This window comes from Megascapheus bottae, chromosome 3 (assembly GCF_031878675.1).
Source record: "Megascapheus bottae isolate mThoBot1 chromosome 3, mThoBot2.hap1, whole genome shotgun sequence".
Classification (NCBI taxonomy): Eukaryota; Metazoa; Chordata; class Mammalia; order Rodentia; family Geomyidae; genus Megascapheus; species Megascapheus bottae.
This window is the reverse complement of record NC_143511.1, coordinates 3,345,136-3,489,314: the sequence shown is the minus strand read 5'-3', so window position 1 is coordinate 3,489,314 and position 144,179 is coordinate 3,345,136. Positions and strand designations below refer to the sequence as shown.

General features: G+C 42.5%; 3 protein-coding genes and 3 pseudogenes across 3 annotated transcripts; 3 read left to right on the top strand and 3 right to left on the bottom strand.

Moving 5' to 3' along the window:
* Positions 1 to 20,315: 20,315 nt before the first annotated feature.
* Positions 20,316 to 21,012, top strand: LOC150064818 (proteasome activator complex subunit 3 pseudogene; annotated as a pseudogene).
* Positions 21,013 to 71,050: 50,038 nt separating this feature from the next.
* LOC150064817 (proteasome activator complex subunit 3 pseudogene) lies at positions 71,051 to 71,804 on the top strand (annotated as a pseudogene).
* A 2,455-nt stretch (positions 71,805 to 74,259) lies between these two features.
* Positions 74,260 to 80,652, bottom strand: LOC150064816 (spermatogenesis-associated protein 31D3-like). Its single transcript, XM_090329144.1, has 4 exons — positions 80,511 to 80,652; positions 79,539 to 79,575; positions 75,916 to 78,379; positions 74,260 to 75,405 (listed from the first exon to the last, which is right to left on the bottom strand). Exons 1-4 carry the CDS (start codon positions 80,650 to 80,652, stop codon positions 74,260 to 74,262), a joined length of 3,789 nt encoding a protein of 1,262 aa, XP_090185270.1.
* Positions 80,653 to 94,108: 13,456 nt separating this feature from the next.
* LOC150064815 (spermatogenesis-associated protein 31D1-like) lies at positions 94,109 to 121,773 on the bottom strand. The gene is made up of 5 exons (XM_090329142.1): positions 121,709 to 121,773; positions 108,345 to 108,402; positions 105,027 to 107,531; positions 101,178 to 101,256; positions 94,109 to 94,458 (listed from the first exon to the last, which is right to left on the bottom strand). Exons 1-5 carry the CDS (start codon positions 121,771 to 121,773, stop codon positions 94,109 to 94,111), a joined length of 3,057 nt encoding a protein of 1,018 aa, XP_090185268.1.
* Positions 121,772 to 122,526, top strand: LOC150064814 (proteasome activator complex subunit 3 pseudogene; annotated as a pseudogene).
* A 2,489-nt stretch (positions 122,527 to 125,015) lies between these two features.
* On the bottom strand, positions 125,016 to 131,407 carry LOC150064813 (spermatogenesis-associated protein 31D3-like). The gene is made up of 4 exons (XM_090329125.1): positions 131,266 to 131,407; positions 130,294 to 130,330; positions 126,672 to 129,105; positions 125,016 to 126,161 (listed from the first exon to the last, which is right to left on the bottom strand). The coding sequence occupies exons 1-4, from the start codon at positions 131,405 to 131,407 to the stop codon at positions 125,016 to 125,018; spliced, it is 3,759 nt and encodes a 1,252-aa protein (XP_090185251.1).
* Positions 131,408 to 144,179: the final 12,772 nt, after the last annotated feature.

Below are 144,179 nucleotides of genomic sequence, written 5' to 3'. Positions count from 1 at the left end.
AGACAGGAACTTCTCACCCACCAAACTTCTGGGAGCTTCGCTTAGAGCCGCTGGCAGGCCGAGATCTGTCTTTCTTGATGCTAATCCTGGAGCTTGAACTCAGAGCCTGGGTCCATCCCTGAGCTTTTGTGCTCAAGGCTAGCACTCTCCCTTTGGAACAAAATTTTCCTAATTCTTTACCAGCCATCATTCCACTGGAGTTTATACCCTCTTGATTTTGATTACTTAATTTGGATGAGGATAAGGATCCACTTGGCACCTTTGGTCAAAAGTGCTATCAGTACACACAATGTGGTTTCCAATAAGACATCCAAATGCCAGGAAGACTTCTGAGAGTCCCTGTTCACCCTGCTTCCTAGCATTCACATGTGTGTTATTTCATTTCCTCCTCAGTGCGTCAAAAATTAATGTATTTGCTTACATATTTGGACTTAGATATCTAACCAGTTAGAGAAGGGAAAGGTGATGAGATGTTACTTGCATTTTCAGCAAGCAAACAGTTGTGATTTTTGTCTTGCTATCAGCATTTCTGCTTTCCTGGATTTGATGAAACAAGCTGCTGCCACATTGGAGAATTTTACAAGGAAGACAGCAAGGCCTCCAACCAACTCTAGCCATTAGTTAGCAAGAAATTGAGAACCTCAGCTCAATAGGATGGAGGAACTAAATTCTGTCAGCAGCTACCCAGTGAACATTGGAAATGTATCACTTCTCTGGTCAAGCCTTCAGATGAGACACCAGATGGAGTCAACAGCTTGATTACAATCTTGGGAAGAATGTTGATGAGGAAACCCAAATTGACTATTCCTGGACTCCTGACCCACAAAAATTGTGTAGTTATTAAATGACTAAATTTATAGTTTCTATAACATGCCCTAAGTGATTATAAACCTTGTACGAAAAACTTCACAGCTGGCAGATAGAGCCCAAAATCTTCAAAGAGGGTAATATAGAATCTGACATCTCTGCATGTGATGTCTTTGTATTGTCTTCACGTTGAGAAGGGCATCCCTGTACTTCTATCATGAAATGGTAGTGTCTTTCTGTAGAAAGTCCTTACTAGCTTCCAGAGGTTAGGTAAGAGGCTGATGGTAGATAGAATGACCAACACAAGGTCATTGTTTTTTATTCTTATTCTATTGCTATAGCTAACTTCCTCTATGTCTCTTTTGTCCTACAATTCTTCAAGGTACCCTGATGTGCAGTGAGACATAATTGTTGAGCTCAAAATATGAATAATGGGAGTTCAAGATAAAGTAACATGACATGAGATGTTTTTTGATGGCTTCTGTGCAGCTTCCACACCACCAATACCTATCCCTCACTCCACATACTTAACACATCACACACAGCACTTACCTGTGTAATATGTGAATCAAGAGTTGTTTTACTTTTGGGCCTCACAAGAGTAGTTGCCTTGCTCTGCTGATTCTCTACCAACTGAGCCACACCTTCAGCCCTTGTAAAATCAAGGGCCAATTATTTTTTTTTTGCCAGTCTTGAGCTCAGGGCCTGAGCACTGTCCTTGGACTTTATCACTTGGGCCTTAGCACCATTTCCGGCTTTTTTTTAATGTATGTGGGACCGAGGAATCAAACCCAGGCCTTTGTGCATGCTGGGCAAGCACTCTACCACTAGGCCAAAGTCCCAGCAAGGGCTAATTACTTTTGAGAGAGGATCTTGCCTTCTACTCAAGTAGGCACATCAACCACAACCTCCTTACTTTAGGCTTCCCATCATTGCTTGGGTCACAGATATATGCCACTGCTTCCAGCTTCCCTCTGTGGAGATGAAGTCTCTGGGACTTTTCTGCTTGGACTGGCCTAAACAATCCTCCTTATTGCTCACAACAAAATAGGTTGAGAAGGCAGGAACATACCACTGTTGCCAGCACGGGTTCTGCCTTGGCTAACTTCAAACCATAATTCCCTAATTTCAGCCTCCCAATAGCAAGGATTACAGGTGTAAACCACTAGTGACAGCTCAAATCTGGTTTTGTTTGTTTTTTAGGAATGAGAATGAAACAATTTCTAGGAAAACATTCTTATACCTGGCCACTTTCACAGTTCCATTCTTTGTACTGTTATAAAAAGAATAGTTGGAATAGGTGACATGAAACCCTTTCTCGCACACTTGTTCTTATGACTGATTTCAGGTTGGGCTAATGTCTAATCAATACCATAATTACAGTTCCAAGACTTCCTGGAGTCAGCAAGGGGAATTTGTGGCTCTATTGTAGAATAACTCATCTTACCTACAATTGTTTGTAGTTTGGAATATTGAGAAGTAGGTAAAAAGATGATCTGAACCACATTCTTGATTTTTGGAAATGTGTGTCTGAACACGGAGTTATTTTTCTTTTCATGAAAAGTGTGTGTGTGCGCGCGTGTGCACGTGGGGGGTGTGTGTGTGCACACACTTGCGCTCACGTGCACCCTGAGGCTAGAACTCAAGATCTGTGTATTATTCCTGAGCTATTCTTTTGCTCAAGGCTAGTATTCTACCACTTGAGCCACAGCTCCATTTCCAGCTGTTTTGATTGAAGATAAGAGTCTCATAGAGTTTCCTGGCTTGGGCTGGCTTTGAACCACAATCTTCAGATTTCAGCCTCCTGAGTAGCTAAGATTCCCAGTGTGAGCCACCAGTGCCTAGCACAAAAAATTATTTTAGATGAAATATATCTGAAAATGGTGAAGTTAAAGATGTGGGATAAAGCTGAGAAAGCTATTGTCAGGCTCCTTAAACAGAATTGGCCATCTACTTTAGAAGTGAAATAAGACAAATCTCATTAACAGCTACTGTAATTCCTTCATTTCCCTGTGCATATATCCAGGATCCCCAAACCCTAGTGCAGACGACAGAGAAAGTAATTCTATTAAAAGAAACATTTATTCTTGATTTGCTATTAGAGTGGTTATTCCCATCACAGGATGTGTTATACTGAAGAAATTTTTAGACAGAAATTTGAGTTCCTTTATGAATGTTTTCCTTCTTGTAAATGCTGCAAAAGCACTTCTTTTCAAAGATGAATTAGCCTTCAAGGTGTTCAAAAATATGAGAGCATGTACAAATATCTGGCATGCTTGCTTGCAGGTAAAGCTTGGATAGGACTTTGGCATTTTAGAGGGTGCAGGGAGGAAGAAAGTTTCTGGACTCATAACTGTTCTCTGAAGGCTGTAATCTTTTGAGGAGGTCTGTTATTCTCATAGATCCATCCCACAGTTGAACAGTAACTCGGGCGAGGAGAGATAGCTTCTTGCTGTGAGTCCGAGGTAGAAGGTTGTTCTTTGTTGAGCTTTGTCCAGTCCTGCAATTCTTTCTCCTGACTCATCCCCATGTCCTGAGGTACCTGTCTACATGCCAGTTTCTTCTCCAATAGCTTTCCAAGAGTTTCCATTAGCTCATGGGCTTCAGGAGGCCCACAACTCATAAAGAGAGCTTTATCTTTCTCAGATCTTTCCTCTCCTGTGCTTTTCTTCCTAAAATGAATCCACTGAAAAAATTGCCTTATTTTTTTTCTGAAGTTGCTTTCAGAAGGATTCTCTGCTTTCCTTTCCTGATCATCGTGGCTCTTACTTGTTGCTGTGGATATCTCTAACCCCGAGTCCTCCCTTATAAATTCTTCTTTTTTGGATTCTGGTGAGATCAGTCTTCTCTCAGGTAGTGTGTAACATTTGCCCTGGAACTTGCCATGCTTACCAGTGTCCCATTGCTCTGTATTGCGCCTTATGCCATCCAGGTAAGTATGCAGTTCCTGGAAAGCTTCCACTTCCCCACTGGAGATACTGTTGTCATAAGACAACGATGATTCAGAAGTAAGGCTGCCTGAAGGAAAGGACATGTCACTGGAAGAAGACTCATCCTGGTTATGTGACCCAGTATTCAACTTAAACTTTAGTGTAGGATCTTTCAGAATTGATAGGCTTATTGGGTCATATTCAGTGATCAAGGTAGTTTCCACTTTACTTAAATGTGTATTTGTCATTTGTGTACTTCCCAACTGGTTGGGTTTTGTAAAATGTTCTAGATTCTCATGCACCATATTTTGTTTTCGAAGCACTCCTCTTCTGTGGTGAGAATTCCCATCCTCTGATGTATGCTCATCTCCATTTTGTCTCCTACACTTTGGGCTGTATCTGTTGGCTAATACAGTTTTTTTCTCATTAACTCTGTCTATATCGGAGGTTGGAAAATGTTCTGAGATTTCCCCCATGCTTTTGTCCTGAAGCATTTTTTCTGTGTGGCTAAAACTTACCCTTTCATCTCTTGGATTAGGCCCAGCCACATCTTGCTTTGTGAACTGCCCCGGACTGTATCTACTTTCTAATTCACTTTTATTCAGATTCACTTTTTCTACGGTATTGTGTGTACAGAGCAAAAAAGTCTGATCTACAAGCTCATGCTCAATATTAGAAGGTAATCGTGTCAGGAGCCCATGTCCTTTCTGATCTACATGTAAGTTGGCAGAGAGAGAATGACGCAAGATAGGGATTGAATTTGTTGTCCCTACCACATCTTCTTGAAAAGATGTAGCACTGCGTGCAAGGTGCCTGGAGGTTGAGAGGAAGTCAAATTGGGGAAGGGGCCATGTTTTTGCTTCTCTCAACATGTAGAATTTAATAGATTCAAGAACCTTGAGGGGAAGGCCCCACCTCTGACTCATCTGAAACCTTATAATATGGGCTTCTAGCATCTGTTGTGTTTTTTGATCAAGAAAGGGAAGTTCCAGTGTAGTAACAGAGCAGAAGCTTCTACTTAATAGTGGTAGCAAATTTGTTTTTTCCATATGTGTATGAGAACTCCCAGAATGAGGTACCATATTGTCACCAACCAGCCACGAACGACACACCATCAAAGGAATCTGACCTACACTGATCTGCCAAAATTTTCTGATCACGTGCAGCCTAAGAATGCTTCTTATTTGAAGCTCATTCAAATTATTCATTGGGAGCCTTAGTAATGTATTACCTGAACTATTCCTTGAATTATACACCCATTTATTTTGTCTCTCAGGTGCAGCTGTTGGACAGTTCAACACATAGTATTCTGAATCCATTGGTAAATTATTTAATGGGTATTTCCCTAAGATGTGTCCAAGATTCTGTGCTGTATCCCTTCTCAGCTGCGAGCTTGTAGCAACACTCTCATAGAAAGTTCCCAGTTGACTCACTTGACTCTTCCTTTGGTCATTGCAAATATGGCCGTGACACTCAAAGGGTTGCAAGGAAACAGGATTGCAATTGTGGTGAGCTATCTGTGTTGAATTGCATTGTGGTTCCATTAGTACCAAAGACCCTGGGCTGAGATAGGCCTGGAAGCACCAGGGTGGGATTAGCCTATTTGGCACATGGAGCTGCAGGTTCTGGGGTTCACAAAAATGGCCAGGAAAGGCAGACACTGGGACATAGGATTGTGGGGTTTGCCTCACAAATTTTACATTGGAAGCTAGAGGGCAAATAGATTCTTGACGATTTTGGACCTCAGGAACTGAACCCCATGAACTATCTTGATGTTTCTGTACCATGTGACAGTCCAGGTATTGATTTCCATTTAAGGTGACAGGGTTATTCCTGTTCTGTGGACTGTGGGAAGGATTTCCACAGGGTGGAGAATACAGTGGTATCGTGAGAAGAGGAGGGTTCGCACAGGTATGGAAATGGGTCCGTGTAAAAGGTAGAGTCTGAGATTGTGTCATGGGTTGGGTATGCACATTGGCCAGAGGAAGAGGGATGGATTGAGGAAGTGGTGGTGGTCGTCTGCCCTGCATTTGGGCTACAGGATCTTTACAAATTTCATTGAATAAGATAAGATGAGGTTCTATTGAGCCACCTTCCCTAGACACCAAGAACGTAGCCACTATTGACTCACTGTGCAGAGATGGAAGACCCCAGAAAAGTTGACTGTCTTTCTGCTCTAAATTCTTCCCCATGGTCTTCATATATAGGAGCTGCTGATGAATTCCTAAATGCTCTGTTTTGCCTTTCATGTCCCAGTCAGTTTGGGGGGCTATGGTATCCTGCTCACCAACAAGGGAATGCATAGAGTACCATGAAGATGTCAATTGCTTTTCTGACCACTTTTGTTCAAAAACTGGTCTATCATCCTCCTTTCCTGCCTTTTCCAAAGTTTCAAAAATCGTTTTCTTCTTCTCTTGTCTCTTTAAAAGTTCCTGTATATTAAGGTCAAGAAAGGGAATATGTCTGTTCTCCACATGTGATGCATTAGAGTGTCTCCAGAAATAGGAATCCGGAGGATGGAAGGAAACATTTTCTTGCTGAAAACCACAGTGTGGCAATCTTGGGAGAAATGTGTTCTTGTTATGAGCCTGCCACCAAGAGAATTGAGAAATCTCCATGTTTTAATACTCTTTGCCTTTGATCGTTGGGACATAAAGAGGACATCAGCAGGACTACCTACCAGAAACAAAATGGCCTGTGGTTAGAGAATAGAATCTGTTCTCTTGAGTGTGATGTGTTGAAGGATGAAGATGCATGCAGTTAGCGAGGGAAACTTGGGATGAAGGAGAGGGCTAAGCTTTTGTGGTAGAGAGTTTGTTACCCAGTTGTGAGGATGAAAGAAATTCAACCAAACAGGAACGTGATCTGGTTAAGTGAGAGGATGGAAGGGCAAGTCGAGAAAGCTCAGGCAGAGAAGCTGGCATTAGGTCTGGAGGAGGGATTTCTGAGTAAGCAGAGTGCAGAGGAGGTGATGACTGAGTCACAGGAGTATGTGAAGAGCTGTGGGAGCCAAAGGCAACAAAGAGGGCACATAATTTAGGAATGCCTGTGAAAGCAAATGACTGGCCCCAGCAGTTGCTTTTATTACATACCTTATGAATGGGATTGGCATGGTGTTGAAAGGTGGTATTTCTACACTGGCCTGGAGGGCTGAAAGAGAGAAAACACAAAGCTGTAGCCAAATGGAAGACATGGGAGCCTAGCAGAGTAAAGCCTGAGACCTTCTTTACTTTCTCCCATGTTCATTGTCTCTCAGTTTTCTATAATCTCTCTCCAGGAGCTTCCTTTTCCTAGACAAGTAGCACTGATAACCCTAGTATAACAGAACATATAAAATAAAGGGCATAGAAAAAAAAGACCAATCACTTTTTCAGAACATAAAGAATCTTCTTGCTGCTCTTCTTTTTTCCATATATTTTTATTGTAATTAATTGAAGGGTTACATTATATTCACCAGATAGAAGGTGCATTACTTAATAAACATTGGTACCCTTTCTCATGTCTTGGTCTACTTCTGTATGGCAATTTCTCTGACCTAGACAACCAGGAGAGTGATATACATAATGAAAGTAGAAACATACAGGAGTCCATTTATGGGAATCCCATGTGATATTTAAATCAGAAAGCACCAAGAATCAGGGGACAAGATAACTACAATTTTTTGTTTTGGTGATTTTTTTTGTGCTTGCTAGGCTGGAGCTCTATCACCTGAGTCACACCCATAGCCTTTGGCTTTGTTTTATTTTTTGTTTGTTTGTTAAAATAGGGTTTTTTGTTTGGGCCTATGGTGGCCTAGTCAGTGATTATTGAATTTGTATTTCCCACAAAGCTCGGATGACAGAAGAGTGCCACCACATTTATCTCTTTTTTTTTTTTGAGATGGGATCTAAGTTTTGCCTAAGTAGCTGGCTTGACAGGCAGCTGCACTTGGTGAGGTTATGAGGAAAGTTCACATACTTATGTGGCTTCATTTATAAAGTACTGTGATACTCAGAATCACCACAGGAGGTTACCGCAGAGATGAGTCTGAGCATCCCAAAATAAAGCATGGAACACAGAAGTTGTGACTCCAAAGCAACCACTAAACTTTCCTTGCCAGGCTATGTGTTCCTCACTTGACCAGCACCCACTCTTCAGGCTCATCACTGCTTCATGCCTGTGGCTGGGCAGAATACAGACTGAGAAGTGTTGAGTTTGACTGCCCTTCCTCCTTACTTCTCCTCTACAGGCTTTATTTTCTGAAAGACACTGCTTAAAACTGATGTCTTCAGCTGAGCACTAGTGGCTTATGCATGTTATCTTAGCTACTCAGAAACTGAGATCTGAGGATTGTGGTTCAAAGCCATCCCAGTGATCCTCTTCTTACCTTCAATGAAAGAAAACCGGAAGTGGTGCTGTGGCTCAATTTGGTAACAAAAAAGCTCAGGAACAGCACTCAAACCCTAAGGAAGTTCAAGCCTCACAACTGACAAAAAAAACCCAAATATTCTTATCCTCAGAGATGATCAACCTAGGATCTCATCGAAAGACAGGCAAGTCACCTTTGAGGTGCTAGGTCAAACAAGTGGCACCTTACCTTAACATTTCCTACCTTTCTTTTCTTGGTTCTTCCCTGATGCTAAGAAGAAAAGAAACATAAAGAAGCTACTCTTAGGAAATATAGATATCCATTATCTAAAAATAATATTATTCCCAATTTTAAATAATAGTTTATTCCTTTCTTGATTAATTTTATAAGATGATCAGATTTTTCAATTTATTTTTTTTTGAGAATCTAAAAGAAGGACTTGAGTTCATACTTGAAGTTTAGTCAGAAGTCTCTCCTCTCTAGATTTGCCCAACATGGAGGAAGGCTTGGTGAAAATGCTTGACATTAAGTGAAACATAGGATCAAGTGGTACAAAGAGTCCATTCCCCTTTAGAGCACTTGTAATCTGTAACTAAGATAAGTCAGAATCATGGAACTGGTGCTTGGAATCCCTCATACCCAGATTAGTTGGCTGTGAACTGCAAATGTAAACATTATCCCTACCTGAATCTCTAGCCTTGCCGATCTATTGCTCTAGAGGAATGATCTCCTGGTCTCTCCTAGCCTTCTTATCTCTGATATCTCTCTGGGCCAATCAAAAGTCATCTAGCAATGTGAGAAGGTGAATAGGAAGCTAAAGAATCATCCTGTGAGAAAAGAGTCAATTATGGCATTAAGGAGCTTTGGAAAACTGAATAAGCTAAAAAAAATTTTTTTTAGTGCTATCAGAGAATGGAGCTCCCAAGTAAAACCACCTCCCACCTCTTCACAGAAAGCATAATCAAGGCAAAATCCAATGGAATCGTAAACTGGAAAGAACATTTAAGTGGACAATTTGATGAATTGCCAAAGAATGTTTGTGAACTATCATTAGAGGGAGGCTGCTCCATAGGTTTTAATCTTACACAGTTTCCTACATTTTATTTCGTGCAAGATTCCCTGTCAGGCTCTCACAGTGAAGATCCATGGGAAAACCTTCATATTTCCATCAGGAAGAGAGAAAAGGAACCATTTTCAAACAGACCCCTTCTTAGTAGCCTTCTTAGTAGAAGACATCAACACTAGGTGCTATGTCATATGGGAGAAGGAAAGTTGCCTATCTCCAGCCTCTTCTACCCACCCTGTGTTACCCTAAGATTCAGAAAAACAAACCTAAAGTCACGAATGAACCCCACTGCCCAGGGACTCATACCTACTAGAAATAGGAGATTTAAACCCAACATGAGCTGTGTCATGAATGCTCTACTTAAGGAAGTAAACTTATGAAAAACTAAAGCACCAGAGACAAAACCTGGGTACTAGAAGAAATTTGAAACTCTGATGGTTATAACTATAGAAAACATTAAACACAGCCCAGTTCCTAGGAACTTAACATAAATTCTACCACTAGTAGTTCCTATTAGTGAACATCATTAATGGCTTTCAAAAAATCAAAACAACAACAGAAAACTCACAAAGTGCCCAAGGCTATTTCCTGGGATCCTACAAAATAGAATGATCACATGTTTTATCACTGAAACCAAGACCTCTCTGGGAGTGAAAAAGAACATTGCTAGGTGCCAGGGTCTTACAGCCATAATCCTAACTTACTCAGGATGCTGAGATCTGAGGCTTTTGGTTTGAAGGCAGCTACAGGTGGAAAATCAATGAGACTCTTATATCCAATTAACCATCAAAAAAGCTCAAATGGTAGAGTGCAAGCCTTGAGCAACAAAGCTAAGGGACAGACAGTTCCCAAGCCCCAAGTTCAAGCCTTAGTACCGTATCATTTTGAGCCACAGTGCCATTTAAAATATTCTTGTGATTAATTGGAGATAAACATCTCACAGACTTTCCTGCCTAGACTTTGAACAGTGATCCTCCGATCTTAGCCTTCTGAGTAGCTAGGACTATAGGTGTGAGTCACTAGTGCCTGGCAGGAATTATTTTAAAAACAATGAATACATATAAATAGAGAGTAAGACTGTAAGAGTGGTCACCACGGTATGGGAAAAGGAAATGGGAAGATAAATAGGAAAGAATACTCAGCATCATGTTATATACCCTAAAAATACACAGTTAGAACTTCTAGAAAAAGGGATCCAAATAAAATTAAACAAAATTCCTGTTTAAAATAACGTAAAGGAGAAAAAAAGGGATAATAAAAAGGAAGATTGGGTATAATGAATATTAAAGTTGAAGATATGAGATAATACTCTTAACATATAAATCCTATAGATATTTGCCATGAAATATTGCCATGAATCAAAAGAAAACAGGCTGAGTGTGGTGGCTCATGCCTGTAATCCTAGCTACTCAGGAGGCTCAGATCTGAGGACCAAGATTCAAAGCCAGTCCAGGCACAAAAGACCTAAGACTCTTTTCTCCAGTTAACCTCTTGACAATGGGAAGTGGGGCTTGGATCAAGGGTAGGGTGGTAAGCCTTGAGCTGAAGAGCTCAGGGACAGCACCCAGGCCCAGTTCAAGCCCCATGACCCACAAAGGAAAAAAGGAAAGGAAACAGAAATAGTATTAATTTCAAGCAAAGCATACTGAAGAATAAGAAAAGTTACCAGTGATAAAAGAAGTATCAAATAATAATGAAGGATTCAATTTTCCAACAACATAAGAAAAACATTGTGTATATATCTAATAACAGATTGTCAAAATGTATGACAAACTGTTAGAAATAGGAAAGGAAATAGATGAACCTACTAATACTGTTAACAGCTTCAACAAACTTTATAACAGAAATTGAAGTTTGGTTGTGCTGCAAATCATCAGGACATAGTCTGAAACAACACATTCAATCACTTGGATATCATTAATATTATCAAATAATCTCCCCAAGCTGAACAGAATACATAATCATTTCCCCATGCTCAAGTGGTACATCCTCCAGGATATAACACATTTTGGGAAATAAGCTATGCCTTAATAAATAAAAAAGAACAGTAGCCATATGAAATATGCTTTTAGGCCAAAAGCTGTTAAAATAGAAATCAGTAAAGGAAAGGTAGTTAGAAAAATCCCAAAATGTTCTGAGATTAAACAAAGCATTAACTCATTGATCAAATTTTTTGAGAGGTTTAAAATATGTAAAAGTAAATAAAATGAAAATGCAACTTAGAAAAATGTGTTGGATGCAGCAAAGGTAGTGTTTAAAGGGAAGTTTATCACATTAAATCCATGTATTACACTCGGAGCAGCTCTAGTTTTATTACCTGTTTGATATCTCTCTGTTTCTAGGCTATTGGGAAATACAAATTCCTCTTCTGTTAGCACAGAGAGAGAAGGAGAAACCCAGACAGGAAGTCGGAGATAGGAATACTCAAGAAGTCAAGTTGAAGTTCAGTTATGCTGTGGTATGGCTTCGAGGTCAAAGAAGAAGATCCACATCAGAATCCAGGCACTGAGTACACATTCTAAATTACACACAGTTCCACGCCACATCACAGAGCCTGAGCAGAAAGCAAAGATTCTTAAGGCTGGTGGTGGAGAAAACAACATAAGGGAATTGAACCTACAGCTTCCCTCCATCACCCAGATATGCTAATCTGTTCATCCCTCTTGTGTCCTATAGATGCCTTCACTACACCCTTTCAATAGAGTGTGTTTACCTCAATATTTTAATCATTCTACCTACTACCTAGATATTATAAGAGATCCTTTTATTGCATTGTGATCTCCCTTTGGATAACATGTAATCTTTGAAAGCTTTGCATGCTCAGGGACTTACAAGTTCTATTCTGCTCTCACCTACAGCTCCTCAAATACACAATGCTTTTTACCTGCACAAAAACAGAAACCTTGAACACAAAACCCCTTGAGATTTCTCAAGAGGTTCAGTGATAATGCTAAAAGCCTGTAGAGAGCACAGTACTTTACACCAATGAACAGAATCCAAAAAAGCATAAAAGGGAGACGACACAACAAACATTTTCAACATGTTTTCAATCATTCTTTCTCTCTCCAACCCTGCTTCCTCCTCATTCTGCCTTCCCTCTCCCATAGTTTTGCATCAGTTGTACAGAGCAATTGTACATGTCCAAAGCCCACACAACCAGATCCATCCTGATGTGAGGGGTAGGCTTCACCTTAGCATCATGGGTCTTCTAATTAGGCTGATTGAACTTCATTTGGCAAGGCCCTTTGCTTTAAACCACATTTATGGTTACTTTATGAGCTTTTTCCTCCATCTACTTTGTAACTTTTCACCAAAATTTCCATTGGTTCATATAGAGAGAGAGATGTTATTTTGGTGGCTATTGTATAGTATATCTATTATCCTTTCATAATATTAGTTCACTTAACCCTTAAAACTCTTAAAACTTATGTATTTACAGCCAGGCTCTGATAGTTCAAACCTGCAATCCTCACTATATGGGATACTGAGGACCAGAGGATTGCAGTTCAAAGCTAACTAGAGCAGAATCCCAAGTTAGAAGGGACGCTGAGATTGGGAGGACTGCAGTGGCAGGACAGCACAGTCAGGAAAATCCATGAGGTTCTTCCTCCATGGCGGAAACTGGACCGTGGCACATTCCTGTGATCCACGATGTAGGCAGATTGTGGCTCAGATGCATACCTAGACAGGAACAAAACCAAACCAAACGAAACAGTGAAAAACAGAGTTGTAAGCAGTATTGCACCTGAGGCCCCCAAATTCCAGCTCCAGTACCACCAAAAATAGATCTTTTAGCTTCAGAAGTTTATAAACTGGTTAAGCGCTGTGTTGTTCCCTCATAGTATTGTTTAGCCATCAGGTTTGATGAATCCACCTTCACCCCAGACACCCAATCCTTGCTTTTTCTTACAATGAAAGCTTACCAGAAATACTAGACTGTTCTTTGTCCTGTTCTGCATGCGTAGCTTCTCCATTGTCTTGTCAAGCCGACTTCCTCCCATCTGCCTTCCCTTGACTAGAGGAGGTCTGTTCAGAAATACCTCTTATATAGCCTTGCATTCCTGGTGTTGCTTTGTTGTTGTTTGTAACAAGCAAACTCACAAACGCAAAAATATCCTTTAATATATGACCAGGAGAAACCTCATCACAAAAGTGAACGTATCTGATTTTGTTACCTGGTATAGTATGCATATATGTTTGTTTGTTTATTTCAAATAAGGAAGGGAAGGAGGAAACAAGATGATTGGGAGGGAGTGGGGGGGAGGGAAACAGGGACAAAAATATGAAAAGGGGTATCCATGTGTGAGAAGTAATGCACCTACTACCTGACGAATTACAACTGTAATCCCTCTATACATTACCCCAACAATAAAATTTAAAAAAACGAAAAGTAAACCTGGGGGAGGGGTCATAAAACTGAAACAATAGGTATATTCCTCAAAAGAGATCAGGTCATAAAAAAGTACTATTCCAGATTAAAAGAGACTGATGTCACACAGCTAAACACAATAGGAAATTACAGACTGCCCTTGTAATGGAGATGTTAAAAAAATAAAAAGAAAAGAAAAGAGGAAACAGCTGGGTGCAGTAACTCATGCCTATAATCCCAGCTACTCCAGGAGGCTGAGATCTGAGCATCATGATTGCAAGCCAGATGGGCAGAGAAGCCTCCATAAGACTCTTATTCTCCAATTAACCTCTTATCTCTAAAAAACAGAAGTGGCACTGTGACTCAAGTGGTAGAACACTTGCCTTGAACACAAAGAAGCTCACAGATAGCACCCAGTCCCTGAGTTCAAGCCCCACAACTGGAAAAGAAAAGAAAAGCACAAATACATACTACATATACAATAAGGATGAATGATTTAAAATTTTATAACTACTTAAAGATAATAAAAATTGTAACTGTGTTAACGTTACTGAAAGATAATCAAGTATTAAGTGTTAAATTTAGTATTATTTTAATAGATGAAATATAACCATTCATACGTATGAAATTTCTCCTCAAGTATATAAATTTATTTTTGTATATATGTTCTTGCCTACATATATGTGTGTACATAGATACACAAATATACATGTAAACAAATAACATGTCATATACACATATGTATATAAATATACATGAGGGAAGAGAGAAAAACCAGCAAATGGGTTAAACATTAGCAAGAAGTAAATCCAGTTAAATATACATTGTTATTTATGATCAATTTAACTTTTTTCAAGTTTGTTTTAAATACATTTTTTCCTTGATAATAGGATTTGATCTGAGGGCCTTTTACTATGTGGATGCTCTGCCACTGAGCCACACTCTTCACTTTAAACTACCTTCCTTTTGTTGGTCGTGAACATTAAACTCTGGGCCCGGGTGCTTTTGCTCAAAGCTAGCACTCAACCACTTGTGCCACAAGATCACTTCTGGCTTTTTCTGTGATTAACTGAAAATAAGAGTCTCACAAATTTTTCTGCCCGAGCTGGTTTCAAACCACGATCTTCAGATCTCAGCCTCCTCAGTAGCTAGTATTGCAGATGTGAGTCACTGGTGCCCAGCTTTAAACAACTATATTTTTAACTTGACCATTGACTACATTGTACTGAGCCTGGCATAACTTTTAAAATTTTTGGCTTTGGTTCCCACAACTTCCTCACACCACAGGTACACCCAACACCATTTTCGAAATGGTTGTCTCAACTCTGTTCCAAGGAAAATCTTGATTCCTTGAAACCAAAATTTCAAGGAATCACATCCAAAATATGTAACAATTGGGTTTTTTTCTTCCTTCCTTTTTTTCTTTTTTCTTTCTTTCCTTTCTTTCTTTCCTTTCTTTCTTTATTTTCTTCTTTCTTTCTTTTCCTTCCTTCCTTCCTTCCTTCCTTCCTTTTCTTCTTCTTCTTCTTCTTCTTCTTCTTCTTCTTCTTCTTCTTCTTCCTCTTCCTCTTCCTCTTCCTCTTCCTCTTCCTCTTCCTCTTCCTCTTCTTCTTCTTCTTCTTCTTCTTCCTCTTCCTCTTCCTCTTCCTCTTCCTCTTCCTCTTCTTCTTCTTCTTCTTCTTCTTCTTCTTCTTCTTCTTCTTCTTCTCCTCCTCCTCCTCCTCCTTTCCTTCCTTCCTTCCTTCCTTCCTTCCTTCCTTCCTTCCTTCCTTCCTTCCTGCCTTCCTGCCTTCCTTCCTTCTTTCCTTTCGTTCTTTCTATTTTGCCAGTCCTGAGGGTTGACCTCAAGGCCTGGGCACTGTCCTTGGAATTTCTCAAGGGTAACACTCTACTGCTTGAGCCACAGCATCACTTCTGGCTTTTTCTATGTATGGGGTACTGGGGAATCAACCCAGGGCTTCGTGCATGCTAGGCAAGCACTCTACCACTAGGCCACATTCCCAGCCCCAGGTCTCTTTCTTATTGGTTCCTACTGAATCATCTGTCTTCAGGGATTCATGGTAGAATCTAGCTTGAAGGTGCTTTTCTGTTTTGCTAAGTCATTACCTCTCCTCCAGATTTCAAAAATATATTGAGCTCTTCTGTAATAGCCTCTCCTATTCCTGACATTCACTTTAAAAAAAGATTTTATTAATACTGATTTTTTTACATCAAATTTCAAATGTCAAGTTTAACAAACAATATTCAAGAAGGGAATCTCTATATGCAATCACAGGCACATAAATTTAGGAACAAAATTAAAGTTAAGCTGAAACTTCGTCATAGATATTCATTGATCTATACAACATAACATAATGTCTTTAGAGTATATATCCCACCATAGATTTATATGTCCATATAGTTATATTCATATCTCAAAGACCATGTCATGACCATGAGTAACCAAAAGTATTGAGTCATCACTCTTGTACTGTTTGAATCTAAGATCCACATATCAGGAGACAGTATGACTTTTGTTCCTTTGGTCTTGATTTATCTCGCTCAACATGATTCACTCTAATTTCATCCACCTCACCGTGAATGCCATTATTTTATCTTATCTGGTGGTTATATAGAATTCCATTGTATATATGCATACCACATTTTTTGTATCCATTCATCTCTAGTAGGGCATCTGGGTTGTTTCCATCTCTTGGGTATTGTGACTAGTGCAGCTATGATCGTGGCTGAGCAGATGTCCTTATCATATCCTGGGTGATGATGCTTAGAGTAGATATCCAGGAGTGGTATGGCTGGATTGTAGGAAAGGTCTATATTTAGTTTGTTGAGGAACCTCCAAACTGCCTTCCAGAGTGGCTGAATTTGTTTCCATTCCCACCAGCAGTGCAGTAGGGTTCCTCTTTCTCCACATCCCCACCAGCATTTGTTGCTGTCTGAGTTCAGAATATTGGTTATGCTGATTGGGGTAAGATGGTATCTTAGGGTTGTTTTTATTTTCATTTCCTTTGTGTCCATGGATGATGAGCATTTTCTCATATGTTTCTTTGCTATCTTAACCTCTTCTTTTGATAAGTCTCTGTTTAGATCCCTTTCCCACTTTGTGACTGGTTTATTGGCTTTGGGGGAATTAGTTCCTTGAATTCCCTTTAGATATTGAGTATTAGGCATTTGTCTGATGTATTATTGGTAAATATCTTTCGCCAGTTGGTTGGCTATCTTTCTGTTTTAGTAGCTATGTTTTCATCTGTGCAGAAATTTTTTTATTTTTAGGTAGTTCCACTTGTCAAATCTCTCCACTCTGTTGTGATCTGGGACTCTGTTCAGGAAGGCTTTGCCTGTGCCTATGTGTTCCAATGTCTCTCCTACTCTATCATGTAACGCTTTCAGAGTTTCAGGTCTGATATTGAGATCTTTGATCCATTTTGAGTTAACATTTATGCATGGCAACAGGCTGAGATCAATTTCAGTTTTCTGAATGTGGCTACCCAGTTTTGCCAGCACCAATAATTGAATAGGCTGTGTTTGTTCCACGGTAGATCTCTAGCTCCTTTGTCAAATATAAGATGACTATAGGTATGTGGTTTTATTTCTGGATCTTCTGTTCCATTGATCTTCTGGTCTGTGTTGTTTTTGTTATTTGGCTCTATAGTAGAGTTTGAAGTCTGGTATTACAGTACCACCTGCATTACTCTTTTTGCCTAGAATTGCTTTGGCTATTCTAGGTCTTTTGTTGCTCCATATGAACCTTTGGATTGTATCTTCTATTTCAGTAAAGAATTGTCTTTGGGATTTTGATGGGGATTGCATTGAATTTGTATATCGATTTTGGCAATATGGCCATTTTCACTATATTGGTTCTTCCTATCCATGAGCGTGGGATGTTGTTCCATGTCCTGGTATCCTCTTTGATTTCTTTCATTAGGCTTTCATAGTTTTCATGAAATAATTCCTTTACATCGTTGGCTAAGTTAATCTCTAAACATTTTACTCTTTTGCAAAAGGGATCATTTTCTTGATTTTTCCCACTGCTTGTGTATTTTTGGCGTATATAAAGGCTACTGACTTTTGCAGGTTGATTTTGTATCCTGCCATTTTGCTAAAGTGATTTATTAGTTCTAGGAGTTTAGGAGTGGAGTTTATTGGGTTGTTCAGATATAGGATCATGTCATCTGCAAGTAGGGATAGTTTGATTTCTTCTTTCCCTATGTGGATCCCTTTGATGTCCTTCTCTTGTCTTATTTCTATAGCTAAGGGTTCCAGCACTATATTGAAGAGAAGTGGAGGAAGTGGGCATCCCTGTCTAGTTCCTGATTTTAAAGTAAATGATTCTAGTCTTTCTCCATTTAATATGATACTGGCTGTAGTTTGTCATATATGGCTTTAATAATTTTAAGGAATGTACCTGCTATTCCTATTTTTTCTAGTGCTTTCAAGATGAATGGATGTTGTATTTTGTCAAATGCCTTCTCGGTGTCCAGAGAAATTATCATATGATTCTTAACCTTAGCTCTATTGATATGATGTATTATATTAGTTGATTTGCAAATGTTAAACCAACCTTGCATCTGTGGGATGAAGCCTACTTGATCGTGGTGTATAATTTTTGAAATTTGTCTCTGGATTCTGTTGGTTAGTATTTTATTGAGGAGCTTTGTGTCTATGTTCATCAGAGAGATTGGTCTGTAGTTCTCTTTTTGGAGGGAGGGGTCTTTCCCTGGTTTGGAGATGAATGTGATTTTGGCTTCATAGAATGATTTTGGGATGGCTTCCTCTGCTTCTAGCTGTCGTTCACTTTTTAAGCACTTCTACTTTTTATATCATTTAAGTTGTATTGAAATGTACCATAACACATACCATACCACCCACCTAGGTCATGTATAATTTTTATGCTGTACAAACATACCAGAGTCAAATTCAAAGTATTTTCATGACTTTAAAAGGGGACTCTGTGACCTTGAGATTTTATTCACACTTATCCCTCCTCATCTCTCATCGACCATTAGTCTTTCTGTCTCTGTAAATGTAATGTTCATTTTCTGGGTGTAATGGAATCATATATAGTCAATTGCACGTGACTTCCTTTCGTTAACAGTGTTTTCAAAGTTCATCCATATTGTGGCATGTATCAATATTTTATTCCTTTTTATTACTAAAAGCTATTTTCTGCTCTAATAAACATTTTGTTCATCTATTCTTTAGTTGGATAAGTGAGCTGTTTCTGGTCTGGGCTGTGATGCAGCTATAAACATTTACATACAAGTTTCTGTGTGAACTTAGGCATTTTTCTCAGGCATAGAAATAGAAATGGAATTGCTGTGTGATATGGCCATGCTATGCTTAACATGTGAGGAAATGGCAAAATGATTTTTAAAACAGCTGGATCATTTTACATTTTTACTGGCTGTGAGAGATACTTCCAATTTCTCCAGGATTTTAGCCTTTATCTACTCATTTTTCTTAATCCTGGTGTGAACTATCTCACCATGAAAGTTATTTGCACAAGGTAATGATTTGTGGAATAAAAGATTGCGAATAGTGCTTTTGCCCCTCATGCCAGAAGTTGCATCACCACAGGTAGACTTAAAAAAAATATATATATATCCAGATAAAGTGTCACATAGGTTTATGATTCTATTATACAAATGACAGAGAAAAATTCCCTCCCTGAAAATAATTCGTTCTTTTCCCCAATATACATGCACAGAGCTGGGAGAGGGCAGAGCCTGAGAGCTGACCATAACTTCATGATTCCAGTAGATTTTCAACATGTGTATTTTTTCAGACAAAAGATATAAAGGGAATTAATAAAGCCTATCTGAAGTTAACATTTAGAAATGTTGATTACATATAAAACCTTTAGGATAAAGGAAACAAGTATAAGAGCATAGCATATGAAATAGTAGAAAAATAATAAAGTTAATTTAATCTAGAATTGAAAATTTTGACTAATATTGGAAATAGAAAAAATGAGATAACGGGGAAGAATGTCAAACTATATCACCACAGAAAACAGATTATTCCGTTTTTCTTTTGGAGATATGTCTAAAATTAAGGCATAAACTGACTTACATAAAAATAAAGGACCCTAAAAACCAACAATAGGGGAATTGATTCTAAAATGGATATTGAGGTCCTCCAAAATGTCCCCACTTCCTCTTCTGAGGAGGAGCATATTCATATAATCTGCACTTTTTTGGAGTCCTAGGAGTCAGAATGGTAGGGTCAATGGCAAAACTCCGGAGATAAAGATATATTGAGAGGAAATAGCAGAAATCTTTTACTTTGACACACCCATAATTAGGAGGAAAAAATCATCCATAGATGACTTGCCAGAAATCTTTACAAGAAGGTCAAAGAATGCTTCTGAATCTCAGCATGTGACATATGACACATTCTTCAGCAATACTCGCTCCATTCCCAGACTCTTCCCCCTCCCAGCTCTGCGCACATTTATTGAGGGAAAGAATGAATTATTTTCAGGGAGGAAACTTGTCTGCCAAACACCACAGAATAGAATCAAAACCTTATGTGACAATCTAGCTGTGGTTATGTAACTTCCATCATGAGGGGCAAAAGCCAGGAAGGTGAGCTCAGGAGCGAGTATATAGCAGGCAGCCAGATGGAGAGACTGGGTAGACTGGGGTACAGGTGGACTGGGCAGATGGAGGCAAGAATGAACAAGCAGTGAAAAAGCCAGTGAGTGTGACCAGGTCCTGAGGGCAGCTGAGATACCTCAGGTTCCTCTGGTCCTCTTCCCCAGAGCCTCTGGTCTCTAGCAGAGTGTCCAGCTGGGCCATGGCCTCATCACTGAAGGTAGATCAGGAAGTGAAGCCCAAGGATGATTCTTTCAGAGTTTATCACAAGCCAGGTGGAAGACGTGGTGACAACTTTTCACAAAGTATTCAAACCTTAAAGAACCAATCCTAGACATCCATGACCAAACTCATCTACTTAGACCTGATTCTCCCTGTTCCTGACCCCATTCTTCTCACCAATATCCACGATGGTTTGGATAGTCTCACTTATAGGAAGTGAAGTTCAGACAGATGTGAAGAGATATTCTAAGATATTTGTGATGTTCAATGGGATGTGAAAAGGCAACCAGCAGCTGGTGGACATTCTTGAGAAAATGAAACCTGAGATCTGGCTGCTTCCCCAGAAATGTAACACAGTCTAAATGTGTGTCCAGCTCTTGAGTCTCAGGATGGACAATGAGAACTATTTTGGGATATCTATTGAAGAAGAGACAAGTTGCAAAGCTAAAATCGATTGGGAATGAAGCTCCATTTCTGGGCCAGATTTCTAAACTGTAAGAGCCAAATTGTTTTCTAAAATAGCTAAACATGCCCATGTGGAGAACTATCGCTACACTGTGGCAGAGACTGATGAGAAAAAAATGTCATCAGCCTTCAGTTTATCATATACAGAGCTGAGAAATCAGTATATAAACTCTATAGGACATGATCCCCAAAATATCAAGAGGATAAAATGACCCAGAAGCAATAACAAAGTTATATTGTACCAAGTCCAGGGCCAGGGGACTCTGTGATTCTCCGTTCAAGACCAATATTGCCTTGGTTTGTGTATTACTATTGTGATGGGAACACTGGAAATAAAACCAGAGTTTAATGGAAGTCTTATCTAGTTCTGTGATGTGTGTTCTGTCTTCTCTTTCCCTAGTGCCTCACACCCAGCCTGCCATAATTTCTGGAGAAATTAGAAAAATCTGCACACAGATGTTTCTGTGTGCAGAATTTTTAGTATGAGAATACTTTTTTCTCTCCTCCTTTGTCTTAAGCTTTGTGTTTTCTTCCTTTTGATGATTGGTTTTCTTTAAAGTTGAGGAGCTAGGATGGTGGGGGAGCTAGGATGGCGGGGGTGGGAAAGACTATCTTACTTCTTGTGAGGCTGAGTTTCTTGTTTTTGTCCTTCCTGCCACAATTTCCCTGTTGACTTAGGGTTTCCAATCTATTTTAATCCCCCCTTGAACCTGATGTAACAAGGAACATGGAGGTCCTTCAGCTGTGTCCCTAGTTCGTTCTATAACTGGATTTTTCTCATTCATATGTATCTACATGTACATACTCATACAGATATGAGTATATATCTTCCTACTCCATTACCTAACCTATCCTCTTTCCTCACCACCATTTTCTTGCCCCAGTTCCTGTCAGAGATACAACTTTTGGCAGGTGATAGTTATCTTAGTTTTCAGTTACCCAGGCAAAAGTTCTGGTCCCATCCTTCTTCCTGATATTGTAGCCACTTGGTGCCCAGGATAAGTTGGAAAAGAACCAATAGCTGAGAAGCAGAGGGCTGGGGAAGACCTTTTCCTCCTAGTCAAGGTCTTTTTGCCTTCTTCCAGGTCAGGTGAACAGAGGCGGGAGATGTTAGCCTGTGTGAGGTCCAGCTGCTGCTGCCCCCATTGTGCTTTCCTTTGGAAATATTTTTGTGCTTCCAAGAAAAGCAATCAGTATATATGTGTATGTATGTACACTTATCGATGTGTCCATGTTTATGGTTAAAAAACTATAGGTCAAAACGGTTGGAAAGTTGACTCCTCTTGAATCTTCCAGGGATAGCACTGTTGCAGCTTTTATGTTAACCCTTCAGCTTTTTTATTTTTTCATGAGACTTGCTATCTGTGGTCAGCCTGCCAGTGGCTCAGTGTCTACTTATGACTTTCACTCATTTTTGCCTTCAATCCTATTTCCACCCAGGCTGCATCATTTTTCCTCCCAATATTCCATAGAAAAGGAATCTGGAGGCTTTCTTCCCAAGAGTATGCAAACCAATTGCACTTTAGTTTGGCGGAAGCCCTGCCTATCTTTCGGATCTCTTCTTCACTTCCATTAGGTATTGTTTCCCTTTTGATTGTTCTACTGCCCCTCTTTACCCTACAACCCATAGATCAAGACCCATAGTGTCAAGAAATTATTAAAAAAATACAAATTTTGACCTCTTTAAATAAAGTCAAGCTGTCTACTGGTTGCTGGTGGTTCACACTTGTAATCCTAGAAGCCAATCTGTGCAGGAAAGTCATGAGACTTTTTGGTGTGTGTGTGGGGGAGATCATGGGGCTTGAACTCAGGGCCTTGGTGATATTCCTGAGATTTTCCTTTTTATTGTCTGGGTAATGTATAAAGGGGTTACAGTCACATTCACCAGGTAGTAGGTGCATTACTACTCACACATTGATACCCTTTCTCATGTTTTTGTCCCCATTTCCCTCCCTCTGTCCCCTCCCAATCCTCTTGTTTTCTCCCCTGCCCTTTCCTATTTCAAATAAACAAACTTGTATACAATGTACTAGGTAACAAAGTCAGAATGAATAACAATTCCTGAGATTTTTTTGTTCGAGGCTAATACTCTACCATTTTGAGCCACAGCTCTACTTCTGGTTTTCTGGTCGTTAATTGGAGATACAAGTCTTAAATTTTCTTGCCTGGGCTGGCTTTGAACTATCTTCTCAGATCTCAGCTTCTTGAGTATCTAGGTACAGAAACAAGCCAGCTCCATGAGACTCTTATCTCTAATTAACTACCAAAAAAAGCCAGAAATGTAGCTGTGACTCTAATGGAACACTAGCCTTCAGGAAAAGTTTAAGGACATTGCTCAGGCCCTGAGTTTAAGCCCCAGGACCCACACACACACACACACACACACACACACACACACACACACACACAGAGAGTAAAGTTGTTCTGAAACACATACTTGCATTCAATCCCTTGTAAAGATATGCTAATTCTTCCCTACTATATCTGAAGATGGAAAATAAGCTTTATTAGGTAGGGAAGGAGATTTTTGGATTCTAGTCATTGATTTCTCAGCAAGGGCTCCAACAATCAACTCATCAAAGACAACAGAGAAAATCAGTAAGAACAAACTGCTCCCTAGTCCTAAGTACCAGCCATGAGTTACACAAAACTCATATGCACAAGATGCAAAAGGCAGAACTACTGTCAGAACATTTATTGCAGGTGAAAATAAGGCAATGTGTTGAAGGTTTATTGGGGGAAAGGAAATGAATTACGTTGAGGGAGGAGAACTTTTGTCCCGGAGAATGATGAAGATTTTCTCTTTCAATAGGGAAACATTTTCCAACACACTGCCATTAGGAATGGAAGGGGCAGCCGGAGGCACCTGATGCATTTGACGTTTGCAGGTGGGTCTGCCATGGAGTACTGGCTCCCTGTGTGCCATGGCTGTGAGATGCCTGTGGTTAGCAAATAGCACATTTGTTGGCTCTCCATGCCAGCCTGTGCCCTTCCTGTTCTTCTCAAGGTTACTCTGACCAGGACAAGCAGCTTCTTGCATCCTGGACTTGACACATGACACGCTAGAGCAGGAAGCTTTCTCGTTGAGGTTCTGGCCCTGAATATGATCTGTCTGGGTTTGCTTTTCTGCCTTCTGTTGAGTTTTCCCAGACTTCACGGAAGACAAAAAGGGTCCTGGGGAGCACGTAGTATCTACTCCATGCCTCTGCACTCCTTTCACCCCTGGGACTTTCCCAGTGTCTCTGGGGACTTTCTGATGTTCAGTGTTGGCTGGAATAGCAGCTCTCCCTTTACCTAGGCTTCTGGCTTGCACAGATGGAGAACTGCCCTTTCCCAGGGAACTTTGTCCTTTACTGTTTTTACCTGTACTAAGCCACTGAAAAAACTGCTTCATGTGGGTTCTGAAGCGGTTTTCATGAGGAGGCCGTACCTTCTGTGACAGTGGGTGGGAGGATTTTGTCCCAGGCCTCTCCTTTGCTTTCTCTTGAGGATGCTGGGTCTGCTTTCTGGGTTGTGATGGTGCCAGCCCTGTATCTCCTCCACCAAAGTCCCTTGATTTGGGTGTTGCAGGGCTCATGCCCTTCTTAACTTGTGGCAAATTCTTGCCTCGGCTCTTGTGGAGGTCACTGGTGGTGCAAGGCTTCTGTGCCTGCTCCCTGCTGATCTTTGACTTGTCCTGTAGAGCATGTAGCACATGGGAAGTTGCCACATCCCCACTGGAATCACCAGAGTCAAAAGTAAACAAACTCGGGTTTTTCAAGTTATCTGACTCCAGAGGCTGGTCATCCTGAAGACCCTGGGCCTTTCCTTTCTTTCTGCTCTCCATTTTCAATTTCAACTCATCAAAAAGTTGATATTTTAAGTCTGGGAGATCAGGACCACGGGGACCCAATGTTCCCTTTAAGGGACATTGAGTAGTCAGTGCCGTTTCCACGTTTCTCATATCAACATCTGTCCTTAGGGAGCTCTTGCACTTGCTGACCTTTAAGGTGGTACTGGCTTGTGATTGATAAAAACAGAGATCCTCCACCTTAGATAGCTCCCTAGATTTTTCTGTGCTAGCCATGGAAATATTTCCCAACCTCATGCTTTTTTCCTGAGGTGGTTTTACCCTTTTATCAGAAATTTCTCTCTTACTCAGTGGCTCAGATACAGCTTCAGTTGACCTTATTTTTACTTTCTGAATGGCTTTGTTGGTGATGTTTTGTGTTTGGCAAAGCAAAGGATAATTTCTATCCATTTTGTGAAGATCTACAGGATCATGCTTCATATCACGGTGTGGTTGGGATCCTTCCTCTTGTTTATTTTCAGGTAAGACATCAGGATCAGGAAAATCTACAACACGGAGTGGTTGGGATCCTTCCTCTTGTTTATTTTCAGGTAAGGCATCAGGATCAGGAAAATCTACGATGTAGGTTGAATTTGTTGATCTTATCTTCTCTTCACTATCAAAATTTTTGCTAAGAGGCTGAGAGAAACTAAGTTGAGAATCCTCCCCAGAAATGGAACTGGATGGGGAGGGAAGTTTCAAGTTGGAACAGGCCTGGTATGGATTTTCTTTTTCATTAACAATTTCTACGGTTTCACGGATTTTCTGGAGAAGACCATGCATCATCTTCATATAGAAAAACTTAATACGGTCTTCGAAAATAGTTTGCTTGCTGGAATCATGGAAGGAAATGTTGGGGGGTATGCTCAAGCTGCTCTCCACCCCCATTAACGGTTCCAGTGCCGTCTGTTTCATTTGGCTAGGGGATTTTTCCCGGGAGGGAAATTGCATGTCGTTGAACATCAGTGAACCAGTTGCAGTGCCAGGAATCTGACCTTTACTGATTTCTGCAAATTTCTTGTCCCAGTGTTTTTCCAGGGCATCTTTGAATTGTTTATGACTCAGTGAGGTATTTACAGTATTCCTTGACATACTCTCTGTGTAACTTTCTGGGCTTGACTCTGAGTCAAATCCTGAACTACTATGAGAATCACCCTCTGAATCACTGGATAGATGGTCTGTGGGGCCAATCTCTGGACTGTATCCCTGTTCCTTCCCCACTTCCTCTTCTAGCAGAGGTATTTCTGAGTTCTTCTCGTCAACGCTTTCCGGTTCAATCGATTCAAAGTTTGGATGTGTGCTGCTCTGACATTTCAGGGAGGAAAACCATGAGAGTCCCTGACTGCTCTTAGACTCAGAGCTCTGGGGAATGTCTGCCCTAGAGCCCTGGGGAATGTCTGTCCTAGGACTTATCCATGACAGAGACTCTTGGATCCTGTGTGGCAGGCCCCAGCGGTGCTGGATGAGCCTCTTTCGAAGGTGATGCTCTAGTTTTTGCCGCAGTTCACTGGTGAGGGGGAAATCACCAGGAAGGATGGACACTGTAACATTGGCCTGGGAATATTGTCTGGCCAATGAAAGTTGTGGAGCTGGAGAACAAAAGTCTTCCTGAGATCCCCGGACCACAGAGGGTAAACCCCACACATTCTCTTGCTTTTTCCGCAGTATATTATGTTCCATGTGATGAATTTCAGAGGTTGTAAGGATCTGTGTCTCACTCTGTGGTCCATGAAAACAGACTCCACAGGCCCTAACCTGGGGTAAGAGAGAAGGTGGTAGGACTGGAAGTGGAGATTGAAACTGGGCCTGGGCCTGGGCCTGGGACATTGGAAGATCTTGGCACAAGGTTTCAGGTAAGACTTGAGACTGGATATCAGATAATGGCAAAGGTTTAGGGTTAGGGAAGATGGGGGATTCATGGGCTGTGGCGACGTTGGAGATTATATTAAAGAAGACAAGTTTTAGGGTACAGTCACCTAAGGCAACAACAGCAGGGCTCAGGGACTCACTGTGTAGTGATGGGAGGCCCCAGAAGTGCTTAGCAGATGATTTTTGTCGTGAGTGGTCCTCATAGGGATTTGGACCTGGGGCCTGCACGTACTTGTGTAGCTCCTCTTGCTTGCCTTTGGCCATCCCAAATGGAAGGGAAACTGCCAGGTCCTGCTCCTCAGCAACAGACCCTAACACTTTCCCTACAGAACTCAATAGCGTATCATGTTTTGAAAAGGAAGCAATTTTGTTTTCCCTTTCTTTCCACATCAATAAGCCTTCTCTCTTCTTAATTTGTGATTCCAGGAATTTAAGGACATCAAGTCCAACAAATGAGAGGTTACAAGGTTCTACATAGTAGGTTGGAGTGCTATCTCCTGCAGAGGCCTCAGAAGAATGAAGGTCAAGACAATTCTGCCTGGCCTTATGTTCTACCAAATCGGAAGAAAGTGTGTTTTTCACAATAGGCTCACTGCAGGAGAATCCTGACACCTCGAAGCTGGAAGAGTTAGGGTCTCTCATTGTTGAGTCACAGGTGGACAACCTATCAGGGCTGTCCACAGTAGACAAAGGGCAAACTTGTTGGAGAACAAGTTCTCCTCCCTGAGTAGGATGTGCTAGGGGAGGGGAAATTAAGGCAAGTTGCTCAGATGGTGAGGGGTCCACTGGGAATTTGATCTCTGTCTGAGAAATTGGTTTGGATGGTTCAGACTCTTCCAGTGGTGAGGATGAACTGAAGTCCTTCAAGGGAATGTCTTGGTTTGGTGAGGGTACAGAAAAGGTAGGCGTAGGGGCTCGGATTGGTTGTTCTGAAGGAATTGCTGAAAGAGCAGTAGTCAGAGATGATGACTTTTTCATGGGAGCTGGGGAAGCGGATGGGGACAGAGCACATGCAGTTTCCTTCAGGTATGCCTGGGAGAGCAGACGACTGACCTCAGCAGTTGTTCTGTTGCATACCTCACAGAAAGGGTCAGGGCAGAGCAGTTGCCGAAAGTGGGTGGTATCATGTTGTAGGTTCAGGGGGCTGCAGGAGACAGAAGGGACCAAGCTGTATCTATGATTAGCACAAGGATGAGCGGGCCCACTGACCCCGTGGTTGTTGGGCTGCCGGCTACTTTCTTCATGTTCTCTAACATCTAGGACCTCTCAACACAGACTAGAGCTTCTCCCCAGAACCTTCCTTCACATACCTTTTCTGGCTATCCCTCCCATGACTGAGATGGGTGGCACTTCATCCCCAGGACACAGAGATCAGAATAGAATGGGAAATCATAATCACCTTTTCAGAATAGAAGAAGCTTCCTCCCTTCCTCTACTTCTTCCCGGTGACTTCTCCGATCTGGAAAACCAGGACAATGGATTACATGTAACAAAAGTAGGAACATAAGAATCCTATCAATCTCTAGGATATAAATGCTAAAATCCCCAAATATGAGTAGACAAAGTCAAATGATCAGTTTCCTTCATTAAGAAGGTTCATATGAAGCTAGCATCATGCATAAAATACCTTCTACCTCATCCCATGTGATGCACAAATCCACCATGTGAAGCCCTGAAGCCAGTGGTTACCTCAGACATAAATCTGAGCGCCCAGGAGTAATGCTCTCCACAATGCCTGGACACTGAAGTTGTGGCTTGACATATCACCTGGCCCCCTAGTGAGCAGAACCCACTGCCTGGGTGTAGAACTGCCTCATGCTCACGGTTGGCAGAGTATGGACTCTGAGCTGTGTGTCTGGTCTGCCTTTCTGTGAGCCTCTCCTTGGAGGGCTCATTTTCTGAGAGAAACCTATTAGCCTAGTAGCTAATGTCCTGAGAAACTATGAGAACAAGAGAATGACAAAAGGCATTTTTTTAAATGTTTATTAACACTGAGGTTTTACATCATATTTCAAATGTCATGTTGTATAAACAAGTATGCAAAAAAGGAATCTCTACATGCAACCACTGACACATAAATTTAGGAACATAATTAAATTAAGCTGAGTGTTTTTTATGGCATAGATATGTCTATAGAATATATATCCCATCATAAACTTGTATGTCTATCTAGACATATTTATATCTCCAAATTCATGTCAATGCGCTGGAGTATGTTAGTATTGAGTCATGCATTATTTGGATCTTATATCCATATTGAAAGAGAAGGTGCACCCTCTGTTCTGACAAAAATCATTTTTGGTGAGCTTAAATCAGATAGGAAAACAACGTACCTCGAAATGCTCTCCTCCTCTTCCTCTTCATTATTCCCTGTCATTGAGAGCAAAAAGAAAAGAATGAGGTCTCAGGACTCATTTCTATTGCTCCTCTTTGTAGCGATTTCTGCTAAGCATTATTCAATAATAAGATGTCTCCACATTAAATTCAGATTTGATTCTTCCTTTTATTTTTTTATTATTTTTCGCCAGTTGTGGGGCTTGAACTCAGGGCCTGAGCACTGTCCTTGGACATTTCTCAAGGTCAGTACTCTACCATTTGAGCTACAGCACCATTTCCAGCTTTTTTCCATATAGTGGTACCAAGGAATCGAACCTGGGCCTTCATGCATGCTAGGCAAGCACTCTACCACTAGGCCAAATTCCAGGCCCTGATTCTTCCTTTTATTAGCTTCTAAAGATGATCAAGTATGTTTACTTTGTCTTCTTAAAGAAGGTCTTATCACTGGGGTTTTGGGCTAGAGGTCCTCTGCTAGAGGAGGGCATAGAATCTGCAGCCAACAGCCACACTGCACTCCCCACACTGTACTCCCCCTCAGAGGATTCTGAACTGTGGGCATAACTCAGGTGCCAGGCTCTGCTCAGAGGATCTCAAGAGGTCAGCGCTGCTCTCATGACCATCTCAACAGGAAGAAAAGCCTGGTGATGGTACAGGGGCACCCAGGACCAAATGTTAGGAGCCACTGTTCTTCACATCACTAAACAAATGAGAGCCACAGTGTCACCATGTAAGCCCTTTCTCTAAGACCCTCCAACACAGAGAGGTGGTCTATGGATTTCAGATGGAAACTTTAATCCTCCATAAGTCCTCCATGCCAGGCAGCACGCCCTATGACATGGGTGCTCTGTCTTCTTTTCGGACTTTCTCTTAGATCTCTGTAAGATAGACTGACTCATTCATTCAGTGATGTCAAGCTAGAGATGGGAAACCCAAAAGAATCTCTGGGGGATTCTCTCATATTTCCTTACCTGTTGGATGTCCTTTTTCAGGAGTTTTGGTGATGGAGGTTTCAATAACCGGTAGCACAGACATAGGAGTAGAAACCACAAGGCACTTAGAAAGGTGAACCTGGGGTCTCCATTTAAGAGAAGTGAGCCAAAGCTCAGCCATGACTCAATATGACTCTTCAGAAAAGAGAAACCATTTTCCATGTTCTGGATCTTATGGCTGCCTGAGGCATCTGAGCCCCTACAGGGCAGGGGCTCATCAATACCCCCTGGGCTGCATCACAGTGCAAGGCAGAGTCACAGAGGCTTCTGAGGGTGGGGGAGGGGCAGTGTGAAGAGGGATTGCCCACAGCTCCGCCCTCCCTTGCTATTTGCCAGTTGACCACTAGGGGGCAACCCTGTCATATATTCCGAATCATTTCCCCAGGAGGAATCTAGTTAATTTTGTCTGACCTGGTATATGCAAGTCCTGAAAGTGGAGTTTATGGAAATAGAAATGGCTCCCACAGAGCCCTGTGAGTCTTCTCTGTTACTGGATGATCTGATGGGATTTCAGGACTGATATGGAGACCCGGGATCTTGCTGGCCAGGTCCCGAGGGCCTCATAAGCTGTATCTGCCTACTTCAGGAGGCAATATGAGACTCTATTACAGAGCTATAATTATCAAAACAGCTTGGTACTGGCACAAGAGCAGGCCTGTAGACCAATGGAATAGAACTGAGGACCCAGATATTAAACCACAGACCTATGGCCACCTCATCTTTGACAAGGGAGCCAAAAAAATAGAAGGGAAGAAAGACAGCCTCTTCAACAAGTGGCGCTGGCAGAACTGCTTAAGCACCTACAGAAAACTAAAGTTGGATCCTTCTTTGTCACCCTGCACTAGAATTAACTCCAAATGGATCAAAGACCTCGAGGTAAAAGCCAACACACTGAAAACTTTACAAGAATTAATAGGAGGCACACTAGGCCTCCTTGGCACAGGGCGAAACTTTCTCAATAAGAACCAAGAAACACAACAAATCAGAGAAAGGCTGGATAAGTGGGACTGCATTAAACTTCTGTATAACAAAGGACATAGCTAATAAATTAACTAGAAAGCCTACAGAGTGGGAGAAGATCTTCACTAACCATACAATGGACAAAGGGCTCACATCTAAAATATATCAACAGCTCAAAAAAATTGAATCACTCCAAAACTAATCTCCAAAGTAACAACCATCCATTAAAAGATGGGCCAAAGACTTAAAGAGAGTCTTCTCTGAAGAAACAATAATGGTCTATAGACACATGAATAAATGCTAGAATATCTCTGGCCATAAAAGAAATGCAAATCAAAACAACTCTAAGATTCCACCTCACTCCAGTTAGAATGGCCAGGATCAAGAAAACTAATAACAACAGATGCTGGAGGGGATGTGGCCAGGAGGGATCACTACCACACTGTTGGTGGGAGTGCAAACTCATTCAACCACTATGGAAAGTGGTATGGCAGACTAAACATAGAGATTCCCTATGACACAGCAATTCCACTACTTGGCATTTACCCAATCATCCACAAACAAGGGCATACTAAATCCACTAGCTCAATGATGTTCATTGCAGCACTATTTGGAACCAACCCAGATGTCCCTCAGCTGATGAGTGAATCAACAAGATGTGCTATTTATACAGAATGGAATTCTATGCTGCTGTCAAAAAGAACGACATCGCCCCATTTGCAAGGAAATGGAAAGGCTTAGAAAAAATCATATTAAGTGAAGTAAGCCAGACTCAAAGGAACATAGGCCCAATAGTCTCCGTCATTTGTCATAATCAATAGAAACTTTGGGCTCTCCTAGCAGAGATTTACAACAGAACAAAACCTAGAGACCTTAGGCCAAATAGTATGACACTAAATGTAAAGACCTCTGGGATAAGGAAACAAAAGCCATATAATGAGTGATTGTTGTCCGTAATGTACGATGTTAGTGCTCATCTCTTTTGCCATCCCTTGGTTATCTCATATTGTTACAATATTTCACCTTGTTATCTGATATAATATACTTAATTGGTTATTTGAAATTGGATAGTGACGGGGGGGAATCAAGATGCGTGGTGGGGGGAGTGGGAGAGGGTGGGTGGGAAATGGGGACCATGTCATGAGAAAAGGTATCAATGTTTGTGAAGTTATGCACCTTCTTCTGGTGAATATAATGTAACCCTCCTATTAATCACAATAAAAATTATTTAAGAAAAAGCTGTCCAACTATCCAAAGTGATTATTTGTACTATTTTCTATGCTCATCATCAACATGTGTGTTCTGTATTTTTCTCTGCTACAGTGGGATGATCACACCTTCATGGTTTCAGTATGTACTAGTTGGCACCACAGCTTTGGGGCCTGTAACAATACAGGACAACCTAGTGGAAGTGAGCCTGCTAACTCCCAGCAGCTGTGTGACAACGACAGAGAGGGAAGGGAGCCCCAGTATCTCCTGCATGGGCACACCCCAATAACATAACATCCTTCCACCAAGCCCATATCTCAAGGATCCCACCCCATTCCACTAGCACCTTAAGTCTTTGTGGGATACTCATCCCAGTCTAGCACCTGTGATCTTAACAAGAGCCTCCCCTAATGACTACTGATGCTACATCTTTCCATGTCCTAATTTAGCAATCATATGCCATATCGCATAAAGCGACTGTTCAAAAAAGCACTAGTTCAAAAAAGGAAGATGGGGCTCATCTCCTAGTATGCACATACTAGGCAGCTTCTTCACCACCGAGCCCCAACTTCTGCCTTTTCTAATCTGGCCTCAGCAAGTGCTTAGGGCCTCAATCCACAATACCAGAGAAAAGAAATCCTTATTCACTTTTGGTACACATGTTCATCCAGGTACACAGATGTAGACATATTGCCGATACGTTCTCTATAGTCTGTCCTTTTGTTAGCTCCCTTTGAAAGCAAACTAAAGTCCAATGCATTCTATTTTTCCCAAATATAATTAATTCATGCTCTATGTCCTTGACAAACTTCAGCTTTCAGAATTCTGGCTTTTCTCTATAGCCCACATGCCATTTGGAGTTTATTTGGTGTGGAAGCTGCAGTTTGGCCTCATCTCCTTCCACACAGATGTTCTGTGTTGTACCACCTTTTGGAGTGATCCTCGATCTTTCACTGAATTATTACACTTTGGATTTAAAAAGAATTCTTCAACTACTTCTGAATTTTCCATTCTGTTGTATGCATTTACCTGTCATTGTCCCTAGCACTTTGTAACATTTCTTGAATTTCATCCTTTTCAAAATTACCCTGTCCATTCCAGGTCTTACACACATCTATAGAAACTTTAGAAATTAGTTTGCTAATTTCTAAAATCCTGATAGGACATGGCATGCCAGGATACCCTGGCAGTTCACTACATGAATGTGGTGCCTGTAATACCTTCGAGGCAGATCTAGTCTGTGCACAGCTGCTAAAACTCTTGAGATCCCCAGTGGTATTTGGTGTGTGTTGCTGCTGAGCTAGCTGATGAGTGGCAGCCCATAGAAACCTCAGTTTGGGGCTTGTACCCAGAAAGCCAAAAGCTGCATCAAAAGTTTGGGGCTTTCAAATAATGAGTGATTGTTGTCCTTAATGTACTATGTTATCCCTCATCTCTTGCTGTCCCTTGGTTATCTCATATTGTTACAGCATTTTACCTTAATATCTGATATATTGTATATATGCTTATTTGGTTATCTGAAATCGGATAGGGAAGGGGAGGAAACAAGATGAGGGGCAGGGGTGGGGGAAGGGAAATGGGGACCAAGACATGAGAAAGGGTATCAATGTTTGTGAAGTAATGTACCTTCCATCTCGTGAATATAATGTAACCCTTCTAATAATTACAATAAAAGATATTTGGGGGAAAAAGGTTGGGGCTTTGCACCTGGAGAAACAGAGGTCAAGGCAGTGTTGATCATCAGTGGCGAATCATGTAACTGCTCAGGCCTACATGATAAAGTCACGGTGGAAAAAAAAAAAAAACACGGTTTCAGAGCACTCCGACAGGGCTCTGAGATAAAGGAGAGTACTGACAAAGGAGTTGCTATTGATTGAATCAGTTTATGAATACATTCCATCTTGATCAATGCCATCCCTTTCAACATTCTCACCACCCTTCCCAGTCCACCAACCCCTCTTTCCCTTACATGTTTTATGAATTAATTTTTTTGCCATGTAACAAACAATGCATCTTGATCTGGATCACCATTTCAACAGCTTCTTTCAACCCATCCCCTTCCCTTAATTTGTACCTAATTTGTACCTATCAATCTACAAATGCACTGGGTGGTAAGCAATGGGTTACAAATGAATTAACTTGAGTGTAATAGACTTTATGGAGAGCACAAATTATACAATTCCTTTAAAAGACTAAACCAAAGTCAACAAAGTACCAGGAAATGAGTACTTGCAAGAGGGGAAGATGGAGCCAAGGAAAGAGGGATATTTCATGGTTTTGATGCTATTATAAACTGGATGTCCTTTCAGTGGCCTACTGCTATTATCTGGAAATGCAACCTATTTTGTCCATTGTCCCTGGTTCCGGTGACTCCGTTAACCTTGTTAATTAGTGCAAATAACTATTGATACCTGGAGAATTCCTTCATAATTTTGTATTCTCTAAATAGAGACACTTTTACATCTGGTCTGTCCTGACTTTCTTTCTCCTACCTGAATTCACAGGTGAGGATGCTCAGAACACTTTTGTCTCATCCTCAATGCCAGAGCAGCAGTCAGTCTTAAATTCAGTATTGTAGTCATTGTATGTTTTATAAAAAGAAAAAAAACCTTGTGGCTCACACCAGTAATCTTGCCTATGTAGGAGTCTGAGATCTAAGGATTGGAGGTTGAAATGAGGCTCTGTAAGAAGTCTGTGAAGCTATTATTTCCAATTAACCACTATAAGCAAAAATAAAGTGGAGGTTAAGTTGTACCAGCCTTGAACAAAAAAGCTAATAAAGGACAGTACCCAGGCCCTGAGTTCAGGCACAAGTACTGGGAATCAATCACGTATGGAGTTTCCCTTCTTTCCTATATGCTGAGATTTCAATGATAACGGAGGAGCCTTTTGCTTAAACTGTGATCTATGTGTATGTCCTTGCCTTATTCTACTAAAATAACTAATTTTCCTGTAGATCAGCAGCTGCAATCCTGTCCTAGATAAAGGGCCCTGTCTCATCTTTCCCAGGGACCTGTCTGTACTCTTCCTCAAGACCCCACATAACCTTGTTCAGCTAATAGCGCTCTCTGTTCTTCTACTTTCCATACTTGTCACTCTCCAGACAAACCACACCAGGAGACCAAGTTCATCATATGGCCACTGTCCATGTTTGCCCTACACTTGAAATCTTTCAGTAACACCCAAACCCCTGAAGATCAAAAGGGCCCCAAGCTAACACAAGGCCTCTGCTGTCCCATGTCACAGCACTCATATATACCCACTGCCATTCTCCACTGACTCTCAATGTCAAGCCCAAGCTCCCCCAAGCCACATGACCTTGGGTTCAGGATACATCACAGCCTGGGACAGTCATGAGAGGGACAGTCCAAAGCCTCTTCCTCGTGCTTTACTCTGACCCACTCACTTATCTGCCTCTACCTCCCCTAATCCTCTGGATTTCTTAGCTATCAGAAATCCAAATTGTAAAGATGACCATTGTCAATTGTGGGAAACAATGTTAGGTCAGAGTACAGTTCCCACCTTAGAGCTGAGGAAACAGAGCCCTCTAGGAAGTCAGAGCCTTGTCCACAGAGAAGAGCCACACTTCAACTATCTTTCTGCCCTGGACCCCAGAGACAAGGATCCCTAAAATGGGGAGGGAATGTGCTATGCCACTGTAGGCAGACTCCAGGACAAAGATCACTCACTCTAGTCAGCCAAACCTCTGAATTTAGCTGCAAGTCCCTTATGGGTAAGCAGTGGGGCTGAAGGAGGCCTACAAAAGGTGGCCACAAAACTTCCTTAAAAAGCCACACTGGCCAGGTGCTAGTGGCTCATGCCTATAACCCAACCTCAGGAGGCTGAGATCTGAGCATGGTGGCTCAAAGCCACCCTGAGCAGGAAAAGTGAGATTCTTATCTTCAATTAACCACCAGAAGTGGCACTGTACTTTAAGTGGCAGAGTGCTGGCTTTGAGTAATAGAACTCAGAAACAGTGCCCAGACCTCAGGTTCAAGCATCACAACCACAAAAGGGGCCAGATCACATAGGGAGCAGAGTTCTGCCTAGTGGTAGTCATACTTCAGAACCTAGAATACTGGATCAGACTATCCTGAATGATTGGCAAGGCCTAAAAAGACTCAAACTGAATGGTAGCTCCTTTGACAACTAAAGATAATACAATCATATGTAGAAAGAAAAACAGCCAGGCACCAGTGGCCCACACCTGTAATCCTAGAGACTCAGAAGGCTGAGAAATGAGGATGGTGGTTTAGAGCCAGGTCAGGGAGGAAAGACCTTAAGACTCATATATTCAATTTACCACCAAAAAAGCTGGAAGCAGAGCTGTGGCTCAAGTGGTAGATTGCCAGCCTTAAAGGAAAAAAAAATCTAAGGTAGATTGCCCAATCCATGAATTTAAGCCCTAGTACTGACACATGTACACCCCCCACCCCTACCCTCTGCTCCCAATCACGGCCACACTCCCAGGCGGCTCATGCAGCTACTTTAGGAGTGGGTCCCTGAACTACCTAGACATGACTTCCCAACCTACTAATGTGTAACTTCTCCTGCAGGGACACAAGCCACAGCAGAGTGCCCAATGCTTCTCTGCTCCAAAAACCCCTTACACCAATTTCCAGCACCACCTTCAACCTCACTAGGCATAGGCTTCTTCAAGTCACTTTCTTGCACAGAAGGTTCCAATAGGTGTCCCCAAACTGCCAACCTCCCACCAGCCCCCCACCCCCACCACAAAAATGCAAGAAGGGTAAAAAAAAATCTGTTTTTCTCCAAACTCCATGCGGCATGTTTTGGGAGTACGTAGGACTTATACTATATTACCTAGGCTGGCATGAGAATCCTGGGCTCAAGCAGTCCTCTTGCTTAAGCCTCCTAAGTAGCTGGGACTACAGATATACCACCTTAGAGTGGAAACCTTTTTATTCCACTTCTTGATACTGTTACAAGAAGCCCATGTCATCTGAACTCAGGGCCTGACACAGGCTATGCATATGACCTGGTTTCCCACAAGCTCAAGATGATTCCTGTGAGACTAAATTTAGTAGGTCTGCCTTACCACTGGGAAGAATAGAACATGGGAGTAGAACCCAAACCTACTGAGTTCAAGCCTCACCAGACAGCAAGTAGGACAGGGTAGACTGCACAAGGAGACAAGCATACAGCACTGAGGCTTCCAAAATACTAGGCTCCCCACAGTGAGCTGCAAAACTGTAGTACAACAGGTGAATCACCGGAGAATCTTTCCTAAACAGAAGCCACACCGCAAGGAGCATCCAAACTCCCTCCACCTCCCAGAAAACCTATTCAGGCCATGAAGGATTTCCTTAGGACAGGATGTGACCCTGCCAGCTCATCACAGCAGGACCCAGGAGCAGGCCACAGAAGCAGGGTAGCAGGTGGCAGAGGGGAGGAAGGAAGTATGCCATCATCTGCAGAAACCTCATCCCCTGGAGGAGGTCTCATCACCTTGGGAGGGCACTAACACCTAGGAGTCTCTATATGAGAAATCATACTATTTTTAAAAAATTGCGGCCAGTGTCAATGTTTGGGCTAGTTAATTTGACATAAAGTTTCCCATACATTTCTCCCCTGTCCACCTTGAAACCACAATCCTCATATCCTTTGTTCTCAGTCTCCTGAGTAACTAGAGATTACAGACAGATGCTGCCAGAACCTAGCAGATATACTTTCCTCAATGAAAAAGCATGGGCAAAATCCAGCTCCTTCCACCTACTCATAGGCAACCCCATGTGGAGCCTAGACCAGAACAAACAGGAGAAGGGCACAAGAAATGATGTTGCACACAGCCACCTAAGAATCAGCCATGCTTACATCAGAGACCTTGAGCATAGAAATACTTGCAGAGAGAGTCTTCTCTGAAGAAAAAATAAGAATGGCCTATAGATACATGAAGAAATGACTTCTCTGGCCATAAAAGAAATGCAAATCAAAACAACTTTAAGATTCCACCTCACTCCAGTTAGAATGGCCAGGATCAAGAAAACTAATAACAACAGATGCTGGAGGGGATGTGGCCAGGAGGGATCACCACTACACTGTTGGTGGGAGTGCAAACTCATTCAACCACTATGGAAAGCAGTATGGCAGTTCCTCAAAAGACTAAACATAGAGCTCCCCTATGACCCAGCAATTCCACTACTTGCCATTTACCCAATCGTCTACAAACAAGGACATATTAAATCCACAAGCACAACGATGTTCATTGCAGCAATATTTACCATAGCAAAGACATGGACAAACCCCAATGCCCCTCTTGTTGATGAGGATCAACAAGATGTGGTATTTATACACAATGGAATTCTATGCTGCTGTCAGAAAGAATGACATCGCCCTATTTGTAAGGAAACGGAAAGACAGAAAAAATCATATTAAGCGAAGTGAGCCAGACTCAAAGGAACATAGGCTCAATGGTTTCCCTCATTTGTCATAATCAGCAGAAACCTTGGGCTCTCCTAGCAGAGATTTACAATAGAGCAAAACCTAGATACATAAGGCCATATAGTATGAGGCTAAATGGAAGGATCTACAGGATATAGAAACAAAAGCCATGTAATGAGTGATTATTGTCCTTAATGTACTAAGCATCTCTCATCTCTTTTGCTGTCCCTTGGTTATCTCATATTGTTACAGAATTTCACCTTATTATCTGATATATGCGTTTATCTGTATATATGTATATATGTTTATCTGGTTATTTGAAATTGGATAGGGAAGGGGAAAAACAAGATGTGGAGGGGGGTGGGGGAAAGGAAATGGAGACTAAGACATGAGAAAGGGTATCAATGTTTGGAAGTAATGCACCATCTGTCTGGTGAATATAATGTAACCCTTCTATTAATTACAATAAAAATATATGAAAAAGAGAAATAGTTGCAGAGGAGTAAGAAAGAGCAAGTTCCAACTGACCATGGAACCCTATGCCACTCTGGTCAGAGCAGCAGCTCCTAGCGCCTGATGCCCCGTGCTATGGGGCAGACACTGGGCACATCAGCATGCCATCTATTCAACAGGGCTGGTCCAGACAGGCACACACAGCCTGTACTCTTCCTAACAAGGCCTAGAGGTTTCTCATCAGACCAGAGTGGCCCCAGTTGCAGAAGGGACACCTAGTTAACTCCCACAGAGAAGAGGAGGAAGCCCCAGCAACAGCCTGCTGGGATAGACTCCATTAGCCTCAGTTCTGCAGGTGGAGTTCAGAGGGGAACAGTCACCCAGGCGGCACCCTGTGACCTCTCAAGGCAAAAAGAAAATCAAGGGGTATTGCCAAGGGATGGAGAACTGAAGCCAGTTCTGCGATGGAGAGGTAGTAGACAGTCTCAGTCCTCGCCTCCTTTACCAGAGCAGCAAGAAAAATAACCAAGAAGCTGGAAGTCTTAAATCCTGAGCACACACAACAAACTCCATGGGCCTGGGCCCACACTCAATGGCTCATCCAGAAGGATGAGTGCTCCACCTCCCTGAGACCTGGAGCATGGAAAGTGGCCCATGTGTAGATCTTGGTGGAAAGGCAGGCAAAACCTACACTGTATAACATAAACAGTGGCCCCCAAAAGGACAAAACAGTAGACTGAAGGGATAGGTTATGAGAACTGGCCCTGTGCTATGTCACACTACCAGCACTTAAGGGCAGGCCATCAACAGCTCCAACCAACAGGCCACTCTGCATCCCTCTACCTATCTGCTGTCAATCAGCACGTCTGTTAAAGGGACCAGAGTGGAACAAGAAAGCTTGTCTGTGATGGGATTTAGTCCTAAATCTCAGTGCACCCCCACTGATTACCATTATCTAAAAGGAATGACTATCTTCCAAAGCAATAATTTCCTCAGCACACAGAGTACAGGGCAGACACTGGCTCACCTCTGTGGGAATTTTCCACAAAGGTGTTAAGACTTGAACAAGTTAAATAACTCAGCTCTATTTTCCTCTTGCTGTCGAAGCCCCATGATATACTTGGACAGTGTGGCGCAAAAGCTTCTGTTCCCTTTCAGATAGGAAAAAAAAATACAAATGAGGAGGTGAAGGTCCCTGCCAGAGGCAGAACCACAGCAGAAGGGGGCTTCCACCAAAGGGGTGAAGTCAGGGCAGCAGCTCATCTACTTTGGGTGTAAGCCAAGGTCTAGACTTAATACCAAAGACAAATTTCTGCAACCTCATGGCAAGCTAAGGACCAGCAAGACTAAAGGACTAGGTAAGGGGCATCACTGCCCATTTACATGCTGGCCCATACTCCAGAAATCTAAGCCTCACTGCTCCTTTGGAATTGAAGCAGTGCGTGAGGATCATGGGCACTGGATCAGCACAGGACTACAACCACTGCTTCTAAGTTTATAGTAGGCACAGGGTGGGTAACTTTCCAAAGCCAGTGGTCTTACATCACTACATGGCAGATCTGATCTAAGCACTTAGTGTGAGCAGATGCTGTTACTACTCCTCACTGTGCACACAGAACAGATGTCACACAGCCAGCAAGCATTCCTGGAATACTTCAATGATGTTAGAGCCCTAAATCTTTCCAAAATCCATTTCAAAACAAACCATACTATATGCAAAGAAACAGAAAGGCACTTGATGTGGAGCTGTTTTGGCTCCTGATATGCCAACTGTCTGTGAGGCACAGTACAAGTGGTCAGAGGCTTTATGGTAACCGCAAGCCTTTAGCTATCCTGAAAAAATAGATACTTCACCACCCAAATAGGGGCATCTCAGGAAGTGGCAGTGAGGTGGTAACAGCTGACAAGGGCCAACATGGTAGACAGCTGTCTACTAGCTGTCTTCCAGACTGGGACAGGATTCATGAACATTAGCCTGGTGTAGGCTGGGCACAGCAGAGTCACCAGTGAGAAGCAGTAGGAAAGTCAGATGGCCCCCTGCTGAAGCCAGCAGGCCTAGTGCAGTGCCAGCTTGCTGTACACTGGCTGAGAGGAGGCTTCTCTGATCCTCAGTTTCCTCCATACTCACAAGGCAACTTTTCATGCACATCTACCCGCAGAGCACCAGCCAAGTGCCAGCAGAGGCTGGGAGAAGAAACACAGTAGTCCACCACATCTCTCTCACAGATGTCTTGTGCCTTTCTTTCCCTGTGCCAGGTCTCTGCTGATGCTAGGACAACCGCACACATTTAGCAGCCTCAATAATCCCGTCTTTTACTGCCGCACTTGAGAAATCTAAACTGAGTCTCACTGGGCCAAACAAGGTACCAGATTGGCTGTGATACTTCTGGAAGCCCCAGAGAGGACCCATCTTCTACTTTCCAGCAGTAAGAGGCACCTATATCCCTTGACTCAGGGACTCTTCCCAATATACTCACAGTTGGCAGAAGCTGGGGCAGGCCTTCCTCCCTACCCCCCTGAGGCCACCGGCCCACCCAGACAACCCAGGATCATAACTGGTCACAACTCAGCCAACAGGCAAATTCACAGTCATACATTCCCAGGTTCACCAGTACAGCAGCAGCCAAACTTCAGGTAAGCAAATTTTGCATGTGACTAAAGTGACCACAGTCACGTGGTCAGAAGGCAGCCCCACAGGTTCAGCTCACTCACTTTACCCTCACCTACTTTTCCAATTCCAGGTCAACCAGAGTTTTCTGCAGCTTCTCCTGGTGGCCCAGCTTCCGTGTGAGGAGCCCATCAGTCTCTCCCTCATCTTCCTGCAGGACTGGCAATAGTCACACCAATAGCCACACTCTGGGAAGGAACCTAGGGTTCCCAATGCACCTGGAGGCAGCTCAGCCACACCAGGGTGCATTTTTCTTGTCAGTTCAGCTCCCAATCCACCCTGGGCAGCCACAGCAGCTCAGACTTCATGTTCCTCATGACAACTTTGCCCTGCTCTTTCCTCCAGGCACAATTTCTGCTTCAGGTCCTGTGGGAGGCAAGCACAGAGAACAAGGGACAGTAAGCAGTAGGAGATGGGAAAACCACCTCTGCAAGTAGAGACACCAAGAGGCTGAGATCTGAAGATTACAATTGGCAAGAAGAATGTAGAGCTGTGGCTCAAGTAATATAGAGCAAAAAAAGCTAAGCAGGAACAAGAGGCCCCCAGTTTAAGCACCAATATCAGCACATGTTCACACACACACATGTGCCCTCACGCGCATGTGCACACGCATGCACACACATACATACAATCAATAAATCAATCAAAGCAGAAAGTCACAGGATAGATCATCTGGGAAGGCACACATGAGTGCTACCCTCCAAAAAACCTATGCAGTTCACTCAGTCACAATAATTCACATCGACTTAGCTCTCAGAGGACAGAAGTATTAAGACATGGCCAGCAAGGACCTTGTCCAGCTGGATTCAGGAAAACACTCAGGCACTGGGGGATCCTGTCATAGGCAGCTGGGTCCACAGCTTCACAGTGCGGAGAGCCATAAACTGCATGCAGCCACAGAGGCTTCTCTGAGTCCTACCTCTTCCCTCTTTGTTTTGCTGAGGATATGCACAGATCCCCTCTAGCATATAGCAGAGCACAGAGCTAGGAACCTAGAGCCCAAAGCAATCAGTGCAGGGCATGAGCCAACTTCCTTAAGAGCTGGTCACAACCTGTGTCTCTTGTCAATGTTCATTCAGTAGACAGATGAACAACTTCAAGATATTCCTGGAGCTGCAGAAGGAAAAATAACCTGCAGAAGGAAAAATAGCCTATCAAGTGGAGAAAGCTTGTAGAGATGGAAGGGATGTGAAGCAGCCAGGCTCACTCCCCAAAAGCACTCTCTCAGTTCCCAGTGCTCTTCAGCACCCCACGGAGGGACAGGAAAGGTCAGGTGGGGAGTTGGGTCATCTAGTTGCCACCAGTGCTAACAGTTGGTCTGTTTCGGAAACACACAGAGGAAGCAAAACCTTCCCCTGGCGGCCGAGCAGGCGAGTGCCTGGGACGCCCCAGACCCCACCAAGGGGCCCGGGCCCGGATCGGGTCTCCAGGAAACACCAGGCCAAGAGCCGGCCAGGCCAAGAACTGCAGGGCAGCACCGTGCCAGAGGCGGGATCCGGCCGGGGTCTCAGGGCGACAGGGGGCGCGCGGCCAAGGGCCGGGCCGTGTCTCACGACTCCTCCGGACGAGGACCGAGGGCCGGCTGGGGTCCCGGGGCAGATCTGGAGGAGGGGCTGAGGGTTCGGAGAATGGTCCCGGGGAGCCTGCGATAAGGAACCGCGAGGTATCCTGGGGTGTCCAGGCAGAGGCAGCCCGGGGCCACAGTCACCTCAGCCGCCGCTCCCGAGCTCCGTGCCGCGGACTCCCTCCGCCCCGCCCCGCCCCGCCTGGCCCCGCCCCGCCCCGCCCACCGGGCTCACGATTCGCGCTTGCGCCCTGCGAGAACCAGAAGTAACCCATTACTTGCTTGGTGGCCTTAGTCCGAGCCAGTTTCCAGCGGGAGCGGCGCGGGGTTGGGGGGTGGGGGGAACGGACAGGGTCTGGGGCAGCAGCCCGAGGCAAAGGGCCAAAGGCAGGCTGAGGTCTCTGGCAGCCCGGGAAGCGCGGCCGAGAGCCGGCCTGGGCCTCCGGGAGGAGGGAACGAGGCCCGTCCCGCATCTCCAGATAGCCCGGAGTGTCGGGACTGGCCGGGCAGAGCTGGAATCCGGACAGGGTTTGGAGGAACCCGGAGGAACCGAGAGACGGTAGTCTAGGAACATCCGGGAAGAAGGGCTGCTCTCGGTCCTGAGGTAGCCCAGGGTAAGGCCAGCTGTAATAAAACTCCTTTGTCACCTCTGACCAATGCCTCTGTAGAATTTTCTCAACTCCAAGGTCAGTTCAGCTGACTGGGTCTAGTCTTAAGGTGGCCCCCAGGGCGCTCTCAGGATCCTGCTCCTGGCCAATCAGTCACCTCAGCTTCAGGAACGCCCCGCCCCCAGGCTCAGCACTGCCTTGGCTACCACTTTGGATTTTCCTTAGCTCTGTTCCCATCCATGGGTCTGGCTATTCTGGCTTGTGTCTTCTCAGCCTCAAAAATAAAATAAAATAAAAACCTGCTGGGAACAACTGATGATATGCAGGAAGGAACAGAAGAACTTTCACCTGGCTTCTAGAGCTGCAGGCTGACCCAGATCTGGCTGGGGCGGAGACTTGGAATCAAAGGCCTGATGGTTGGGTGACAGGTACCCCCTGCCTGCTGGGTTCAGCCCCAGCTCTCAGCCTGCTAATACCACCAGTTCCACAGGTGGAAGTGTTAGGTCTGCTGGAGGAAAGGGCCACTTTTTCTAAGGGAGTGTGTACATAGATTTCCCCCTTGCTGCTTTGCTTTCCATGTAGAAAGTCACCTTCTCTAGGTGACCTGTACACATTGGGGCAGTGTCCTTCCCTTTCTCTGAGGTCGCATCCTGGGCTGCCCTACTCATGCCTCCTACAGACTTGTGAGAGGTTCCCAGACCCTGAGTTCACATCTGCATCCACTGTGGTCACACTTCCTCCCGGCCCACTCTCTATATGAACCCCAGTTCCTCCAGATGTTAACCCCCTTTTTCTCACAGCTTCCACCCAGTATGGGCCAGTAGTTCAGATATAACTTTTCTCTGCCTGAACCACATGGTAGTTCCTTTATGTCAAAACTTTACAACTGATGGCAAAGACACACAGGAGGGGCCATGCCACCTGCTTGCTTTTTTTTTTTTTTTGAGGGCTAATTCCCATCCTGACCCTACCTTACAAACCAAACTGCCACAGGAACTCTGCCAAGGACTTCCTGCTTTTATCATTGCTGGCCTTGCATTCCTGACATGGGTCTCCTACCACCCCTCTTCTCCCTCTGATGAGTGCTACTCTTTGAGCCTCTGTCTCTCTAGATGTGGTGTTATGCCACAGCATTCCTATGTCTCCTTGGTCTGTCAGGATGCCTGAATACAGAATCTGACCCTCATTCTGAAAGAGGCATTATGGGTGGATAGCCCTCCATGCCTAAGCTCTTTACACTCAGCAGACTCCATCCCCAAGTCTCTCCCTCAGATGGAGTGCTGCCAGTCACACCAGAGGTAAGACACTCCCCTGGGATGCGCTCCTGCCCTCTCTAGATGTCCTCTCACTAACGGAATCCATAAAGCCAAAGTGCCTTGTGTTTTATTGCAATAAGGCCTAGTGAAAATGTAAGACTGCCAGTCTCCATGGCCAAAAACCAGAACTTTTGATTATAATATTCTCAGAGATCCAGACAACTTTTGCTGTCCCAATGGTAAATAGCTAGATGTTCTATACATTCATGCTTTCCTTGCTTTCTGTGCTTGTCCTTCCCCCTGCCAATCTTGTATGATTTCCCTATGCCCTGGGTTTACGGGCAGCCCATCCATGCCAAGTCACTGGAGAGCCTGGAGATTACCCAGGAATCTAATGAAAATCCAGCTAAATTTCTCCATCACTTCATGGTGGCACTTCAGCACTATGCTAACAAGGAGGGGATGGTTATTCTTAAAGCTCATTTTACCTTTAAAAATAATGGCATTCGCTGGGAAATGGATGAAATTAGAGCGAATCATGTTGAGTGAGACAAATCAAGACCAAAGGAAGAAAAGGCACATGATATCCTTAATATGTGGATATTAGATCCAAACAGTACAAGAGCGAGGACTCAATATTCGGGTACTCAAGGTCATGGACATAGACATACAAATCAATGATGAGATATACACTCTATAGACATTATGTTATATTATATAGATCGCCAAAGCCAAGAGTTCAAGTCCCACAACCAACATTTAAAAAGGGATTTTTATTTCTTTTCTTTTTTTCTTTCTTTTTCTTTTTTTTTTTGGTCATGGGGCTTGAACTCTGGCCTGTGCGCTGTCCCTGAACTCTTCAGCTCAAAGCTACCATCCTACCCTTGAGCCACAGCCCCACTTCCCATTTTCTAGTGATTAACTGGAGGTAAGAATATCATGGCTTTGTATTGCCCGGGATGGCTTTGAACCTTGATCCTCAGATTTCAGCCTCCTGAGTAGCTGGATTGATTACAGGTGTGAGTCACCACGCCCAGCTAAAATTTTTATTTCTATTGTAATTGAACTATATTTTGAATGTGTATGTCTAGGACTAAAAGAAATAGAAAAAGGGAAAAAATATAAACTACCATATAAGCTGCTGGGTTTGTTTTTGTTTTGTTTTGTTTTAGCAGTAGTGATTGTAGTATTTTTTCTCTCAGTATTATCTTGTCATTGCATCATTTGTCTTGGATTCCTACTGATTAATGATTGGGTAATAGTTAAATTTCTTAAATTATTTTTTCTGTTCCATTTGTAGTTCCTAGAGGACCATTTTTTCTTTTTGCCAGTCCTTTGGCTTGAACTCAGAACCTGGGCACTGTCCTTGAGCTTTCTCAAGGCTAGCATTCTACCCTTGAGCCAAGCACTACTTCCGGCTTTTTCTGTGGTACCAAGGAATTGAACCTAGGGCTTTGTGCATGGTAGTCGAGCACTCTACCACTAGACCACACTCTTGGCCTCTAGAGTGACATTTTATAACCAGAAATCAAATACTTCTCTTTTAGCTTTTGAGAGATTAAATGGTATTGATAAGTAGGTAGGGTTTTTATTAGTATACTTGTATAATCTGTACTACTTTAAAACTTTCATGATTCAGTTCTCTTTTAGGTGACAATGTCTGAATCAGGGACTATAATGGCTTTTCTTACCGATAATATATGAAGAGCAAAGGAGATTCTGATGAAGTTATTCAAGAGTGAAGGGTTTTTTGTTTGTTTTACAGCCTTGTTCTGAATCTTTGTATTCCTTAAACATTTAGCCTTGTAAAGAATCTGGAAAGAATGATAATAGGAGTAAGCATTATGTCAATAGCAACATTTTACAGGCAGGCAGTTTTTGATGAATGTTCATATACTATCCAGTTTGTATGCAGTGCATACATACCATGTCATTCTTGCTTTCTGATGAAAAATCTGAGACCCAAGAGGTTAATAGTTTTACACAATGAGAAGGAGCTTCATGAAAACTTGAACCCACTCAATTCTTCCAGACAGTATCTCTGATTGTTAGAGCACTGGACATCTTGTTTACTTGTTTCAATTTAAAAAGGTGGTGATCAGGGTCCAGCAATTTGGCCTAGTGGTAGAGTGCTTGCCTAGCATGCATGAAGACCCGGGTTCGATTCCTCGGTACCACATACATAGGAAAAAAGCCAGAAGTGGTGCTGAGGCTCAAGTGGTAGAGCTCTAGCCTTGAGAAAGTCCAAGGACAGTGCTCAGGCCCTGAGCTCAAGCCCAGGACTGGCAAAAAAAATAAATAAATAAATAAATAAATAAATAAATAAAAATAAAAAGGTGGTGATCTAGGTTTGTACTTCAGGCTAGCCCTAAACTGTGATCTTCTTGACTCAATGTTAATATTGTAGACATGGGCTATCTCACAAGGATTAGATCTTTTAATTGGTATATTCTGGAGAGTTCTTTCCTTTTTATTTTTTCTTTGTTTTGCCTTTAAAAAATGGCATATGTTAATTGTGTATGTGTGTATAGATTTCATTGTTGCATTGCATATATTTATATTGTATTTCAATTTGTTTCATCAGCTCCTGCCATCATACTTCCTTCACACTTCCCGCTAAGAAATTTCATTCCCAACAGATTTCCTTGTCCAGTTTAAAAAGTGGAGCCAGGTGCTGGGAGTTTGGCCTAGTGGTAGAGTGGTAGACCTGGGTTCTATTCCTCAGTACAACATGCATGGAAAAAAAGCTGGAAGTGCTGCTGAGGCTCAAGTGGTGGAGCTCTAGTCTTGAGAAAGTCCAGGGACAACGCTCAGGCCATGAGCTCAAGCCCGGGACTGGCAAAAAGAAAAAAAAATGTGTGGTGGCTTACTCCTGTAATCCTAGCTACTCAGGAGGCTGAGATCTAAGGATCTCGGTTCAAAACCAGCAAGGGCACTAAAATCTGGGAGACTCTTATCTCCAATTAAGCACTAGAAAAGTGGCACTGTGGCTCGAGAGGTAGGGTAATAGCCTTGAGCTGAATTGCTCAGAGACATGCCCAAACCCAGAGTTCAAGCCCCATGACAGACCAAAAACAAAAAAAAACATGGAGATTTCATATAACCAGAATTCTCCAACACGTTCTTTTTCGTTCCCTTTAGATAGTGCTTTTAGTGTTTTTAGGAGTTCCGTTACAGGAGGCTAGGGGTGGTCTGGCAAAGTATTACCTCTTATTTCAGGCTCGGTGCTCTGATTTTCCAATAATCATATGCTGTCTTATACTATCACAGTAGAGAGTTTAGCCACTGAAGGAAAGGTAGTGTAGCTTTCATGATGAGACATTTCCTTGCCTGTCCTACCAAGTCCATGACCCCAGGGTTTTCCAAGGATTTTTTTTGTTATTGGTGGTCATGGAATTTGAACTCTAAGCCTCCTGAGTAGCTAGTACTATAGTCGTGAGCCACAGTGCCTGACTTAGCTCCTAAGTATTTTAAGTGTTCCAAACTACATTCAAATAGTAGTTACCATATTTAGTATAATCTAATTTTTCCTTTCTTTTTTCTTTGTTGCAGTTGTTCTTGTTTTGTGGTGATGGATTTTACTACGCTGATGATCAAGCCCAGGAATTTGTTTTTTTGTGTGTGTGTGTGTGCCATCCTGGGCTTTGAACTCAGGGCCTATGTGCTGCTCCTAAACATTTTGCTCGAGGTTAGTGCTCTACCACGTGAGTCACAACTCCACTTCTGGTGGGGATTTTTGGGTGGATTATTACAGATGAGAGACTCATGATCTTTCTTGCTGGCTTTGAATGGTGACCTTCAGCTCTCAGCCTCTTCAGTAACTACGATTAAAGGCATGAACCACTAGTGCCCAGCTAAACCCAGGTGTTTTTGCTAGACCAGTGCTATGCCACTAAGCTATACTCAGGCCCTAATCAATAGTAGCAACTAAAACTCTTAAGTCTCCATCTTAAGTGTTGCATTCTTTTATCACCACTTCAGTAGGATCTGTCTTCTGCATCTACTCAGTGATTGACCTTGCCAATTGAATAGGAAAGCCAGTTTATTTACAAGGAGCTTAAAACAGGCAACAGAGGAAGTGGAGTGCATCTTTCATTGTATAAGAAATCTCAGGAAGAGCAAATTTCACCTTAAAAGTACCTTGGTTTTTTGAATCCTATTCACTTCGGAGACGGACTGGGAATGATCATAGACTCAAATAGCTATAAGCAGAGGTTTTTTTCTGTTTCTGTCTTTTTCTCTCCTTTCCCAGAAATCCTCCACTATTTATATCCTGAAGCAGCCAATCACAATAAAGGTCATCTGCGCATGCAGCAAGCATACATGGAAAAATCTAGCGATCACGCTCTATCCACAAACACGGAAGAAACAAATCAACCAATGCAAAGTAATTCCTGGTCAGCAAGCTGCCAGGCACCATCTTATAATCTTACTTTCTCAAGAGGCTGAAAGCCTCCAACAGGGAAAATTACAAAAACGTAAGTTAAACCACACTAAAGAGAAACTGAAATAGGAAAGGCTCATTCTCTCTTGCTATGTTGCTAGACACACTTTAGTCTCTAGAATTGGTTCTGGACTGTCTTGAAGTGGAAGTGTGTTGGGAAAGTCCAAATCCCTCAGCCAAGAACAGAATCATAATAACAGCTAAGAATGTAGGTTTCCTGCACCCCAGTGACAAGCCCTGACATTCAGGAAAACCAGTGTATTTGAAGGGAGGTTAAAAAAGGTGGAAAAGAAAGTGGGAAGGCTTCCAGTATCAGTAACAAGATGCTAAAACCATTTCTGCTCAACCTAATTAGTGCTTGATGCTAATCAGCAACTGATATAGGCATTTCTTCAAGTCAAGGGGTGATTAAATCATTAGGTAGGGGGACCTAGCATCTTCACCACCTGAAGGGGGTAAAGGAAGTGAATCTATGATCATGTTGTTTCTTGAATGTCAAAACCTCCTGGGAGCTTGGTCTTGTTGGATTCATCCAACACTTAGGATACATCAAGCCAGGACGGACAGCTTCTTGATTGCAGACACAGGGCCTTAACCCTTTCCTTTGCTATGGCCAAAAGTTTCCCCATGATAGATTGTCTCTTGTTGGGTTCTGCTAAACTCTGAGTTTCTCTTTTTGCTGACAAACCCACAGCCTCATTTTCCTACCTACATGTCAGGTTCTCTTCTCCAGGGTCTTCTTGAAAGATGCCATGAACTCAGGTTTCGGGAGATCCACAGTTTATACAGACAACTCTTTCTTAGGACTATTCTCTCTTCTGGAATCAATTCACTGTTTAAAAAGAGGGAAAGCCCCTCTTAATTTCCTGTCCTTTCAGCATGGCTCTTTATTATGCCCTCGATGTCTCTCATCCTGAGTCTTCACTCCTGTATTTTACTGTATCTTTTGTCTCTTAAAATGCTTAGTCTCTTTTTAGCTGGCATGGAACTTACTCGTATAATTCTCAGAATTGTGTAAGAGGTGCTTGGGAGCCCACGGCTTTTGTTCCTGTTCCATGCTTGACCCTTGTATCTTCAAAGTGGGCAAGTGGGCAGATAGTAACTAGGAAACTGTGCGCTCCACACTGGCGATGAACTACCCACAAATCACTCAGGCCTTGAAAAATCGTACCTGAGACAGTGAGTGTGTCAGTGGGAAAGCTTTAGTGCTCCCTACTCTTTTCTTTTTTGCCAGTCCTGGGCTTGAGCTCATGGCCTGAGCACTGTCCTTGGACTTTCTCAAGGCTAGAGCTCTACCACTTGAGCCTCAGCACCACTTCCGGCTTTTTTCTATACGTGGTACCAAGGAATCGAACCCGGGTCTTCATGTATGCTAGGCAAGCAAGTGCTCCCTACACTTACATTGTTTTTCTTGATGCTAATCCTGGAGCTTGAACTCAGAGCCTGGGTCCATCCCTGAGCTTTTGTGCTCAAGACTAGCACTCTCCCCTTGGAACAAAATTTTCCTAATTCTTTACCAGCCATCATTCCACTGGAGTTTATACCCTCTTGATTTTGATTATTTATATTTGGATGAGGATAAGGATCCACTTGGCACCTTTGGTCAAAAGTGCTATCAGTACACACAATGTGGTTTCCAATAAGACATCCAAATGCCAGGAAGACTTCTGAGAGTCCCTCTTCACCCTGCTTCCTAGCATTCACATGTGTGTTATTTCATTTCCTCCTCAGTGCGTCAAAAATTAATGTATTTGCTTACATATTTGGATTTAGATATCTAACCAGTTAGAGAAGGGAAAGGTGATGAGATGTTACTTGCATTTTCAGCAGGCAAACAATTGTGATTTTTGTCTTGCTATCAGCATTTCTGCTTTCCTGGATTTGATGAAACAAGCTGCTGCCACATTGGAGAATTTTACAAGGAAGACAGCAAGGCCTCCAACCAACTCTAGCCATTAGTTAGCAAGAAATTGAGAACCTCAGCTCAATAGGATGGAGGAACTAAATTCTGTCAGCAGCTACCCAGTGAACATTGGAAATGAATCACTTCTCTGGTCAAGCCTTCAGATGAGACACCAGATGGAGTCAACAGCTTGATTACAATCTTGGGAAGAATGTTGATGAGGAAACCCAAATTGACTATTCCTGGACTCCTGACCCACAAAAATTGTGAGTAGTTATTAAATGACTAAATTTATAGTTTCTATAACATGCCCTAAGTGATTATAAACTTTGTACGAAAAACTTCACAGCTGGCAGATAGAGCCCAAAATCTTCAAAGAGGGTAATATAGAATCTGACATCTCTGCACATGATGTCTTTGTGTTGTCTTCACGTTGAGAAGGGCATCCCTGTACTTCTATCATGAAATGGTAGTGTCTTTCTGTAGAAAGTCCTTACTAGCTTCCAGAGGTTAGGTAAGAGGCTGATGGTAGATAGAATGACCAACACAAGGTCATTGTTTTTTATTCTTATTCTATTGCTATAGTTAACTTCCTCTATGTCTCTTTTGTTCTACAATTCTTCAAGGTACCCTGATGTGCAGTGAGACATAATTGTTGAGCTCAAAATATGAATAATGGGAGTTCAAGATAAAGTAACATGATATGAGATGTTTTTTGATGGCTTCTGTGCAGCTTCCACAACACCAATACCTATCCCTCACTCCACATACTTAACACATCACACACAGCACTTACCTGTGTAATATGTGAATCAAGAGTTGTTTTACTTTTGGGCCTCACAAGAGTAGTTGCCTTGCTCTGCTGATTCTCTACCACCTGAGCCACACCTTCAGCCCTTGTAAAATCAAGGGCCAATTATTTTTTTTGCCAGTCTTGAGCTCAGGGCCTGAGCACTGTCCTTGGACTTTATCACTTGGGCCTTAGCACCATTTCCGGCTTTTTTTTAATGTATGTGGGACCAAGGAATCGAACCCAGGCCTTTGTGCATGCTGGGCAAGCACTCTACCACTAGGCCAAAGTCCCAGCAAGGACTAATTACTTTTGAGAGAGGATCTTGCCTTCTACTCAAGTAGGCACATCAACCACAACCTCCTTACTTTAGGCTTCCCATCATTGCTTGGGTCACAGATATATGCCACTGCTTCCAGCTTCCCTCTGTGGAGATGAAGTCTCTAGGACTTTTCTGCTTGGACTGGCCTAAACAATCCTCCTTATTGCTCACAACAAAATAGGTTGAGAAGGCAGGAACATACCACTGTTGCCAGCACGGGTTCTGCCTTGGCTAACCTCAAACCATAATTCCATAATTTCAGCCTCCCAATAGCAAGGATTACAGGTGTAAACCACTAGTGACAGCTCAAATCTGGTTTTGTTTGTTTTTTAGGAAAGAATGAGACAATTTCTAGGAAAACATTCTTATACCTGGCCACTTTCACAGTTCCATTCTTTGTACTGTTATAAAAAGAATAGTTGGAATAGGTGACATGAAACCCTTTCTCGCACACTTGTTCTTATGACTGATTTCAGGTTGGGCTAATGTCTAATCAATACCATAATTACAGTTCCAAGACTTCCTGGAGTCAGCAAGGGGAATTTGTGGCTCTATTGTAGAATAACTCATCTTACCTACAATTGTTTGTAGTTTGGAATATTGAGAAGTAGGTAAAAAGATGATCTGAACCACATTCTTGATTTTTGGAAATGTGTGTCTGAACACGGAGTTATTTTTCTTTTCATGAAAAGTGTGTGTGTGCGCGCGTGTGCACGTGGGGGGTGTGTGTGTGCACACACTTGCGCTCACGTGCACCCTGAGGCTAGAACTCAAGATCTGTGTATTATTCCTGAGCTATTCTTTTGCTCAAGGCTAGTATTCTACCACTTGAGCCACAGCTCCATTTCCAGCTGTTTTGATTGAAGATAAGAGTCTCATAGAGTTTCCTGGCTTGGGCTGGCTTTGAACCACAATGTTCAGATTTCAGCCTCCTGAGTAGCTAAGATTCCCAGTGTGAGACACCAGTGCCTAGCACAAAAAATTATTTTAGATGAAATATATCTGAAAATGGTGAAGTTAAAGATGTGGGATAAAGCTGAGAAAGCTATTGTCAGGCTCCTTAAACAGAATTGGCCATCTACTTTAGAAGTGAAATAAGACAAATCTCATTAACAGCTACTGTAATTCCTTCATTTCCCTGTGCATATATCCAGGATCCCCAAACCCTAGTGCAGACGACAGAGAAAGTAATTCTATTAAAAGAAACATTTATTCTTGATTTGCTATTAGAGTGGTTATTCCCATCACAGGATGTGTTATACTGAAGAAATTTTTAAACAGAAATTTGAGTTCCTTTATGAATGTTTTCCTTCTTGTAAATGCTGCAAAAGCACTTCTTTTCAAAGATGAATTAGCCTTCAAGGTGTTCAAAAATATGAGAGCATGTACAAATATCTGGCATGCTTGCTTGCAGGTAAAGCTTGGATAGGACTTTGGCATTTTGGAGGGTGCAGGGAGGAAGAAAGTTTCTGGACTCATAACTGTTCTCTGAAGGCTGTAATCTTTTGAGGAGGTCTGTTATTCTCATAGATCCATCCCACAGTTGAACAGTAACTCGGGCGAGGAGAGATAGCTTCTTGCTGTGAGTCCGAGGTAGAAGGTTGTTCTTTGTTGAGCTTTGTCCAGTCCTGCAATTCTTTCTCCTGACTCATCCCCATGTCCTGAGGTACCTGTCTACATGCCAGTTTCTTCTCCAATAGCTTTCCAAGAGTTTCCATTAGCTCATGGGCTTCAGGAGGCCCACAACTCATAAAGAGAGCTTTATCTTTCTCAGATCTTTCCTCTCCTGTGCTTTTCTTCCTAAAATGAATCCACTGAAAAAATTGCCTTATTTTTTTTCTGAAGTTGCTTTCAGAAGGATTCTCTGCTTTCCTTTCCTGATCATCGTGGCTCTTACTTGTTGCTGTGGATATCTCTAACCCCGAGTCCTCCCTTATAAATTCTTCTTTTTTGGATTCTGGTGAGATCAGTCTTCTCTCAGGTAGTGTGTAACATTTGCCCTGGAACTTGGCATGCTTACCAGTGTCCCATTGCTCTGTATTGCGCCTTATGCCATCCAGGTAAGTATGCAGTTCCTGGAAAGCTTCCACTTCCCCACTGGAGATACTGTTGTCATAAGACAACGATGATTCAGAAGTAAGGCTGCCTGAAGGAAAGGACATGTCACTGGAAGAAGACTCATCCTGGTTATGTGACCCAGTATTCAACTTAAACTTTAGTGTAGGATCTTTCAGAATTGATAGGCTTATTGGGTCATATTCAGTGGTCAAGGTAGTTTCCACTTTACTTAAATGTGTATTTGTCATTTGTGTACTTCCCAACTGGTTGGGTTTTGTAAAATGTTCTAGATTCTCATGCACCATATTTTGTTTTCGAAGCACTCCTCTTCTGTGGTGAGAATTCCCATCCTCTGATGTATGCTCATCTCCATTTTGTCTCCTACACTTTGGGCTGTATCTGTTGGCTAATACAGTTTTTTTCTCATTAACTCTGTCTATATCGGATGTTGGAAAATGTTCTGAGATTTCCCCCATGCTTTTGTCCTGAAGCATTTTTTCTGTGTGGCTAAAACTTACCCTTTCATCTCTTGGATTAGGCCCAGCCACATCTTGCTTTGTGAACTGCCCTGGACTGTATCTACTTTCTAATTCACTTTCATTCAGATTCACTTTTTCTACGGTATTGTGTGTACAGAGCAAAAAAGTCTGATCTACAAGCTCATGCTCAATATTAGAAGGTAATCGTGTCAGGAGCCCATGTCCTTTCTGATCTACATGTAAGTTGGCAGAGAGAGAATGACGCAAGATAGGGATTGAATTTGTTGTCCCTACCACATCTTCTTGAAAAGATGTAGCACTGCGTGCAAGGTGCCTGGAGGTTGAGAGGAAGTCAAATTGGGGAAGGGGCCATGTTTTTGCTTCTCTCCACATGTAGAATTTAATAGATTCAAGAACCTTGAGGGGAAGGCCCCACCTCTGACTCATCTGAAACCTTATAATATGGGCTTCTAGCATCTGTTGTGTTTTTTGATCAAGAAAGGGAAGTTCCAGTGTAGTAACAGAGCAGAAGCTTCTACTTAATAGTGGTAGCAAATTTGTTTTTTCCATATGTGTATGAGAACTCCCAGAATGAGGTACCATATTGTCACCAACCAGCCACGAACGACACACCATCAAAGGAATCTGACCTACACTGATCTGCCAAAATTTTCTGATCACGTGCAGCCTAAGAATGCTTCTTATTTGAAGCTCATTCAGATTATTCATTGGGAGCCTTAGTAATGTATTACCTGAACTATTCCTTGAATTATACACCCATTTATTTTGTCTCTCAGGTGCAGCTGTTGGACAGTTTAACACATAGTATTCTGAATCCATTGGTAAATTATTTAATGGGTATTTCCCTAAGATGTGTCCAAGATTCTGTGCTGTATCCCTTCTCAGCTGCGAGCTTGTAGCAACACTCTCATAGAAAGTTCCCAGTTGACTCACTTGACTCTTCCTTTGGTCATTGCAAATATGGCCGTGACACTCAAAGGGTTGCAAGGAAACAGGATTGCAATTGTGGTGAGCTATCTGTGTTGAATTGCATTGTGGTTCCATTAGTACCAAAGACCCTGGGCTGAGATAGGCCTGGAAGCACCAGGGTGGGATTAGCCTATTTGGCACATGGAGCTGCAGGTTCTGGGGTTCACAAAAATGGCCAGAAAAGGCAGACACTGGGACATAGGATTGTGGGGTTTGCCTCACAAATTTTACATTGGAAGCTAGAGGGCAAATAGATTCTTGACGATTTTGGACCTCAGGAACTGAACCCCATGAACTATCTTGATGTTTCTGTACCATGTGACAGTCCAGGTATTGATTTCCATTTAAGGTGACAGGGTTATTCCTGTTCTGTGGACTGTGGGAAGGATTTCCACAGGGTGGAGAATACAGTGGTATCGTGAGAAGAGGAGGGTTCGCACAGGTATGGAAATGGGTCCGTGTAAAAGGTAGAGTCTGAGATTGTGTCATGGGTTGGGTATGCACATTGGCCAGAGGGAGAGGGATGGATTGAGGAAGTGGTGGTGGTCGTCTGCCCTGCATTTGGGCTACAGGATCTTTACAAATTTCATTGAATAAGATAAGATGAGGTTCTATTGAGCCACCTTCCCTAGACACCAAGAACGTAGCCACTATTGACTCACTGTGCAGAGATGGAAGACCCCAGAAAAGTTGACTGTCTTTCTGCTCTAAATTCTTCCCCATGGTCTTCATATATAGGAGCTGCTGATGAATTCCTAAATGCTCTGTTTTGCCTTTCATGTCCCAGTCAGTTTGGGGGGCTATGGTATCCTGCTCACCAACAAGAGAATGCATAGAGTACCATGAAGATGTCAATTGCTTTTCTGACCACTTTTGTTCAAAAACTGGTCTATCATCCTCCTTTCCTGCCTTTTCCAAAGTTTCAAAAATCATTTTCTTCTTCTCTTGTCTCTTTAAAAGTTCCTGTATATTAAGGTGAAGAAAGGGAATATGTCTGTTCTCCACATGTGATGCATTAGAGTGTCTCCAGAAATAGGAATCCGGAGGATGGAAGGAAACATTTTCTTGCTGAAAATCACAGTGTGGCAATCTTGGGAGAAATGTGTTCTTGTTATGAGCCTGCCACCAAGAGAATTGAGAAATCTCCATGTTTTAATACTCTTTGCCTTTGATCGTTGGGACATAAAGAGGACATCAGCAGGACTACCTACCAGAAACAAAATGGCCTGTGGTTAGAGAATAGAATCTGTTCTCTTGAGTGTGATGTGTTGAAGGATGAAGATGCATGCAGTTAGCGAGGGAAACTTGGGATGAAGGAGAGGGCTAAGCTTTTGTGGTAGAGAGTTTGTTACCCAGTTGTGAGGATGAAAGAAATTCAACCGAACAGGAACGTGATCTGGTTAAGTGAGAGGATGGAAGGGCAAGTCGAGAAAGCTCAGGCAGAGAAGCTGGCATTAGGTCTGGAGGAGGGATTTCTGAGTAAGCAGAGTGCAGAGGAGGTGATGACTGAGTCACAGGAGTATGTGAAGAGCTGTGGGAGCCAAAGGCAACAAAGAGGGCACATAATTTAGGAATGCCTGTGAAAGCAAATGACTGGCCCCAGCAGTTGCTTTTATTACATACCTTATGAATGGGATTGGCATGGTGTTGAAAGGTGGTATTTCTACACTGGCCTGGAGGGCTGAAAGAGAGAAAACACAAAGCTGTAGCCAAATGGAAGACATGGGAGCCTAGCAGAGTAAAGCCTGAGACCTTCTTTACTTTCTCCCATGTTCATTGTCTCTCAGTTTTCTATAATCTCTCTCCAGGAGCTTCCTTTTCCTAGACAAGTAGCACTGATAACCCTAGTATAACAGAACATATAAAATAAAGGGCATAGAAAAAAAAAGACCAATCACTTTTTCAGAACATAAAGAAGCTTCTTGCTGCTCTTCTTTTTTCCATGTATTTTTATTGTAATTAATTGAAGGGTTACATTATATTCACCAGATAGAAGGTGCATTACTTAATAAACATTGGTACCCTTTCTCATGTCTTGGTCTACTTCTGTATGGCAATTTCTCTGACCTAGACAACCAGGAGAGTGATATACATAATGAAAGTAGAGACATACAGGAGTCCATTTATGGGAATCCCATGTGATATTTAAATCAGAAAGCACCAAGAATCAGGGACAAGATAACTACAATTTTTTGTTTTGGTGATTTTTTTTGTGTGCTTGCTAGGCAGGAGCTCTATCACCTGAGTCATACCCATAGCCTTGGCTTTGTTTTATTTTTTGTTTGTTTGTTAAAATAGGGTTTTTTGTTTGGGCCTATGGTGGCCTAGTCAGTGATTATTGAATTTGTATTTCCCACACAGCTGGGATGACAGAAGAGTGCCACCACATTTATCCCTATTTTTTTTTTGAGATGGGATCTAAGTTTTGCCTAAGTAGCTGGCTTGACAGGCAGCTGCACTTGGTGAGGTTATGAGGAAAGTTCACATACTTATGTGGCTTCATTTATAAAGTACTGTGATACTCAGAATCACCACAGGAGGTTACCGCAGAGATGAGTCTGAGCATCCCAAAATAAAGCATGGAACACAGAAGTTGTGCCTCCAAAGCAACCACTAAACTTTCCTTGCCAGGCTATGTGTTCCTCACTTGACCAGCACCCACTCTTCAGGCTCATCACTGCTTCATGCCTGTGGCTGGGCAGAATACAGACTGAGAAGTGTTGAGTTTGACTGCCCTTCCTCCTTACTTCTCCTCTACAGGCTTTATTTTCTGAAAGACACTGCTTAAAACTGATGTCTTCAGCTGAGCACTAGTGGCTTATGCATGTTATCTTAGCTACTCAGAAACTGAAATCTGAGGATTGTGGTTCAAAGCCATCCCAGTGATCCTCTTCTTACCTTCAATGAAAGAAAACCGGAAGTGGTGCTGTGGCTCAATTTGGTAACAAAAAAGCTCAGGAACAGCACTCAAACCCTAAGGAAGTTCAAGCCTCACAACTGACAAAAAAAAACCCAAATATTCATATCCTCAGAGATGATCAACCTAGGATCTCATCGAAAGACAGGCAAGTCACCTTTGAGGTGCTAGGTCAAACAAGTGGCACCTTACCTTAAAATTTCCTACCTTTCTTTTCTTGGTTCTTCCCTGATGCTAAGAAGAAAAGAAACATAAAGAAGCTACTCTTAGGAAATATAGATATCCATTATCTAAAAATAATATTATTCCCAATTTTAAATAATAGTTTATTCCTTTCTTGATTAATTTTATAAGATGATCAGATTTTTCAATTTATTTTTTTTGAGAATCTAAAAGAAGGACTTGAGTTCATACTTGAAGTTTAGTCAGAAGTCTCTCCTCTCTAGATTTGCCCAACATGGAGGAAGGCTTGGTGAAAATGCTTGACATTAAGTGAAACATAGGATCAAGTGGTACAAAGAGTCCATTCCCCTTTAGAGCACTTGTAATCTGTAACTAAGATAAGTCAGAATCATGGAATTGGTGCTTGGAATCCCGCATACCCAGATTAGTTGGCTGTGAACTGCAAATGTAAACATTATCCCTACCTGAATCTCTAGCCTTGCCTGATCTATTGCTCTAGAAGAATGATCTCCTGGTCTTTCCTAGACTTCTTATCTCTGATATCTCTCTGGGCCAATCAAAAGTCATATAGCAATGTGAGAAGGTGAATAGGAAGCTAAAGAATCATCCTGTGAGAAAAGAGTCAATTATGGCATTAAGGAGCTTTGGAAAACTGAATAAGGTAAAAAAAATTTTTTAGTGCTATCAGAGAATGGAGCTCCCAAGTAAAACCACCTCCCACCTCTTCACAGAAAGCATAATCAAGGCAAAATCCAATGGAATCGTAAACTGGAAAGAACATTTAAGTGGACAATTTGATGAATTGCCAAAGAATGTTTGTGAACTATCATTAGAGTGAGGCTGCTCCATAGGTTTTAATCTTACACAGTTTCCTACATTTTATTTCGTGCAAGATTCCCTGTCAGGCTCTCACAGTGAAGATCCATGGGAAAACCTTCATATTTCCATCAGGAAGAGAGAGAAGGAACCATTTTCAAACAGACCCCAATTATTCTCTTTAACAGGAGCCTTCTTAGTAGAAGACATCAACACTAGGTGCTATGTCATATGGGAGAAGGAAAGTTGCCTATCTCCAGCCTCTTCTACCCACCCTGTGTTACCGTAAGATTCAGAAAAACAAACCTAAAGTCACGAATGAACCCCACTGCCCAGGGACTCATACCTACTAGAAATAGGAGATTTAAACCCAACATGAGCTGTGTCATGAATGCTCTACTTAAGGAAGTAACCTTATGAAAAACTAAAGCACCAGAGATAAAACCTGGGTACTAGAAGAAATTTGAAACTCTGATGGTTATAACTATAGAAAACATTAAACACAGCCCAGTTCCTAGGAACTTAACATAAATTCTACCACTAGTAGTTCCTATTAATGGCTTTCAAAAAATCAAAACAACAACAGAAAACTCACAAAGTGCCCAAGGCTATTTCCTGGGATCCTACAAAATAGAATGATCACATGTTTTATCACTGAAACCAAGACCTCTCTGGGAGTGAAAAAGCACATTGCTAGGTGCCAGGGTCTTACAGCCATAATCCTAACTTACTCAGGATGCTGAGATCTGAGGCTTTTGGTTTGAAGGCAGCTACAGGTGGAAAATCAATGAGACTCTTATATCCAATTAACCATCAAAAAAGCTCAAATGGTAGAGTGCAAGCCTTGAGCAACAAAGCTAAGGGGCAGACAGTTCCCAAGCCCCAAGTTCAAGCCTTAGTACCGTATCATTTTGAGCCACAGTGCCATTTAAAAGATTCTTGTGATTAATTGGAGATAAACATCTCACAGACTTTCCTGCCTAGACTTTGAACAGTGATCCTCCGATCTTAGCCTTCTGAGTAGCTAGGACTATAGGTGTGAGTCACTAGTGCCTGGCAGGAATTATTTTAAAAACACTGAATACATATAAATAGAGAGTAAGACTGTAAGAATGGTCACCACGGTATGGGAAAAGGAAATGGGAAGATAAATAGGAAAGAATACTCAGCATCATGTTATATACCCTAAAAATACACAGTTAGAACTTCTAGAAAAAGGGATCCAAATAAAATTAAACAAAATTCCTGTTTAAGATAACGTAAAGGAGAAAAAAAGGGATAATAAAAAGGAAGATTGGGTATAATGAACATTAAAGTTGAAGATATGAGATAATACTCTTAACATATAAATCCTATAGATATTTGCCATGAAATATTGCCATGAATCAAAAGAAAACAGGCTGAGTGTGGTGGCTCATGCCTGTAATCCTAGCTACTCAGGAGGCTCAGATCTGAGGACCAAGATTCAAAGCCAGTCCAGGCACAAAAGACCTAAGACTCTTTTCTCCAGTTAACCTCTTGACAATGGGAAGTGGGGCTTGGATCAAGGGTAGGGTGGTAAGCCTTGAGCTGAAGAGCTCAGGGACAGCACCCAGGCCCAGTTCAAGCCCCATGACCCACAAAGGAAAAAAGGAAAGGAAACAGAAATAGTATTAATTTCAAGCAAAGCATACTGAAGAATAAGAAAAGTTACCAGTGATAAAAGAAGTATCAAATAATAATGAAGGGTTCAATTTTCCAACAACATAAGAAAAACATTGTGTATACATCTAATAACAGATTGTCAAAATGTATGACAAACTGTTAGAAATAGGAAAGGAAATAGATGAACCTACTGATACTGTTAACAGCTTCAACAAACTTTATAACAGAAATTGAAGTTTGGTTGTGCTGCAAATCATCAGGACATAGTCTGAAACAACACATTCAATCACTTGGATATCATTAATATTATCAAATAATCTCCCCAAGCTGAACAGAATACATAATCATTTCCCCATGCTCAAGTGGTACATCCTCCAGGATATAACACATTTTGGGAAATAAGCTATGCCTTAATAAATAAAAAAGAACAGTAGCCATATGAAATATGCTTTTAGGCCAAAAGCTGTTAAAATAGAAATCAGTAAAGGAAAGGTAGTTAGAAAATCCCAAAATGATCTGAGATTAAACAAAGCATTAACTCATTGATCAAATTTTTTGAGAGGTTTAAAATATGTAAAAGTAAATAAAATGAAAATGCAACTTAGAAAAATGTGTTGGATGCAGCAAAGGTAGTGTTTAAAGGGAAGTTTATCACATTAAATCCATGTATTACACTCGGAGCAGCTCTAGTTTTATTACCTGTTTGATATCTCTCTGTTTCTAGGCTATTGGGAAATACAAATTCCTCTTCTGTTAGCACAGAGAGAGAAGGAGAAACCCAGACAGGAAGTCGGAGATAGGAATACTCAAGAAGTCAAGTTGAAGTTCAGTTATGCTGTGGTATGGCTTCGAGGTCAAAGAAGAAGATCCACATCAGAATCCAGGCACTGAGTACACATTCTAAATTACACACCGTTCCACGCCACATCACAGAGCCTGAGCAGAAAGCAAAGATTCTTAAGGCTGGTGGTGGAGAAAACAACATAAGGGAATTGAACCTACAGCTTCCCTCCATCACCCAGATATGCTAATCTGTTCATCCCTCTTGTGTCCTATAGATGCCTTCACTACACCCTTTCAATAGAGTGTGTTTACCTCAATATTTTAATCATTCTACCTACTACCTAGATATTATAAGAGATCCTTTTATTGCATTGTGATCTCCCTTTGGATAACATGTAATCTTTGAAAGCTTTGCATGCTCAGGGACTTACAAGTTCTATTCTGCTCTCACCTACAGCTCCTCAAATACACAATGCTTTTTACCTGCACAAAAACAGAAACCTTGAACACAAAACCCCTTGAGATTTCTCAAAAGGTTCAGTGATAATGCTAAAAGCCTGTAGAGAGCACAGTACTTTACACCAATGAACAGAATCCAAAAAAGCATAAAAGGGAGACGACACAACAAACATTTTCAACATGTTTTCAATCATTCTTTCTCTCTCCAACCCTGCTTCCTCCTCATTCTGCCTTCCCTCTCCCATAGACCCCTCTCAACCGTTCTTAGTTTTGCATCAGTTGTACAGAGCAATTGTACATGTCCAAAGCCCACACAACCAGATCCATCCTGATGTGAGGGGTAGGCTTCACCTTAGCATCATGGGTCTTCTAATTAGGCTGATTGAACTTCATTTGGCAAGGCCCTTTGCTTTAAACCACATGTATGGTTACTTTATGAGCTTTTTCCTCCATCTACTTTGTAACTTTTCACCAAAATTTCCATTGGTTCATATAGAGAGAGAGATGTTATTTTGGTGGCTATTGTATAGTATATCTATTATCCTTTCATATTATTTCTTCACTTAACCCTTAAAACTCTTAAAACTTATGTATTTACAGCCAGGCTCTGATAGTTCAAACCTGCAATCCTCACTATATGGGATACTGAGGACCAGAGGATTGCAGTTCAAAGCTAGCTAGAGCAGAATCCCAAGTTAGAAGGGACGCTGAGATTGGGAGGACTGAAGTGGCAGGACAGCACAGTCAGGAAAATCCGTGAGGTTCTTCCTCCATGGCGGAAACTGGACCGTGGCACATTCCTGGGATCCACGATGGAGGCAGATTGTGGCTCAGATGCATACCTAGACAGGAACAAAACCAAACCAAACGAAACAGTGAAAAACAGAGTTGTAAGCAGTATTGCACCTGAGGCCTCCAAATTCCAGCTCCAGTACCACCAAAAATAGATCTTTTAGCTTCAGAAGTTTATAAACTGGTTAAGCCCTGTGTTGTTCCCTCATAGTATTGTTTAGCCATCAGGTTTGATGAATCCACCTTCACCCCAGACACCCAATCCTTGCTTTTTCTTACAATGAAAGCTTACCAGAAATACTAGACTGTTCTTTGTCCTGTCCTGCATGCGTAGCTTCTCCATTGTCTTGTCAAGCAGACTTCCTCCCATCTGCCTTCCCTTGACTAGAGGAGGTCTGTTCAGAAATACCTCTTATATAGCCTTGCATTCCTGGTGTTGCTTTGTTGTTGTTTGTAACAAGCAAACTCACAAACACAAAAATATCCTTTAATATATGACCAGGAGAAACCTCATCACAAAAGTGAACGTATCTGATTTTGTTACCTGGTATAGTATGTATATATGTTTGTTTGTTTATTTCAAATAAGGAAGGGAAGGAGGAAACAAGATGATTGGGAGGGAGTGGGGGGGAGGGAAAGAGGGCCAAAATATGAAAAGGGGTATCCATGTGTGAGAAGTAATGCACCTACTACCTGACGAATTACAACTGTAATCCCTCTATACATTACCCCAACAATAAAATTTAAAAAAACAAAAAGTAACCCTGGGGGAGGGGTCATAAAACTGAAACAATAGGTATATTCCTCAAAAGAGATCAGGTCATAAAAAAGTACTATTCCAGATTAAAAGAGACTGATGTCACACAGCTAAACACAATAGGAAATTACAGACTGCCCTTGTAATGGAGATGTTAAAAAAATAAAAAGAAAAGAAAAGAGGAAACAGCTGGGTGCAGTAACTCATGCCTATAATGCCAGCTACTCCAGGAGGCTGAGATCTGAGCATCATGATTGCAAGCCAGATGGGCAGAGAAGCCTCCATAAGACTCTTATTCTCCAATTAACCTCTTATCTCTAAAAAACAGAAGTGGCACTGTGACTCAAGTGGTAGAGCACTTGCCTTGAACACAAAGAGGCTCACAGATAGCACCCAGTCCCTGAGTTCAAGCCCCACAACTGGAAAAGAAAAGAAAAGCACAAATACATACTACATATACAATAAGGATGAATGATTTAAAATTTTATAACTACTTAAAGATAATAAAAATTGTAACTGTGTTAACGTTACTGAAAGATAATCAAGTATTAAGTGTTAAATTTAGTATTATTTTAATAGATGAAATATAACCATTCATACGTATGAAATTTCTCCTCAAGTATATAAATTTATTTTTGTATATATGTTCTTGCCTACATATATGTGTGTACAAAGATACACATATATACATGTAAACAAATAACATGTCATATACACATATGTATATAAATATACATGAGGGAAGAGAGAAAAACCAGCAAATGGGTTAAACATTAGCAAGAAGTAAATCCAGTTAAATTATACATTGTTATTTACGATCAATTTAACTTTTTTCAAGTTTGTTTTAAATACATTTTTTTCTTGATAATAGGATTTGATCTGAGGGCCTTTTACTATGTGGATGCTCTGCCACTGAGCCACACTCTTCACTTTAAACTACCTTCCTTTTGTTGATCGTGAACATTAAACTCTGGGCCCGGGTGCTTTTGCTCAAAGCTAGCACTCAACCACTTGTGCCACAAGATCACTTCTGGCTTTTTCTGTGATTAACTGAAAATAAGAGTCTCACAAATTTTTCTGCCCGAGCTGGTTTCAAACCACGATCTTCAGATCTCAGCCTCCTCAGTAGCTAGTATTGCAGATGTGAGTCACTGGTGCCCAGCTTTAAACAACTATATTTTTAACTTGACCATTGACTACATTGTACTGAGCCTGGCATAACTTTTAAAATTTTTGGCTTTGGTTCCCACAACTTCCTCACACCACAGGTACACCCAACACCATTTTCGAAATGGTTGTCTCAACTCTGTTCCAAGGAAAATCTTGATTCCTTGAAACCAAAATTTCAAGGAATCACATCCAAAATATGTAACAATTGGGTTTTTTCTTCCTTCCTTTTTTTCTTTTTTCTTTCTTTCCTTTCTTTCTTTCTTTTCTTCTTTCTTTCTTTTCCTTCCTTCCTTCCTTCCTTCCTTTTCTTCTTCTTCTTCTTCTTCTTCTTCTTCTTCTTCTTCTTCTTCTTCTTCTTCTTCTTCTTCTTCTTCTTCTTCCTCTTCTTCTTCTTCTTCCTCTTCTTCTTCTTCTTCTTCTTCTTCTTCTTCTTCTTCTTCTTCTTCTTCTTCTTCTTCTTCTTCTTCTCCTTCTCCTCCTCCTCCTCCTCCTCCTCCTCCTCCTCCTCCTCCTCCTCCTTTCCTTCCTTCCTTCCTTCCTTCCTTCCTTCCTTCCTTCCTTCCTTCCTTCCTTCCTGCCTGCCTGCCTGCCTGCCTTCCTTCCTTCTTTCCTTTCGTTCTTTCTATTTTGCCAGTCCTGAGGGTTGACCTCAAGGCCTGGGCACTGTCCTTGGAATTTCTCAAGGGTAACACTCTACTGCTTGAGCCACAGCATCACTTCTGGCTTTTTCTATGTATGGGGTACTGGGGAATCAACCCAGGGCTTCGTGCATGCTAGGCAAGCACTCTACCACTAGGCCACCTTCCCAGCCCCAGGTCTCTTTCTTATTGGTTCCTACTGAATCATCTGTCTTCAGGGATTCATGGTAGAATCTAGCTTGAAGGTGCTTTTCTGTTTTGCTAAGTCATTACCTCTCCTCCAGATTTCAAAAATATATTGAGCTCTTCTGTAATAGCCTCTCCTATTCCTGACATTCACTTTAAAAAAAGATTTTATTAATACTGATTTTTTTACATCAAATTTCAAATGTCAAGTTTAACAAACAGTATTCAAGAAGGGAATCTCTATATGCAATCACAGGCACATAAATTTAGGAACAAAATTAAAGTTAAGCTGAAACTTCGTCATAGATATGCATTGATCTATACAATATAACATAATGTCTTTAGAGTATATATCCCACCATAGATTTATATGTCCATATAGTTATATTCATATCTCAAAGACCATGTCATGACCATGAGTAACCAAAAGTATTGAGTCATCACTCTTGTACTGTTTGAATCTAAGATCCACATATCAGGAGACAGTATGACTTTTGTTCCTTTGGTCTTGATTTATCTCGCTCAACATGATTCACTCTAATTTCATCCACCTCACCGTGAATGCCATTATTTTATCTTATCTGGTGGTTATATAGAATTCCATTGTATATATGCATACCACATTTTTTGTATCCATTCATCTCTAGTAGGGCATCTGGGTTGTTTCCATCTCTTGGGTATTGTGACTAGTGCAGCTATGATCATGGCTGAGCAGATGTCCTTATCATATCCTGGGTTATGATGCTTAGAGTAGATATCCAGGAGTGGTATGGCTGGATTGTAGGAAAGGTCTATATTTAGTTTGTTGAGGAACCTCCAAACTGCCTTCCAGAGTGGCTGAATTTGTTTCCATTCCCACCAGCAGTGCAGTAGGGTTCCTCTTTCTCCACATCCCCACCAGCATTTGTTGCTGTCTGAGTTCAGAATATTGGTTATGCTGATTGGGGTAAGATGGTATCTTAGGGTTGTTTTTATTTTCATTTCCTTTGTGTCCATGGATGATGAGCATTTTCTCATATGTTTCTTTGCTATCTTAACCTCTTCTTTTGATAAGTCTCTGTTTAGATCCCTTTCCCACTTTGTGACTGGTTTATTGGCTTTGGGGGAATTAGTTCCTTGAATTCCCTTTAGATATTGAGTATTAGGCATTTGTCTGATGTATTATTGGTAAATATCTTTCGCCAGTTGGTTGGCTATCTTTCTGTTTTAGTAGCTATGTTTTCATCTGTGCAGAAACTTTTTATTTTTAGGTAGTTCCACTTGTCAAATCTCTCCACTCTGTTGTGATCTGGGACTCTGTTCAGGAAGGCTTTGCCTGTGCCTATGTGTTCCAATGTCTCTCCTACTCTATCATGTACCGCTTTCAGAGTTTCAGGTCTGATATTGAGATCTTTGATCCATTTTGAGTTAACATTTATGCATGGCAACAGGCTGAGATCAATTTCAGTTTTCTGAATGTGGCTACCCAGTTTTGCCAGCACCAATAATTGAATAGGCTGTGTTTGTTCCACGGTAGATCTCTAGCTCCTTTGTCAAATATAAGATGACTATAGGTATGTGGTTTTATTTCTGGATCTTCTGTTCCATTGATCTTCTGGTCTATGTTGTTTTTGTTATTTGGCTCTATAGTAGAGTTTGAAGTCTGGTATTATAGTACCACCTGCATTACTCTTTTTGCCTAGAATTGCTTTGGCTATTCTAGGTCTTTTGTTGCTCCATATGAACCTTTGGATTGTATCTTCTATTTCAGTAAAGAATTGTCTTTGGGATTTTGATGGGGATTGCATTGAATTTGTATATCGATTTTGGCAATATGGCCATTTTCACTATATTGGTTCTTCCTATCCATGAGCGTGGGATGTTGTTCCATGTCCTGTTATCCTCTTCGATTTCTTTCATTAGGCTTTCATAGTTTTCATGAAATAATTCCTTTACATCTTTGGCTAAGTTAATCTCTAAACATTTTACTCTTTTGCAAAAGGGATCATTTTCTTGATTTTTCCCACTGTTTGTGTATTTTTGGCGTATAGAAAGGCTACTGACTTTTGCAGGTTGATTTTGTATCCTGCCATTTTGCTAAAGTGATTTATTAGTTCTAGGAGTTTAGGAGTGGAGTTTATTGGGTTGTTCAGATATAGGATCGTGTCATCTGCAAGTAGGGATAGTTTGATTTCTTCTTTCCCTATGTGGATCCCTTTGATGTCCTTCTCTTGTCTTATTTCTATAGCTAAGGGTTCCAGCACTATATTGAAGAGAAGTGGAGGAAGTGGGCATCCCTGTCTAGTTCCTGATTTTAAAGTAAATGATTCTAGTCTTTCTCCATTTAATATGATACTGGCTGTAGTTTGTCATATATGGCTTTAATTATTTTAAGGAATGTACCTGCTATTCCTATTTTTTCTAGTGCTTTCAAGATGAATGGATGTTGTATTTTGTCAAATGCCTTCTCGGTGTCCAGAGAAATTATCATATGATTCTTAACCTTAGCTCTATTGATATGATGTATTATATTAGTTGATTTGCAAATGTTAAACCAACCTTGCATCTGTGGGATGAAGCCTACTTGATCGTGGTGTATAATTTTTGAAATTTGTCTCTGGATTCTGTTGGTTAGTATTTTATTGAGGAGCTTTGTGTCTATGTTCATCAGAGAGATTGGTCTGTAGTTCTCTTTTTGGAGGGAGGGGTCTTTCCCTGGTTTGGAGATGAATGTGATTTTGGCTTCATAGAATGATTTTGGGATGGCTTCCTCTGCTTCTAGCTGTCGTTCACTTTTTAAGCACTTCTACTTTTTATATCATTTAAGTTGTATTGAAATGTACCATAACACATACCATACCACCCACCTAGGTCATGTATAATTTTTATGCTGTACAAACATACCAGAGTCAAATTCAAAGTATTTTCATGACTTTAAAAGGGGACTCTGTGACCTTGAGATTTTATTCACACTTATCCCTCCTCATCTCTCATCGACCATTAGTCTTTCTGTCTCTGTAAATGTAATGTTCATTTTCTGGGTGTAATGGAATCATATATAGTCAATTGCACGTGACTTCCTTTCGTTAACATAGTGTTTTCAAAGTTCATCCATATTGTGGCATGTATCAATATTTTATTCCTTTTTATTACTAAAAGCTATTTTCTGCTCTAATAAACATTTTGTTCATCTATTCTTTAGTTGGATAAGTGAGCTGTTTCTGGTCTGGGCTGTGATGCAGCTATAAACATTTACATACAAGTTTCTGTGTGAACTTAGGCATTTTTCTCAGGCATAGAAATAGAAATGGAATTGCTGTGTGATATGGCCATGCTATGCTTAACATGTGAGGAAATGGCAAAATGATTTTTAAAACAGCTGGATCATTTTACATTTTTACTGGCTGTGAGAGATACTTCCAATTTCTCCAGGATTTTAGCCTTTATCTACTCATTTTTGTTAATCCTGGTGTGAACTATCTCACCATGAAAGTTATTTGCACAAGGTAATGATTTGTGGAATAAAAGATTGCGAATAGTGCTTTTGCCCCTCATGCCAGAAGTTGCATCACCACAGGTAGACTTAAAAAAATTGTATATATCCAGCTAAAGTGTCATATAGGTTTATGATTCTATTATACAAATGACAGAGAAAAATTCCCTCCCTGAAAATAATTCGTTCTTTTCCCCAATATACATGCACAGAGCTGGGAGAGGGCAGAGCCTGAGAGCTGACCATAACTTCATGATTCCAGTAGATTTTCAACATGTGTATTTTTTCAGACAAAAGATATAAAGGGAATTAATAAAGCCTATCTGAAGATAACATTTAGAAATGTTGATTACATATAAAACCTTTAGGATAAAGGAAACAAGTATAAGAGCATAGCATATGAAATAGTAGAAAAATAATAAAGTTAATTTAATCTAGAATTGAAAATTTTGACTAATATTGGAAATAGAAAAAATGAGATAACGGGGAAGAATGTCAAACTATATCACCACAGAAAACAGATTATTCTGTTTTTCTTTTGGCGATATGTCTAAAATTAAGGCATAAACTGACTTCCATAGAAATAAAGGACCCTAAAAACCAACAATAGGGGAATTGATTCTAAAATGAATATTGAGGTCCTCCAAAATGTCCCCACTTCCTCTTCTGAGGAGGAGCATGTTCATATAATCTGCACGTTTTTGGAGTCCTAGGAGTCAGAATGGTAGGGTCAATGGCAAAACTCCGGAGATAAAGATATATTGAGAGGAAATAGCAGAAATCTTTTACTTTGACACACCCATAATTAGGAGGAAAAAATCATCCATAGATGACTTGCCAGAAATCTTTACAAGAAGGTCAAAGAATGCTTCTGAATCTTAGCATGTGACATATGACACATTCTTCAGCAATACTCGCTCCATTCCCAGACTCTTCCCCCTCCCAGCTCTGCGCACATTTATTGGGGGAAAGAATGAATTATTTTCAGGGAGGAAACTTGTCTGCCAAACACCACAGAATAGAATCAAAACCTTATGTGACAATCTAGCTGTGGTGATGTAACTTCCATCATGAGGGGCAAAAGCCAGGAAGGTGAGCTCAGGAGCAAGTATATAGCAGGCAGCCAGATGGAGAGACTGGGTAGACTGGGGTACAGGTGGACTGGGCAGATGGAGGCAAGAATGAACAAGCAATGAAAAAGCCAGTGAGTGTGACCAGGTCCTGAGGGCAGCTGAGATACCTCAGGTTCCTCTGGTCCTCTTCCCCAGAGCCTCTGGTCTCTAGCAGAGTGTCCAGCTGGGCCATGGCCTCATCACTGAAGGTAGATCAGGAAGTGAAGCCCAAGGATGATTCTTTCAGAGTTTATCACAAGCCAGGTGGAAGACGTGGTGACAACTTTTCACAAAGTATTCAAACCTTAAAGAACCAATCCTAGACATCCATGACCAAACTCCTCTACTTAGACCTGATTCTCCCTGTTCCTGACCCCATTCTTCTCACCAATATCCACGATGGTTTGGATAGTCTCACTTATAGGAAGTGAAGTTCAGACAGATGTGAAGAGATATTCTAAGATATTTGTGATGTTCAATGGGATGTGAAAAGGCAACCAGCAGCTGGTGGACATTCTTGAGAAAATGAAACCTGAGATCTGGCTGCTTCCCCAGAAATGTAACGCAATCTAAATGTGTGTCCAGCTCTTGAGTCTCAGGATGGACAATGAGAACTACTTTGGGATATCTATTGAAGAAGAGACAAGTTGCAAAGCTAAACTCGATTGGGAATGAAGCTCCATTTCTGGGCCAGATTTCTAAACTGTAAGAGCCAAATTGTTTTCTAAAATAGCTAAACATGCCCATGTGGAGAACTATCGCTACACTGTGGCAGAGACTGATGAGAAAAAAATGTCATCAGCCTTCAGTTTATCATATACAGAGCTGAGAAATCAGTATATAACTCTATAGGACATGATCCCCCAAAATATCAAGAGGATAAAATGACCCAGAAGCAATAACAAAGTTATATTGTACCAAGTCCAGGGCCAGGGGACTCTGTGATTCTCCGTTCAAGACCAATATTGCCTTGGTTTGTGTATTACTATTGTGATGGGAACACTGGAAATAAAACCAGAGTTTAATGGAAGTCTTATCTAGTTCTGTGATGTGTGTTCTGTCTTCTCTTTCCCTAGTGCCTCACACCCAGCCTGCCATAATTTCTGGAGAAATTAGAAAAATCTGCGCACAGATGTTTCTGTGTGCAGAATTTTTAGTATGAGAATACTTTTTTCTCTCCTCCTTTGTCTTAAGCTTTGTGTTTTCTTCCTTTTGATGATTGGTTTTTTTTAAAAGTTGAGGAGCTAGGATGGCGGGGGAGCTCGGATGGAGGGGGTGGGAAAGACTATCTTACTTCTTGTGAGGCCGTTTCTTGTTTCTGTCCTTCCTGCCACAATTTCCCTGTTGACTTAGGGTTTCCAATCTATTTTAATCCCCCCTTGAACCTGATCTAACAAGGAACATGGAGGTCCTTCAGCTGTGTCCCTAGTTCGTTCTATAACTGGATTTTTCTCATTCATATGTATCTACATGTACATACTCATACAGATATGAGTATATATCTTCCTACTCCATTACCTAACCTATCCTCTTTCCTCACCACCATTTTCTTGCCCCAGTTCCTGTCAGAGATACAACTTTTGGCAGGTGATAGTTATCTTAGTTTTCAGTTACCCAGGCAAAAGTTCTGGTCCCATCCTTCTTCCTGATATTGTAGCCACTTGGTGCCCAGGATGAGTTGGAAAAGAACCAATAGCTGAGAAGCAGAGGGCTGGGGAAGACCTTTTCCTCCTAGTCAAGGTCTTTTTGCCTTCTTCCAGGTCAGGTGAACAGAGGCGGGAGATGTTAGCCTGTGTGAGGTCCAGATGCTGCTGCCCCCATTGTGCTTTCCTTTGGAAATATTTTTGTGCTTCCAAGAAAAGCAATCAGTATATATGTGTATGTATGTACACTTATCGATGTGTCCATGTTTATGGTTAAAAAACTATAGGTCAAAACGGTTGGAAAGTTGACTCCTCTTGAATCTTCCAGGGATAGCACTGTTGCAGCTTTTATGTTAACCCTTCAGCTTTTTTATTCTTTCATGAGACTTGCTATCTGTGGTCAGCCTGCCAGTGGCTCAGTGTCTACTTATGACTTTCACTCATTTTTGCCTTCAATCCTATTTCCACCCAGGCTGCATCATTTTTCCTCCCAATATTCCATAGAAAAGGAATGTGGAGGCTTTCTTCCCAAGAGTATGCAAACCAATTGCACTTTAGTTTGGCGGAAGCCCTGCCTATCTTTCGGATCTCTTCTTCACTTCCATTAGGTATTGTTTCCCTTTTGATTGTTCTACTGCCCCTCTTTACCCTACAACCCATAGATCAAGACCCATAGTGTCAAGAAATTATTAAAAAAATACACATTTTGACCTCTTTAAATAAAGTCAAGCTGTCTACTGGTTGCTGGTGGTTCACACTTGTAATCCTAGAAGCCAATCTGTGCAGGAAAGTCATGAGACTTTTTGGTGTGTGTGTGGGGGAGATCATGGGGCTTGAACTCAGGGCCTTGGTGATATTCCTGAGATTTTCCTTTTTATTGTCTGGGTAATGTATAAAGGGGTTACAGTCACATTCACCAGGTAGTAGGTGCATTACTACTCACACATTGATACCCTTTCTCATGTTTTTGTCCCCATTTCCCTCCCTCTGTCCCCTCCCAATCCTCTTGTTTTCTCCCCTGCCCTTTCCTATTTCAAATAAACAAACTTGTATACAATGTACTAGGTAACAAAGTCAGAATGAATAACAATTCCTGAGATTTTTTTGTTCGAGGCTAATACTCTACCATTTTGAGCCACAGCTCTACTTCTGGTTTTCTGGTCGTTAATTGGAGATACAAGTCTTAAATTTTCTTGCCTGGGCTGGCTTTGAACTATCTTCTCAGATCTCAGCTTCTTGAGTATCTAGGTACAGAAACAAGCCAGCTCCATGAGACTCTTTTCTCTAATTAACTACCAAAAAAAGCCAGAAATGTAGCTGTGACTCTAATGGAACACTAGCCTTCAGGAAAAGTTTAAGGACATTGCTCAGGCCCTGAGTTTAAGCCCCAGGACCCCCCCCCCACACACACACAGAGAGTAAAGTTGTTCTGAAACACATACTTCAATTCAATCCCTTGTACAGATATGCTAATTCTTCTCTACTATATCTGAAGATGGAAAATAAGCTTTATTAGGTAGGGAAGGAGATTTTTGGATTCTAGTCATTGATTTCTCAGCAAGGGCTCCAACAATCAACTCATCAAAGACAACAGAGAAAATCAGTAAGAACAAACTGCTCCCTAGTCCTAAGTACCAGCCATGAGTTACACAAAACTCATATGCACAAGATGCAAAAGGCAGAACTACTGTCAGAACATTTATTGCAGGTGAAAATAAGGCAATGTGTTGAAGGTTTATTGGGGGAAAGGAAATGAATTACGTTGAGGGAGGAGAACTTTTGTCCCGGAGAATGATGAAGATTTTCTCTTTCAATAGGGAAACATTTTCCAACACACTGCCATTAGGAATGGAAGGGGCAGCCGGAGGCACCTGATGCATTTGACGTTTGCAGGTGGGTCTGCCATGGAGTACTGGCTCCCTGTGTGCCATGGCTGTGAGATGCCTGTGGTTAGCAAATAGCACATTTGTTGGCTCTCCATGCCAGCCTGTGCCCTTCCTGTTCTTCTCAAGGTTACTCTGACCAGGACAAGCAGCTTCTTGCATCCTGGACTTGACACATGACACGCTAGAGCAGGAAGCTTTCTCGTTGAGGTTCTGGCCCTGAATATGATCTGGCTGGGTTTGCTTTTCTGCCTTCTGTTGAGTTTTCCCAGACTTCACGGAAGACAAAAAGGGTCCTGGGGAGCACATAGTATCTACTCCATGCCTCTGCACTCCTTTCACCCCTGGGACTTTCCCAGTGTCTCTGGGGACTTTCTGATGTTCAGTGTTGGCTGGAATAGCAGCTCTCCCTTTACCTAGGCTTCTGGCTTGCACAGATGGAGAACTGCCCTTTCCCAGGGAACTTTGTCCTTTACTGTTTTTACCTGTACTAAGCCACTGAAAAAACTGCTTCATGTGGGTTCTGAAGCGGTTTTCATGAGGAGGCCGTACCTTCTGTGACAGTGGGTGGGAGGATTTTGTCCCAGGCCTCTCCTTTGCTTTCTCTTGAGGATGCTGGGTCTGCTTTCTGGGTTGTGATGGTGCCAGCCCTGTATCTCCTCCACCAAAGTCCCTTGATTTGGGTGTTGCAGGGCTCATGCCCTTCTTAACTTGTGGCAAATTCTTGCCTCGGCTCTTGTGGAGGTCACTGGTGGTGCAAGGCTTCTGTGCCTGCTCCCTGCTGATCTTTGACTTGTCCTGTAGAGCATGTAGCACATGGGAAGTTGCCACATCCCCACTGGAATCACCAGAGTCAAAAGTAAACAAACTCCGGTTTTTCAAGTTATCTGACTCCAGAGGCTGGTCATCCTGAAGACCCTGGGCCTTTCCTTTCTTTCTGCTCTCCATTTTCAATTTCAACTCATCAAAAAGTTGATATTTTAAGTCTGGGAGATCAGGACCACGGGGACCCAATGTTCCCTTTAAGGGACATTGAGTAGTCAGTGCCGTTTCCACATTTCTCATATCAACATCTGTCCTTAGGGAGCTCTTGCACTTGCTGACCTTTAAGGTGGTACTGGCTTGTGATTGATAAAAACAGAGATCCTCCACCTTAGATAGCTCCCTAGATTTTTCTGTGCTAGCCATGGAAATATTTCCCAACCTCATGCTTTTTTCCTGAGGTGGTTTTACCCTTTTATCAGAAATTTCTCTCTTACTCAGTGGCTCAGATACAGCTTCAGTTGACCTTATTTTTACTTTCTGAATGGCTTTGTTGGTGATGTTTTGTGTTTGGCAAAGCAAAGGATAATTTCTATCCATTTTGTGAAGATCTACAGGATCATGCTTCATATCACGGTGTGGTTGGGATCCTTCCTCTTGTTTATTTTCAGGTAAGACATCAGGATCAGGAAAATCTACAACACGGAGTGGTTGGGATCCTTCCTCTTGTTTATTTTCAGGTAAGGCATCAGGATCAGGAAAATCTACGACGTAGGTTGAATTTGTTGATCTTATCTTCTCTTCACTATCAAAATTTTTGCTAAGAGGCTGAGAGAAACTAAGTTGAGAATCCTCCCCAGAAATGGAACTGGATGGGGAGGGAAGTTTCAAGTTGGAACAGGCCTGGTATGGATTTTCTTTTTCATTAACAATTTCTACGGTTTCACGGATTTTCTGGAGAAGACCATGCATCATCTTCATATAGAAAAACTTAATACGGTCTTCCAAAATAGTTTGCTTGCTGGAATCATGGAAGGAAATGTTGGGGGGTATGCTCAAGCTGCTCTCCACCCCCATTAACGGTTCCAGTGCCGTCTGTTTCATTTGGCTAGGGGATTTTTCCCGGGAGGGAAATTGCATGTTGTTGAACATCAGTGAACCAGTTGCAGTGCCAGGAATCTGACCTTTACTGATTTCTGCAAATTTCTTGTCCCAGTGTTTTTCCAGGGCATCTTTGAGTTGTTTATGACTCAGTGAGGTATTTACAGTATTCCTTGACATACTCTCTGTGTAACTTTCTGGGCTTGACTCTGAGTCAGATCCTGAACTACTATGAGAATCACCCTCTGAATCACTGGATAGATGGTCTGTGGGGCCAATCTCTGGACTGTATCCCTGTTCCTTCCCCACTTCCTCTTCTAGCAGAGGTATTTCTGAGTTCTTCTCGTCAACGCTTTCCGGTTCAATCGATTCAAAGTTTGGATGTGTGCTGCTCTGAAATTTCAGGGAGGAAAACCATGAGAGTCCCTGACTGCTCTTAGACTCAGAGCTCTGGGGAATGTCTGCCCTAGAGCCCTGGGGAATGTCTGTCCTAGGACTTATCCATGACAGAGACTCTTGGATCCTGTGTGGCAGGCCCCAGCGGTGCTGGATGAGCCTCTTTCGAAGGTGATGCTCTAGTTTTTGCCGCAGTTCACTGGTGAGGGGGAAATCACCAGGAAGGATGGACACTGTAACATTGGCCTGGGAATATTGTCTGGCCAATGAAAGTTGTGGAGCTGGAGAACAAAAGTCTTCCTGAGATCCCCGGACCACAGAGGGTAAACCCCACACATTCTCTTGCTTTTTCCACAGTATATTATGTTCCATGTGATGAATTTCAGAGGTTGTAAGGATCTGTGTCTCACTCTGTGGTCCATGAAAACAGACTCCACAGGCCCTAACCTGGGGTAAGAGAGAAGGTGGTAGGACTGGAAGTGGAGATTGAAACTGGGCCTGGGCCTGGGCCTGGGACATTGGAAGATCTTGGCACAAGGTTTCAGGTAAGACTTGAGACTGGATATCAGATAATGGCAAAGGTTTAGGGTTAGGGAAGATGGGGGATTCATGGGCTGTGGCGACGTTGGAGATTATATTAAAGAAGACAAGTTTTAGGGTACAGTCACCTAAGGCAACAACAGCAGGGCTCAGGGACTCACTGTGTAGTGATGGGAGGCCCCAGAAGTGCTTAGCAGATGATTTTTGTCGTGAGTGGTCCTCATAGGGATTTGGACCTGGGGCCTGCACGTACTTGTGTAGCTCCTCTTGCTTGCCTTTGGCCATCCCAAATGGAAGGGAAACTGCCAGGTCCTGCTCCTCAGCAACAGACCCTAACACTTTCCCTACAGAACTCAATAGCGTATCATGTTTTGAAAAGGAAGCAATTTTGTTTTCCCTTTCTTTCCACATCAATAAGCCTTCTCTCTTCTTAATTTGTGATTCCAGGAATTTAAGGACATCAAGTCCAACAAATGAGAGGTTACAAGGTTCTACATAGTAGGTTGGAGTGCTATCTCCTGCAGAGGCCTCAGAAGAATGAAGGTCAAGACAATTCTGCCTGGCCTTATGTTCTACCAAATCGGAAGAGAGTGTGTTTTTCACAATAGGCTCACTGCAGGAGAATCCTGACACCTCTAAGCTGGAAGAGTTAGGGTCTCTCATTGTTGAGTCACAGGTGGACAACCTATCAGGGCTGTCCACAGTAGACAAAGGGCAAACTTGTTGGAGAACAAGTTCTCCTCCCTGAGTAGGATGTGCTAGGGGAGGGGAAATTAAGGCAAGTTGCTCAGATGGTGAGGGGTCCACTGGGAATTTGATCTCTGTCTGAGAAATTGGTTTGGATGGTTCAGACTCTTCCAGTGGTGAGGATGAACTGAAGTCCTTCAAGGGAATGTCTTGGTTTGGTGAGGGTACAGAAAAGGTAGGCGTAGGGGCTCGGATTGGTTGTTCTGAAGGAATTGCTGAAAGAGCAGTAGTCAGAGATGATGACTTTTTCATGGGAGCTGGGGAAGCGGATGGGGACAGAGCACATGCAGTTTCCTTCAGGTATGCCTGGGAGAGCAGACGACTGACCTCAGCAGTTGTTCTGTTGCATACCTCACAGAAAGGGTCAGGGCAGAGCAGTTGCCGAAAGTGGGTGGTATCATGTTGTAGGTTCAGGGGGCTGCAGGAGACAGAAGGGACCAAGCTGTATCTATGATTAGCACAAGGATGAGCGGGCCCACTGACCCCGTGGTTGTTGGGCTGCCGGCTACTTTCTTCATGTTCTCTAACATCTAGGACCTCTCAACACAGACTAGAGCTTCTCCCCAGAACCTTGCTTCACATACCTTTTCTGGCTATCCCTCCCATGACTGAGATGGGTGGCACTTCATCCCCAGGACACAGAGATCAGAATAGAATGGGAAATCATAATCACCTCTTCAGAATAGAAGAAGCTTCCTCCCTTCCTCTACTTCTTCCCGGTGACTTCTCCGATCTGGAAAACCAGGACAATGGATTACATGTAACAAAAGTAGGAACATAAGAATCCTATCAATCTCTAGGATATAAATGCTAAAATCCCCAAATATGAGTAGACAAAGTCAAATGATCAGTTTCCTTCATTAAGAAGGTTCATATGAAGCTAGCATCATGTATAAAATACCTTCTACCTCATCCCATGTGATGCACAAATCCACCATGTGAAGCCCTGAAGCCAGTGGTTACCTCAGACATAAATCTGAGCACCCAGGAGTAATGCTCTCCACAATGCCTGGACACTGAAGTTGTGGCTTGACATATCACCTGGCCCCCTAGTGAGCAGAACCCACTGCCTGGGTGTAGAACTGCCTCATGCTCATGGTTGGCAGAGTATGGACTCTGAGCTGTGTGTCTGGTCTGCCTTTCTGTGAGCCTCTCCTTGGAGGGCTCATTTTCTGAGAGAAACCTAGTAGCCTAGTAGCTAATGTCCTGAGAAACTATGAGAACAAGAGAATGACAAAAGGCATTTTTTTAAATGTTTATTAACACTGAGGTTTTACATCATATTTCAAATGTCATGTTGTATAAACAAGTATGCAAAAAAGGAATCTCTACATGCAACCACTGACACATAAATTTAGCAACATAATTAAATTAAGCTGAGTGTTTTTTATGGCATAGATATGTCTATAGAATATATATCCCATCATAAACTTGTATGTCTATCTAGACATATTTATATCTCCAAATTCATGTCAATGAGCTGGAGTATGTTAGTATTGAGTCATGCATTATTTGGATCTAATATCCATATTGAAAGAGACGGTGCACCCTCTGTTCTGACAAAAATCATTTTTGGTGAGCTTAAATCAGATAGGAAAACAACGTACCTCGAAATGCTCTCCTCCTCTTCCTCTTCATTATTCCCTGTCATTGAGAGCAAAAAGAAAAGAATGAGGTCTCAGGACTCATTTCTATTGCTCCTCTTTGTAGCGATTTCTGCTAAGCATTATTCAATAATAAGATGTCTCCACATTAAATTCAGATTTGATTCTTCCTTTTATTTTTTTATTATTTTTCGCCAGTTGTGGGGCTTGAACTCAGGGCCTGAGCACTGTCCTTGGACATTTCTCAAGGTTAGTACTCTACCATTTGAGCTACAGCACCATTTCCAGCTTTTTTCCATATAGTGGTACCAAGGAATCGAACCTGGGCCTTCATGCATGCTAGGCAAGCACTCTACCACTAGGCCAAATTCCAGGCCCTGATTCTTCCTTTTATTAGCTTCTAAAGATGATCAAGTATGTTTACTTTGTCTTCTTAAAGAAGGTCTTATCACTGGGGTTTTGGGCTAGAGGTCCTCTGCTAGAGGAGGGCATAGAATCTGCAGCCAACAGCCACACTGCACTCCCCACACTGTACTCCCCCTCAGAGGATTCTGAACTGTGGGCATAATTCAGGTGCCAGGCTCTGCTCAGAGGATCTCAAGAGGTCAGCGCTGCTCTCGTGACCATCTCAACAGGAAGAAAAGCCTGGTGATGGTACAGGGGCACCCAGGACCAAATGTTAGGAGCCACTGTTCTTCACATCACTAAACAAATGAGAGCCACAGTGTCACCATGTAAGCCCTTTCTCTAAGACCCTCCAACACAGAGAGGTGGTCTATGGATTTCAGATGGAAACTTTAATCCTCCGTAAGTCCTCCATGCCAGGCAGCACGCCCTATGACATGGGTGCTCTGTCTTCTTTTTGGACTTTCTCTTAGATCTCTGTAAGATAGACTGACTCATTCATTCAGTGATGTCAAGCTAGAGATGGGAAACCCAAAAGAATCTCTGGGGGATTCTCTCGTATTTCCTTACCTGTTGGATGTCCTTTTTCAGGAGTTTTGGTGATGGAGGTTTCAATAACCGGTAGCACAGACATAGGAGTAGAAACCACAAGGCACTTAGAAAGGTGAACCTGGGGTCTCCATTTAAAAGAAGTGAGCCAAAGCTCAGCCATGACTCAATATGACTCTTCAGAAAAGAGAAACCATTTTCCATGTTCTGGATCTTATGGCTGCCTGAGGCATCTGAGCCCCTACAGGGCAGGGGCTCATCAATACCCCCTGGGCTGCATCACAGTGCAAGGCAGAGTCACAGAGGCTTCTGAGGGTGGGGGAGGGGCCGTGTGAAGAGGGATTGCCCACAGCTCCGCCCTCCCTTGCTATTTGCCAGTTGACCACTAGGGGGCAACCTTGTCATATATTCCGAATCATTTCCCCAGGAGGAATCTAGTTAATTTTGTCTGACCTGGTATATGCAAGTCCTGAAAGTGGAGTTTATGGAAATAGAAATGGCTCCCACAGAGCCCTGTGAGTCTTCTCTGTTACTGGATGATCTGATGGGATTTCAGGACTGATATGGAGACCCGGGATCTTGCTGGCCAGGTCCCGAGGGCCTCATAAGCTGTATCTGCCTACTTCAGGAGGCAATATGAGACTCTATTACAGAGCTATAATTATCAAAACAGCTTGGTACTGGCACAAGAGCAGGCCTGTAGACCAATGGAATAGAACTGAGGACCCAGATATTAAACCACAGACCTATGGCCACTTCATCTTTGACAAGGGAGCCAAAAAAATAGAAGGGAAGAAAGACAGCCTCTTCAACAAGTGGCGCTGGCAGAACTGGTTAAGCACCTACAGAAAACTAAAGTTGGATCCTTCTTTGTCACCCTGCACTAGAATTAACTCCAAATGGATCAAAGACCTCGAGGTAAAAGCCAACACACTGAAAACTTTACAAGAATTAATAGGAGGCACACTAGGCCTCCTTGGCACAGGGCGAAACTTTCTCAATAAGAACCAAGAAACACAACAAATCAGAGAAAGGCTGGATAAGTGGGACTGCATTAAACTTCTGTATAACAAAGGACATAGCTAATAAATTAACTAGAAAGCCTACAGAGTGGGAGAAGATCTTCACTAACCATACAATGGACAAAGGGCTCACATCTAAAATATATCAACAGCTCAAAAAAATTGAATCACTCCAAAACTAATCTCCAAAGTAACAACCATCCATTAAAAGATGGGCCAAAGACTTAAAGAGAGTCTTCTCTGAAGAAACAATAATGGTCTATAGACACATGAAGAAATGCTAGAATATCTCTGGCCATAAAAGAAATGCAAATCAAAACAACTCTAAGATTCTACTTCACTCCAGTTAGAATGGCCAGGATCAAGAAAACTAATAACAACAGATGCTGGAGGGGATGTGGCCAGGAGGGATCACTACCACACTGTTGGTGGGAGTGCAAACTCATTCAACCACTATGGAAAGTGGTATGGCAGTTCCTCACAAGACTAAACATAGAGTTTCCCTATGACACAGCAATTCCACTACTTGGCATTTACCCAATCATCCACAAACAAGGGCATACTAAATCCACTAGCTCAATGATGTTCATTGCAGCACTATTTGGAACCAACCCAGATGTCCCTCAGCTGATGAGTGAATCAACAAGATGTGCTATTTATACAGAATGGAATTCTATGCTGCTGTCAAAAAGAACGACATCGCCCCATTTGCAAGGAAATGGAAAGGCTTAGAAAAAATCATATTAAGTGAAGTAAGCCAGACTCAAAGGAACATAGGCCCAATAGTCTCCGTCATTTGTCATAATCAATAGAAACTTTGGGCTCTCCTAGCAGAGATTTACAACAGAACAAAACCTAGAGACCTTAGGCCAAATAGTATGACACTAAATGTAAAGACCTCTGGGATAAGGAAACAAAAGCCATATAATGAGTGATTGTTGTCCGTAATGTACGATGTTAGTGCTCATCTCTTTTGCCATCCCTTGGTTATCTCGTATTGTTACAATATTTCACCTTGTTATCTGATATAATATACTTAATTGGTTATTTGAAATTGGATAGTGACGGGGGGGAATCAAGATGCGTGGTGGGGGGAGTGGGAGAGGGTGGGTGGGAAATGGGGACCATGTCATGAGAAAAGGTATCAATGTTTGTGAAGTTATGCACCTTCTTCTGGTGAATATAATGTAACCCTCCTATTAATCACAATAAAAATTATTTAAGAAAAAGCTGTCCAACTATCCAAAGTGATTATTTGTACTATTTTCTATGCTCATCATCAACATGTGTGTTCTGTATTTTTCTCTGCTACAGTGGGATGATCACACCTTCATGGTTTCAGTATGTACTAGTTGGCACCACAGCTTTGGGGCCTGTAACAATACAGGACAACCTAGTGGAAGTGAGCCTGCTAACTCCCAGCAGCTGTGTGACAACGACAGAGAGGGAAGGGAGCCCCAGTATCTCCTGCATGGGCACACCCCAATAACATAACATCCTTCCACCAAGCCCATATCTCAAGGATCCCACCCCATTCCACTAGCACCTTAAGTCTTTGTGGGATACTCATCCCAGTCTAGCACCTGTGATCTTAACAAGAGCCTCCCCTAATGACTACTGATGCTACATCTTTCCATGTCCTAATTTAGCAATCATATGCCATATCGCATAAAGCGACTGTTCAAAAAAGCACTAGTTCAAAAAAGTAAGATGGGGCTCATCTCCTAGTATGCACATACTAGGCAGCTTCTTCACCACCGAGCCCCAACTTCTGCCTTTTCTAATCTGGCCTCAGCAAGTGCTTAGGGCCTCAATCCACAATACCAGAGAAAAGAAATCCTTATTCAGTTTTGGTACACATGTTCATCCAGGTACACAGATGTAGACATATTGCCGATACGTTCTCTATAGTCTGTCCTTTTGTTAGTTCCCTTTGAAAGCAAACTAAAGTCCAATGCATTCTATTTTTCCCAAATATAATTAATTCATGCTCTATGTCCTTGACAAACTTCAGCTTTCAGAATTCTGGCTTTTCTCTATAGCCCACATGCCATTTGGAGTTTATTTGGTGTGGAAGCTGCAGTTTGGCCTCATCTCCTTCCACACAGATGTTCTGTGTTGTACCACCTTTTGGAGTGATCCTCGATCTTTCACTGAATTATTACACTTTGGATTTAAAAAGAATTCTTCAACTACTTCTGAATTTTCCATTCTGTTGTATGCATTTACCTGTCATTGTCCCTAGCACTTTGTAACATTTCTTGAATTTCATCCTTTTCAAAATTACCCTCTCCATTCCAGGTCTTACACACATCTATAGAAACTTTAGAAATTAGTTTGCTAATTTCTAAAATCCTGATAGGACATGGCATGCCAGGATACCCTGGCAGTTCACTCCATGAATGTGGTGCCTGTAATACCTTCGAGGCAGATCTAGTCTGTGCACAGCTGCTAAAACTCTTGAGATCCCCAGTGATATTTGGTGTGTGTTGCTGCTGAGCTAGCTGATGAGTGGCAGCCCATAGAAACCTCAGTTTGGGGCTTGTACCCAGAAAGCCAAAAGCTGCATCAAAAGTTTGGGGCTTTCAAATAATGAGTGATTGTTGTCCTTAATGTACTATGTTATCCCTCATCTCTTGCTGTCCCTTGGTTATCTCATATTGTTACAGCATTTTACCTTAATATCTGATATATTGTATATATGCTTATTTGGTTATTTGAAATCGGATAGGGAAGGGGAGGAAACAAGATGAGGGGCAGGGGTGGGGGAAGGGAAATGGGGACCAAGACATGAGAAAGGGTATCAATGTTTGTGAAGTAATGTACCTTCCATCTCGTGAATATAATGTAACCCTTCTAATAATTACAATAAAAGATATATGGGGGAAAAAGGTTGGGGCTTTGCACCTGGAGAAACAGAGGTCAAGGCAGTGTTGATCATCAGTGGCGAATCATGTAACTGCTCAGGCCTACATGATAAAGTCACGGTGAAAAAAAAAAAAAACCAGGGTTTCACAGCACTCCGACAGGGCTCTGAGATAAAGGAGAGTACTGACAAAGGAGTTGCTATTGATTGAATCAGTTTATGAATACATTCCATCTTGATCAATGCCATCCCTTTCAACATTCTCACCACCCTTCCCAGTCCACCAACCCCTCTTTCCCTTACATGTTTTATGAATTAATTTTTTTTGCCATGTAACAAACAATGCATCTTGATCTGGATCACCATTTCAACAGCTTCTTTCAACCCATCCCCTTCCTTTAATTTGTACCTAATTTGTACCTATCAATCTACAAATACACTGGGTGGTAAGCAATGGGTTACAAATGAATTAACTTGAGTGTAATAGACTTTATGGAGAGCACAAATTATACAATTCCTTTAAAAGACTAAACCAAAGTCAACAAAGTACCAGGAAATGAGTACTTGCAAGAGGGGAAGATGGAGCCAAGGAAAGAGGGATATTTCATGGTTTTGATGCTATTATAAACTGGATGTCCTTTCAGTGGCCTACTGCTATTATCTGGAAATGCAACCTATTTTGTCCATTGTCCCTGGTTCCGGTGACTCCGTTAACCTTGTTAATTAGTGCAAATAACTATTGATACCTGGAGAATTCCTTCATAATTTTGTATTCTCTAAATAGAGACACTTTTACATCTGGTCTGTCCTGACTTTCTTTCTCCTACCTGAATTCACAGGTGAGGATGCTCAGAACACTTTTGTCTCATCCTCAATGCCAGAGCAGCAGTCAGTCTTAAATTCAGTATTGTAGTCATTGTATGTTTTATAAAAAGAAAAAAAACCTTGTGGCTCACACCAGTAATCTTGGCTATGTAGGAGTCTGAGATCTAAGGATTGGGGTTGAAATGAGGCTCTGTAAGAAGTCTGTGAAGCTATTATTTCCAATTAACCACTATAAGCAAAAATAAAGTGGAGGTTAAGTTGTACCAGCCTTGAACAAAAAAGCTAATAAAGGACAGTACCCAGGCCCTGAGTTCAGGCACAAGTACTGGGAATCAATCACGTATGGAGTTTCCCTTCTTTCCTATATGCTGAGATTTCAATGATAACGGAGGAGCCTTTTGCTTAAACTGTGATCTATGTGTATGTCCTTGCCTTATTCTACTAAAATAACTAATTTTCCTGTAGATCAGCAGCTGCAATCCTGTCCTAGATAAAGGGCCCTGTCTCATCTTTCCCAGGGACCTGTCTGTACTCTTCCTCAAGACCCCACATAACCTTGTTCAGCTAATAGCGCTCTCTGTTCTTCTACTTTCCATACTTGTCACTCTCCAGACAAACCACACCAGGAGACCAAGTTCATCATATGGCCACTGTCCATGTTTGCCCTACACTTGAAATCTTTCAGTAACACCCAAACCCCTGAAGATCAAAAGGGCCCCAAGCTAACACAAGGCCTCTGCTGTCCCATGTCACAGCACTCATATATACCCACTGCCATTCTCCACTGACTCTCAATGTCAAGCCCAAGCTCCCCCAAGCCACATGACCTTGGGTTCAGGATACATCACAGCCTGGGACAGTCATGAGAGGGACAGTCCAAAGCCTCTTCCTCGTGCTTTACTCTGACCCACTCACTTATCTGCCTCTACCTCCCCTAATCCTCTGGATTTCTTAGCTATCAGAAATCCAAATTGTAAGGATGATCATTGTCAATTGTGGGAAACAATGTTAGGTCAGAGTACAGTTCCCACCTTAGAGCTGAGGAAACAGAGCCCTCTAGGAAGTCAGAGCCTTGTCCACAGAGAAGAGCCACACTTCAACTATCTTTCTGCCCTGGACCCCAGAGACAAGGATCCCTAAAATGGGGAGGGAATGTGCTATGCCACTGTAGGCAGACTCCAGGACAAAGATCACTCACTCTAGTCAGCCGAACCTCTGAATTTAGCTGCAAGTCCCTTATGGGTAAGCAGTGGGGCTGAAGGAGGCCTACAAAAGGTGGCCACAAAACTTCCTTAAAAAGCCACACTGGCCAGGTGCTAGTGGCTCATGCCTATAACCCAACCTCAGGAGGCTGAGATCTGAGCATGGTGGCTCAAAGCCACCCTGAGCAGGAAAAGTGAGATTCTTATCTTCAATTAACCACCAGAATTGGCACTGTACTTTAAGTGGCAGAGTGCTGGCTTTGAGTAATAGAACTCAGAAACAGTGCCCAGACCTCAGGTTCAAGCATCACAACCACAAAAGGGGCCAGATCACATAGGGAGCAGAGTTCTGCCTAGTGGTAGTCATACTTCAGAACCTAGAATACTGGATCAGACTATCCTGAATGATTGGCAAGGCCTAAAAAGACTCAAACTGAATGGTAGCCCCTTTGACAACTAAAGATAATACAATCATATGTAGAAAGAAAAAACAGCCAGGCACCAGTGGCCCACACCTGTAATCCTAGAGACTCAGAAGGCTGAGAAATGAGGATGGTGGTTTAGAGCCAGGTCAGGGAGGAAAGACCTTAAGACTCATATATTCAATTTACCACCAAAAAAGCTGGAAGCAGAGCTGTGGCTCAAGTGGTAGATTGCCAGCCTTAAAGGAAAAAAAAATCTAAGGTAGATTGCCCAATCCATGAATTTAAGCCCTAGTACTGACACATGTACACCCCCCACCCCTACCCTCTGCTCCCAATCACGGCCACACTCCCAGGCGGCTCATGCAGCTACTTTAGGAGTGGGTCCCTGAACTACCTAGACATGACTTCCCAACCTACTAATGTGTAACTTCTCCTGCAGGGACACAAGCCACAGCAGAGTGCCCAATGCTTCTCTGCTCCAAAAACCCCTTACACCAATTTCCAGCACCACCTTCAACCTCACTAGGCATATAGGCTTCTTCAAGTCACTTTCTTGCACAGAAGGTTCCAATAGGTGTCCCCAAACTGCCAACCTCCCACCAGCCCCCCACCCCCACCACAAAAATGCAAGAAGGGTAAAAAAAATCTGTTTTTCTCCAAACTCCATGCGGCATGTTTTGGGAGTACGTAGGACTTATACTATATTACCTAGGCTGGCATGAGAATCCTGGGCTCAAGCAGTCCTCTTGCTTAAGCCTCCTAAGTAGCTGGGACTACAGATATACCACCTTAGAGTGGAAACCTTTTTATTCCACTTCTTGATACTGTTACAAGAAGCCCATGTCATCTGAACTCAGGGCCTGACACAGGCTATGCATATGACCTGGTTTCCCTCAAGCTCAAGATGATTCCTGTGAGACTAAATTTAGTAGGTCTGCCTTACCACTGGGAAGAATAGAACATGGGAGTAGAACCCAAACCTACTGAGTTCAAGCCTCACCAGACAGCAAGTAGGACAGGGTAGACTGCACAAGGAGACAAGCATACAGCACTGAGGCTTCCAAAATACTAGGCTCCCCACAGTGAGCTGCAAAACTGTAGTACAACAGGTGAATCACCGGAGAATCTTTCCTAAAGAGAAGCCACACCACAAGGAGCATCCAAACTCCCTCCCCCTCCCAGAAAACCTATTCAGGCCATGAAGGATTTCCTTAGGACAGGATGTGACCCTGCCAGCTCATCACAGCAGGACCCAGGAGCAGGCCACAGAAGCAGGGTAGCAGGTGGCAGAGGGGAGGAAGGAAGTATGCCATCATCTGCAGAAACCTCATCCCCTGGAGGAGGTCTCATCACCTTGGGAGGGCACTAACACCTAGGAGTCTCTATATGAGAAATCATACTATTTTTAAAAAATTGCTGCCAGTGTCAATGTTTGGGCTAGTTAATTTGACATAAAGTTTCCCATACATTTCTCCCCTGTCCACCTTGAAACCACAATCCTCATATCCTTTGTTCTCAGTCTCCTGAGTAACTAGAGATTACAGACAGATGCTGCCAGAACCTAGCAGATATACTTTCCTCAATGAAAAAGCATGGACAAAATCCAGCTCCTTCCTCCTACTCATAGGCAACCCCATGTGGAGCCTAGACCAGAACAAACAGGAGAAGGGCACAAGAAATGATGTTGCACACAGCCACCTAAGAATCAGCCATGCTTACATCAGAGACCTTGAGCATAGAAATACTTGCAGAGAGAGTCTTCTCTGAAGAAAAAATAAGAATGGCCTATAGATACATGAAGAAATGACTTCTCTGGCCAAAAAAGAAATGCAAATCAAAACAACTCTAAGATTCCACCTCACTCCAGTTAGAATGGCCAGGATCAAGAAAACTAATAACAACAGATGCTGGAGGGGATGTGGCCAGGAGGGATCACTACTACATTGTTGGTGGGAGTGCAAACTCATTCAACCACTATGGAAAGCAGTATGGCAGTTCCTCAAAAGACTAAACATAGAGCTCCCCTATGACCCAGCAATTCCACTACTTGGCATTTACCCAATCGTCCACAAACAAGGACATATTAAATCCACAAGCACAACGATGTTCATTGCAGCAATATTTACCATAGCAAAGACATGGACAAACCCCAATGCCCCTCTTGTTGATGAGGATCAACAAGATGTGGTATTTATACACAATGGAATTCTATGCTGCTGTCAGAAAGAATGACATCGCCCTATTTGTAAGGAAACGGAAAGACAGAAAAAATCATATTAAGCGATGTGAGCCAGACTCAAAGGAACATAGGCTCAATGGTTTCCCTCATTTGTCATAATCAGCAGAAACCTTGGGCTCTCCTAGCAGAGATTTACAATAGAGCAAAACCTAGATACATAAGGCCATATAGTATGAGGCTAAATGGAAGGATCTACAGGATATAGAAACAAAAGCCATGTAATGAGTGATTATTGTCCTTAATGTACTAAGCATCTCTCATCTCTTTTGCTGTCCCTTGGTTATCTCATATTGTTACAGAATTTCACCTTATTATCTGATATATGTGTGTATCTGTATATATGTATATATGTTTATCTGGTTATTTGAAATTGGATAGGGAAGGGGAAAAACAAGATGTGGAGGGGGGTGGGGGAAAGGAAATGGAGACTAAGACATGAGAAAGGGTATCAATGTTTGGAAGTAATGCACCATCTGTCTGGTGAATATAATGTAACCCTTCTATTAATTACAATAAAAATATATGAAAAAAGAGAAACTGTTGCAGAGGAGTAAGAAAGAGCAAGTTCCAACTGACCATGGAAGCCTATGCCACTCTGGTCAGAGCAGCAGCTCCTAGCGCCTGATGCCCTGTGCTATGGGGCAGACACTGGGCACATCAGCATGCCATCTATTCAACAGGGCTGGTCCAGACAGGCACACACAGCCTGTACTCTTCCTAACAAGGCCTAGAGGTTTCTCATCAGACCAGAGTGGCCCTAGTTGCAGAAGGGACACCTAGTTAACTCCCACAGAGAAGAGGAGGAAGCCCCAGCAACAGCCTGCTGGGATAGACTCCATTAGCCTCAGTTCTGCAGGTGGAGTTCAGAGGGGAACAGTCACCCAGGCGGCACCCTGTGACCTCTCAAGGCAAAAAGAAAATCAAGGGGTATTGCCAAGGGATGGAGAACTGAAGCCAGTTCTGCCATGGGGAGGTAGTAGACAGTCTCAGTCCTCGCCTCCTTTACCAGAGCAGCAAGAAAAATAACCAAGAAGCTGGAAGTCTTAAATCCTGAGCACACACAACAAACTCCATGGGCCTGGGCCCACACTCAATGGCTCATCCAGAAGGATGAGTGCTCCACCTCCCTGAGACCTGGAGCATGGAAAGTGGCCCATGTGTAGATCTTGGTGGAAAGGCAGGCAAAGCCTACACTGTATAACATAAACAGTGGCCCCCAAAAGGACAAAACAGTAGACTGAAGGGATAGGTTATGAGAACTGGCCCTGTGCTATGTCACACTACCAGCACTTAAGGGCAGGCCATCAACAGCTCCAACCAACAGGCCACTCTGCATCCCTCTACCTATCTGCTGTCAATCAGCACGTCTGTTAAAGGGACCAGAGTGGAACAAGAAAGCTTGTCTGTGATGGGATTTAGTCCTAAATCTCAGTGCACCCCCACTGATTACCATTATCTAAAAGGAATGACTATCTTCCAAAGCAATAATTCCTCAGCACACAGAGTACAGGGCAGACACTGGCTCACCTCTGTGGGAATTTTCCACAAAGGTGTTAAGACTTGAACAAGTTAAATAACTCAGCTCTATTTTCCTCTTGCTGTCGAAGCCCCATGATATACTTGGACAGTGTGGCGCAAAAGCTTCTGTTCCCTTTCAGATAGGAAAAAAAAATACAAATGAGGAGGTGAAGGTCCCTGCCAGAGGCAGAACCACAGCAGAAGGGGGCTTCCACCAAAGGGGTGAAGTCAGGGCAGCAGCTCATCTACTTTGGGTGTAAGCCAAGGTCTAGACTTAATACCAAAGACAAATTTCTGCAACCTCATGGCAAGCTAAGGACCAGCAAGACTAAAGGACTAGGTAAGGGGCATCACTGCCCATTTACATGCTGGCCCATACTCCAGAAATCTAAGCCTCACTGCTCCTTTGGAATTGAAGCAGTGCGTGAGGATCATGGGCACTGGATCAGCACAGGACTACAACCACTGCTTCTAAGTTTATAGTAGGCACAGGGTAGGTAACTTTCCAAAGCCAGTGGTCTTACATCACTACATGGCAGATCTGATCTAAGCACTTAGTGTGAGCAGATGCTGTTACTACTCCTCACTGTGCACACAGAACAGATGTCACACAGCCAGCAAGCATTCCTGGAATACTTCAATGATGTTAGAGCCCTAAATCTTTCCAAAATCCATTTCAAAACAAACCATACTATATGCAAAGAAACAGAAAGGCACTTGATGTGGAGCTGTTTTGGCTCCTGATATGCCAGCTGTCTGTGAGGCACAGTACAAGTGGTCAGAGGCTTTATGGTAACCGCAAGCCTTTAGCTATCCTGAAAAAATAGATACTTCACCACCCAAATAGGGGCATCTCAGGAAGTGGCAGTGAGGTGGTAACAGCTAACAAGGGCCAACATGGTAGACAGCTGTCTACTAGCTGTCTTCCAGACTGGGACAGGATTCATGAACATTAGCCTGGTGTAGGCTGGGCACAGCAGAGTCACCAGTGAGAAGCAGTAGGAAAGTCAGATGGCCCCCTGCTGAAGCCAGCAGGCCTAGTGCAGTGCCAGCTTGCTGTACACTGGATGAGAGGAGGCTTCTCTGATCCTCAGTTTCCTCCATACTCACAAGGCAACTTTTCATGCACATCTACCCGCAGAGCACCAGCCAAGTGCCAGCAGAGGCTGGGAGAAGAAACACAGTAGTCCACCACATCTCTCTCACAGATGTCTTGTGCCTTTCTTTCCCTGTGCCAGGTCTCTGCTGATGCTAGGACAACCGCACACATTTAGCAGCCTCAATAATCCAGTCTTTTACTGCCGCACTTGAGAAATCTAAACTGAGTCTCCCTGGGCCAAACAAGGTACCAGATTGGCTGTGATACTTCTGGAAGCCCCAGAGAGGACCCATCTTCTACTTTCCAGCAGTAAGAGGCACCTATATCCCTAGACTCAGGGACTCTTCCCACTATACTCACAGTTGGCAGAAGCTGGGGCAGGCCTTCCTCCCTACCCCCCTGAGGCCACCGGCCCACCCAGACAACCCAGGATCATAACTGGTCACAACTCAGTCAACAGGCAAATTCACAGTCATACATTCCCAGGTTCACCAGTACAGCAGCAGCCAAACTTCAGGTAAGCAAATTTTGCATGTGACTAAAGTGACCACAGTCACGTGGTCAGAAGGCAGCCCCACAGGTTCAGCTCACTCACTTTACCCTCACCTACTTTTCCAATTCCAGGTCAACCAGAGTTTTCTGCAGCTTCTCCTGGTGGCCCAGCTTCCGTGTGAGGAGCCCATCAGTCTCTCCCTCATCTTCCTGCAGGACTGGCAATAGTCACACCAATAGCCACACTCTGGGAAGGAACCTAGGGTTCCCAATGCACCTGGAGGCAGCTCAGCCACACCAGGGTGCATTTTTCTTGTCAGTTCAGCTCCCAATCCACCCTGAGCAGCCACAGCAGCTCAGACTTCATGTTCCTCATGACAACTTTGCCCTGCTCTTTCCTCCAGGCACAATTTCTGCTTCAGGTCCTGTGGGAGGCAAGCACAGAGAACAAGGGACAGTAAGCAGCAGGAGATGGGAAAACCACCTCTGCAAGTAGAGACACCAAGAGGCTGAGATCTGAAGATTACAATTGGCAAAAAGAATGTAGAGCTGTGACTCAAGTAATATAGAGCAAAAAAAGCTAAGCAGAAACAAGAGGCCCCCAGTTTAAGCACCAATATCAGCACATGTTCACACACACACATGTGCCCTCACGCGCATGTGCACACGCATGCACACACATACATACAATCAATAAATCAATCAAAGCAGAAAGTCACAGGATAGATCATCTGGGAAGGCACACACGAGTGCTACCCTCCAAAAAACCTATGCAGTTCACTCAGTCACAATAATTCACATCGACTTAGCTCTCAGAGGACAGAAGTATTAAGACATGGCCAGCAAGGACCTTGTCCTGCTGGATTCAGGAAAACACTCAGGCACTGGGGGATCCTGTCATAGGCAGCTGGGTCCACAGCTTCACACTGAGGAGAGCCATAAACTGCATGCAGCCACAGAGGCTTCTCTGAGTCCTACCTCTTCCCTCTTTGTTTTACTGAGGATATGCACAGATCCCCTCTAGCATATAGCAGCGCACAGAGCTAGGAACCTAGAGCCCAAAGCAATCAGTGCAGGGCATGAGCCAACTTCCTTAAGAGCTGGTCACAACCTGTGTCTCTTGTCAATGTTCATTCAGTAGACAGATGAACAACTTCAAGATATTCCTGGAGCTGCAGAAGGAAAAATAACCTGCAGAAGGAAAAATAGCCTATCAAGTGGAGAAAGCTTGTAGAGATGGAACGGATGTGAAGCAGCCAGGCTCACTCCCCAAAAGCACTCTCTCAGTTCCCAGTGCTCTTCAGCACCCCGCGGAGGGACAGGAAAGGTCAGGTGGGGAGTTGGGTCATCTAGTTGCCACCAGTGCTAACAGTTGGTCTGTTTCCAAAACACACAGAGGAAGCAAAACCTTCCCCTGGTGGCCTAGCAGGCGAGGTCCTGGGACGCCCCAGACCCCGCCAAGGGGCCCGGGCCCGGATCGGGTCTCCAGGAAACACCAGGCCAAGAGCCAGGGTCGGAACTGCGGGGCAGCACCGGGCCAGAGGCGGGATCCGGCCGGGGTCTCAGGGCGACAGGGGGCGCGGCCGCAGGCCGGGCAGTGTCTCACGACTCCTCTGGAGGAGGACCGAGGGCCAGCTGGGGTCCCGGGGCAGACCTGGAGGAGGGGCCGAGGGTTCGGTGAATGGTCCCGGGGAGCCTGCGATAAGGAACCGCGAGGTATCCTGGGGTGTCGAGGCAGAGGCAGCCTGGGGCCACAGTCACCTCAGCCCCCGCTCCCGAGCTCCGTGCTGCGGACTCCCTCTGCCCCGCCCCGCCCCGCCCCGCCCGGCCCCGCCCCGCCCCGCCCGGCCCCGCCCCCCCCCCCCCCGCCCGACCCCGCCCACAGGGCTGTCGATTCGCGCTTGCGCCCTGCGAGAACCAGAAGTAACCCATTACTTGCTTGGTGGCCTTAGTCCAAGGGAGTTCCCAGCGGGAGCGGCGCGGGGTTGGGGGGTGGGGGGAACGGACAGGGTCTGGGGCAGCAGCCCGAGGCAAAGGGCCAAAGGCAGGCTGAGGTCTCTGGCAGCCCGGGAAGCGCGGCCTAGAGCCGGCCTGGGCCTCCGGGAGGAGGGAACGAGGCCCGTCCCACATCTCCAGATAGCCAGGAGTGTTGGGACTGGCCGGGCAGAGCTGGAATCCAGACAGGGTTTGGAGGAACCCGGAGGAACCGAGAGACAGTAGTCTAGGAACATCCGGGAAGAAGGGCTGCTCTCGGTCCTGAGGTAGCCCAGGATAAGGCCAGCTGTAATAAAACTCCTTTGTCACCTCTGACCAATGCCTCTGTAGAATTTTCTCAACTCCAAGGTCAGTTCAGCTGACTGGGTCTAGTCTTAAGGTGGCCCCCAGGGCGCTCTCAGGATCCTGCTCCTGGCCAATCAGTCACCTCAGCTTCAGGAACGCCCCGCCCCCAGGCTCAGCACTGCCTTGGCTACCACTTTGGATTTTCCTTAGCTCTGTTCCCATCCATGGGTCTGGCGATTCTGGCTTGTGTCTTCTCAGCCTCAAAAATAAAATAAAAACCTGCTGGGAACAACTGATGATATGCAGGAAGGAACAGAAGAACTTTCACCTGGCTTCTAGAGCTGCAGGCTGACCCAGATCTGGCTGGGGCGGAGACTTGGAATCAAAGGCCTGATGGTTGGGTGACAGGTACCCCCTGCCTGCTGGGTTCAGCCCCAGCTCTCAGCCTGCTAATACCACCAGTTCCACAGGTGGAAGTGTTAGGTCTGCTGGAGGAAAGGGCCACTTTTTCTAAGGGAGTGTGTACATAGATTTCCCCCTTGCTGCTTTGCTTTCCATGTAGAAAGTCACCTTCTCTAGGTGACCTGTACACATTGGGGCAGTGTCCTTCCCTTTCTCTGAGGTCGCATCCTGGGCTGCCCTACTCATGCCTCCTACAGACTTGTGAGAGGTTCCCAGACCCTGAGTTCACATCTGCATCCACTGTGGTCACACTTCCTCCCGGCCCACTCTCTATATGAACCCCAGTTCCTCCAGATGTTAACCCCCTTTTTCTCACAGCTTCCACCCAGTATGGGCCAGTAGTTCAGATATAACTTTTCTCTGCCTGAACCACATGGTAGTTCCTTTATGTCAAAACTTTACAACTGATGGCAAAGACACACAGGAGGGGCCATGCCAGCTGCTTGCTTTTTTTTTTTTTTTTGAGGGCTAATTCCCATCCTGACCCTACCTTACAAACCAAACTGCCACAGGAACTCTGCCAAGGACTTCCTGCTTTTATCATTGCTGGCCTTGCATTCCTGACATGGGTCTCCTACCACCCCTCTTCCCCCTCTGATGAGTGCTACTCTGAGCCCCTGTCTCTCTAGATGTGGTGTTATGCCACAGCATTCCTATGTCTCCTTGGTCTGTCAGGATGCCTGAATACAGAATCTGACCCTCATTCTGAAAGAGGCATTATGGGTGGATAGCCCTCCATGCCTAAGCTCTTTACACTCAGCAGACTCCATCCCCAAGTCTCTCCCTCAGATGGAGTGCTGCCAGTCACACCAGAGGTAAGACACTCCCCTGGGATGCGCTCCTGCCCTCTCTAGATGTCCTCTCACTAACGGAATCCATAAAGCCAAAGTGCCTTGTGTTTTATTGCAATAAGGCGTAGTGAAAATGTAAGACTGCCAGTCTCCATGGCCAAAAACCAGAACTTTTCATTATAATATTCTCAGAGATCCAGACAACTTTTGCTGTCCCAATGGTAAATAGCTAGATGTTCTATACATTCATGCTTTCCTTGCTTTCTGTGCTTGTCCTTCCCCCTGCCAATCTTGTATGATTTCCCTATGCCCTGGGTTTACGGGCAGCCCATCCATGCCAAGTCACTGGAGAGCCTGGAGATTACCCAGGAATCTAATGAAAATCCAGCTAAATTTCTCCATCACTTCATGGTGGCACTTCAGCACTATGCTAACAAGGAGGGGATGGTTATTCTTAAAGCTCATTTTACCTTTAAAAATAATGGCATTCGCTGGGAAATGGATGAAATTAGAGCGAATCATGTTGAGTGAGACAAATCAAGACCAAAGGAAGAAAAGGCACATGATATCCTTAATATGTGGATATTAGATCCAAACAGTACAAGAGCGAGGACTCAATATTCGGGTACTCAAGGTCATGGACATAGACATACAAATCAATGATGAGATATACACTCTATAGACATTATGTTATATTATATAGATCGCCAAAGCCAAGAGTTCAAGTCCCACAACCAACATTTAAAAAGGGATTTTTATTTCTTTTCTTTTTTTCTTTCTTTTTCTTTTTTTTTTTTTTGGTCATGGGGCTTGAACTCTGGCCTGTGCGCTGTCCCTGAACTCTTCAGCTCAAAGCTACCATCCTACCCTTGAGCCACAGCCCCACTTCCCATTTTCTAGTGATTAACTGGAGGTAAGAATATCATGGCTTTGTATTGCCCGGGGTGGCTTTGAACCTTGATCCTCAGATTTCAGCCTCCTGAGTAGCTGGATTGATTACAGGTGTGAGTCACCACGCCCAGCTAAAATTTTTATTTCTATTGTAATTGAACTATATTTTGAATGTGTATGTCTAGGACTAAAAGAAATAGAAAAAGGGAAAAAATATAAACTACCATATAAGCTGCTGGGTTTGTTTTTGTTTTGTTTTGTTTTAGCAGTAGTGATTGTAGTATTTTTTCTCTCAGTATTATCTTGTCATTGCATCATTTGTCTTGGATTCCTACTGATTAATGATTGGGTAATAGTTAAATTTCTTAAATTATTTTTTCTGTTCCATTTGTAGTTCCTAGAGGACCATTTTTTCTTTTTGCCAGTCCTTTGGCTTGAACTCAGAACCTGGGCACTGTCCTTGAGCTTTCTCAAGGCTAGCATTCTACCCTTGAGCCAAGCACTACTTCCGGCTTTTTCTGTGGTACCAAGGAATTGAACCTAGGGCTTTGTGCATGGTAGTCGAGCACTCTACCACTAGACCACACTCTTGGCCTCTAGAGTGACATTTTATAACCAGAAATCAAATACTTCTCTTTTAGCTTTTGAGAGATTAAATGGTATTGATAAGTAGCTAGGGTTTTTATTAGTATAGTTGTATAATCTGTACTACTTTAAAACTTTCATGATTCAGTTCTCTTTTAGGTGACAATGTCTGAATCAGGGACTATAATGGCTTTTCTTACCCATAATATATGAAGAGCAAAGGAGATTCTGATGAAGTTATTCAAGAGTGAAGGGTTTTTTGTTTGTTTTACAGCCTTGTTCTGAATCTTTGTATTCCTTAAACATTTAGCCTTGTAAAGAATCTGGAAAGAATGATAATAGGAGTAAGCATTATGTCAATAGCAACATTTTACAGGCAGGCAGTTTTTGATGAATGTTCATATACTATCCAGTTTGTATGCAGTGCATACATACCATGTCATTCTTGCTTTCTGATGAAAAATCTGAGACCCAAGAGGTTAATAGTTTTACACAATGAGAAGGAGCTTCATGAAAACTTGAACCCACTCAATTCTTCCAGACAGTATCTCTGATTGTTAGAGCACTGCACATCTTGTTTACTTGTTTCAATTTAAAAAGGTGGTGATCAGGGGCCAGCAATTTGGCCTAGTGGTAGAGTGCTTGCCTAGCATGCATGAAGACCCGGGTTCGATTCCTCGGTACCACATACATAGGAAAAAAGCCAGAAGTGGTGCTGAGGCTCAAGTGGTAGAGCTCTAGCCTTGAGAAAGTCCAAGGACAGTGCTCAGGCCCTGAGCCCAGGACTGGCAATAAATAAATAAATAAATAAAAAATAAAAATAAAAAGGTGGTGATGTAGGTTTGTACTTCAGGCTAGCCCTAAACTGTGATCTTCGTGACTCAATGTTAGTATTGTAGACATGGGCTATCTCACAAGGATTAGATCTTTTAATTGGTATATTCTGGAGAGTTCTTTCCTTTTTATTTTTTCTTTGTTTTGCCTTTAAAAAATGGCATATGTTAATTGTGTATGTGTGTATAGACTTCATTGTTGCATTGCATATATTTATATTGTATTTCAATTTGTTTCATCAGCTCCTGCCATCATACTTCCTTCACACTTCCCGCTAAGAAATTTCATTCCCAACAGATTTCCTTGTCCAGTTTAAAAAGTGGAGCCAGGTGCTGGGAGTTTGGCCTAGTGGTAGAGTGGTAGACCTGGGTTCTATTCCTCAGTACAACATGCATGGAAAAAAAGCTGGAAGTGCTGCTGAGGCTCAAGTGGTGGAGCTCTAGTCTTGAGAAAGTCCAGGGACAATGCTCAGGCCATGAGCTCAAGCCCGGGACTGGCAAAAAGAAAAAAAAATGTGTGGTGGCTTACTCCTGTAATCCTAGCTACTCAGGAGGCTGAGATCTAAGGATCTCGGTTCAAAACCAGCAAGGGCACTAAAATCTGGGAGACTCTTATCTCCAATTAAGCACTAGAAAAGTGGCACTGTGGCTCGAGAGGTAGGGTAATAGCCTTGAGCTGAATTGCTCAGAGACATGCCCAAACCCAGAGTTCAAGCCCCATGACAGACCAAAAACAAAAACAAAAAATGGAGATTTCATATAACCAGAATTCTCCAACACGTTCTTTTTCGTTCCCTTTAGATAGTGCTTTTAGTGTTTTTAGGAGTTCCGTTACAGGAGGCTAGGGGTGGTCTGGCAAAGTATTACCTCTTATTTCAGGCTCGGTGCTCTGATTTTCCAATAATCATATGCTATCTTATACTATCACAGTAGAGAGTTTAGCCACTGAAGGAAAGGTAGTGTAGCTTTCATGATGAGACATTTCCTTGCCTGTCCTAGCAAGTCCATGACCCCAGGGTTTTCCAAGGATTTTTTTTGTTATTGTTGGTCATGGAATTTGAACTCTAAGCCTCCTGAGTAGCTAGTACTACAGTCGTGAGCCACCGTGCCTGACTTAGCTCCTAAATATTTTAAGTGTTCCAAACTACATTCAAATAGTAGTTACCATATTTAGTATAATCTAATTTTTCCTTTCTTTTTTCTTTGTTGCAGTTGTTCTTGTTTTGTGGTGATGGATTTTACTCCGCTCATGAGCAAGCCCAGGAATTTGTTTTTTTTTTCTGTGTGTGTGCCATCCTGGGCTTTGAACTCAGGGCCTATGTGCTGCTCCTAAACTTTTTTGCTCGAGGTTAGTGCTCTACCACGTGAGTCACAACTCCACTTCTGGTGGGGATTTTTGGGTGGATAATTACAGATAAGAGACTCGTGATCTTTCTTGCTGGCTTTGAATGGTGACCTTCAGCTCTCAGCCTCTTCAGTTACTAGGATTAAAGGCATGGCCCATCAGTGCCCAGCTAAACCCAGGTGTTTTTGCTAGACCAGTGCTATGCCACTAAGCTATACTCAGGCCCTAATCAATAGTAGCAACTAAAACTCTTAAGTCTCCATCTTAAGTGTTGCATTCTTTTATCACCACTTCAGTAGGATCTGTCCTCTGCATCTACTCAGTGATTGACCTTGCCAATTGAATAGGAAAGCCAGTTTATTTACAAGGAGCTTAAAACAGGCAACAGAGGAAGTGGAGTGCATCTTTCATTGTATAAGAAATCTCAGGAAGAGCAAATTTCACCTTTAAAAGTACCTTGGTTTTCTGAATCCTATTCATAAAGGGAAAATGTCGCTGACTGCCGCAATGACATGTCACTTCGGAGACGGACGGGGAATGATCATAGACTCAAATAGCTATAAGCAGAGGTTTTTTCCTGTTTCTGTCTCCTCTCTTCTCTCTGTCTTTTTCTCTCCTTTCCCAGAAATCCTCCACTATTTATATCCTTAAGCAGCCAATCACAATAAAGGTCATCTGCGCATGCAGCAAGCATACATGGAAAAATCTAGCGATCACGCTCTATCCACAAACACGGAAGAAACAAATCAACCAATGCAAAGTAACTTCCTGGTCAGCAAGCTGCCAGGCACCATCTTATAATCTTACTTTCTCAAGAGGCTGAAAGCCTCCAACAGGGAAAATTACAAAAACGTAAGTTAAACCACACTAAAGAGAAACTGAAATAGGAAAGGCTCATTCTCTCTTGCTATGTTGCTAGACACACTTTAGTCTCTAGAATTGGTTCTGGACTGTCTGAAGTGGCAGTGTGTTGGGAAAGTCCAAATCCCTCAGCCAAGAACAGAATCATAATAACAGCTAAGAATGTAGGTTTCCTGCACCCCAGTGACAAGCCCTGACATTCAGGAAAACCAGTGTATTTGAAGGGAGGTTAAAAAAGGTGGAAAAGAAAGTGGGAAGGCTTCCAGTATCAGTAACAAGATGCTAAAACCATTTCTGCTCAACCTAATTAGTTAATGCTGATGCTAATCAGCAACTGATATAGGCATTTCTTCAAGTCAAGGGGTGATTAAATCATTAGGTAGGGGGACCTAGCATCTTCACCACCTGAAGGGGGTAAAGGAAGTGAATCTATGATCATGTTGTTTCTTGAATGTCAAAACCTCCTGGGAGCTTGGTCTTGTTGGATTCATCCAACACTTAGGATACATCAAGCCAGGACGGACAGCTTCTTGATTGCAGACACAGGGCCTTAACCCTTTCCTTTGCTATGGCCAAAAGTTTCCCCATGATAGATTGTCTCTTGTTGGGTTCTGCTAAACTCTGAGTTTCTCTTTTTGCTGACAAACCCACAGCCTCATTTTCCTACCTACATGTCAGGTTCTCTTCTCCAGGGTCTTCTTGAAAGATGCCATGAACTCAGGTTTCGGGAGATCCACAGTTTATACAGACAACTCTTTCTTAGGACTATTCTCTCTTCTGGAATCAATTCACTGTTTAAAAAGAGGGAAAGCCCCTCTTAATTTCCTGTCCTTTCAGCATGGCTCTTTATTATGCCCTCGATGTATCTCATCCTGAGTCTTCACTCCTGTATTTTACTGTATCTTTTGTGTCTTAAAATGCTTAGTCTCTTTTTAGCTGGCATGGAACTTACTCGTATAATTCTCAGAATTGTGTAAGAGGTGCTTGGGAGCCCACGGCTTTTGTTCCTGTTCCATGCTTGACCCTTGTATCTTCAAAGTGGGCAAGTGGGCAGATAGTAACTAGGAAACTGTGCGCTCCACACTGGCGATGAACTACCCACAAATCACTCAGGCCTTGAAAAATCGTACCTGAGACAATGAGTGTGTCAGTGGGAAAGCTTTAGTGCTCCCTACTCTTTTTTTTGCCAGTCCTGGGCTTGAGCTCATGGCCTGAGCACTGTCCTTGGACTTTCTCAAGGCTAGAGCTCTACCACTTGAGCCTCAGCACCACTTCCGGCTTTTTTCTATACGTGGTACCAAGGAATCGAACCCGGGTCTTCATGTATGCTAGGCAAGCAAGTGCTCCCTACACTTACACTGTTTTTCTTGATGCTAATCCTGGAGCTTGAACTCAGAGCCTGGGTCCATCCCTGAGCTTTTGTGCTCAAGTCTAGCACTCTCCCCTTGGAACAAAATTTTCCTAATTCTTTACCAGCCATCATTCCACTGGAGTTTATACCCTCTTGATTTTGATTATTTATATTTGGATGAGGATAAGGATCCACTTGGCACCTTTGGTCAAAAGTGCTATCAGTACACACAATGTGGTTTCCAATAAGACATCCAAATGCCAGGAAGACTTCTGAGAGTCCCTGTTCACCCTGCTTCCTAGCATTCACATGTGTGTTATTTCATTTCCTCCTCAGTGCGTCAAAAATTAATGTATTTGCTTACATATTTGGACTTAGATATCTAACCAGTTAGAGAAGGGAAAGGTGATGAGATGTTACTTGCTTTTTCAGCAGGCAAACAATTGTGATTTTTGTCTTGCTATCAGCATTTCTGCTTTCCTGGATTTGATGAAACAAGCTGCTGCCACATTGGAGAATATTACAAGGAAGACAGCAAGGCCTCCAACCAACTCTAGCCATTAGTTAGCAAGAAATTGAGAACCTCAGCTCAATAGGATGGAGGAACTAAATTCTGTCAGCAGCTACCCAGTGAACATTGGAAATGTATCACTTCTCTGGTCAAGCCTTTAGATGAGACACCAGATGGAGTCAACAGCTTGATTACAATCTTGGGAAGAATGTTGATGAGGAAACCCAAATTGACTATTCCTGGACTCCTGACCCACAAAAATTGTGAGTAGTTATTAAATGACTAAATTTATAGTTTCTATAACATGCCCTAAGTGATTATAAACTTTGTACGAAAAACTTCACAGCTGGCAGATAGAGCCCAAAATCTTCAAAGAGGATAATATTGAATCTGACATCTCTGCACGTGATGTCTTTGTATTGTCTTCACGTTGAGAAGGGCATCCCTGTACTTCTATCATGAAATGGTAGTGTCTTTCTGTAGAAAGTCCTTACTAGCTTCCAGAGGTTAGGTAAGAGGCTGATGGTAGATAGAATGACCAACACAGGTCATTGTTTTTTATTCTTATTCTATTGCTATAGCTAACTTCCTCTATGTCTCTTTTGTTCTACAGTTCTTCAAGGTACCCTGATGTGCAGTGAGACATAATTGTTGAGCTCAAAATATGAATAATGGGAGTTCAAGATAAAGTAACATGAGATGTTTTTGGATGGCTTCTGTGCAGCTTCCACACCACCAATACCTATCCCTCACTCCACATACTTAACACATCACACACAGCACTTACCTGTGTAATATGTGAATCAAGAGTTGTTTTACTTTTGGGCCTCACAAGAGTAGTTGCCTTGCTCTGCTGATTCTCTACCACCTGAGCCACACATTCAGCCCTTGTAAAATCAAGGGCCAATTATTTTTTTTTTGCCAGTCTGGAGCTCAGGGCCTGAGCACTGTCCTTGGACTTTATCACTTGGGCCTTAGCACCATTTCCGGCTTTTTTTTAATGTATGTGGGACCGAGGAATCAAACCCAGGCCTTTGTGCATGCTGGGCAAGCACTCTACGACTAGGCCAAAGTCCCAGCAAGGGCTAATTACTTTTGAGAGAGGATCTTGCCTTCTACTCAAGTAGGCACATCAACCACAACCTCCTTACTTTAGGCTTCCCATCATTGCTTGGGTCACAGATATATGCCACTGCTTCCAGCTTCCCTCTGTGGAGATGAAGTCTCTGGGACTTTTCTGCTTGGACTGGCCTAAACAATCCTCCTTATTGCTCACAACAAAATAGGTTGAGAAGGCAGGAACATACCACTGTTGCCAGCACGGGTTCTGCCTTGGCTAACTTCAAACCATAATTCCCTAATTTCAGCCTCCCAATAGCAAGGATTACAGGTGTAAACCACTAGTGACAGCTCAAATCTGGTTTTGTTTGTTTTTTAGGAATGAGAATGAGACAATTTCTAGGAAAACATTCTTATACCTGGCCACTTTCACAGTTCCATTCTTTGTACTGTTATAAAAAGAATAGTTGGAATAGGTGACATGAAACCCTTTCTCGCACACTTGTTCTTATGACTGATTTCAGGTTGGGCTAATGTCTAATCAATACCATAATTACAGTTCCAAGACTTCCTGGAGTCAGCAAGGGGAATTTGTGGCTCTATTGTAGAATAACTCATCTTACCTACAATTGTTTGTAGTTTGGAATATTGAGAAGTAGGTAAAAAGATGATCTGAACCACATTCTTGATTTTTGGAAATGTGTGTCTGAACACTTGGAGTTATTTTTCTTTTCATGAAAAGTGTGTGTGTGTGCGTGTGTGCACGTGGGGGGGGTGTGTGCACACACTTGCGCTCACGTGCACCCTGAGGCTAGAACTCAAGATCTGTGTATTATTCCTGAGCTATTCTTTTGCTCAAGGCTAGTATTCTACCACTTGAGCCACAGCTCCATTTCCAGCTGTTTTGATTGAAGATAAGAGTCTCATAGAGTTTCCTGGCTTGGGCTGGCTTTGAACCACAATGTTCAGATTTCAGCCTCCTGAGTAGCTAAGATTCCCAGTGTGAGCCACCAGTGCCTAGCACAAAAAATTATTTTAGATGAAATATATCTGAAAATGGTGAAGTTAAAGATGTGGGATAAAGCTGAGAAAGCTATTGTCAGGCTCCTTAAACAGAATTGGCCATCTACTTTAGAAGTGAAATAAGACAAATCTCATTAACAGCTACTGTAATTCCTTCATTTCCCTGTGCATATATCCAGGATCCCCAAACCCTAGTGCAGACGACAGAGAAAGTAATTCTATTAAAAGAAACATTTATTCTTGATTTGCTATTAGAGTGGTTATTCCCATCACAGGATGTGTTATACTGAAGAAATTTTTAAACAGAAATTTGAGTTCCTTTATGAATGTTTTCCTTCTTGTAAATGCTGCAAAAGCACTTCTTTTCAAAGATGAATTAGCCTTCAAGGTGTTCAAAAATATGAGAGCATGTACAAATATCTGGCATGCTTGCTTGCAGGTAAAGCTTGGATAGGACTTTGGCATTTTGGAGGGTGCAGGGAGGAAGAAAGTTTCTGGACTCATAACTGTTCTCTGAAGGCTGTAATCTTTTGAGGAGGTCTGTTATTCTCATAGATCCATCCCACAGTTGAACAGTAACTCGGGCGAGGAGAGATAGCTTCTTGCTGTGAGTCCGAGGTAGAAGGTTGTTCTTTGTTGAGCTTTGTCCAGTCCTGCAATTCTTTCTCCTGACTCATCCCCATGTCCTGAGGTACCTGTCTACATGCCAGTTTCTTCTCCAATAGCTTTCCAAGAGTTTCCATTAGCTCATGGGCTTCAGGAGGCCCACAACTCATAAAGAGAGCTTTATCTTTCTCAGATCTTTCCTCTCCTGTGCTTTTCTTCCTAAAATGAATCCACTGAAAAAATTGCCTTACTTTTTTTCTGAAGTTGCTTTCAGAAGGATTCTCTGCTTTCCTTTCCTGATCATCGTGGCTCTTACTTGTTGCTGTGGATATCTCTAACCCCGAGTCCTCCCTTATAAATTCTTCTTTTTTGGATTCTGGTGAGATCAGTCTTCTCTCAGGTAGTGTGTAACATTTGCCCTGGAACTTGGCATGCTTACCAGTGTCCCATTGCTCTGTATTGCGCCTTATGCCATCCAGGTAAGTATGCAGTTCCTGGAAAGCTTCCACTTCCCCACTGGAGATACTGTTGTCATAAGACAACGATGATTCAGAAGTAAGGCTGCCTGAAGGAAAGGACATGTCACTGGAAGAAGACTCATCCTGGTTATGTGACCCAGTATTCAACTTAAACTTTAGTGTAGGATCTTTCAGAATTGATAGGCTTATTGGGTCATATTCAGTGATCAAGGTAGTTTCCACTTTACTTAAATGTGTATTTGTCATTTGTGTACTTCCCAACTGGTTGGGTTTTGTAAAATGTTCTAGATTCTCATGCACCATATTTTGTTTTCGAAGCACTCCTCTTCTGTGGTGAGAATTCCCATCCTCTGATGTATGCTCATCTCCATTTTGTCTCCTACACTTTGGGCTGTATCTGTTGGCTAATACAGTTTTTTTCTCATTAACTCTGTCTATATCGGATGTTGGAAAATGTTCTGAGATTTCCCCCATGCTTTTGTCCTGAAGCATTTTTTCTGTGTGGCTAAAACTTACCCTTTCATCTCTTGGATTAGGCCCAGCCACATCTTGCTTTGTGAACTGCCCCGGACTGTATCTACTTTCTAATTCACTTTTATTCAGATTCACTTTTTCTACGGTATTGTGTGTACAGAGCAAAAAAGTCTGATCTACAAGCTCATGCTCAATATTAGAAGGTAATCGTGTCAGGAGCCCATGTCCTTTCTGATCTACATGTAAGTTGGCAGAGAGAGAATGACGCAAGATAGGGATTGAATTTGTTGTCCCTACCACATCTTCTTGAAAAGATGTAGCACTGCGTGCAAGGTGCCTGGAGGTTGAGAGGAAGTCAAATTGGGGAAGGGGCCATGTTTTTGCTTCTCTCAACATGTAGAATTTAATAGATTCAAGAACCTTGAGGGGAAGGCCCCACCTCTGACTCATCTGAAACCTTATAATATGGGCTTCTAGCATCTGTTGTGTTTTTTGATCAAGAAAGGGAAGTTCCAGTGTAGTAACAGAGCAGAAGCTTCTACTTAATAGTGGTAGCAAATTTGTTTTTTCCATATGTGTATGAGAACTCCCAGAATGAGGTACCATATTGTCACCAACCAGCCACGAACGACACACCATCAAAGGAATCTGACCTACACTGATCTGCCAAAATTTTCTGATCACGTGCAGCCTAAGAATGCTTCTTATTTGAAGCTCATTCAGATTATTCATTGGGAGCCTTAGTAATGTATTACCTGAACTATTCCTTGAATTATACACCCATTTATTTTGTCTCTCAGGTGCAGCTGTTGGACAGCTCAACACATAGTATTCTGAATCCATTGGTAAATTATTTAATGGGTATTTCCCTAAGATGTGTCCAAGATTCTGTGCTGTATCCCTTCTCAGCTGCGAGCTTGTAGCAACACTCTCATAGAAAGTTCCCAGTTGACTCACTTGACTCTTCCTTTGGTCATTGCAAATATGGCCGTGACACTCAAAGGGTTGCAAGGAAACAGGATTGCAATTGTGGTGAGCTATCTGTGTTGAATTGCATTGTGGTTCCATTAGTACCAAAGACCCTGGGCTGAGATAGGCCTGGAAGCACCAGGGTGGGATTAGCCTATTTGGCACATGGAGCTGCAGGTTCTGGGGTTCACAAAAATGGCCAGAAAAGGCAGACACTGGGACATAGGATTGTGGGGTTTGCCTCACAAATTTTACATTGGAAGCTAGAGGGCAAATAGATTCTTGACGATTTTGGACCTCAGGAACTGAACCCCATGAACTATCTTGATGTTTCTGTACCATGTGACAGTCCAGGTATTGATTTCCATTTAAGGTGACAGGGTTATTCCTGTTCTGTGGACTGTGGGAAGGATTTCCACAGGGTGGAGAATACAGTGGTATCGTGAGAAGAGGAGGGTTCGCACAGGTATGGAAATGGGTCCGTGTAAAAGGTAGAGTCTGAGATTGTGTCATGGGTTGGGTATGCACATTGGCCAGAGGGAGAGGGATGGATTGAGGAAGTGGTGGTGGTCGTCTGCCCTGCATTTGGGCTACAGGATCTTTACAAATTTCATTGAATAAGATAAGATGAGGTTCTATTGAGCCACCTTCCCTAGACACCAAGAACGTAGCCACTATTGACTCACTGTGCAGAGATGGAAGACCCCAGAAAAGTTGACTGTCTTTCTGCTCTAAATTCTTCCCCATGGTCTTCATATATAGGAGCTGCTGATGAATTCCTAAATGCTCTGTTTTGCCTTTCATGTCCCAGTCAGTTTGGGGGGCTATGGTATCCTGCTCACCAACAAGAGAATGCATAGAGTACCATGAAGATGTCAATTGCTTTTCTGACCACTTTTGTTCAAAAACTGGTCTATCATCCTCCTTTCCTGCCTTTTCCAAAGTTTCAAAAATCGTTTTCTTCTTCTCTTGTCTCTTTAAAAGTTCCTGTATATTAAGGTCAAGAAAGGGAATATGTCTGTTCTCCACATGTGATGCATTAGAGTGTCTCCAGAAATAGGAATCCGGAGGATGGAAGGAAACATTTTCTTGCTGAAAATCACAGTGTGGCAATCTTGGGAGAAATGTGTTCTTGTTATGAGCCTGCCACCAAGAGAATTGAGAAATCTCCATGTTTTAATACTCTTTGCCTTTGATCGTTGGGACATAAAGAGGACATCAGCAGGACTACCTACCAGAAACAAAATGGCCTGTGGTTAGAGAATAGAATCTGTTCTCTTGAGTGTGATGTGTTGAAGGATGAAGATGCATGCAGTTAGCGAGGGAAACTTGGGATGAAGGAGAGGGCTAAGCTTTTGTGGTAGAGAGTTTGTTACCCAGTTGTGAGGATGAAAGAAATTCAACCGAACAGGAACGTGATCTGGTTAAGTGAGAGGATGGAAGGGCAAGTCGAGAAAGCTCAGGCAGAGAAGCTGGCATTAGGTCTGGAGGAGGGATTTCTGAGTAAGCAGAGTGCAGAGGAGGTGATGACTGAGTCACAGGAGTATGTGAAGAGCTGTGGGAGCCAAAGGCAACAAAGAGGGCACATAATTTAGGAATGCCTGTGAAAGCAAATGACTGGCCCCAGCAGTTGCTTTTATTACATACCTTATGAATGGGATTGGCATGGTGTTGAAAGGTGGTATTTCTACACTGGCCTGGAGGGCTGAAAGAGAGAAAACACAAAGCTGTAGCCAAATGGAAGACATGGGAGCCTAGCAGAGTAAAGCCTGAGACCTTCTTTACTTTCTCCCATGTTCATTGTCTCTCAGTTTTCTATAATCTCTCTCCAGGAGCTTCCTTTTCCTAGACAAGTAGCACTGATAACCCTAGTATAACAGAACATATAAAATAAAGGGCATAGAAAAAAAAGACCAATCACTTTTTCAGAACATAAAGAAGCTTCTTGCTGCTCTTCTTTTTTCCATATATTTTTATTGTAATTAATTGAAGGGTTACATTATATTCACCAGATAGAAGGTGCATTACTTAATAAACATTGGTACCCTTTCTCATGTCTTGGTCTACTTCTGTATGGCAATTTCTCTGACCTAGACAACCAGGAGAGTGATATACATAATGAAAGTAGAGACATACAGGAGTCCATTTATGGGAATCCCATGTGATATTTAAATCAGAAAGCACCAAGAATCAGGGGACAAGATAACTACAATTTTTTGTTTTGGTGATTTTTTTTGTGCTTGCTAGGCTGGAGCTCTATCACCTGAGTCACACCCATAGCCTTTGGCTTTGTTTTATTTTTTGTTTGTTTGTTAAAATAGGGTTTTTTGTTTGGGCCTATGGTGGCCTAGTCAGTGATTATTGAATTTGTATTTCCCACACAGCTCGGATGACAGAAGAGTGCCACCACATTTATCTCTTTTTTTTTTTGAGATGGGATCTAAGTTTTGCCTAAGTAGCTGGCTTGACAGGCAGCTGCACTTGGTGAGGTTATGAGGAAAGTTCACATACTTATGTGGCTTCATTTATAAAGTACTGTGATACTCAGAATCACCACAGGAGGTTACCGCAGAGATGAGTCTGAGCATCCCAAAATAAAGCATGGAACACAGAAGTTGTGACTCCAAAGCAACCACTAAACTTTCCTTGCCAGGCTATGTGTTCCTCACTTGACCAGCACCCACTCTTCAGGCTCATCACTGCTTCATGCCTGTGGCTGGGCAGAATACAGACTGAGAAGTGTTGAGTTTGACTGCCCTTCCTCCTTACTTTTCCTCTACAGGCTTTATTTTCTGAAAGACACTGCTTAAAACTGATGTCTTCAGCTGAGCACTAGTGGCTTATGCATGTTATCTTAGCTACTCAGAAACTGAGATCTGAGGATTGTGGTTCAAAGCCATCCCAGTGATCCTCTTCTTACCTTCAATGAAAGAAAACCGGAAGTGGTGCTGTGGCTCAATTTGGTAACAAAAAAGCTCAGGAACAGCACTCAAACCCTAAGGAAGTTCAAGCCTCACAACTGACAAAAAAAAACCCAAATATTCATATCCTCAGAGATGATCAACCTAGGATCTCATCGAAAGACAGGCAAGTCACCTTTGAGGTGCTAGGTCAAACAAGTGGCACCTTACCTTAACATTTCCTACCTTTCTTTTCTTGGTTCTTCCCTGATGCTAAGAAGAAAAGAAACATAAAGAAGCTACTCTTAGGAAATATAGATATCCATTATCTAAAAATAATATTATTCCCAATTTTAAATAATAATTTATTCCTTTCTTTATTAATTTTATAAGATGATCAGATTTTTCAATTTATTTTTTTTGAGAATCTAAAAGAAGGACTTGAGTTCATACTTGAAGTTTAGTCAGAAGTCTCTCCTCTCTAGATTTGCCCAACATGGAGGAAGGCTTGGTGAAAATGCTTGACATTAAGTGAAACATAGGATCAAGTGGTACAAAGAGTCCATTCCCCTTTAGAGCACTTGTAATCTGTAACTAAGATAAGTCAGAATCATGGAACTGGTGCTTGGAATCCCTCATACCCAGATTAGTTGGCTGTGAACTGCAAATGTAAACATTATCCCTACCTGAATCTCTAGCCTTGCCGATCTATTGCTCTAGAGGAATGATCTCCTGGTCTCTCCTAGCCTTCTTATCTCTGATATCTCTCTGGGCCAATCAAAAGTCATCTAGCAATGTGAGAAGGTGAATAGGAAGCTAAAGAATCATCCTGTGAGAAAAGAGTCAATTATGGCATTAAGGAGCTTTGGAAAACTGAATAAGCTAAAAAAAAATTTTTTTAGTGCTATCAGAGAATGGAGCTCCCAAGTAAAACCACCTCCCACCTCTTCACAGAAAGCATAATCAAGGCAAAATCCAATGGAATCGTAAACTGGAAAGAACATTTAAGTGGACAATTTGATGAATTGCCAAAGAATGTTTGTGAACTATCATTAGAGTGAGGCTGCTCCATAGGTTTTAATCTTACACAGTTTCCTACATTTTATTTCGTGCAAGATTCCCCGTCAGGCTCTCATAGTGAAGATCCATAGGAAAACCTTCATATTTCCATCAGGAAGAGAGAAAAGGAACCATTTTCAAACAGACCCCAATTATTCTCTTTAACAGGAGCCTTCTTAGTAGAAGACATCAACACTAGGTGCTATGTCATATGGGAGAAGGAAAGTTGCCTATCTCCAGCCTCTTCTACCCACCCTGTGTTACCCTAAGATTCAGAAAAACAAACCTAAAGTCACGAATGAACCCCACAGCCCAGGGACTCATACCTACTAGAAATAGGAGATTTAAACCCAACATGAGCTGTGTCATGAATGCTCTACTTAAGGAAGTAACCTTATGAAAAACTAAAGCACCAGAGACAAAACCTGGGTACTAGAAGAAATTTGAAACTCTGATGGTTATAACTATAGAAAACATTAAACACAGCCCAGTTCCTAGGAACTTAACATAAATTCTACCACTAGTAGTTCCTATTAGTGAACATCATTAATGGCTTTCAAAAAATCAAAACAACAACAGAAAACTCACAAAGTGCCCAAGGCTATTTCCTGGGATCCTACAAAATAGAATGATCACATGTTTTATCACTGAAACCAAGACCTCTCTGGGAGTGAAAAAGACCATTGCTAGGTGCCAGGGTCTTACAGCCATAATCCTAACTTACTCAGGATGCTGAGATCTGAGGTTTTTGGTTTGAAGGCAGCTACAGGTGGAAAATCAATGAGACTCTTATATCCAATTAACCATCAAAAAAGCTCAAATGGTAGAGTGCAAGCCTTGAGCAACAAAGCTAAGGGACAGACAGTTCCCAAGCCCCAAGTTCAAGCCTTAGTACCGTATCATTTTGAGCCACAGTGCCATTTAAAATATTCTTGTGATTAATTGGAGATAAACATCTCACAGACTTTCCTGCCTAGACTTTGAACAGTGATCCTCTGATCTTAGCCTTCTGAGTAGCTAGGACTATAGGTGTGAGTCACTAGTGCCTGGCAGGAATTATTTTAAAAACACTGAATACATATAAATAGAGAGTAAGACTGTAAGAGTGGTCACCACGGTATGGGAAAAGGAAATGGGAAGATAAATAGGAAAGAATACTCAGCATCATGTTATATACCCTAAAAATACACAGTTAGAACTTCTAGAAAAAGGGATCCAAATAAAATTAAACAAAATTCCTGTTTAAGATAACGTAAAGGAGAAAAAAAGGGATAATAAAAAGGAAGATTGGGTATAATGAATATTAAAGTTGAAGATATGAGATAATACTCTTAACATATAAATCCTATAGATATTTGCCATGAAATATTGCCATGAATCAAAAGAAAACAGGCTGAGTGTGGTGGCTCATGCCTGTAATCCTAGCTACTCAGGAGGCTCAGATCTGAGGACCAAGATTCAAAGCCAGTCCAGGCACAAAACACCTAAGACTCCTTTCTCCAGTTAACCTCTTGACAATGGGAAGTGGGGCTTGGATCAAGGGTAGGGTGGTAAGCCTTGAGCTGAAGAGCTCAGGGACAGCACCCAGGCCCAGTTCAAGCCCCATGACCCACAAAGAAAAAAAGGAAAGGAAACAGAAATAGTATTAATTTCAAGCAAAGCATAAGAAAAGTTACCAGTGATAAAAGAAGTATCAAATAATAATGAAGGGTTCAATTTTCCAACAACATAACGAAAACATTGTGTATATATCTAATAACATATTGTCAAAATGTATGACAAACTGTTAGAAATAGGAAAGGAAATAGATGAACCTACTGATACTGTTAACAGCTTCAACAAACTTTATAACAGAAATTGAAGCTTGGTTGTGCTGCAAATCATCAGGACATAGTCTGAAACAACACATTCAATCACTTGGATATCATTAATATTATCAAATAATCTCCCCAAGCTGAACAGAATACATAATCATTTCCCCATGCTCAAGTGGTACATCCTCCGGGATATAACACATTTTGGGAAATAAGCTATGCCTTAATAAATAAAAAAGAACAGTAGCTATATGAAATATGCTTTTAGGCCAAAAGCTGTTAAAATAGAAATCAGTAAAGGAAAGGTAGTTAGAAAAATCCCAAAATGTTCTGAGATTAAACAAAGCATTAACTCATTGATCAAATTTTTTGAGAGGTTTAAAATATGTAAAAGTAAATAAAATGAAAATGCAACTTAGAAAAATGTGTTGGATGCGGCAAAGGTAGTGTTTAAAGGGAAGTTTATCACATTAAATCCATGTATTACACTCGGAGCAGCTCTAGTTTTATTACCTGTTTGATATCTCTCTGTTTCTAGGCTATTGGGAAATACAAATTCCTCTTCTGTTAGCACAGAGAGAGAAGGAGAAACCCAGACAGGAAGTCGGAGATAGGAATACTCAAGAAGTCAAGTTGAAGTTCAGTTATGCTGTGGTATGGCTTCGAGGTCAAAGAAGAAGATCCACATCAGAATCCAGGCACTGAGTACACATTCTAAATTACACACAGTTCCACACCACATCACAGAGCCTGAGCAGAAAGCAAAGATTCTTAAGGCTGGTGGTGGAGAAAACAACATAAGGGAATTGAACCTACAGCTTCCCTCCATCACCCAGATATGCTAATCTGTTCATCCCTCTTGTGTCCTATAGATGCCTTCACTACACCCTTTCAATAGAGTGTGTTTACCTCAATATTTTAATCATTCTACCTACTACCTAGATATTATAAGAGATCCTTTTATTGCATTGTGATCTCCCTTTGGATAACATGTAATCTTTGAAAGCTTTGCATGCTCAGGGACTTACAAGTTCTATTCTGCTCTCACCTACAGCTCCTCAAATACACAATGCTTTTTACCTGCAGAAAAACAGAAACCTTGAACACAAAACCCCTTGAGATTTCTCAAGAGGTTCAGTGATAATGCTAAAAGCCTGTAGAGAGCACAGTACTTTACACCAATGAACAGAATCCAAAAAAGCATAAAAGGGAGACGACACAACAAACATTTTCAACATGTTTTCAATCATTCTTTCTCTCTCCAACCCTGCTTCCTCCTCATTCTGCCTTCCCTCTCCCATAGACCCCTCTCAACCGTTCTTAGTTTTGCATCAGTTGTACAGAGCAATTGTACATGTCCAAAGCCCACATAACCAGATCCATCCTGATGTGAGGGGTAGGCTTCACCTTAGCATCATGGGTCTTCTAATTAGGCTGATTGAACTTCATTTGGCAAGGCCCTTTGCTTTAAACCACATTTATGGTTACTTTATGAGCTTTTTCCTCCATCTACTTTGTAACTTTTCACCAAAATTTCCATTGGTTCATATAGAGAGAGAGATGTTATTTTGGTGGCTATTGTATAGTATATCTATTATCCTTTCATATTATTTGTTCACTTAACCCTTAAAACTCTTAAAACTTATGTATTTACAGCCAGGCTCTGATAGTTCAAACCTGCAATCCTCACTATATGGGATACTGAGGACCAGAGGATTGCAGTTCAAAGCTAGCTAGAGCAGAATCCCAAGTTAGAAGGGACGCTGAGATTGGGAGGACTGCAGTGGCAGGACAGCACAGTCAGGAAAATCCGTGAGGTTCTTCCTCCATGGCGGAAACTGGACCGTGGCACATTCCTGGGATCCACGATGGAGGCAGATTGTGGCTCAGATGCATACCTAGACAGGAACAAAACCAAACCAAACGAAACAGTGAAAAACAGAGTTGTAAGCAGTATTGCACCTGAGGCCCCCAAATTACAGCTCCAGTACCACCAAAAATAGATCTTTTAGCTTCAGAAGTTTATAAACTGGTTAAGCCCTGTGTTGTTCCCTCATAGTATTGTTTAGCCATCAGGTTTGATGAATCCACCTTCACCCCAGACACCCAATCCTTGCTTTTTCTTACAATGAAAGCTTACCAGAAATACTAGACTGTTCTTTGTCCTGTCCTGCATGCGTAGCTTCTCCATTGTCTTGTCAAGCCGACTTCCTCCCATCTGCCTTCCCTTGACTAGAGGAGGTCTGTTCAGAAATACCTCTTATATAGCCTTGCATTCCTGGTGTTGCTTTGTTGTTGTTTGTAACAAGCAAACTCACAAACACAAAAATATCCTTTAATATATGACCAGGAGAAACCTCATCACAAAAGTGAACGTATCTGATTTTGTTACCTGGTATAGTATGCATATATGTTTGTTTGTTTATTTCAAATAAGGAAGGGAAGGAGGAAACAAGATGATTGGGAGGGAGTGCGGGGGAGGGAAACAGGGCCAAAATATGAAAAGGGGTATCCATGTGTGAGAAGTAATGCACCTACTACCTGACGAATTACAACTGTAATCCCTCTATACATTACCCCAACAATAAAATTTTAAAAAAACGAAAAGTAAACCTGGGGGAGGGGTCATAAAACGGAAACAATAGGTATATTCCTCAAAAGAGATCAGGTCATAAAAAAGTACTATTCCAGATTAAAAGAGACTGATGTCACACAGCTAAACACAATAGGAAATTACAGACTGCCCTTGTAATGGAGATGTTAAAAAAATAAAAAGAAAAGAAAGGAGGAAACAGCTGGGTGCAGTAACTCATGCCTATAATGCCAGCTACTCCAGGAGGCTGAGATCTGAGCATCATAATTGGAAGCCAGATGGGCAGAGAAGCCTCCATAAGACTCTTATTCTCCAATTAACCTCTTATCTCTAAAAAACAGAAGTGGCACTGTGACTCAAGTGGTAGAGCACTTGCCTTGAACACAAAGAGGCTCACAGATAGCACCCAGTCCCTGAGTTCAAGCCCCACAACTGGAAAAGAAAAGAAAAGCACAAATACATACTACATATACAATAAGGATGAATGATTTAAAATTTTATAACTACTTAAAGATAATAAAAATTGTAACTGTGTTAACGTTACTGAAAGATAATCAAGTATTAAGTGTTAAATTTAGTATTATTTTAATAGATGAAATATAACCATTCATACGTATGAAATTTCTCCTCAAGTATATAAATTTATTTTTGTATATATGTTCTTGCCTACATATATGTGTGTACAAAGATACACATATATACATGTAAACAAATAACATGTCATATACACATATGTATATAAATATACATGAGGGAAGAGAGAAAAACCAGCAAATGGGTTAAACATTAGCAAGAAGTAAATCCAGTTAAAGTATACATTGTTATTTACGATCAATTTAACTTTTTTCAAGTTTGTTTTAAATACATTTTTTTCTTGATAATAGGATTTGATCTGAGGGCCTTTTACTATGTGGATGCTCTGCCACTGAGCCACACTCTTCACTTTAAACTACCTTCCTTTTGTTGATCGTGAACATTAAACTCTGGGCCCGGGTGCTTTTGCTCAAAGCTAGCACTCAACCACTTGTGCCACAAGATCACTTCTGGCTTTTTCTGTGATTAACTGAAAATAAGAGTCTCACAAATTTTTCTGCCCGAGCTGGTTTCAAACCACGATCTTCAGATCTCAGCCTCCTCAGTAGCTAGTATTGCAGATGTGAGCCACTGGTGCCCAGCTTTAAACAACTATATTTTTAACTTGACCATTGACTACATTGTACTGAGCCTGGCATAACTTTTAAAATTTTTGGCTTTGGTTCCCACAACTTCCTCACACCACAGGTACACCCAACACCATTTTCGAAATGGTTGTCTCAACTCTGTTCCAAGGAAAATCTTGATTCCTTGAAACCAAAATTTCAAGGAATCACATCCAAAATATGTAACAATTGGGTTTTTTCTTCCTTCCTTTTTTTCTTTTTTCTTTCTTTCCTTTCTTTCTTTCTTTTCTTCTTTCTTTCTTTTCCTTCCTTCCTTCCTTCCTTCCTTTTCTTCTTCTTCTTCTTCTTCTTCTTCTTCTTCTTCTTCTTCTTCTTCTTCTTCTTCTTCTTCTTCTTCTTCTTCTTCTTCTTCCTCTTCTTCTTCTTCTTCTTCTTCTTCTTCTTCTTCTTCTTCTTCTTCTTCTTCTTCTTCTCCTCCTCCTCCTCCTCCTCCTTTCCTTCCTTCCTTCCTTCCTTCCTTCCTTCCTTCCTTCCTTCCTTCCTTCCTTCCTGCCTTCCTTCCTTCTTTCCTTTCGTTCTTTCTATTTTGCCAGTCCTGAGGGTTGACCTCAAGGCCTGGGCACTGTCCTTGGAATTTCTCAAGGGTAACACTCTACTGCTTGAGCCACAGCATCACTTCTGGCTTTTTCTATGTATGGGGTACTGGGGAATCAACCCAGGGCTTCGTGCATGCTAGGCAAGCACTCTACCACTAGGCCACATTCCCAGCCCCAGGTCTCTTTCTTATTGGTTCCTACTGAATCATCTGTCTTCAGGGATTCATGGTAGAATCTAGCTTGAAGGTGCTTTTCTGTTTTGCTAAGTCATTACCTCTCCTCCAGATTTCAAAAATATATTGAGCTCTTCTGTAATAGCCTCTCCTATTCCTGACATTCACTTTAAAAAAAGATTTTATTAATACTGATTTTTTTACATCAAATTTCAAATGTCAAGTTTAACAAACAGTATTGAAGAAGGGAATCTCTATATGCAATCACAGGCACATAAATTTAGGAACAAAATTAAAGTTAAGCTGAAACTTCGTCATAGATATGCATTGATCTATACAATATAACATAATGTCTTTAGAGTATATATCCCACCATAGATTTATATAGTTATATTCATATCTCAAAGACCATGTCATGACCATGAGTACCCAAAAGTATTGAGTCATCACTCTTGTACTGTTTGAATCTAAGATCCACATATCAGGAGACAGTATGACTTTTGTTCCTTTGGTCTTGATTTATCTCGCTCAACATGATTCACTCTAATTTCATCCACCTCACAGTGAATGCCATTATTTTATCTTATCTGGTGGTTATATAGAATTCCATTGTATATATACATACCACATTTTTTGTATCCATTCATCTCTAGTAGGGCATCTGGGTTGTTTCCATCTCTTGTGTATTGTGACTAGTGCAGCTATGATCATGGCTGAGCAGATGTCCTTATCATATCCTGGGTTATGATGCTTAGAGTAGATATCCAGGAGTGGTATGGCTGGATTGTAGGAAAGGTCTATATTTAGTTTGTTGAGGAACCTCCAAACTGCCTTCCAGAGTGGCTGAATTTGTTTCCATTCCCACCAGCAGTGCAGTAGGGTTCCTCTTTCTCCACATCCCCACCAGCATTTGTTGCTGTCTGAGTTCAGAATATTGGTTATGCTGATTGGGGTAAGATGGTATCTTAGGGTTGTTTTTATTTTCATTTCCTTTGTGTCCATGGATGATGAGCATTTTCTCATATGTTTCTTTGCTATCTTAACCTCTTCTTTTGATAAGTCTCTGTTTAGATCCCTTTCCCACTTTGTGACTGGTTTATTGGCTTTGGGGGAATTAGTTCCTTGAATTCCCTTTAGATATTGAGTATTAGGCATTTGTCTGATGTATTATTGGTAAATATCTTTTGCCAGTTGGTTGGCTATCTTTCTATTTTAGTAGCTATGTTTTCATCTGTGCAGAAACTTTTTATTTTTAGGTAGTTCCACTTGTCAAATCTCTCCACTCTGTTGTGATCTGGGACTCTGTTCAGGAAGGCTTTGCCTGTGCCTATGTGTTCCAGTGTCTCTCCTACTCTGTCATGTAACGCTTTCAGAGTTTCAGGTCTGATATTGAGATCTTTGATCCATTTTGAGTTAACATTTATGCATGGCAACAGGCTGAGATCAATTTCAGTTTTCTGAATGTGGCTACCCAGTTTTGCCAGCACCAATAATTGAATAGGCTGTGTTTGTTCCACGGTAGATCTCTAGCTCCTTTGTCAAATATAAGATGACTATAGGTATGTGGTTTTATTTCTGGATCTTCTGTTCCATTGATCTTCTGGTCTATGTTGTTTTTGTTATTTGGCTCTATAGTAGAGTTTGAAGTCTGGTATTATAGTACCACCTGCATTACTCTTTTTGCCTAGAATTGCTTTGGCTATTCTAGGTCTTTTGTTGCTCCATATGAACCTTTGGATTGTATCTTCTATTTCAGTAAAGAATTGTCTTTGGGATTTTGATGGGGATTGCATTGAATTTGTATATCGATTTTGGCAATATGGCCATTTTCACTATATTGGTTCTTCCTACCCATGAGCATGGGATGTTGTTCCATGTCCTGGTATCCTCTTCGATTTCTTTCATTAGGCTTTTATAGTTTTCATGAAATAATTCCTTTACATCTTTGGCTAAGTTAATCTCTAAACATTTTACTCTTTTGCAAAAGGGATCATTTTCTTGATTTTTCCCACTGTTTGTGTATTTTTGGCGTATAGAAAGGCTACTGACTTTTGCAGGTTGATTTTGTATCCTGCCATTTTGCTAAAGTGATTTATTAGTTCTAGGAGTTTAGGAGTGGAGTTTATTGGGTTGTTCAGATATAGGATCATGTCAACTGCAAGTAGGGATAGTTTGATTTCTTCTTTCCCTATGTGGATCCCTTTGATGTCCTTCTCTTGTCTTATTTCTATAGCTAAGGGTTCCAGCACTATATTGAAGAGAAGTGGAGGAAGTGGGCATCCCTGTCTAGTTCCTGATTTTAAAGTAAATGATTCTAGTCTTTCTCCATTTAATATGATACTGGCTGTAGTTTGTCATATATGGCTTTAATAATTTTAAGGAATGTACCTGCTATTCCTATTTTTTCTAGTGCTTTCAAGATGAATGGATGTTGTATTTTGTCAAATGCCTTCTCGGTGTCCAGAGACATTATCATATGATTCTTAACCTTAGCTCTATTGATATGATGTATTATATTAGTTGATTTGCAAATGTTAAACCAACCTTGCATCTGTGGGATGAAGGCTACTTGATCATGGTGTATAATTTCTGAAATTTGTCTCTGGATTCTGTTGGTTAGTATTTTATTGAGGAGCTTTGTGTCTATGTTCATCAGAGAGATTGGTCTGTAGTTCTCTTTTTTGGAGGGAGGGGTCTTTCCCTGGTTTGGAGATGAATGTGATTTTGACTTCATAGAATGATTTTGGGATGGCTTCCTCTGCTTCTAGCTGTCGTTCACTTTTTAAGCACTTCTACTTTTTATATCACTTAAGTTGTATTGAAATGTACCATAACACATACCATACCACCCACCTAGATCATGTATAATTTTTATGCCGTACAGACATACCAGAGTCAAATTCAAAGTATTTTCATGACTTTAAAAGGGGACTCTGTGACCTTGAGATTTTATTCACACTTATCCCTCCTCATCTCTCATCGACCATTAGTCTTTCTGTCTCTGTAAATGTAATGTTCATTTTCTGGGTGTAATGGAATCATATAGTCAATTGCACGTGACTTCCTTTAGCTAATAGTGTTTTCGAAGTTCATCCATATTGTGGCATGTTTCAATATTTTATTCCTTTTTATTACTAAAAGCTATTTTCTGCTCCAATAAACATTTTGTTCATCTATTCTTTAGTTGGATAAGTGAGCTGTTTCTGGTCTGGGCTGTGATGCAGCTATAAACATTTACATACAAGTTTCTGTGTGAACTTAGGCATTTTTCTCAGGCATAGAAATAGAAATGGAATTGCTGTGTGATATGGCCATGCTATGCTTAACATGTGAGGAAATGGCAAAATGATTTTTAAAACAGCTGGATCATTTTACATTTTTACTGGCTGTGAGAGATACTTCCAATTTCTCCAGGATTTTAGCCTTTATCTACTCATTTTTCTTAATCCTGGTGTGAACTATCTCACCATGAAAGTTATTTGCACAAGGTAATGATTTGTAGAAGAAAAGATTGCGAATAGTGCTTTTGCCCCTCATGCCAGAAGTTGCATCACCACAGGTAGACTTAAAAATATACATATATATCCAGCTAAAGTGTCACATAGGTTTATGATTCTATTATACAAATGACAGAGAAAAATTCCCTCCCTGAAAATAATTCGTTCTTTTCCCCAATATACATGCACAGAGCTGGGAGAGGGCAGAGCCTGAGAGCTGACCATAACTTCATGATTCCAGTAGATTTTCAACATGTGTATTTTTTCAGACAAAAGATATAAAGGGAATTAATAAAGCCTATCTGAAGATAACATTTAGAAATGTTGATTACATATAAAACCTTTAGGATAAAGGAAACAAGTATAAGAGCATAGCATATGAAATAGTAGAAAAATAATAAAGTTAATTTAATCTAGAATTGAAAATTTTGACTAATATTGGAAATAGAAAAAATGAGATAACGGGGAAGAATGTCAAACTATATCACCACAGAAAACAGATTATTCTGTTTTTCTTTTGGCGATATGTCTAAAATTAAGGCATAAACTGACTTCCATAGAAATAAAGGACCCTAAAAACCAACAATAGGGGAATTGATTGTAAAATGGATATTGAGGTCCTCCAAAATGTCCCCACTTCCTCTTCTGAGGAGGAGCATGTTCATATAATCTGCACGTTTTTGGAGTCCTAGGAGTCAGAATGGTAGGGTCAATGGCAAAACTCCGGAGATAAAGATATATTGAGAGGAAATAGCAGAAATCTTTTACTTTGACACACCCATAATTAGGAGGAAAAAATCATCCATAGATGACTTGCCAGAAATCTTTACAAGAAGGTCAAAGAATGCTTCTGAATCTTAGCATGTGACATATGACATATTCTTCAGCAATACTCGCTCCATTCCCAGACTCTTCCCCCTCCCAGCTCTGCGCACATTTATTGAGGGAAAGAATGAATTATTTTCAGGGAGGAAACTTGTCTGCCAAACACCACAGAATAGAATCAAAACCTTATGTGACAATCTAGCTGTGGTGATGTAACTTCCATCATGAGGGGCAAAAGCCAGGAAGGTGAGCTCAGGAGCGAGTATATAGCAGGCAGCCAGATGGAGAGACTGGGTAGACTGGGGTACAGGTGGACTGGGCAGTTGGAGGCAAGAATGAACAAGCAGTGAAAAAGCCAGTGAGTGTGACCAGGTCCTGAGGGCAGCTGAGATACCTCAGGTTCCTCTGGTCCTCTTCCCCAGAGCCTCTGGTCTCTAGCAGAGTGTCCAGCTGGGCCATGGCCTCATCACTGAAGGTAGATCAGGAAGTGAAGCCCAAGGATGATTCTTTCAGAGTTTATCACAAGCCAGGTGGAAGACGTGGTGACAACTTTTCACAAAGTATTCAAACCTTAAAGAACCAATCCTAGACATCCGTGACCAAACTCCTCTACTTAGACCTGATTCTCCCTGTTCCTGACCCCATTCTTCTCACCAATATCCACGATGGTTTGGATAGTCTCACTTATAGGAAGTGAAGTTCAGACAGATGTGAAGAGATATTCTAAGATATTTGTGATGTTCAATGGGATGTGAAAAGGCAACCAGCAGCTGGTGGACATTCTTGAGAAAATGAAACCTGAGATCTGGCTGCTTCCCCAGAAATGTAACACAGTCTAAATGTGTGTCCAGCTCTTGAGTCTCAGGATGGACAATGAGAACTACTTTGGGATATCTATTGAAGAAGAGACAAGTTTCAAAGCTAAAATGGATTGGGAATGAAGCTCAATTTCTGGGCCAGATTTCTAAACTGTAAGAGCCAAATTGTTTTCTAAAATAGCTAAACATGCCCATGTGGAGAACTATCGCTACACTGTGGCAGAGACTGATGAGAAAAAAAATGTCATCAGCCTTCAGTTTATCATATACAGAGCTGAGAAATCAGTATATAACTCTATAGGACATGATCCCCCAAAATATCAAGAGGATAAAATGACCCAGAAGCAAGAACAAAGTTATATTGTACCAAGTCCAGGGCCAGGGGACTCTGTGATTCTCCGTTCAAGACCAATATTGCCTTGGTTTGTGTATTACTATTGTGATGGGAACCCTGGAAATAAAACCAGAGTTTAATGGAAGTCTTATCTAGTTCTGTGATGTGTGTTCTCTCTTCTCTTTCCCTAGTGCCTCACACCCAGCCTGCCATAATTTCTGGAGAAATTAGAAAAATCTGCACACAGATGTTTCTGTGTGCAGAATTTTTAGTATGAGAATACTTTTTTCTCTCCTCCTTTGTCTTAAGCTTTGTGTTTTCTTCCTTTTGATGATTGGTTTTTTTTAAAAGTTGAGGAGCTAGGATGGCGGGGGAGCTAGGATGGCGGGGGTGGGAAAGACTATCTTACTTCTTGTGAGGCCGTTTCTTGTTTCTGTCCTTCCTGCCACAATTTCCCTGTTGACTTAGGGTTTCCAATCTATTTTAATCCCCCCTTGAACCTGATCTAACAAGGAACATGGAGGTCCTTCAGCTGTGTCCCTAGTTCGTTCTATAACTGGATTTTTCTCATTCATATGTATCTACATGTACATACTCATACAGATATGAGTATATATCTTCCTACTCCATTACCTAACCTATCCTCTTTCCTCACCACCATTTTCTTGCCCCAGTTCCTGTCAGAGATACAACTTTTGGCAGGTGATAGTTATCTTAGTTTTCAGTTACCCAGGCAAAAGTTCTGGTCCCATCCTTCTTCCTGATATTGTAGCCACTTGGTGCCCAGGATAAGTTGGAAAAGAACCAATAGCTGAGAAGCAGAGGGCTGGGGAAGACCTTTTCCTCCTAGTCAAGGTCTTTTTGCCTTCTTCCAGGTCAGGTGAACAGAGGCGGGAGATGTTAGCCTGTGTGAGGTCCAGATGCTGCTGCCCCCATTGTGCTTTCCTTTGGAAATATTTGTGCTTCCAAGAAAAGCAATCAGTATATATGTGTATGTATGTACACTTATCGATGTGTCCATGTTTATGGTTAAAAAACTATAGGTCAAAACGGTTGGAAAGTTGACTCCTCTTGAATCTTCCAGGGATAGCACTGTTGCAGCTTTTATGTTAACCCTTCAGCTTTTTTATTTTTTCATGAGACTTGCTATCTGTGGTCAGCCTGCCAGTGGCTCAGTGTCTACTTATGACTTTCACTCATTTTTGCCTTCAATCCTATTTCCACCCAGGCTGCATCATTTTTCCTCCCAATATTCCATAGAAAAGGAATGTGGAGGCTTTCTTCCCAAGAGTATGCAAACCAATTGCACTTTAGTTTGGCGGAAGCCCTGCCTATCTTTGGGATCTCTTCTTCACTTCCATTAGGTATTGTTTCCCTTTTGATTGTTCTACTGCCCCTCTTTACCCTACAACCCATAGATCAAGACCCATAGTGTCAAGAAATTATTAAAAAAATACACATATTTTGACCTCTTTAAAAAAAAGTCAAGCTGTCTACTGGTTGCTGGTGGTTCACACTTGTAATCCTAGAAGCCAATCTGTGCAGGAAAGTCATGAGACTTTTTGGTGTGTGTGGGGGGGAGATCATGGGGCTTGAACTCAGGGCCTTGGTGATATTCCTGAGATTTTCCTTTTTATTGTCTGGGTAATGTATAAAGGGGTTACAGTTACATTCACCAGATAGTAGGTGCATTACTACTCACACATTGATACCCTTTCTCATGTTTTTGTCCCCATTTCCCTCCCTCTGTCCGCTCCCAATCCTCTTCTTTTCTCCCCTGCCCTTTCCTATTTCAAATAAACAAACTTGTATACAATGTACTAGGTAACAAAGTCAGAATGAATAACAATTCCTGAGATTTTTTTGTTCGAGGGTAATACTCTATCGTTTTGAGCCACAGCTCTACTTCTGGTTTTCTGGTCGTTAATTGGAGATACAAGTCTTAAATTTTCTTGCCTGGGCTGGCTTTGAACTATCTTCTCAGATCTCAGCTTCTTGAGTATCTAGGTACAGAAACAAGCCAGCTCCATGAGACTCTTATCTCTAATTAACTACCAAAAAAAGCCAGAAATGTAGCTGTGACTCTAATGGAACACTAGCCTTCAGGAAAAGTTTAAGGACATTGCTCAGGCCCTGAGTTTAAGCCCCAGGACCAACACACACACACACACAAACACACACACACACACACACACACACACACACACAGAGTAAAGTTGTTCTGAAACACATACTTGCATTTAATCCCTTGTACAGATATGCTAATTCTTCCCTACTATATCTGAAGATGGAAAATAAGCTTTATTAGGTAGGGAAGGAGATTTTTGGATTCTAGTCATTGATTTCTCAGCAAGGGCTCCAACAATCAACTCATCAAAGACAACAGAGAAAATCAGTAAGAACAAACTGCTCCCTAGTCCTAAGTACCAGCCATGAGTTACACAAAACTCATATGCACAAGATGCAAAAGGCAGAACTACTGTCAGAACATTTATTGCAGGTGAAAATAAGGCAATGTGTTGAAGGTTTATTGGGGGAAAGGAAATGAATTACGTTGAGGGAGGAGAACTTTTGTCCTGGAGAATGATGAAGATTTTCTCTTTCAATAGGGAAACATTTTCCAACACACTGCCATTAGGAATGGAAGGGGCAGCCGGAGGCACCTGATGCATTTGACGTTTGCAGGTGGGTCTGCCATGGAGTACTGGCTCCCTGTGTGCCATGGCTGTGAGATGCCTGTGGTTAGCAAATAGCACATTTGTTGGCTCTCCATGCCAGCCTGTGCCCTTCCTGTTCTTCTCAAGGTTACTCTGACCAGGACAAGCAGCTTCTTGCATCCTGGACTTGACACATGACACGCTAGAGCAGGAAGCTTTCTCGTTGAGGTTCTGGCCCTGAATATGATCTGTCTGGGTTTGCTTTTCTGCCTTCTGTTGAGTTTTCCCAGACTTCACGGAAGACAAAAAGGGTCCTGGGGAGCACGTAGTATCTACTCCATGCCTCTGCACTCCTTTCACCCCTGGGACTTTCCCAGTGTCTCTGGGGACTTTCTGATGTTCAGTGTTGGCCGGAATAGCAGCTCTCCCTTTACCTAGGCTTCTGGCTTGCACAGATGGAGAACTGCCCTTTCCCAGGGAACTTTGTCCTTTACTGTTTTTACCTGTACTAAGCCACTGAAAAAACTGCTTCATGTGGGTTCTGAAGCGGTTTTCATGAGGAGGCCGTACCTTCTGTGACAGTGGGTGGGAGGATTTTGTCCCAGGCCTCTCCTTTGCTTTCTCTTGGGGATGCTGGGTCTGCTTTCTGGGTTGTGATGGTGCCAGCCCTGTATCTCCTCCACCAAAGTCCCTTGATTTGGGTGTTGCAGGGCTCATGCCCTTCTTAACTTGTGGCAAATTCTTGCCTCGGCTCTTGTGGAGGTCACTGGTGGTGCAAGGCTTCTGTGCCTGCTCCCTGCTGATCTTTGACTTGTCCTGTAGAGCATGTAGCACATGGGAAGTTGCCACATCCCCACTGGAATCACCAGAGTCAAAAGTAAACAAACTCCGGTTTTTCAAGTTATCTGACTCCAGAGGCTGGTCATCCTGAAGACCCTGGGCCTTTCCTTTCTTTCTGCTCTCCATTTTCAATTTCAACTCATCAAAAAGTTGATATTTTAAGTCTGGGAGATCAGGACCACGGGGACCCAATGTTCCCTTTAAGGGACATTGAGTAGTCAGTGCCGTTTCCACGTTTCTCATATCAACATCTGTCCTTAGGGAGCTCTTGCACTTGCTGACCTTTAAGGTGGTACTGGCTTGTGATTGATAAAAACAGAGATCCTCCACCTTAGATAGCTCCCTAGATTTTTCTGTGCTAGCCATGGAAATATTTCCCAACCTCATGCTTTTTTCCTGAGGTGGTTTTACCCTTTTATCAGAAATTTCTCTCTTACTCAGTGGCTCAGATACAGCTTCAGTTGACCTTATTTTTACTTTCTGAATGGCTTTGTTGGTGATGTTTTGTGTTTGGCAAAGCAAAGGATCATTTCTATCCATTTTGTGAAGATCTACAGGATCATGCTTCATATCACGGTGTGGTTGGGATCCTTCCTCTTGTTTATTTTCAGGTAAGACATCAGGATCAGGAAAATCTACAACACGGAGTGGTTGGGATCCTTCCTCTTGTTTATTTTCAGGTAAGGCATCAGGATCAGGAAAATCTACGACGTAGGTTGAATTTGTTGATCTTATCTTCTCTTCACTATCAAAATTTTTGCTAAGAGGCTGAGAGAAACTAAGTTGAGAATCCTCCCCAGAAATGGAACTGGATGGGGAGGGAAGTTTCAAGTTGGAACAGGCCTGGTATGGATTTTCTTTTTCATTAACAATTTCTACGGTTTCACGGATTTTCTGGAGAAGACCATGCATCATCTTCATATAGAAAAACTTAATACGGTCTTCCAAAATAGTTTGCTTGCTGGAATCATGGAAGGAAATGTTGGGGGGTATGCTCAAGCTGCTCTCCACCCGCATTAACGGTTCCAGTGCCGTCTGTTTCATTTGGCTAGGGGATTTTTCCCGGGAGGGAAATTGCATGTTGTTGAACATCAGTGAACCAGTTGCAGTGCCAGGAATCTGACCTTTACTGATTTCTGCAAATTTCTTGTCCCAGTGTTTTTCCAGGGCATCTTTGAGTTGTTTATGACTCAGTGAGGTATTTACAGTATTCCTTGACATACTCTCTGTGTAACTTTCTGGGCTTGACTCTGAGTCAGATCCTGAACTACTATGAGAATCACCCTCTGAATCACTGGATAGATGGTCTGTGGGGCCAATCTCTGGACTGTATCCCTGTTCCTTCCCCACTTCCTCTTCTAGCAGAGGTATTTCTGAGTTCTTCTCGTCAACGCTTTCCGGTTCAATCGATTCAAAGTTTGGATGTGTGCTGCTCTGACATTTCAGGGAGGAAAACCATGAGAGTCCCTGACTGCTCTTAGACTCAGAGCTCTGGGGAATGTCTGCCCTAGAGCCCTGGGGAATGTCTGTCCTAGGACTTATCCATGACAGAGACTCTTGGATCCTGTGTGGCAGGCCCCAGCGGTGCTGGATGAGCCTCTTTCGAAGGTGATGCTCTAGTTTTTGCCGCAGTTCACTGGTGAGGGGGAAATCACCAGGAAGGATGGACACTGTAACATTGGCCTGGGAATATTGTCTGGCCAATGAAAGTTGTGGAGCTGGAGAACAAAAGTCTTCCTGAGATCCCCGGACCACAGAGGGTAAACCCCACACATTCTCTTGCTTTTTCCGCAGTATATTATGTTCCATGTGATGAATTTCAGAGGTTGTAAGGATCTGTGTCTCACTCTGTGGTCCATGAAAACAGACTCCACAGGCCCTAACCTGGGGTAAGAGAGAAGGTGGTAGGACTGGAAGTGGAGATTGAAACTGGGCCTGGGCCTGGGCCTGGGACATTGGAAGATCTTGGCACAAGGTTTCAGGTAAGACTTGAGACTGGATATCAGATAATGGCAAAGGTTTAGGGTTAGGGAAGATGGGGGATTCATGGGCTGTGGCGACGTTGGAGATTATATTAAAGAAGACAAGTTTTAGGGTACAGTCACCTAAGGCAACAACAGCAGGGCTCAGGGACTCACTGTGTAGTGATGGGAGGCCCCAGAAGTGCTTAGCAGATGATTTTTGTCGTGAGTGGTCCTCATAGGGATTTGGACCTGGGGCCTGCACGTACTTGTGTAGCTCCTCTTGCTTGCCTTTGGCCATCCCAAATGGAAGGGAAACTGCCAGGTCCTGCTCCTCAGCAACAGACCCTAACACTTTCCCTACAGAACTCAATAGCGTATCATGTTTTGAAAAGGAAGCAATTTTGTTTTCCCTTTCTTTCCACATCAATAAGCCTTCTCTCTTCTTAATTTGTGATTCCAGGAATTTAAGGACATCAAGTCCAACAAATGAGAGGTTACAAGGTTCTACATAGTAGGTTGGAGTGCTATCTCCTGCAGAGGCCTCAGAAGAATGAAGGTCAAGACAATTCTGCCTGGCCTTATGTTCTACCAAATCGGAAGAGAGTGTGTTTTTCACAATAGGCTCACTGCAGGAGAATCCTGACACCTCTAAGCTGGAAGAGTTAGGGTCTCTCATTGTTGAGTCACAGGTGGACAACCTATCAGGGCTGTCCACAGTAGACAAAGGGCAAACTTGTTGGAGAACAAGTTCTCCTCCCTGAGTAGGATGTGCTAGGGGAGGGGAAATTAAGGCAAGTTGCTCAGATGGTGAGGGGTCCACTGGGAATTTGATCTCTGTCTGAGAAATTGGTTTGGATGGTTCAGACTCTTCCAGTGGTGAGGATGAACTGAAGTCCTTCAAGGGAATGTCTTGGTTTGGTGAGGGTACAGAAAAGGTAGGCGTAGGGGCTCGGATTGGTTGTTCTGAAGGAATTGCTGAAAGAGCAGTAGTCAGAGATGATGACTTTTTCATGGGAGCTGGGGAAGCGGATGGGGACAGAGCACATGCAGTTTCCTTCAGGTATGCCTGGGAGAGCAGACGACTGACCTCAGCAGTTGTTCTGTTGCATACCTCACAGAAAGGGTCAGGGCAGAGCAGTTGCCGAAAGTGGGTGGTATCATGTTGTAGATTCAGGGGGCTGCAGGAGACAGAAGGGACCAAGCTGTATCTATGATTAGCACAAGGATGAGCGGGCCCACTGACCCCGTGGTTGTTGGGCTGCCGGCTACTTTCTTCATGTTCTCTAACATCTAGGACCTCTCAACACAGACTAGAGCTTCTCCCCAGAACCTTCCTTCACATACCTTTTCTGGCTATCCCTCCCATGACTGAGATGGGTGGCACTTCATCCCCAGGACACAGAGATCAGAATAGAATGGGAAATCATAATCACCTTTTCAGAATAGAAAGAAGCTTCCTCCCTTCCTCTACTTCTTCCCGGTGACTTCTCCGATCTGGAAAACCAGGACAATGGATTCCATGTAACAAAAGTAGGAACATAAGAATCCTATCAATCTCTAGGATATAAATGCTAAAATCCCCAAATATGAGTAGACAAAGTCAAATGATCAGTTTCCTTCATTAAGAAGGTTCATATGAAGCTAGCATCATGTATAAAATACCTTCTACCTCATCCCATGTGATGCACAAATCCACCATGTGAAGCCCTGAAGTCAGTGGTTACCTCAGACATAAATCTGAGCACCCAGGAGTAATGCTCTCCACAATGCCTGGACACTGAAATTGTGGCTTGACATATCACCTGGCCCCCTAGTGAGCAGAACCCACTGCCTGGGTGTAGAACTGCCTCATGCTCATGGTTGGCAGAGTATGGACTCTGAGCTGTGTGTCTGGTCTGCCTTTCTGTGAGCCTCTCCTTGGAGGGCTCATTTTCTGAGAGAAACCTAGTAGCCTAGTAGCTAATGTCCTGAGAAACTATGAGAACAAGAGAATGACAAAAGGCATTTTTTAAATGTTTATTAACACTGAGGTTTTACATCATATTTCAAATGTCATGTTGTATAAACAAGTATGCAAAAAAGGAATCTCTACATGCAACCACTGACACATAAATTTAGGAACATAATTAAATTAAGCTGAGTGTTTTTATGGCATAGATATGTCTATAGAATATATATCCCATCATAAACTTGTATGTCTATCTAGACATATTTATATCTCCAAATTCATGTCAACGAGCTGGAGTATGTTAGTATTGAGTCATGCATTATTTGGATCTAATATCCATATTGAAAGAGACGGTGCACCCTCTGTTCTGACAAAAATCATTTTTGGTGAGCTTAAATCAGATAGGAAAACAACGTACCTCGAAATGCTCTCCTCCTCTTCCTCTTCATTATTCCCTGTCATTGAGAGCAAAAAGAAAAGAATGAGGTCTCAGGACTCATTTCTATTGCTCCTCTTTGTAGCGATTTCTGCTAAGCATTATTCAATAATAAGATGTCTCCACATTAAATTCAGATTTGATTCTTCCTTTTATTTTTTTATTATTTTTCGCCAGTTGTGGGGCTTGAACTCAGGGCCTGAGCACTGTCCTTGGACATTTCTCAAGGTTAGTACTCTACCATTTGAGCTACAGCACCATTTCCAGCTTTTTTCCATATAGTGGTACCAAGGAATCGAACCTGGGCCTTCATGCATGCTAGGCAAGCACTCTACCACTAGGCCAAATTCCAGGCCCTGATTCTTCCTTTTATTAGCTTCTAAAGATGATCAAGTATGTTTACTTTGTCTTCTTAAAGAAGGTCTTATCACTGGGGTTTTGGGCTAGAGGTCCTCTGTTAGAGGAGGGCATAGAATCTGCAGCCAACAGCCACACTGTACTCCCCACACTGTACTCCCCCTCAGAGGATTCTGAACTGTGGGCATAACTCAGGTGCCAGGCTCTGCTCAGAGGATCTCAAGAGGTCAGCGCTGCTCTCGTGACCATCTCAACAGGAAGAAAAGCCTGGTGATGGTACAGGGGCACCCAGGACCAAATGTTAGGAGCCACTGTTCTTCACATCACTAAACAAATGAGAGCCACAGTGTCACCATGTAAGCCCTTTCTCTAAGACCCTCCAACACAGAGAGGTGGTCTATGGATTTCAGATGGAAACTTTAATCCTCCGTAAGTCCTCCATGCCAGGCAGCACGCCCTATGACATGGGTGCTCTGTCTTCTTTTCGGACTTTCTCTTAGATCTCTGTAAGATAGACTGACTCATTCATTCAGTGATGTCAAGCTAGAGATGGGAAACCCAAAAGAATCTCTGGGGGATTCTCTCGTATTTCCTTACCTGTTGGATGTCCTTTTTCAGGAGTTTTGGTGATGGAGGTTTCAATAACCGGTAGCACAGACATAGGAGTAGAAACCACAAGGCACTTAGAAAGGTGAACCTGGGGTCTCCATTTAAGAGAAGTGAGCCAAAGCTCAGCCATGACTCAATATGACTCTTCAGAAAAGAGAAACCATTTTCCATGTTCTGGATCTTATGGCTGCCTGAGGCATCTGAGCCCCTACAGGGCAGGGGCTCATCAATACCCCCTGGGCTGCATCACAGTGCAAGGCAGAGTCACAGAGGCTTCTGAGGGTGGGGGAGGGGCAGTGTGAAGAGGGATTGCCCACAGCTCCGCCCTCCCTTGCTATTTGCCAGTTGACCACTAGGGGGCAACCCTGTCATATATTCCGAATCATTTCCCCAGGAGGAATCTAGTTAATTTTGTCTGACCTGGTATATGCAAGTCCTGAAAGTGGAGTTTATGGAAATAGAAATGGCTCCCACAGAGCCCTGTGAGTCTTCTCTGTTACTGGATGATCTGATGGGATTTCAGGACTGATATGGAGACCCGGGATCTTGCTGGCCAGGTCCCGAGGGCCTCATAAGCTGTATCTGCCTACTTCAGGAGGCAATATGAGACTCTATTACAGAGCTATAATTATCAAAACAGCTTGGTACTGGCACAAGAGCAGGCCTGTAGACCAATGGAATAGAACTGAGGACCCAGATATTAAACCACAGACCTATGGCCACCTCATCTTTGACAAGGGAGCCAAAAAAATAGAAGGGAAGAAAGACAGCCTCTTCAACAAGTGGCGCTGGCAGAACTGGTTAAGCACCTACAGAAAACTAAAGTTGGATCCTTCTTTGTCACCCTGCACTAGAATTAACTCCAAATGGATCAAAGACCTCGAGGTAAAAGCCAACACACTGAAAACTTTACAAGAATTAATAGGAGGCACACTAGGCCTCCTTGGCACAGGGCAAAACTTTCTCAATAAGAACCAAGAAACACAACAAATCAGAGAAAGGCTGGATAAGTGGGACTGCATTAAACTTCTGTATAACAAAGGACATAGCTAATAAATTAACTAGAAAGCCTACAGAGTGGGAGAAGATCTTCACTAACCATACAATGGACAAAGGGCTCACATCTAAAATATATCAACAGCTCAAAAAAATTGAATCACTCCAAAACTAATCTCCAAAGTAACAACCATCCATTAAAAGATGGACCAAAGACTTAAAGAGAGTCTTCTCTGAAGAAACAATAATGGTCTATAGACACATGAAGAAATGCTAGAATATCTCTGGCCATAAAAGAAATGCAAATCAAAACAACTCTAAGATTCCACCTCACTCCAGTTAGAATAGCCAGGATCAAGAAAACTAATAACAACAGATGCTGGAGGGGATGTGGCCAGGAGGGATCACTACCACACTGTTGGTGGGAGTGCAAACTCGTTCAACCACTATGGAAAGTGGTATGGCAGACTAAACATAGAGTTTCCCTATGACACAGCAATTCCACTTCTTGGCATTTACCCAGTCATCCACAAGCAAGGGCATACTAAATCCACTAGCTCAATGATGTTCATTGCAGCACTATTTGGAACCAACCCAGATGTCCCTCAGCTGATGAGTGAATCAACAAGATGTGCTATTTATACAGAATGGAATTCTATGCTGCTGTCAAAAAGAATGACATCGCCCCATTTGCAAGGAAATGGAAAGGCTTAGAAAAAATCATATTAAGTGAAGTAAGCCAGACTCAAAGGAACATAGGCCCAATAGTCTCCGTCATTTGTCATAATCAATAGAAACTTTGGGCTCTCCTAGCAGAGATTTACAACAGAACAAAACCTAGAGACCTTAGGCCAAATAGTATGACACTAAATGTAAAGACCTCTGGGATAAGGAAACAAAAGCCATATAATGAGTGATTGTTGTCCGTAATGTACGATGTTAGTGCTCATCTCTTTTGCCATCCCTTGGTTATCTCATATTGTTACAATATTTCACCTTGTTATCTGATGTAATATACTTAATTGGTTATTTGAAATTGGATAGTGAAGGGGGGGAATCAAGATGCGTGGTGGGGGGAGTGGGAGAGGGTGGGTGGGAAATGGGGACCATGTCATGAGAAAAGGTATCAATGTTTGTGAAGTTATGCACCTTCTTCTGGTGAATATAATGTAACCCTCCTATTAATCACAATAAAAATTATTTAAGAAAAAGCTGTCCAACTATCCAAAGTGATTATTTGTACTATTTTCTATGCTCATCATCAACATGTGTGTTCTGTATTTTTCTCTGCTACAGTGGGATGATCAGACCTTCATGGTTTCAGTATGTACTAGTTGGCACCACAGCTTTGGGGCCTGTAACAATACAGGACAACCTAGTGGAAGTGAGCCTGCTAACTCCCAGCAGCTGTGTGACAACGACAGAGAGGGAAGGGAGCCCCAGTATCTCCTGCATGGGCACACCCCAATAACATAACATCCTTCCACCAAGCCCATATCTCAAGGATCCCACCCCATTCCACTAGCACCTTAAGTCTTTGTGGGATACTCATCCCAGTCTAGCACCTGTGATCTTAACAAGAGCCTCCCCTAATGACTACTGATGCTACATCTTTCCATGTCCTAATTTAGCAATCATATGCCATATCGCATAAAGCGACTGTTCAAAAAAGCACTAGTTCAAAAAAGTAAGATGGGGCTCATCTCCTAGTATGCACATACTAGGCAGCTTCTTCACCACCGAGCCCCAACTTCTGCCTTTTCTAATCTGGCCTCAGCAAGTGCTTAGGGCCTCAATCCACAATACCAGAGAAAAGAAATCCTTATTCACTTTTGGTACACATGTTCATCCAGGTACACAGATGTAGACATATTGCCGATACGTTCTCTATAGTCTGTCCTTTTGTTAGCTCCCTTTGAAAGCAAACTAAAGTCCAATGCATTCTATTTTTCCCAAATATAATTAATTCATGCTCTATGTCCTTGACAAACTTCAGCTTTCAGAATTCTGGCTTTTCTCTATAGCCCACATGCCATTTGGAGTTTATTTGGTGTGGAAGCTGCAGTTTGGCCTCATCTCCTTCCACACAGATGTTCTGTGTTGTACCACCTTTTGGAGTGATCCTCGATCTTTCACTGAATTATTACACTTTGGATTTAAAAAGAATTCTTCAACTACTTCTGAATTTTCCATTCTGTTGTATGCATTTACCTGTCATTGTCCCTAGCACTTTGTAACATTTCTTGAATTTCATCCTTTTCAAAATTATCCTGTCCATTCCAGGTCTTACACACATCTATAGAAACTTTAGAAATTAGTTTGCTAATTTCTAAAATCCTGATAGGACATGGCATGCCAGGATACCCTGGCAGTTCACTACATGAATATGGTGCCTGTAATACCTTCGAGGCAGATCTAGTCTGTGCACAGCTGCTAAAACTCTTGAGATCCCCAGTGGTATTTGGTGTGTGTTGCTGCTGAGCTAGCTGATGAGTGGCAGCCCATAGAAACCTCAGTTTGGGGCTTGTACCCAGAAAGCCAAAAGCTGCATCAAAAGTTTGGGGCTTTCAAATAATGAGTGATTGTTGTCCTTAATGTACTATGTTATCCCTCATCTCTTGCTGTCCCTTGGTTATCTCATATTGTTACAGCATTTTACCTTAATATCTGATATATTGTATATATGCTTATTTGGTTATTTGAAATCGGATAGGGAAGGGGAGGAAACAAGATGAGGGGCAGGGGTGGGGGAAGGGAAATGGGGACCAAGACATGAGAAAGGGTATCAATGTTTGTGAAGTAATGTACCTTCCATCTCGTGAATATAATGTAACCCTTCTAATAATTACAATAAAAGATATATGGGGGAAAAAGGTTGGGGCTTTGCTCCTGGAGAAACAGAGGTCAAGGCAGTGTTGATCATCAGTGGCGAATCATGTAACTGCTCAGGCCTACATGATAAAGTCACGGTGGAAAAAAAAAAACCAGGGTTTCACAGCACTCCGACAGGGCTCTGAGATAAAGGAGAGTACTGACAAAGGAGTTGCTATTGATTGAATCAGTTTATGAATACATTCCATCTTGATCAATGCCATCCCTTTCAACATTCTCACCACCCTTCCCAGTCCACCAACCCCTCTTTCCCTTACATGTTTTATGAATTAATTTTTTTGCCATGTAACAAACAATGCATCTTGATCTGGATCACCATTTCAACAGCTTCTTTCAACCCATCCCCTTCCCTTAATTTGTACCTTATTTGTACCTATCAATCTACAAATACACTGGGTGGTAAGCAATGGGTTACAAATGAATTAACTTGAGTGTAATAGACTTTATGGAGAGCACAAATTATACAATTCCTTTAAAAGACTAAACCAAAGTCAACAAAGTACCAGGAAATGAGTACTTGCAAGAGGGGAAGATGGAGCCAAGGAAAGATGGATATTTCATGGTTTTGATGCTATTATAAACTGGATGTCCTTTCAGTGGCCTACTGCTATTATCTGGAAATGCAACCTATTTTGTCCATTGTCCCTGGTTCCGGTGACTCCGTTAACCTTGTTAATTAGTGCAAATAACTATTGATACCTGGAGAATTCCTTCATAATTTTGTATTCTCTAAATAGAGACACTTTTACATCTGGTCTGTCCTGACTTTCTTTCTCCTACCTGAATTCACAGGTGAGGATGCTCAGAACACTTTTGTCTCATCCTCAATGCCAGAGCAGCAGTCAGTCTTAAATTCAGTATTGTAGTCATTGTATGTTTTATAAAAAGAAAAAAAACCTTGTGGCTCACACCAGTAATCTTGGCTATGTAGGAGTCTGAGATCTAAGGATTGGAGGTTGAAATGAGGCTCTGTAAGAAGTCTGCGAAGCTATTATTTCCAATTAACCACTATAAGCAAAAATAAAGTGGAGGTTAAGTTGTACCAGCCTTGAACAAAAAAGCTAATAAAGGACAGTACCCAGGCCCTGAGTTCAGGCACAAGTACTGGGAATCAATCACGTATGGAGTTTCCCTTCTTTCCTATATGCTGAGATTTCAATGATAACGGAGGAGCCTTTTGCTTAAACTGTGATCTATGTGTATGTCCTTGCCTTATTCTACTAAAATAACTAATTTTCCTGTAGATCAGCAGCTGCAATCCTGTCCTAGATAAAGGGCCCTGTCTCATCTTTCCCAGGGACCTGTCTGTACTCTTCCTCAAGACCCCACATAACCTTGTTCAGCTAATAGCGCTCTCTGTTCTTCTACTTTCCATACTTGTCACTCTCCAGACAAACCACACCAGGAGACCAAGTTCATCATATGGCCACTGTCCATGTTTGCCCTACACTTGAAATCTTTCAGTAACACCCAAACCCCTGAAGATCAAAAGGGCCCCAAGCTAACACAAGGCCTCTGCTGTCCCATGTCACAGCACTCATATATACCCACTGCCATTCTCCACTGACTCTCAATGTCAAGCCCAAGCTCCCCCAAGCCACATGACCTTGGGTTCAGGATACATCACAGCCTGGGACAGTCATGAGAGGGACAGTCCAAAGCCTCTTCCTCGTGCTTTACTCTGACCCACTCACTTATCTGCCTCTACCTCCCCTAATCCTCTGGATTTCTTAGCTATCAGAAATCCAAATTGTAAAGATGACCATTGTCAATTGTGGGAAACAATGTTAGGTCAGAGTACAGTTCCCACCTTAGAGCTGAGGAAACAGAGCCCTCTAGGAAGTCAGAGCCTTGTCCACAGAGAAGAGCCACACTTCAACTATCTTTCTGCCCTGGACCCCAGAGACAAGGATCCCTAAAATGGGGAGGGAATGTGCTATGCCACTGTAGGCAGACTCCAGGACAAAGATCACTCACTCTAGTCAGCCAAACCTCTGAATTTAGCTGCAAGTCCCTTATGGGTAAGCAGTGGGGCTGAAGGAGGCCTACAAAAGGTGGCCACAAAACTTCCTTAAAAAGCCACACTGGCCAGGTGCTAGTGGCTCATGCCTATAACCCAAACTCAGGAGGCTGAGATCTGAGCATGGTGGCTCAAAGCCACCCTGAGCAGGAAAAGTGAGATTCTTATCTTCAATTAACCACCAGAAGTGGCACTGTACTTTAAGTGGCAGAGTGCTGGCTTTGAGTAATAGAACTCAGAAACAGTGCCCAGACCTCAGGTTCAAGCATCACAACCACAAAAGGGGCCAGATCACAAAGGGAGCAGAGTTCTGCCTAGTGGTAGTCATACTTCAGAACCTAGAATACTGGATCAGACTATCCTGAATGATTGGCAAGGCCTAAAAAGACTCAAACTGAATGGTAGCTCCTTTGACAACTAAAGATAATACAATCATATGTAGAAAGAAAAACAGCCAGGCACCAGTGGCCCACACCTGTAATCCTAGAGACTCAGAAGGCTGAGAAATGAGGATTGTGGTTTAGAGCCAGGTCAGGGAGGAAAGACCTTAAGACTCATATATTCAATTTACCACCAAAAAAGCTGGAAGCAGAGCTGTGGCTCAAGTGGTAGATTGCCAGCCTTAAAGGAAAAAAAAAATCTAAGGTAGATTGCCCAATCCATGAATTTAAGCCCTAGTACTGACACATGTACACCCCCCACCCCTACCCTCTGCTCCCAATCACGGCCACACTCCCAGGCGGCTCATGCAGCTACTTTAGGAGTGGGTCCCTGAACTACCTAGACATGACTTCCCAACCTACTAATGTGTAACTTCTCCTGTAGGGACACAAGCCACAGCAGAGTGCCCAATGCTTCTCTGCTCCAAAAACCCCTTACACCAATTTCCAGCACCACCTTCAACCTCACTAGGCATAGGCTTCTTCAAGTCACTTTCTTGCACAGAAGGTTCCAATAGGTGTCCCCAAACTGCCAACCTCCCACCAGCCCCCCACCCCCACCACAAAAATGCAAGAAGGGTAAAAAAAATCTGTTTTTCTCCAAACTCCATGCGGCATGTTTTGGGAGTACGTAGGACTTATACTATATTACCTAGGCTGGCATGAGAATCCTGGGCTCAAGCAGTCCTCTTGCTTAAGCCTCCTAAGTAGCTGGGACTACAGATATACCACCTTAGAGTGGAAACCTTTTTATTCCACTTCTTGATACTGTTACAAGAAGCCCATGTCATCTGAACTCAGGGCCTGACACAGGCTATGCATATGACCTGGTTTCCCACAAGCTCAAGATGATTCCTGTGAGACTAAATTTAGTAGGTCTGCCTTACCACTGGGAAGAATAGAACATGGGAGTAGAACCCAAACCTACTGAGTTCAAGCCTCACCAGACAGCAAGTAGGACAGGGTACACTGCACAAGGAGACAAGCATACAGCACTGAGGCTTCCAAAATACTAGGCTCCCCACAGTGAGCTGCAAAACTGTAGTACAATAGGTGAATCACCGGAGAATCTTTCCTAAACAGAAGCCACACCGCAAGGAGCATCCAAACTCCCTCCACCTCCCAGAAAACCTATTCAGGCCATGAAGGATTTCCTTAGGACAGGATGTGACCCTGCCAGCTCATCACAGCAGGACCCAGGAGCAGGCCACAGAAGCAGGGTAGCAGGTGGCAGAGGGGAGGAAGGAAGTATGCCATCATCTGCAGAAACCTCATCCCCTGGAGGAGGTCTCATCACCTTGGGAGGGCACTAACACCTAGGAGTCTCTATATGAGAAATCATACTATTTTTAAAAAATTGCGGCCAGTGTCAATGTTTGGGCTAGTTAATTTGACATAAAGTTTCCCATACATTTCTCCCCTGTCCACCTTGAAACCACAATCCTCATATCCTTTGTTCTCAGTCTCCTGAGTAACTAGAGATTACAGACAGATGCTGCCAGAACCTAGCAGATATACTTTCCTCAATGAAAAAGCATGGGCAAAATCCAGCTCCTTCCTCCTACTCATAGGCAACCCCATGTGGAGCCTAGACCAGAACAAACAGGAGAAGGGCACAAGAAATGATGTTGCACACAGCCACCTAAGAATCAGCCATGCTTACATCAGAGACCTTGAGCATAGAAATACTTGCAGAGAGAGTCTTCTCTGAAGAAAAAATAAGAATGGCCTATAGATACATGAAGAAATGACTTCTCTGGCCATAAAAGAAATGCAAATCAAAACAACTCTTAAGATTCCACCTCACTCCAGTTAGAATGGCCAGGATCAAGAAAACTAATAACAACAGATGCTGGAGGGGATGTGGCCAGGAGGGATCACCACTACACTGTTGGTGGGAGTGCAAACTCATTCAACCACTATGGAAAGCAGTATGGCAGTTCCTCAAAAGACTAAACATAGAGCTCCCCTATGACCCAGCAATTCCACTACTTGGCATTTACCCAATCGTCCACAAACAAGGACATATTAAATCCACAAGCACAACGATGTTCATTGCAGCAATATTTACCATAGCAAAGACATGGACAAACCCCAATGCCCCTCTTGTTGATGAGGATCAACAAGATGTGGTATTTATACACAATGGAATTCTATGCTGCTGTCAGAAAGAATGACATCGCCCTATTTGTAAGGAAACGGAAAGACAGAAAAAATCATATTAAGCGAAGTGAGCCAGACTCAAAGGAACATAGGCTCAATGGTTTCCCTCATTTGTCATAATCAGCAGAAACCTTGGGCTCTCCTAGCAGAGATTTACAATAGAGCAAAACCTAGATACATAAGGCCATGTAGTATGAGGCTAAATGGAAGGATCTACAGGATATAGAAACAAAAGCCATGTAATGAGTGATTATTGTCCTTAATGTACTAAGCATCTCTCATCTCTTTTGCTGTCCCTTGGTTATCTCATATTGTTACAGAATTTCACCTTATTATCTGATATATGCGTTTATCTGTATATCTGTATATATGTTTATCTGGTTATTTGAAATTGGATAGGGAAGGGGAAAAACAAGATGTGGAGGGGGGTGGGGGAAAGGAAATGGAGACTAAGACATGAGAAAGGGTATCAATGTTTGGAAGTAATGCACCATCTGTCTGGTGAATATAATGTAACCCTTCTATTAATTACAATAAAAATATATGAAAAAGAGAAACTGTTGCAGAGGAGTAAGAAAGAGCAAGTTCCAACTGACCATGGAAGCCTATGCCACTCTGGTCAGAGCAGCAGCTCCTAGCGCCTGATGCCCCGTGCTATGGGGCAGACACTGGGCACATCAGCATGCCATCTATTCAACAGGGCTGGTCCAGACAGGCACACACAGCCTGTACTCTTCCTAACAAGGCCTAGAGGTTTCTCATCAGACCAGAGTGGCCCCAGTTGCAGAAGGGACACCTAGTTAACTCCCACAGAGAAGAGGAGGAAGCCCCAGCAACAGCCTGCTGGGATAGACTCCATTAGCCTCAGTTCTGCAGGTGGAGTTCAGAGGGGAACAGTCACCCAGGCGGCACCCTGTGACCTCTCAAGGCAAAAAGAAAATCAAGGGGTATTGCCAAGGGATGGAGAACTGAAGCCAGTTCTGCGATGGAGAGGTAGTAGACAGTCTCAGTCCTCGCCTCCTTTACCAGAGCAGCAAGAAAAATAACCAAGAAGCTGGAAGTCTTAAATCCTGAGCACAGAAAACAAACTCCATGGGCCTGGGCCCACACTCAATGGCTCATCCAGAAGGATGAGTGCTCCACCTCCCTGAGACCTGGAGCATGGAAAGTGGCCCATGTGTAGATCTTGGTGGAAAGGCAGGCAAAGCCTACACTGTATAACATAAACAGTGGCCCCCAAAAGGACAAAACAGTAGACTGAAGGGATAGGTTATGAGAACTGGCCCTGTGCTATGTCACACTACCAGCACTTAAGGGCAGGCCATCAACAGCTCCAACCAACAGGCCACTCTGCATCCCTCTACCTATCTGCTGTCAATCAGCACGTCTGTTAAAGGGACCAGAGTGGAACAAGAAAGCTTGTCTGTGATGGGATTTAGTCCTAAACTCAGTGCACCCCCACTGATTACCATTATCTAAAAGGAATGACTATCTTCCAAAGCAATAATTCCTCAGCACACAGAGTACAGGGCAGACACTGGCTCACCTCTGTGGGAATTTTCCACAAAGGTGTTAAGACTTGAACAAGTTAAATAACTCAGCTCTATTTTCCTCTTGCTGTCGAAGCCCCATGATATACTTGGACAGTGTGGCGCAAAAGCTTCTGTTCCCTTTCAGATAGGAAAAAAAAATACAAATGAGGAGGTGAAGGTCCCTGCCAGAGGCAGAACCACAGCAGAAGGGGGCTTCCACCAAAGGGGTGAAGTCAGGGCAGCAGCTCATCTACTTTGGGTGTAAGCCAAGGTCTAGACTTAATACCAAAGACAAATTTCTGCAACCTCATGGCAAGCTAAGGACCAGCAAGACTAAAGGACTAGGTAAGGGGCATCACTGCCCATTTACATGCTGGCCCATACTCCAGAAATCTAAGCCTCACTGCTCCTTTGGAATTGAAGCAGTGCGTGAGGATCATGGGCACTGGATCAGCACAGGACTACAACCACTGCTTCTAAGTTTATAGTAGGCACAGGGTGGGTAACTTTCCAAAGCCAGTGGTCTTACATCACTACATGGCAGATCTGATCTAAGCACTTAGTGTGAGCAGATGCTGTTACTACTCCTCACTGTGCACACAGAACAGATGTCACACAGCCAGCAAGCATTCCTGGAATACTTCAATGATGTTAGAGCCCTAAATCTTTCCAAAATCCATTTCAAAACAAACCATACTATATGCAAAGAAACAGAAAGGCACTTGATGTGGAGCTGTTTTGGCTCCTGATATGCCAGCTGTCTGTGAGGCACAGTACAAGTGGTCAGAGGCTTTATGGTAACCGCAAGCCTTTAGCTATCCTGAAAAAATAGATACTTCACCACCCAAATAGGGGCATCTCAGGAAGTGGCAGTGAGGTGGTAACAGCTGACAAGGGCCAACATGGTAGACAGCTGTCTACTAGCTGTCTTCCAGACTGGGACAGGATTCATGAACATTAGCCTGGTGTAGGCTGGGCACAGCAGAGTCACCAGTGAGAAGCAGTAGGAAAGTCAGATGGCCCCCTGCTGAAGCCAGCAGGCCTAGTGCAGTGCCAGCTTGCTGTACACTGGATGAGAGGAGGCTTCTCTGATCCTCAGTTTCCTCCATACTCACAAGGCAACTTTTCATGCACATCTACCCGCAGAGCACCAGCCAAGTGCCAGCAGAGGCTGGGAGAAGAAACACAGTAGTCCACCACATCTCTCTCACAGATGTCTTGTGCCTTTCTTTCCCTGTGCCAGGTCTCTGCTGATGCTAGGACAACCGCACACATTTAGCAGCCTCAATAATCCAGTCTTTTACTGCCGCACTTGAGAAATCTAAACTGAGTCTCACTGGGCCAAACAAGGTACCAGATTGGCTGTGATACTTCTGGAAGCCCCAGAGAGGACCCATCTTCTACTTTCCAGCAGTAAGAGGCACCTATATCCCTAGACTCAGGGACTCTTCCCACTATACTCACAGTTGGCAGAAGCTGGGGCAGGCCTTCCTCCCTACCCCCCTGAGGCCACCGGCCCACCCAGACAACCCAGGATCATAACTGGTCACAACTCAGCCAACAGGCAAATTCACAGTCATACATTCCCAGGTTCACCAGTACAGCAGCAGCCAAACTTCAGGTAAGCAAATTTTGCATGTGACTAAAGTGACCACAGTCACGTGGTCAGAAGGCAGCCCCACAGGTTCAGCTCACTCACTTTACCCTCACCTACTTTTCCAATTCCAGGTCAACCAGAGGTTTCTGCAGCTTCTCCTGGTGGCCCAGCTTCCGTGTGAGGAGCCCATCAGTCTCTCCCTCATCTTCCTGCAGGACTGGCAATAGTCACACCAATTGCCACACTCTGGGAAGGAACCTAGGGTTCCCAATGCACCTGGAGGCAGCTCAGCCACACCAGGGTGCATTTTTCTTGTCAGTTCAGCTCCCAATCCACCCTGGGCAGCCACAGCAGCTCAGACTTCATGTTCCTCATGACAACTTTGCCCTGCTCTTTCCTCCAGGCACAATTTCTGCTTCAGGTCCTGTGGGAGGCAAGCACAGAGAACAAGGGACAGTAAGCAGTAGGAGATGGGAAAACCACCTCTGCAAGTAGAGACACCAAGAGGCTGAGATCTGAAGATTACAATTGGCAAAAAGAATGTAGAGCTGTGACTCAAGTAATATAGAGCAAAAAAAGCTAAGCAGAAACAAGAGGCCCCCAGTTTAAGCACCAATATCAGCACATGTTCACACACACACATGTGCCCTCACGCGCATGTGCACACGCATGCACACACATACATACAATCAATAAATCAATCAAAGCAGAAAGTCACAGGATAGATCATCTGGGAAGGCACACACGAGTGCTACCCTCCAAAAAACCTATGCAGTTCACTCAGTCACAATAATTCACATGGACTTAGCTCTCAGAGGACAGAAGTATTAAGACATGGCCAGCAAGGACCTTGTCCAGCTGGATTCAGGAAAACACTCAGGCACTGGGGGATCCTGTCATAGGCAGCTGGGTCCACAGCTTCACAGTGCGGAGAGCCATAAACTGCATGCAGCCACAGAGGCTTCTCTGAGTCCTACCTCTTCCCTCTTTGTTTTACTGAGGATATGCACAGATCCCCTCTAGCATATAGCAGAGCACAGAGCTAGGAACCTAGAGCCCAAAGCAATCAGTGCAGGGCATGAGCCAACTTCCATAAGAGCTGGTCACAACCTGTGTCTCTTCTCAATGTTCATTCAGTAGACAGATGAACAACTTCAAGATATTCCTGGAGCTGCAGAAGGAAAAATAACCTGCAGAAGGAAAAATAGCCTATCAAGTGGAGAAAGCTTGTAGAGATGGAATGGATGTGAAGCAGCCAGGCT

Excerpts from the sequence above, each read along its gene's own strand:
- LOC150064813 (XM_090329125.1), bottom strand. The coding sequence starts at position 131,407 with ATGGCTGAGCTTTGGCTCACTTCTCTTAAATGGAGACCCCAGGTTCAC. Across the intron at positions 130,331-131,265 it reads TGAAAAAGGACATCCAACAG|GGAATAATGAAGAGGAAGAG; the intron begins GTAAGGAAATAC and ends TCTCAATGACAG. Across the intron at positions 129,106-130,293 it reads GAGGAGGAGAGCATTTCGAG|CCCCCTGAATCTACAACATG; the intron begins GTACGTTGTTTT and ends TGTCTCCTGCAG.
- LOC150064815 (XM_090329142.1), bottom strand. The coding sequence starts at position 121,773 with ATGGCCCAGCTGGACACTCTGCTAGAGACCAGAGGCTCTGGGGAAGAG. Across the intron at positions 108,403-121,708 it reads GAGGACCAGAGGAACCTGAG|CCCTCCAGGCCAGTGTAGAA; the intron begins GTATCTCAGCTG and ends TCTCTCTTTCAG. Across the intron at positions 101,257-105,026 it reads AAAGCAACTTCAGAAAAAAA|ATACAAGGGTCAAGCATGGA; the intron begins GTAAGGCAATTT and ends CCCACTTTGAAG.
- LOC150064816 (XM_090329144.1), bottom strand. The coding sequence starts at position 80,652 with ATGGCTGAGCTTTGGCTCACTTCTTTTAAATGGAGACCCCAGGTTCAC. Across the intron at positions 78,380-79,538 it reads GAGGAGGAGAGCATTTCGAG|ATACAGCTTGGTCCCTTCTG; the intron begins GTACGTTGTTTT and ends TGCTAATCATAG. Across the intron at positions 75,406-75,915 it reads CAACAAATTCAACCTACGTC|GGAACATTGGGTCCCCGTGG; the intron begins GTAGATTTTCCT and ends TGTCCCTTAAAG.